We start from the raw sequence: 120,025 nt of genomic DNA, 5'->3' as shown, positions 1-120,025 counted from the left end.
TTATCTCTGAGAGGTAGGATATGGATAATTAATTTTTCCCCTCTCTGTATTTTCTAATTTTCAGTAACTATTAGGTATTTATTATATTATTAAACATAACTAAATCAAATGTTAAAGATATTGATGAAAATATTTTTTAAAATATTTTAAATACTTGCCTTCCTAATTAGGCAGAGTTCTTAGACTGTTTTCCCTTTCCTTGATTATGTTGATTATGCAGGTCATACCTGCAGGCCAAACTTCCTCCTAACTTCTACACAACTTTCAGAGTGATTTTTCTAATACACAAACATGATTGTGTTAATCCTCTGCTTAAAAGCTTTGACTTACTCGTTATCACCCCTTGAAGACATATCTGGATTCTTGCTCATGACACAGAAGGCTCTCATAGCCCAACCTAACCTACTTTTTTTAGAGTTAATTCTTAGTGTTAGACTCTGTGCTAGGGTTGCAAAGAAAAATGAGAAATTGATATTATACCCTTGGAGAGTTCAAAGATTGTGAACTGGTTCTGCTTCTTAGTAGCTGAAATTGTCTGGTTAGCACATAGAACAGGAATCATCATGGCATATCAGAATCCTGGGCTATTATGTCCAATGAACAGATAAAGGCTATTCACCTGTTATCTGCTTTGGTCCAAATAAAGGAGTCCAGAATCGGAAAGAGAAATGGCTATGAGAAAATAAGCCTTGAAAAATAGTGGGAAGACAATGAGGCTTTGCTAATAGTAATGCCACTTTTACACATGCATGTGGAGTGATGAGTAATTATAACCCATATTGTATGGACTTTTTGAGTCTACAGAGGCTTTAATGCCAAAATTTCCATCTCTTACCTATCTACTTTATTTAGCCCTCAAAAAAACTTCATGTGATCTTATTGGTATCCTCGAGTCACAAATAAGGAATCAAATTCAAAGAGATCAAGTTGCTGACTCAAGATTATACATCAAATTAAATCAGACTTCCTTCTGTCCTCAAATTCTGTTATCATCATGGAGAAAACATCAGGGTTTACTCTTTGATTTAAGAGCAAAGAATTGGAAAGAAGTTGGCTATTAGTTTCTGTAACTAAAGCCACCATGAAGAAATGTTTTAGAGCTATCTGTGCTCCTTATGGTGACAAAAACCACAGCAAGAGATCATTATTCTGCTTACCTTGTGCCCAGCACTCTGCTAAATGCTTTACATATACTATTGAATATATTTTTGAATTTAATTCTGAGAAACTCTGTGAGGTAGCTACTTTCTTTTTCTCCGTTGTCTAGATGAGGAAAGCAAGGCTTAGAGAAGTGGCTTAGCCCAAAGTCCACAATAAGTGGCAGACCTGGGACTTGCACCATAACAAAGCCCAAGTTCTTCCCTTGAGCTCCACAACCCACTGCATGCCTTCCTTTAAGAGAGTGGTCAGAAGTAATTTTTTTTTTCTTTTTAAAATCCAGAAAAGCTGTTTCTAGAATTTTGGGTGTCACACCTTAGCTTTTTACAGTTCTCTCTCTCTCTGGCTCAAAGCCACCCTGATTAAACAGATGGATGGTTATGATGACAACTTGTTCCTGCTATGATTTTCTTGTCGCCTCGACCTTATCTTCTTAATGCTCTAATATTACCAAGCCTTTGCAACTGTTTGTAACCAGCTTATCATTTGGCCTTATTACAAAATCTGAGAAAATGAGAAATTTATGGTAAAAGGAGTAGAAGGAATACCAAAATTATAAATTGAAAATATGATTTCCAATGTCATTTCTGACCCTTTTAACTTTTTTGAGGTGTCTATTTTCCTCACTTTAAATTGTCAATTTCCCCTGACACATGGAACACATAGAAGATCCTAAACCGATTAGTAATTTATTAAAAACAAAACAACCCAAAACACCTGTATCCTGAATTCTCTCACTTTTAAATCAACTTCTAAGAAAACTCTCAGAGTACTGTGCGAGAAGCTTTTTAAAATTTCATTGGTTTATCTCTGGAAAATGAGCCCAACTCATTTCTTTCTCTCTTTTTTTAATTTGCTGATTTTAATTTTCGAATAGAATATAATTTTTCTTTAAATAATGGCAAGCATAGCAATCTCTTTATGAAAAAAGTAGATATATAAGACATACTCAGAGGGAAATGACTCTTGAACACATTTTCCCTCTTTTTCAGTTCATGAATTATGACAGGTAAGTAGATGTATATTCTTTAATCATTACAAAAATCCTGATTGCCGATTTCCCATCCAGTGCATATTTCGAGAAGAAGCCATGAATATTTCCTTTTCTCAGTCCTTCCTGCAGGTTTTAATTTTGTGGTTCCAGATAGCATTCTTGTTTCTTGCAGCAGGAGTTTAAAGCTGGCTTCACTTTGACCTTGGTCAGAGCAAACAGAAGATTAATGAAATGAAGCTGAATGGCAGTGCCAGCCCAACATTCAGAACATTCATCTTTTCCCTTCAGTTATTTTGTCCCTGGGTCTCAATTCATTTCCTCTGACTCTTTGATTCTCTTCTACTTCTCATGACTGGGGGAATTCCTTTACATGTTGGACTGGAAATTTGGATTTGGTAGTCATCAGTGTGAATGTAGTAGCTATGAGTGATGATGATGTCATCCAGGTAAGTAAATAAATGTGAAAGAAAAGAATGCCATCAATAGGACAAAGGCCTGCCTGAAAGCCCTCATTTCTCATGTCAGCTTTAATGTATTGCCTCAATAATTTTTTTGTTGGTATTTGAAAAGTTTTCATTAGCTAAATATATAAATACATAAATAAAGCTGACATTTATGGTAAAACTAAAAGGTTTAAGATCCTTGAAAAGAATGAGTGGATATACATACCTAATCTCTGGATGAGAAACCTTTCTAAACATGTCACCCCAAGGCAGAAAATCTTAAGAAAAAAAGATTAATAGAAGGTATATCATCTATATATCTATAGCTATAAATAGAAGATATATATGTTCCATTAATCTATGTATCTTCTATTAATAGAGATATAGAGAGAATATGTAGAAGGTATATATTTTCTAATTAACAAAAGAACTTAGATTAATATAACTATATAGATTAATAGAAGATACATACCTAGAAAAATAATTACATCTGTCCATAGATGGATGGATAGATATTTCTAATCAAGTCTGAAAGACAGAAAAATAATGTGAAAAAGATCTAGTAACCCATATAACATATAATAGAAAATTCTAATATGTAAATAGCCCACATACCAATAAGCAAATGGTAAAGAATGCAATAAATAGTCAAGTATTATTGTTCAAAAAGGAAATGTTCTTTAGAGGAGGGAAATGTATTATCATCTAGTTATTATAATTAAAGTATGTTTAATTAGTAACTGAAATAGAAATATTGGAAGAAAACAGATAAAGATAAGGAGAGATTGCAGTGGTTAGTGCAGTTCACATTAATGAAGCTGATGGTACAATTAGATTAATCTATTTATATCCATTCTCAGTGACATCAATGATTTATCAAGTTAATGATATTAGAATAGAAAATACCTAAGCAAACAAGTGTAATTGGAGCCAGAGCCATGTGTCATATCTTTTTCTACCTTAAGGGAAGCGTGGGGAGGAGGTTGTAAGAGGCCTGGGACATAGATTACAATATGAAATCACAAGAGAATGCTCTTGGGTTGTTGTGAAACTTCAGGAGCTTCTTGGGAGCTGCAGTCCTCTTGATTCTCCTGCTGATAAAGATATGGTTAATACAAATAATAAATGTTTTTTGAATTCATATTGCTGTACTTGTTCTACTAGTGGTGAGTGTGCTTAGGAGGAAAGTTGTGGAATTGGAAATGTAGAGGGCATTTGCTCAAAATAATGGCTCTTATAAACTAGCTGGAGTTTTTAGTAATGATATCAGCCTGCTACTTGGATTATTTTTCTATTATTTTTCTTTGCTTTTTTACTGCCACCAAGAACAGTTGAGCTCTCCCAAAGGAATTAAAAAAGGACAGAAAGTGGCCAGGTATGGTGGCACACGCCTGTAATCCCAGCACTTTGGGAGGCCGAGGTGGGCGCATCGCTTGAGGTCAGGAATTTGAGAACAGCCTGGCCAACGTGGTGAAACCTCGTCTCTACTAAAAGTACAAAAATTAGCTGGACGTGGTTGTGCATGTCTGTAATCCCAGCCACATGGAAGGCTGAGGCAGGAGAATCGCTTGAATTCGGGAGGCGGAGGTTGCAGTGAGCCGAGATTGCACCACTGCACTCCAGCCTGGGCGACAGAGCAAGACTCCGTCTCAAAACAAAACAAAACAAAAGAGGATAGAAAGTTAGCAGAATGTATAAAAGAATGTTAATACCAACTATTAGTCAAAAAAGTGCAATTTTAAGGCCACGCATGGTGGCTCACGCCTGTAATCCCAGCACTTTGGGACTCTAAGGTGGGCGGATCACCTGAGGTCAGGAATTCGAGACCAGCCTGGCCAATATGGTGAAACCCTGTCTCTACTAAAAATAGAAAAACTAGTCAGGTGTGGTGGCGCATACCTATAATCTCAGCTAGTTGGGAGGCTGAGGCAGGAGGATGGCTTGAACCTAAGAGGTGGAAGTTGCAACAAGCGGAGATCACACCATGGCACTCCAGCCTGGACAACTCTGTGAAAAAAAAAAAAAAGTGTAATTTTAAGTAGTAGTTCTTCACCAAATTATCAAGGTTTTTTGCTTTTTCTTTTTCTTCTTCTTCTTTTTTTTTTTTTTTTTTTAATGTTAAGACTCAATTTTTTTGTCTACTGCAAATCCACCTCACCGTAACTTCTTCCTCACTGGTGGAATACCCATGCGACTCTGCTCTATGGTAAAATCCAGATTGGTTTAGGCCTAGATAGAATGAATTCCTGTTAGTCCCAGTCCCCTTGTCAGTGGTTGGTTTAGGAGAGGGAATGTCACCCATTTCCAGCCAATGAGACCTGAGGGAAGTCTGCTGTCCAGCTTCTGGAAAAGACTTCTTCATCCTAGGAAGGAAACACCAGAAAAGACGATCCATTTTTACGTCTGGTTATGGCCTTCCTGGGATGTACAGCCCAGAGCTGTTCAGCTATCCTGTAAATCTGAGGGGAGTCAGCTTCAGGGCAAAGTACAAAAAGAAAAATGACACCATCAAGCCATGGAATCCAGCAGTTCTGAAAACTGTTCCATTGGTCCTTTGTCAAATGCGATGTTTTTTTCCCTTATTAACTGGTTTCTATTAGAGTTTTCTGTTCCTTTTAGCTGAATGCAATCTGATGTTTCAGATATGAGAACTTTGTTCACTGCTGATGGAAAAGAAATTATTTTAATATTTCTGGAGGGAAATTTAATGAAATATATAAAAAAATTTTAATCTAACAAAGCCACTTTAGTAATTTTAATAATTATATATTAGCTTCAAATTTACATATGTAATATTGCTTATAATAGTGAAAATGGTGAAATATAAATTTCCAATAATAAGGGACAATGATTAAATAGATTTTTGGATATTCAAAGAATGACACACTCCCTTTTACCAACAAATAAAAAATTGCTTAAAATTAAGTACCCCCCTGGTTATACCCATAACGATTGTATGTGCATGTAAGAAAACCTATTACCAGAATGAAAATGTGGTATATACCTTCTGTTTACCTATTTATCAAACATTCTTTGAGCATCAGCAATGTGCCAGGCATTCTACTAGGTGTTGGAGATACAATGGGTCAGTGAAAAGTAAGTTGCTGGACTCACAGAGATTTCATTTTAGAGACGAAGACAGTAACCAAGCATGCAAATAAATAAAAAGGTAGTTTCAGTTTTCTAATAAAGGAAAAAAAAATAGCATTGTGTGATGGAAAGTAAATGGGTTGGTGGGTGGGGGCAGCTTTAAATTGGGTAGTCAGGGAGGTACTTTCTGGGATTGGACATGATAAATGAGAAGAGCTACCCACATAAAGAGTGAGGAGAAGACTGGTCAAGGAGGTGAAACAGCAGAAACAAAAGTTCTAATGTGAAAAAGAACTCAACATGCTATAGGAGCAGAAATGATGCCAGTATGGTTGGTGTAGAGTGATAGAGGGAAAGAGTACTGCTAAATGGTGTTGGAAAAGTGGGCAGGATCCCCTTCATGTGTAATGGCTTATAAGCCTCATAAGGAGTTGTGGTTTTATTGCAAGAGTTATAGGAAGCTGTTGGATTATTTTAAGTTGGGAGATGACAAGGTGACTATCACCTTTTGGCTGCTGTGAGGAGAATGATTGTAGAAGCAAGGAGAACAATTTAGAGTCAATAGCCAGATGGGAGATGAGAGTAATTTGGAGAAAAGTGGACCAAATTATTTTAGAGGTAGAATGAATAGGTTTCTCTAATGCACTCTATGTTGGTAATGTGGTGATGAGATAAATATCTAAACAAGTGAAAACCTGAAAATAGGTAGTTACATATGTAAGTCTGGGGTTCAGGGATAAAGTTTACACTGAATATAATATCCAGAAGATGGTGCAAACATCGACTGACTTCTCCAACCGAGTCACCTATTGCTCCACAGAGAGTCTTTCTCAGATGAATAACCAAGGGCCAATTTTTATTTTTCCTCATTGTCCCCATTCAGATCTTTTTTATTACTCTGCTTTTCCCTACAAAGCCCCTGATCTATCCTGGAGAAGTCACGTCCTCCGGATTCTGTGTATCACTAGTCCTTGGGAGCTTTTGATGAAATGTTTATAAGACAAACAAACCTTTCTTTTAGTACAACTTTGGCATATTATTGTGTTCATAGTTGGCAAGAAGTAGAAAGGGAAGAAAGGCCAAAGAAGGGGGAAAAAGACCTTCTTAAATATAATGTTCATAACAGCCAGACACGGGTGGCTCATGCTTGTAATTCCAGCACTTTGGGAGGCTGAGGTGGGAGGATCACTTGAGCCAGGAATTCGAGACCAGCCTAGGCAACATAGTGAGGCCCTGTGTTTAATTTAAAAAAAAAAAAAAATATATATATATATATATATATATATATATATATATATATATCTAACAACAAAGAGAATTTGGGAAAATTAGTATACTCAGGCACTACTGGAGGGAGTATAAATTCTTTCAGCCTTTCTGGAAGGCTATGTGGTATAGAGATCAAAAGTCATAAAGATGTGCGTAGTTTTTGATCCATAAATTCAGTTTCTACCTATTTTCATATAGAGATAATTATGCATGCATGAAAATATTTAGTTAGAAGGATGTTAATGGAGCATTTGTTATAATAATGAAGAATAGGAAATAATAGATATCTAACAATAGGGGATATTTTTGGACTACTCAAACAATGAAATGTTCTCCTGTCATGAAGTATTATATTTGGAATATTTAATGACATGGAAAATGTAAACATATTGTTGTGCAAAATATATTGTTGAGCAAAAAAGTTACAAAATGGTGTATATATTGTCATTACATAACAATAAAAAGATCATTAATACAAATATTAACAGTGATGTTAGTATTCTTTGTGACCTTCCTTCCTTCTTACCTTCTTTCCTTCCCTCCCTATTTCCTATTTTCTACATGATACAAAGATAAGATGAAAAAATCTTGAGAAGAAAAGGAAATTGTGTTATGGAATGATATATGCAAATTTATGGAATTGGAATTGGGAGCTCTATTATGGATGATGGGATGAATATTAGCAACTGTGATTAATATCAAATAGGAAATTGTCAATGCGGAGAGAGAGAGAAGTAGACATTCACAGTTAGCAAATAGTTGTTTTAGCTAATGTTCCCTCTGAAAATATTTGTTTATTTAGGTCTCATATTTTTGAAAATGAACATCTTGACTGTGTCAAAGTCCCACTTAAGAGTCAAATGTGACTGTGGTCCTTGTGCAGTGCAAATGAAGGAGAACAATATCCAGAAGGTGATGTCTTGGGGCTAAGCTAAGCCTATGATGTCGCTTGCCCTCCTTAGTGCAAGAGAACCTAGAAATAAGTGGTCTTAAGAAGGCTCTCCTTAGGGCACAGTTGATTGTTTCAGAGTCTTTTCTTCCATTAATTCCTCTGCCTGTAGAAGACGAAAGCTTGCGTTTGAAATTAGATGTGAGCCATATGGCATGTTTCAGAGGCCTGTGAGAGGCATCACCTTGCTCTGTGCCTTCCTGCCTCCTTGCCTTTTCTAATGCTGTTGTCTCTGCCTAGAATGCCCTTTCTCCCCTAAATGATACCTGGCCCCAGGTTAAGAAATACTACCATAAGCAGCCATCTACTTATAAATTCTACCCATGGACAGAAGACAAAAGTCTCTATATTCATCCCCAAAATATATAATCCCTACCTACCCGAACTGAAAAGTGAAAAGTGTATGACCATAGTATTGACCAATGTCAGTTGTAAACTCAAAATGGTGGAAACACTGGACACATACTCCTTGGGTAGATCAAACAGGTTTTATTTATCTAAAGGATATAAAAGGAAATCAACACAGTTGTGATGTACATTATAAAGATCAACAACATCATTCAGGACAGATGGAAGTTTATTCTTCTAAAATCCTCACTGCAGGGTGCATAGTTACGGGTGACAAATCTGAGTAAAAGCCATAATCAGTCATTCTGGGGACTAAACGATCTTTCTCTTTACATCTATACTTACACCTAACCCTGGATTAGTTCTCTAAGTAGGCTAGTCTGAGTATGTGCTAGGGACCACCTCATTGGAGCCAGGAGCACCCATTAAACTTAGCTTTATACCATGGAAGTAACTGAAGACCAACCAAATGAGAACAAGCAAAAGTTATTTAGAACAAGCTTGCTGTAGCAAAGGAGTCAGCCACCATCAGTTGCATTTTGGCAGAGAACTCAAAGGCAGGCATAGGACTGCAAAAAACAGAAGACTTCAAGCATGCTTGGATTGGAGGGTTTTGGCATGGGGAAGCTGTAGACACGCTGGGGACAAAAATTACGAAACTGTCAGCTAATTATCAAGTTGATGATGGCAAACCCCAAAATTGGGGCTCAGCCCAGGAGGGTTCTTGGTTTCACTCAGCAAGGATTTGAAAAGTAAGCTGACAGTGAAATAAAGCAAATGTATTAGAGCCACAGTGAACAGGAAAATGACTACTTCATAGACAGAGCAGGGCTACCCTATAGGCAGAGTGGCTCAGAGTAGCACTCATGGATTGGTGGCTAGTTATACCCACTCTTAATTATATGCTAAAAAGGGATGGGTTATTCACAAACTGTCTGGAAAAGAAGTGAGGAGTTCCCAGAACCATATAAGGTAACTTCTAGGTCATTGCCACAACCTCATTTATAAACTGTCATGGTGCTAGTGGGAGTGTCTTATGCAAACACATTATAATTCCGGGTATGGGACAGCTGTAGGCATGCTGGGGACAAAAATTAGGGAAACTCAGTTAATCAAGTTGATGCAGGTGAACCCCCAAATTGGGACTCAGCCCAGGAGGGTTCTCGGTTTCACTGAGGAAAGAATTCAAAAGTGAGCTGATAGTGAAAGAAGGCAAATTTATTAGAGCAACAGTGAGTGTACTCTAGCTGGTTTTGGCCAGTTTCTTTGCTGCATCCTGTTTTAATCAGCAGGGTGGTGACCGGTGCTCAGAAAACAAGTTGATCTGCTAATCTCCCACCTCATTTCCCCCTCAGAGATGATATACTCCTCCTTAATCTTTAGGGTTTGTTGAAGGGTGGAGTCTGTCTTCTAAGACTGCTTCCTGCTAATTTTACGAGTGTAGGCCCGGCCTAGCATTGGAAAAGTAAAAAAATCTCTAGAGGCTGAGTGCAGTGGCTCATGCCTGTAATCCCAGCACTTTGGGAGGCCAAGGCAGGCAGATCACTTAATGCCAGGAGTTTGAGACCAGCCTGGTCAACATGGCGAAACCCTGTCTCTACTACAAGTACAAAAATTAGCTGGGCATGGTGGCATGTGCCTGTAATCCCAGCTACTCAGGAGGCTGAGGCAGGACAATCTCTTGAACCTGGGAAGCAGAGGTTGCAGTGAGCCAACATTGCACCATTGCACTCCTGGTATTGCCTGGGCGATAGAGCGAGACTCCGTCTCAAAAAGAAGACACCCAAAAAATCTCTAGATGCCTGAATTAAGGGACCCAAAGGCAGGATTCCTTATTTTTTCAGTTAGAAGACGGGATGGGTTGGAAGTCTTCTGTCAACATCACACTCACATGGAATTGTTGTAATCTAGAAGACACAAACTTTACAAAGAGGTTAAATAAGCCAGGGCCAAAGATTAGTAATAAGATAGCTAGTAAAAGGCCTAGGAAATGTTAAAAAAAAAACCCACATCACACTTGGTAAGTATCCTTTGACAGAGTCCCAGATATTTTGAGTGGTGGGGTTATTAAAGTTATTAAAATTATGTAACTAGGTAGCCTGTTGGTATATCTTTTGAATTTGCAATTCAACTAACCCTGAATTGTTAACATAAGAACAGGTGTGGTTTATTACTGCACATACTCCTCCTTGCCATGCTATTTATCTATGTGTTTGTGAAACAACAGCTTTAAGTCTTCTAGGGGTTCATAAGTATAGGTCATGGTGTCCTCCTCTTGTGTCTCCAGAGATTCATAAGAAACAGGTTTAGTCCTGGACAGGTGTACCCAGCTAGTGACTACCTTAAGTTTCACAACAGTGGGGCCCTTCCATTTCAGTGGTAATTGATCCTCAGGGGATCCTTCTTTCCAAGTTTTTAGTAAGACTAAGTCCTCTGGTGGAAGAGGGATGCTATTCTTTTCCTTTGTGGAAAATAACAATAGTTTATTTCCGTAATCTTGAAGGGCCTTTTGAAACTGACCTAAGTTGATAATATGGGTGAGTATTCTATGTGTCTCCTCATCAAACAGCAGGTCTGAAGTTAAAAAGGGCCTCCCATGCATCGTTTCAAATGAGCTAAGCTTTAATGTTCCCTTCGGAACCATTCTTATGTGCAAGAGAACTACAGGTAGGGGAGAAACCCAGGCCTCCAAGGTCTCCTGATGGAGCTTTGTTAATGTCCTTTTTGAAACAGGGTTGGCTTTTTCTACTTTATCTGAGGATTGAGGCCTCCACGAGGAGTGAAGATGATAGGTAATGCCTAAGACTGAGGAAGCCTAAGGCTGGGTCACCCTTGCTGTGAATGAAGGTTTGTTATTACTTTGCAAACTTTTTGATAATCCAAACCTTGGAATGACTGAAGTAAGGAATTGCACACTTCCAGTGCTTTTTTTGTCCTTGTAGGGAACATTTCTATCTCCCTGATGAATGTGTCTACAAGTGCTAGCAAATGGCATCTGGGTGAAATCTATTTGCAAGTCTTCCCCAGGTTATATTTCTTGGTGCTAACATAGGTTTGAGCAGGGGTTGGGGCATGGGGTGGCTTTCTGGGCTGTTACGAGCACAGAGTTCACAGGCCCTGGTGATCCTTTTTGCAGCCTGGAATAGTCCCTTCCCCAGGAATATTTGGGAAACCAATTTAAATAGAGAATCCCATCCCAAATGTGAGGAGTTGTGGAAAAGCTTAATTATTTTCTGTTGCTCAGCCTCAGGGAGACTTTGTTGCCTTATAGCAACCACCCAGAGGAATGCTCTTATAAGCCTTGCTGTTCTGCCCATTTAATTCCCTCAGGTGTATAATATGATACCACTGACATGGGTGGAGTATCAGGTATTAGTACAGTGGCCAGTAGCACCAATCTTCCTTTAGCGGTGGCCTTGGCTGCTCTGTCTGCCAGGACATTTCCCTTAACAATAGAGGTGTCTCCCTTTGGTGTCTTCTGCAATGAATAACTGCCATTAGTTTTGGGATCTGGACAGCACCTAAAAGTTCCGAGATCTCAGAATGATGTTTAATGGGGGACTGCTTAGCTGTTGGTTATCTCTTTCTTTCCATATGACAGTGTGAGCATGAAATACCAGGAACCCATATTTAGAATCAGTAAATATACTGACTCTTAAGTCTTTTCTCAGCCAGAGACTCCTAAATTAGATTAATTCCACTTTTTGAGCAGAAGTCTACGGAGGTTAAGCTTTGGCCTCAGCAACTTCTTGTTGGCTGACTACAGCACATTCTGAGTTTCTCATTCCTTCGTGAATAAAGCTACTCTCATCTGTAAACCATGCAATGTGGGGGTTAGGCAGGGGTTCATCTGTGAGGTCAAGCCTGCTAGAGTAGGTCTATGCTACAGTTCCTACACAGGAGTGAATGAGTTGGGGATCTGTTTCTTGAGACGTGAAGTCTGGCAACAGGGTAGCAGGGTTTAAAACTTGACATACATTAAGGGTAACATCTGGGGTGTCAAGCAGAGGGCCTGATATTTAAGTAACTGGCCCCCTGTTAGCCATTGATGTCCTTTTGCCTCTAAGACCCCCTGCACTTGATGGGGTTCATGACATCTAATTGTCCCAATGTAAACTTACTGGCTTCTTCTACCAATACAGTGGTGGTGGCCACAGCTCACCAGCATCCTGGCCACCCAGCCACCACCTGGTCTAGCTGATTAGGGAAGTAAGCCACTAGTCCAGGATCACTCCTGAGCTTTTGAGTTTGAACACCAAAAGCTGTCCCTTGTTTTTCAGCCATATAGAAAGTGAAAGGTTTTTTTTCTAAGTTTGGGAGTCCCGAAGCAGGGGCTATTCTTAGTTTTTTTAAGTTTAGAAATGCCTGTTGGCAGGTTCCATCCCAATTTCAAAACTCATGGTCATTTCTTTCAGAGCGTCATAGAGCAGTTTTTTACTACGAGCTCAAAACCAGGAATATAAACCTGGCAGAATCCAGCCATTCCCAAGAAGGTTTTTAATTCTTTCTTAGACTGAGGGGGCTGGAGTGCCAGGATGTCTTTTTATTCCTGAGCTAGGGTCCTTGTCCTAGGAGGAAACCCATACCCTAAGTATCTGACCCTTTGGAAAGAAATTTGGGCTTTGTTTGGGGGCTACCTGATACTCTTATTTTCCCAAGAAATTAAGGACTTGAAGTGTATTTTAATCAGAGTTTTCTCTAGTAGTGCTGGAAATTAATAGGTCATCCACATATTGTAGGAGGGATCCGTTATAACTGTAGTTTCCTTAATTCTTTTGCCAATGCATTTCCAAAGAGAAGGGGACTGTCTCTAAAATCTTAGAGAAAGATAGTCCAGGTAAACCGAGATGTAGCATGAGCATCTGGATCAGTCCATTCAAAAGCAAAAATACACTAGGAGTCTGAGTGTAAAGGCATACAAAAGAAAGCATCCTTTAAGTCTAATACTGTGAATCAATCAGCACCTTCAGGGATTTGGGCCAATATTGTGTAAGTATTAGGAACTAGTGGATGGAGTGGGACTATAGCCTCATTAACTGCCCTCAGTTCCTAAACAAATCTGTATTCCCCATTTGGTTTATTTACAGGCAGAATGGGGTGTTACATGGGGAATTACAGGGTTGTAATTGTCCATACTTCAGAAACTTTGATATGAAGGACTGTATACCCTGTTGTGCTTCGGGTCTCAAAGGATATTGTTTTTTGTGGATAATCAACATTGGGTTTTAAAGTAGTCTTGACTGGGGGCATATTAATAGTTCTACCAGAGCTAATACCATATTAATAGCTCTATGTCCCAAACAGAGGGGTCTACTTGAGAAGTAATTTGCAAAGGAAGGGAGGTCTTTTCTTTATCTCTATTAAGTCAAGCACTTAGAGCTAGAACTAGTGCCCGTTTCCAGCCTGTTACATTTTTATGAGGCTTTCCAAACTGAACTTGGCCTATGATTGGGAAAGTGAATCTCTTCACAGTAAAGAAATAGGGCACTCAGCCATAAGTAAGAACTGAGGGGACTGGAGTGCCAGGATGTCTTTTTATTTCTGAACTAAGGCTCTTTTTCCTGTAGGGAAATGCAAGGTCCCCCATGGTGCAACCAAAGAGGTATGTGAATCTCTTAACTTTTGGCTGGCCATCAATTTTCACTATGGTACATGAGCAGTAAGACAGTGTCACTGAGAAATGGGTTAGAGCTGAGAAGGCTGCTTCTGTATCCAATAAGAACTCAGTATTCTTACCTGCCACATCAAGGGTTACCGGTTACCCAAGGCTCCTCTGTGGAGATGGTAAGGTATCCTGTGGGAGCTGAGGGGAACCTCAGGCCCTGTCAGCCTCTGTTATCTTGGCCATTATGGGTTTGGGTGGCCCAGGCTCCCTTTGGAGCCCGGGGTAGTCTCTTTTCCAGTGTTCCTCTTGATTACAGAAGGCACGCTGATTCTGGCCCAAGGGCCGGCAAGTTGAGGGCTCTCATCTGGGCATTCCAGATGCTGATCTCATTACACTTACTCAGGATGGGTAACCTTCAGGTGGCAAGGGGCTTGAGGCAGCCACAGACAATTGTGCTTTTTGGCTATTTCTTTTGGTTTTCTCTGCCTCTTTGGCCCTGTCTCTATTGTAAACTCCAAAGACCACCTTTAAGAGTTGGCTCATAGGGGTTTGAGGTCCCATTTTTGCCTTTTTCAGCTTCCTCCTAATGTCAGGAGCAAGTTGAATAATAAAATACATACCCAGGAGACTGTGCCCTTCTCGGGAGTCTGGGTCTGCATTTGTATACTTCCTGAGGGCCTCAATCAAACAGCACTAAAACAGAGTGGGATTTTTGTCCTTCCCCTGAGTTACTTATCTAACCTTGTCATGATTGATTGGCTTAACCACATACTTTTCTATACCTTCAATTAAACATGTTACCATGTGATTTATCATTTGAGGTCTTGGGAACCCCTCTGGTAATACCACTGAGGGTCCAGATCTGGAACTGGATCTCCCCTCACACAGTAAATGGCATGGCCTTAGTTATGAGCAGCCACTCCATCTACATATTCACAGATAGTACGCAGAACCCTTTGTTTCTCCTCTACAGTACTGCAGGTGGACAATAATATTTGCAACTCACATCAAGTTAAGTCAAAAGACATGGTCAACTTAATAAACTCTTCTACAAACTTCCCTGGATTCTCTGAAAACTCACCAAATTTCTCTTTGCATAAAGCCAAATCAGACTTAGAAAAAGGCACATATACTTGTTGTCCCCACATCTCCACCTCTCGAAATGGACACAGGCTTGGTTTTAGGGGCTGATATGGGGACCTACTCTTGGTGGTATTGCTTGGACTTACTTCCTTGGGCAACAGTGGTTACAGGCTGGGCTTAGTTGGATAAGGAAGAGAGGTATTTGGTAACCTTGGATGGGAGCCACCTCAGAATTGGGGAACTGAGGAGGCTCGGCATTGGGGAGGAGGCATGGGCCTTCCGAGAGGAGTCACTGGGAGGAGATTATCTGGGATATCCGGTGTGGCTTCTTTGTGACTGGAAGTGAGATGAGCCACACAAATCCTACAGTTGTCCCTTAAGTCAGGATCCTGGTAAGGGGCCATAAAAGCTGGTACATAAAGAACCTCTCCCTACTTTCCTTCCTTTTTACAGAATAAGTCCAGTTATAAAATAGTATCATTTTAGGTCAAATTTCTTGATCTCCCAATTTGTATTGAACCCAAATGGTGTTGCAATAGAAAGAGTTTCTTTCACTTTGTGCTGTCTAATGGGAATTTGTTCCAATTGCCTAAAAGGCATCCTAGCAGCGAGTCCCTTGGGATGCTTGGCGTCGTCCCCATGTTTAGCAAGGATCTGTACTAGATGCAGAAGTTTTTCTAAGTCTAGCGAGAGGTCACTTATTTTCCCTTTCAGGGAAAGGGAATGTAGTTAGCCAGCTCCCTTTTCCTCAAGAAAGGTCAGTAGGGGAATTGCCACCAATTCTTGCAAAGGGGGCATAAATACAGTTAGCAAGACATGACAAAAGTAAATTTAAGATACGACTGGGCAGTGGAGTGGTGACTGCTTCTACCAGTAAGTGGAATATAACAAAAGAGGTGTTTTAACAAGGAAGATATAGAAGGAGAGGGTAATGGAATTCTCATAGTCTGAATTCCACAAAAAGCAAAGAAAGTGTTGACTGAAATGGGCAGTATGACAAAGGAGAACAATGCTAAAAGTGTGCCTACTGCCAAAAAACCAGGAGCAATGGCCAACGAGGGTCCTTTCCCCAAATGCCAGAACCCTGGGGCATGCAAGGGTTGGCCAACAGTGAACCACAAAGGCCCAAAACCTAACATAACTGGGGTCACAGAACAGTGTGACTGTGGTGTTCCATAATCAGTACAACGGGAGAACCTCTCAAAACAAACAATTGCCCCCATAGCCACAGCAAAGACCACAAATACCACAATGAAATTGGTGTAAAAGTAAAATGGCTGGCTGTTAGAGATGCAAAAAAAAAAGATCTGAGAGAAAGAGCAAAAAAAAAAAAAAAAAAAAAAAAAAGCATGCCAGTCATGCTCCCTTCTGGGCCACCTAAATGACAGGGGACAACAAATTATCAAGGCAGAGGTCCTGTTTCCACTTCCTCATTCACCCAGAAAGGTCGATATCAACAGGGAACAAAAGAGAGACTCAGCCATCCGTGGAAGCCAGTTGGTGCCTATCAGTTTTAATTTGGGTTATGGGTGAAGATTTCCCTCAGATTCCCTCAGCCTGTTAGTCACCAGGAAAAATAATGGCTCTGAAAAGACCCTTTGGCTACTGCTGCACAGCTCTATAGCATTAAAGCCCTATAGACTTACAGCTCCCACCTGTACTGAGTCCCTTTGTCTCATTTGTCTTGTTTGTGTTTGTTCCTTCATCCCTTCATGGTCACTAGGCTGATGCCGGTGTAGCCCCAAATTGAGGCTTAGCCTGGGAAGGTTCTTGGCTTTTCTCAGGAAGGAATTCAAGAGTGAGCCAACAGGGAAAGAAAGCAAATTTATTAGAGAAACAGTGTACACCTCAATGGCTGCTCCATAGACAGAGAAGGGCTACCCTATAGGTACAGTGGACCAGACTAGCACTTGTGAATTCCTGGCTAACTACATTTATACCCACTCTTAATTGTATGTTATTTACAAACTTTCTGGAAAAGGGGCGACAAGTTCCAAGAACCATATAAGGCAACTTGTGGGTCATTACCATGGCATCATTTGTAAACTGTCAAGGCACTGGCGGGTCTTATGTAAATGTGTTATAGTTCCTAGTCCTGGTTGGTTTGGGTCAGTTTCTTTGCTACATCTTGTTTTATCAGCAGGGTCATGACTGTGCTTAGAGGACAAGTCCTGCTGATCTCCTACATCAAAGTCCTGGCCTTTTGGGGTTGACTGTTCTGGGAAGCATTGTCTGACTTTCAAGACTGTCAGTGGAGATAGTAGTCTGACTTTCTACAGGTCTGACTTACAGCAGGCTGGCTTCCTGGGCTGGTTGAGTTCCTGGGCAGGTTGTTACAGGTTGTGGGTCTGTTTTTATGTGTGGTCTGGTCATCTTTCATTTGTATATTCAATCTGTCAATACAACACAAAAAAATGATTATGAGAGACAATACAATACAGTACAGTAAACCTAGGCATGAACAGTCCTCATTTATCACCTTTGGTCTCTCCAGACTACTGGATTCTGGTCCAAGTACACATACTCTTAAATTTAACACTACAGAGCCAGAATAGGGTCAGTTTCCCTGTAGCCTCTGAGACTCATGGTAAGAAAGCCTTAGGTCAGCTATACAGCTTATCCTGCAGTTCAAAAAGGAACATGGGCAAGAAATGAAAGGCAAACAGAAGTGACAACTGTTTTTTCTCCCAAACCACCTTCATGGCCATCATGTTTAATCTAGAAACCTTAATGAAACTACTGTGTGAATCTTTGAAACTGTTTTTTATTACTCTCAGATTTAGGTGATTTAGGACTGTATTGCTCAAATAAAACTATTTGTGGAGCCATAGTGATGAGGTGCACAACTTGCTGAATGGCTTGATGAGATAATATATTCTGACAGTCAAATTGACCTTGGACAGGATGCCACATGTAGGTGCTTAGAAACTTTCTGGGAATTATGGAGGTACTGCTACATTCAATGTGTGCGAGTTTAGATTAGAAAAAAAGCAAAAGGCATTTGAAGGTAAATGAACTAATAGTTCTGCATTGGGTTTTGTTTGAACAGGAAGAGAGATTGATTGTCAACTACCAAACTTATTTTTGTACATACATTAAAAAATGTAGTACTTTGATGGCTCTCAACAAAGAATAGTAAGTAAAAATAATGAAACTTTGGCAGTGTTTTCTTACTATTAATTTAGAAGTATTTCTCTTTGCATTATCAGAGACTATATTGCTTATTTTTTTCTCTGAGCTGTCTGAGATGTTGTACAAATCCCATGTTTCAAATAATTTCCAATGAGATTGAGAAAAACTAATTTCAACTCAGTCTAATAGAATGAGCATTTGTTGATGTCATACCTTGTTCTCAGCACTGCCATCTTACATAATGTCAAAAGGTAACATTTCATTCCTGATCTTAATATAGAGAAGTACAGATCAAAGAAAGTGAAAAGCTTCATAGGAACTACTAGAAAAATAACAATAGAATGTGTGCTTTTAAGAGTAATGAAAATATAATAGCAATTAAAGGCTTGTCTATAAACTACAGAGAAATAAAAGTAAGAAAACATTGAAAAACAAGAAAAAGATGTCATTAGACAAAAAATAAATTATCACAACCAAAAGAAATGGTTTGAACATTTTTCTATAAGCAAAGATTAATTATACTCTCTCTATAAATGAAACCCATCCTAATAATCCTAGATGGCTTAGTATAAAAAGATAAGCCAAGATGCACTAGGAAAAATCACCAATAATCAAAATGTTGATGTTGCAACATTAATATCAAACAAGGATAATTCAAGGTCAAAATAATTAAAATAGCACGAAGGATATAATTTTATCTTGATGAAAATAATACAAATATTATCTTTTGGCAAAGAGTACAAGACATAGGCTCATTCGTGCTGTTAGAGTATATACACTAGTCAATTCTTTTTTTTTTTTTTTTTTGAGACGGAGTCTGGCTCTGTCTCCCAGGCTGGAGTGCAGTGCCATGATCTCGTCTCACTGCAAGCTCCGCCTCCCGGGTTTACGCCATTCTCCTGCCTCAGCCTCCGAAGTAGCTGGGACCACAGGCGCCCGCCACCACGCCAGGCTAATTTTTTTGTATTTTTAGTAGTGACGGGGTTTCACCATGTTAGCCAGGATGGTCTCGATCTCCTGACCTCGTGATCCGCCCGCCTTGGCCTCCCAAAGTGCTGGGATTACAGGCGTGAGCCACCGCACCCGGCCAGCACTAGTCAATTCTTGACAGCCCTCCTCTTCTGCTATGTCAATCACAAGGGGGCCATCTGATAATATTTACCTCTTTTCCTAATCCATTTTCTGCTCATTAGGGACAGTTTCTGTACCTCAAGATGTTACTCATCATCTTCAAAAACAATTTTTAAACCAACCCTACTTTCTGAAATATCATTTTGGTTTTCTATTGCTGCATTAAAAATAACCACAAATGAAATGGCTTAAAACAACACACATTTATTAGGTCACAATTCTATAGGACAGAAGTCTGGAAAGGCTTCATTGGGTTCTCTGCTTAGGGTCTCACAAGGCCGAAATGCAGCTTTTAGTTGGACTGGGCTTTTATCTGGAAGCTCTGGGGAGGAATCCACTTCTACGCTCATTTCAGTTGCTGACAGAATTTAGTTCCTTACAGCTGTGGACCTGAGGTCTTTGTTTTCCTGCCAGCCTTCAGCTGAAGTTTACTCTTTGGTTCTAGAGGCCTCTCTCCTGTCCTTCACATGACCCTCCCATCTTCAAAGCTAGAAATGGCACTTTGAACCCTTCTGTGTTTCAAACCTCTCTAACTTTCCCTTCTGCCACCAGACAGAGAAAACTCTGCTTTCAAAGAGCTCATATGATTAGATTAGAATCAGTAGGATAATTTCTCTTTTAGTTAGCTCAAAATCATCTCGGTAGTACTCTTAATTACATTTGCAAAACCCTCTTTGTCATGTACTGTGACATAATCACAGCGGTGATGTAGTATGCAACATATTCCTATCCCTTGGTTTAGGGCAGGAAATCTTAGGGGGAGTGGTGTGGCTTTTACATCATTCTTAGGCTTCTATTTACTGCCACATGACTCCCAAAGGAACACAATTACTCAGTAGCCTTTACAAATGTTTTTGAGTCTCTTTTAATTTTACCAAAATCTGAATTTTTGTTTTCTCAATTTTCTACGGCTTCAGAGGATTTCCATGATGAGAGAAAGAAACTACCAAAATATTGAAAATTCTGACCATTTTTGATAGTGTCTTATTGCTTGATAAAATTATTTTATTATTCCAAGATTTGTTTCTTTAGAGTTTCCATTCAGATTTATCTCACGTTCTGCATCTAATAATTCATACATCTGAACTGGGGGAAGGAGGGGAACGTACCTCTGTTGTTATTGTTTTGCTCATCCTAGTTTATTTCCCTCTAAGTTTAGCAACATTTTCTTGTGAGCTCACGTTTGTTGAATTTAATCTGGGGGACTCCTGAGGGTCTAGATTGGGGGTACATGGCTTCAGAGAGGATTTGTATCTTCATAGACCCCTTCAAAATAAACCAGGAAAATTTCGCTTGTCCCCCATGCAGGGCGCACGATGGGGGCGTGGCTCACCTCTTTGGTTCCCTGCTGCCCAGACCTCTAGGGGAGCATGCAGAGGGGCAGGCTGTGGGGCTTCGACCCCATGGCAGTGTCTAGGGGTGAATGTTTACAGCAGAAGCCCCAGTGGGCGTGTGTTACAGGGTGCTCTTTCAGTTTAGCCCTCCGTAGGTGGCTTCTGTTTATCAGCTCGATTAGACCCTCTGCCTTATTGCAAGGACAGAGGGCTTTCTGCATCCCAGGATTCTTGCCTTGGTGTACCGGAAGAATCAGATCACACATGGGTTTGGAGAATGAGTGCAAGGTTTTATTGAGTGGAAGTTTTCAGCAGATAGATGGGGAGCCAGAAGGCGAGTGGAGTGGGAAGATGGTTTTCCCCTAGAGTTGGGCTGCTCAGAAGTGGATGACCTGCCATCTGTCAGTGCCTGTTAGTGTGCTCCTCTGCTCCTCTGCTCCTCTGCTCCTCTTGACATCCAACCACTTCTGTGTTCTTCTGCTGGTGTGTTCCTCTCAATGTCCAGTCACTTGTGTCTCTGCCCGCTAGGGTCTTGTGGTTTTTATATGCACAGGATGTGGTATGGCGGACCAGGGCGGTCTTGGAAAATGCAGCATTTGGGCATGAAAACAGAAATGCGTGTCCTCACCTAGGCCCGTAGGCATAGGCCCAGGGGTGGAGCCCTCACCAAGGACGGTGCCCTTCTCCTCCCAGCCCTCCCTTGCCCCCGTCCCGTATCAAAATGTCCCTGGCTTCAAGCTGGAGGACTTCGTATAAGTTTTCCAAGCTTGCCAGAAGTCCAGAGCTTAGTCTCCGGGTGGTGGGTCTGATCCTAGTATTAGCCTTGGAGAATACATTTATTTTAAATAAGTCTTATTTATTTTGAATTTGTTCATTTTTCTGTGCTCTGATTTCAGTTTGTCTGTCTTCCCTTACCTTCCATTGCCCCATTCCTCTCTTTATTCCTTTCCTCCATCTTTTCTTCCTTCCTTCTTGCTTAGTCAATGCTAGTAAAAGTACAGAATCAAGTGCATGGAAGGCAGTAGCCCCATACTTTTCAGAAACACAAAAGTGTTTCTGATAAACACTTTTGAAGGGGATCTTAGCCAAAGTGATGCACATCCAGAGGTGCCTGTCATCATAAAGACGAAGAGCAGGTAGGTTTGCTTACTTGATCTGGAAAAAAAGAGAAAGCATGTGAACTCTTCTTCACATATCTAAAAGGACCTCACGAGAGAGAAATAAGACTTATCTTTAGCCTTCCAAAAGTAGAATAAACAGGTGGATCTACCAAGAAGGTTCATTTTAGCTCAATAAAAGATGGAACTTGTATAAATTGACATAGGCTGCCTTTGTGAGTGGAATGTGTCCTCCCTACACTCATATGGATGCGGAATACGTATCCTCAACCATTATACTTTGGCTAAGATGCTGTATCAAATAACCTTTAATCTCCCAGTGCTCAGATTCTAGGCTAGTTTCCCATGACTCTCTCTATATTTAGATGAAAAAAATAAGACATTGAAGCCATCTAGAAAAAGTATTTATCCCACATTCTGACTATAGTAAAATAAAACTTTGTGTCAATATTGAAGAAACCTTTCAAATTTGTGAATCAGAGTAATCGTTAATATATTTTACTTCCAAAATAGTCATCCTTGTAATATGTCAAGAAAAAAGGCAATTAATTTTATGCAAAATACTGTCTTCATGCATATCCACACTGGGAGAAAATATGATGCATTTTTAAATAATAATAAGGTTCAGTCAGGAGTAAGAATTTAGTTCATTTTAAACTAAATAGAACAGACACTGGTAAATGAGATGAGATGGCATGGCATGAGCTACATAATAAAACTTAAAATATATTTCAGGGTCATTTCCTTTAATATTAAAACAAATTCTTGATACAATTGGATAAGGCATTTGAATATTCTTGCAGAGGACATTGAGATCTCAGTAATATTTTTCCTTAGAATTTTGTATGAAAATGAAATCATACTTGTTTTAAAATCATAGCTTTGGAGAAAACAAAGCATACAATCTTCCACTGTGGTACAAAAATGTCGGATTGAAATGTTTTAGAAATTCAGCTACCCTTTACCATCTTTAAATTCTAGAGAGACAATAGAATCCTGAGAAAGAAAGAATTGAGTCCTCTAGTCCTGTGAGGGACAATGGACACACCACAGGGGGGTGAAATTATCCAGAGAAGAAAAATCAATCTAGACACAAACAGGATTAGAGCAAAGAATGGCAGATTGTAGGTCAGGTGTTCTTCAGGACAAAAAGGAAATCTGATACCAAGTAACAAGGCCAAAGGACAAGACTCAAGCTATTCGACCATATTTTTTGAAAGCCTTGGGAAAGTTGAATTCTATCATTTTAGAGGCAATTAACAAGGTAAGAACTTTAGAAACATTCTGCTAATTGACCAGCGACCAATGCCTTAGGTGGTAAGTAATCACATACGCACAAGAGAAAAAAGTCATAGAGGTAATGGCTATGAGGAAATAATCTTATGTACAGACTTCTACACAGATCATATATATTGTGTGTGTGTGTGTGTGTGTGTGTGTGTGTGTGTTTCTGTATTTAAGTGTGGTTTCTGTAGTAGAATGAGAAATTCCTTGAAGTCCAAAGATAAGAATGTGGGACTGGCTTACTAGATGCAGTTCAGTTTACTCACCTTAGAAATAGAAATGACAATGTACAGTGGAGCCTTGAACAATGTGGGGTTAGGGGTGCCAGCCCTCTGTGCAGTCAAAAATCCATGTATAGCTTTTGATTCCCCCAAAATTTAACTGCTAATAACCTACTGTTGACTGGAAGCCTCACCAATAACATAAACAGTCACTTAACCCATATATTGTATGTCATATGTATTAGTCTCACAACAAAGTAAGCTAGAGAAAAGAAAATGTTATCAAGAAAATCATAAGGAAGAGAAAATACATTTACTATTTATTGAGTGGAAATGCATTGTCATAAGTCTTCATCTTCCTTGTCTTCACTTGAGTAGGCTGAGGAAGAGGAGGAAGAGGAGGGGTTGATCTTGCTATCTCAGGGTCAGCAGAGGTAGAAGAAGTGGAGGAGGTGTAAGGGGAGAGTCTGGCACACTCAGTGTAACTTACTGAAAAGAAATCCACGTATAAGTGGATCTGTGCAATTCAAACCCATGTTGTTCAAGGGTCAACTGTGTATCTGTGATGGGTAATTTTATGTGTCATCCTGACTGGGCTAAGGGGTACTCAGATACTCGGTAAAACATTGTTTCTGAGTGTGTTTGTGAGGGTGTTTCTGGAAGAAATTATCATTTACTCAGTAGACTGAGTAAATATCTGCCCTTGCCATTGCAGACCAGCATCACCCAATCCAATGAACACCCAAATAGAACCAAGAGGCAGAGGAAAAGCAAATTCTCTCTCTTTGTCTTCCTGTGCCCTCAGATATCTGAGCTCCTGGTTTTCAGGCCTGTGAATTCCAAGACTTACACTGGCAACTCCCCGGATCCTCTGGCCTTTGGACTCATGCTGGGAGTTGCACCATTGGCTCCACTGGTTCTCAGGCCTTCAGACTTGAATTGAATTTTCCCACTGGCTTTCGGGAACTCCAGCTGCCAACAGCAGATGGTGGGACTTCTCGGCCTCCATAATTGTGTGAGTCAACTCCCATTTTAATCTCCCTTTATATATCTATATATGTCCTATTGGTTCTGGAGAACCTAATACAATGCATAGTTTTTGTGAGGGTCAAGTAAGAGAATATGGTAAGCCTTCACTCAACATTGTCACCAGGTTCTTGAATACTGTGACGTTAAGTGAAAAGGAGCTGTGATGAAACCAACTTTACCAAAAGTTAATCAATACAAATGAGTTACATTCTTATGGCATATTTCAGGTCACAAAAACATCACCAAACTTCTTAATAAAGACCATAACCACTGTAATATTAAACATTAATATAAAAATGAGCTAGATGTACATTTAAAAAAGATTAATACAAACAAGCAAGCAAGTATGATAATTATTTACCCGATTATTCCAGTTCATAGCTGTAGAAGGCCAGAGCGTATCTCAGCAGCTCAAGGCCAAGGCTGGAACCCATCTGAACTCACCTACAATGAGGCTGTGTTGATATGCCGATGAACCTAATCTGCACAGCTTTCAGATGTGGGAGGAAACCAGAGTACCCGGAGAAAACGCACGCTGACATGGCAAGAACATGCAGACTCCACACAGATATGGCCCCAGCTGGCAAGCAATTGTTTTTCTCATCAACATTATGATGAGATGGCATTGAATGAAATGAAAATGATGTTACTCAAGGACCTGCTGTGTATGTGAAAGTATTCTATCAGGTGATACGTGGATGGGATGTCTTATTGTTACTATCTGCAGCGGGTATCTATTATTTTTGCCTGTCAGGCACACTTTCCCTTACTTTGGAAGTAGCAACCTATTTTTCCCTGTAGTCCAATTCCATACTTTCAGTCCAGATTGTTAAGAAAGAGTGGGCATCATCCTTCAAAGAGAACCTCATGACACAGACCCAGCTGGGGAAAGTATCACATTACCTCTGGGCCTGACTCTAGTGACATTTTCAGAGTAGATCGCACCAGCCAAGTCAGGTCAACGAGTGACCAAGACTTCTGCTGGAGCTTGAAGGAAGAGGAGTGCTTTATGTTGTGGGGAGTTAGGGAATAATGTAAGTCAATGGCCATCTTGGAGAGGGCTTGGTTGAGAATAAGCTAACCCAAAAAGTAAAGCAGAACCAGGAAATAGAGAAACAGCATTCCAAAGACATTATTAAGCCCTGGGATTCAGATATGCTTAAACCAGACACACCCCTGGAATTCCCAGTTATGTAAGTCCAAAAATTCCTCTTTTTGACCTAATTAGTTTAACTTTCTCTCATTTGTCATCAAGAGTATACTAGCTCAATTCTGGGCATAGTGGTTTGAGCCTACAGTGCCGGCTACTGGAAAGGCTGAGGCAGGAGGATCACTTGAGCCCAGGAGTTCTGGTGCAGCCTCGGCAACATAACAAGACTCCATCTCTTAAAAAAACAAAGCTGAGTCACTACTATTATAGAAACTTTAACTGGAAATTATCTTTTTACTTGGAAACTCTCTGGACCTCATTTATATTAAAGCAATTAGATGACTACTTAAAATTCAACCCTAAAAGCAGGTAAAATTTCACTTCCTTTTGTTCTTTTTTCTTTTTCAGACAAGGTCAATAAATTTTCCAGCTTTTTCCCTGAACCTTCCATTACCCCCAGATTGGTGACTAGGTGTCCTCATCCTAGAACAGTCTCTGTTTCATGCAGCAAACCGGAACTGTCTGCTCACACCTGACCCTCTGGGGAAAGCCTCTCGGTCAGTTCCTTACCAGCTTGCTCACCACATGGCTAGTGGCAGGGCTTGTCAGGGATATGGGCAAATTTCCATCACTCTCAGAGTAGAAAAGATCCCCTGCCCCACCCCCTGATTTTCTCTGAGCTTTTTCCCTGAGAGATGAGGTTCCTTCAACCAAACTAAAGACCACAAAGAACAAAGAAAGCCACAACCATACTGAATTTAATTTCAAGTACCACTCCTTTCATAAGAACTCTTAACTGGTAGCTAAATTGTCTCATTCTTGCTGCTAATAAACAATGAAGGTTGGCCAATATGGTGAAACCTCATCTGTACTGAAAACACAAAAAAATTAGCCAGGCGTGGTGGCGCGCACCTGTAATCCCAGCTACTAGGGAGGCTGAGGCAGAAGAATCGCTGAAACCTGGGAGGTGGAGGTTGCAGTGAGTTGAGATCGCACCATTGCACTCCAGCCTGGGCAACAAGAGCCAAATTCCATCTCAACAACAACAGCAACAACAACAACAACAATAACAACAATGAAGGTTTCAAAAAGCAAAGCAGCACTGGGGAGAAACTGATGAGAATATTTTATGAAAATGGATATTCAGTCTTGGAATAATTAAGGATTTCCAACTTATAGGATATTTTCAAAGTCCCTCAGCTACCTTTATGCTAGAGTATGTCATTACTAATCTTGGGCATTAAAATTTATCATAATAATTGTGAATAACTCTGTCAAGGTATTTCACTTATTGGCTGGATTAGATATTAAAATGAAGGAAATGCTGAATTATAGTATACACTGAATATTTAATAAATTAATCCCCCATGCTGGCAGTAGGAGTTCCAGAAATAATGCCTGTTGCATGTCAGCACTTAATCAATGCTAGTTAGTGATAATGGCTTAAGGACAAGTAGATACCGAATTGATTCACAGTCCAAATTAGAAGCACAGAGGAATCATACTCAAGGTTAAAATCATTCTAAAAAAGACTTTTGGTAGTTACAGTTACAGGAAAGGAAAGAAGATTGAAGTTTTGCTCAAGTTGATTCCTTTGAGAGTTGTGAGACATAAACTTATTCATATAAATTTTGGCTTTGGTTTCTAGGTCTGATTATTTTACTTTCATTTGATTTGTACCTGGGTTCTCAGTGATAGATTCTGACTCCAAAATGCATACTACTTCTCAAAGTTGTAAGAAGAGAGGAAGGAAACAGAGAGACAGAGAGGAGGAGGAGAGAGAGAAATAAGGGAAGAAAGAAGAAAAGGAGTAAGACATGGAAAAGTAAGGGATAAAGGGGAAAGTGGGAAAAAGCAAAAGAAGAAGGGAGAGGAAGAGGGGAAAGAAAATAGGGATGTGGGGAGCTGGAGATGGGGAGGTCTGGTTCCTCACCATCCCCAGTTTCTCCCAATCCCCCTTTTCTGAGCAAGAACCTCTTATTCATTTTGACATAGCAGGTGGACTCCAACTTTTTGTAAAGAATACTCAAAAGGGAAACCATAGATGTATATGTAGGTGAGTAACAGGAATTCCCTATTCCTGGAGCAGTTAAAAAAAAAATACTATACAATCCTTGATTAGGACATCACTGCTGAGTTTTAAGTTTCTGAGTGCTATACAATTTAAACAGGAGTTTTTAACATATTTAAACTGGATTTGACATAGAGATAGTACAAATCAGTTTTCTTAAGCAATGTTAAATTCTTGTCTCTCAGCATAATTGAAAGACATTTGATAGAGAGAAGTAAATTTAATGGGGGCGGGAGGGAAACATGCTACTGGAGCTACTGGAGACTTTAGGAGATCCTGAGTAGGGGCTTTTCCAGGAATTGAGCACAGATCAAGACAGGAAGGGAAAGGAGATGGCAAAGAGGTTTGCCCCCATAGACGTTTACATCTGGTTGGTTTACATCTGTTTTAGGTTTGCAGTCCTGTTCAGTCCTTGGCAATCTCTTCAGGAATCTGATAAAGCTAATAAGGAAATTTATTAGTATAAGCTCACTTCGTGAGTTGACCTGCCTACACTTATCTTACAGAAAAGTCCCAGTTCCTCCCCCACCTGAGCTCTAATTTTCTCACCATAAGGATATTACAGCACAAAGGGATTAATACAAATAGAAGGCATTGCTTTAAGCTCTGTACTTCAGTGGTTTGCTAAAGTTTGAAGAAAACAGGGACAACTCAAGTATGTTGAGGATCAGTGATTTAACATTTATAAAGTATAAAACTTATTTATAGTCTTGAAGAGAAATAATATAGGAAATGCAAAGTTATCGTTATCAGTGGTACCATATCCAAATTTCTTGCCTACGTTTTTCTGATCCTGGCTATTAAATTTCATATTAAACTAGAATAAAAAAGATATTCATTAAAAAGAGCTAGTAAACAAAGGTTGAAAACAGTAAATATAGGAAACGCCGCACAAAAAGCCCCACCACATTTTAGGATATGCTTACAAATGATAAAGACAAAGTCAGGATGTAGTAATACTAGCAGCAGAAGTTTAAATTTAAGTGAGGACTGAGCATCTATTAGGCACTGTGCTACCTGCTTTTAATGTATTTATTATATTATATACTTCTATTAAGAAACCTCTGCGATAAGTGCTGTTCTATTCCTGTTTTATTGCTAAAGAATCAAGAAACCAAAATTCTACAGTATGTATTGGTGTATACAAAGAAAATGAAATGCCCGTAAACTCGAGGATATCACATAATTAATATCCTAAATCCTAGGACAAGGATGTTGAAAAGTATTCAGTAGACACAGAAGACAATGAAGTTTATAAATTTGATACAAACAGAAAAGTGAGTATAACAAAAAACATAGTCACACACTCAAATAGGTGGTCGGCTTGGGTTAAGGAACTCTGAAATAACAAGCTATGTTTGTTTTGCATGTTTTCTTAACTTATTGCTTCTTGGTGTGCTGAAAAGCTTTTAAATCTCTGCGGCACTCATGCACTGTGGAAAGAGCTTGGCCTTGGGCAGCTTCCATCTTTGAGTGAAATTGTCTGCAGAGATCTGACATATTGGTTGCACATATGTTATGTTACCGCCACTCTAAACGTAAGTAAAATGAACACATGAACAGATGACAGCAATGATGATAATATTTTTGGAGCAACATCAATATGCTGTGCTTTGATTGGACAGAATTGAGCTTGACGGGGATCATATTTCCCCTTTTAAAGTTAACTTATATTTTTCTTTTCATTCTGCCTAGAAGAAATGGGCTAAAATAGCAGTCAGCCCTCTCCTAGCACTTGGCTGGTGATGGTGGACTGTTTATTTGGTTTTAAGAAATATGTTTTAACTGTAGCTGTCAGTAAAATAGAGACCATAGCATACCACAGGCACCCACATTATGCACCACACACCACGGAAAACCACTTAGTAGCTATATGTAATCAAATTTGTGCCATCTGATACAGAAGAGTGCCTCATTATTTATGGAAGCACTATAACACATCTTTTATAAACCAAAGACTCTATTTGTAGTGTGAATGGTCTCTTACTCTGTTTTAAAGTTTGATTCTTTGTGTACATGTGGTCTTCTTCAAGTAAGACACTTTTGGAAAGTAAATCTAAGGTAATCAAACATAATGAACATTTATTCATTCATTCAACACTGAAGATATCTGTATTAAGGACTATGCTGGGTAAGTGATTGCAAGGATGAAGCCCTTTAATGCCCCTCAAGTACTCGACTAAGGCCAGGGAGGAGAGAAGAATTCTGATGTGTTACATATTCTTTTCTTGGAAAGTCAAAAATGAAATAAAATGTCTTTTCTTCTGTAACACAGCTATCCAATAATTTCGAAAGGCAATCTTTTTGAAATCTCCTTCCCACATATAACACACAGCACAAAAATGTGATGAATTTCTGTTGTCACAAAATATCAAAAATTTCAATGAGGAGAACTTGACAAGTCCTGGGGATCTGAATGCCCAGAGTCCTAAACTGTACCTAGAGTCTTGCAGCATCATAACCTGAAGGAACTTGCGATTCTTGTGCCCACTCCACTCTACGGTCCCATTCCCTTTTTCGTTTTTCAGAGGAAGAAACTAGTGTTCAGAAAGGTCGAGAGAGGATCTGAAACTGGAGCTAGACTTTTTGATCCTCAAACTTTTTAGGTGATTTGCTGCATGAGTCTGCTCCTCCTCTTTCGCAGGTGAGAAAGCTGTATAGAATGACATACTTTGGGTTTCAGGGGATGCTCTCTTGTTCTCTTTTAGTCAAACTTATTATAAATAACTTGTAAGCAGAAGATGTGGTGGCAATGGATGATGGACGGTAGAAAGAACTTCTGTAAAGCCTGGGCGCGGTGACTCAGCCTGTAATCCCAGCAGTTTGAAAGACCGAGGCGGGCGGATCACTTGAGGTCAGAACTCGAGACCAGCATGGCCAACATGGTGAAAACCTGTCTCTACTAAAAATACAAAAAATTAGCCGGCCTGGTGGCGGGCCCCTGTAATCCCAGCTACAGGAGGCTGAGGCAGGAGAATCGCTTGAACCTGGGAGGCGGAGGTTGCAGTGAGCCGAGATCGCGCCACTGCACTCCAGCCTACCTGGGTGACAGAGTGAGACTCTGTCTCAAAAAAAAAAAAAAAAAAAAAAAAAAGAACTTCTCTAAAAACAGCCCAAACAGACCCACTCGGGGCTCAGGGAATTTGCTCTTCCCTTGGTACTTAACTGACCCACCACTCCCCCATAACTGCGCCCAGCCACTCTTAAGATTTGGCGGGTGGACAGGCGAAACGGCAGATCCCAGGATGCAGTTCCGCCTTTTATCACCTATGTAGCCCGGTCGCTACCCTCGCTGCATTCTGGGAAACGTAGTTTCTTATCAGTAACGACAACGTCTAGGAAACGTTTGGCCGCCAGGTTGGATCCGCCCCTCCATTGGCCCCGCCCCAGGTTGCTTAGGAGATAAGAGACGCCAAATCTTGGTACTTCCGGTCTAGTAGGGCAGGACAGGTGCATAGAGAACTCCTCAGAGGTCTATACCTCGAGGGCTGCCATGGAAAGCCTTGACAGATTCTGTCAGGACTGGTGCGACAGCAAGCAACACTGGTTGGAGATCGGACCCCTGGACTTGGTGGAGCGCAAGGGCTCCCTGACCCTTCGCTCCCATCACAAGAAATATTCGAAGCCGGTGTTGGTGTATTCCTGGTGAGCGAGGTTCCCCTCCCAAGATCCCGGGTATTGGGGGAAGGAAAGAGAGGGGAAAGGCTAGAACAGGAAAGGAAAGGAGAGTCAGAGAGAGGGGACAGGAGTGGAGAAGAGAGAGGAAACAGAAAAAAGAATGAGAAAAATGGGGGAGAAAGGTAGAGAAAGAAGGAAATGAGAAGAAAGGCGAGGAAAAGGTGAGACGAGAGAGGAGTGGGAAGGCGGAAAAGAGAGAGAAAAAAAGTGAAAGAAGTATTTTCAAAGGAGAGATGGGGAGAGTGGGAGAGAGGGTTGGAGCAGGCAGGAGGAAATAGAAAAGCCTTCCAGGGGCAGCTCCCAGCCACACACACACTGGACCATGCAGCAGCCAAATCCCCGGCCACCTGAGGTTTTAGCTCATTCGCACAGAGCGGGTGTTTATAAATAGGGGGTGAAAAGCGGGTGCTATCAGAGGCCTGGAAAGCACATTTCTGAAACAGGCACTTACTCATAAAAGGAATTCGAGGCTAGGGGCACAGCAGGAGGGAGATGCCTGTTTAGAGGACCAGCCTCGAGGGCTGCCATTTTCTGGGGGTAGGGCATACATTGAGTGATTTGAACGAGGCCCTTCATATTTTCTAGGCTACATACAAGGACTTTTCTGGCCAGAGACTGCAAACTGGCATCTCACACTGGTTAAGACCAAAAGACATTGCTTCGCATAATCTCTGTTTACTTTTTTATTTTTTTCATTTTAATTAGTTGGCCACATTTAAAACTAGGAGATTCACAATAAATCCAGGGTTATATATTTGAAAATTTAAAAGTCCTGGCCAGGGAGGATTTTATTTCTCTGGGAAACTATGAATGCACCAGAGCAGAGCACTGGCTACGCCTTAAGATGGGTGTTGTTCTGTCTTTAGGAATTTCCCTCATGTAAGTTCTTGCTTGGCCCCAAGAAGCATTTGGTTTACTTCTTGTGCTTTAGACCTTGACCTGGAAATTCACTTTCTCTTAAAGAGAAACTGGAAGAATAGTGGAAACTTTTAGGACTTTTCAAATTCTTTCCCTCAAATTAACTCCCTGCTTTCCAACAAGTTTACTTTTCTGCTTTTACTTCTCAACCCTGAAACTGTCTCTCTTCCTCCTTTGAACTTACTGTGAGAGGTTATACAGATTTGGAATCCAAAGCTACACTGGGAAACAGAAAATCCTCTTTTAGCCTCATATGGGGCTTACCTCATAGTTCTCAAGCAAAACACTTAGCTCTTCTGTGATTCTGTTACCCCACAGAGATTTGAGTCATAATATAAATCACCACTAGAAGTTACTGTTAAAGAGAAAGACCTTTTGCAAAGGGACAGTGCTTCTGCTCTCTGCTGCACTACTATTACTTTGAAAATTCCATTTTGAAAGTTACAGATATCAATAGCAAAACCACAGAAGAACATAAATGAGAAGAAGGTGAGGAACCTGGTGAGGAGAAAAGGGTAGTGGAACACTGTAAGTCATTCCAGCCGCTGCTGAAAATATAGAGGGATATCATGCATTGGTTTTGGAAGGAAGGCTGGGGAACAGGAAGACTTAAATTCAACCCAACATAACATTTGTGTGTCATGCACTTTGCTGCATGTTGGGGACATAGAGATAGAGAAACGGATTCGATTAGATAATTGTTGTAAAGCATTTAGCATCATTCCTGGAAAATCATAAGTTGTCGATAATGTAGGGTAGCTGTATGAGTCCGTTTTCACACTGCTATAAAGAAAAACCTGAGACTGGGTGATTTATAAAGGAAAGAAGTTTAATTGACTTACAGTTCATCAGGTCTTGGGAAGCCTCAGGAAACTTACAGCCACAGTGGAAGGCAAAGGGAAAGCAAGCACCTTCTTCACAAGGCAGCAGGAGAGAGAAGGGTGAAGGAGGAACTTCCAAACACTGATAAAACCATCAAATCTTGTGAGAACTCACTCACTATCATGAGAACAGCATGGGGAAAATTTTCTCATGATCCAATCACCTCCCTCTCTTGACACATTGGGACTACAGGTCCCTCCCAATGTGGGGATTACAAATCAAGATGAGATTTGAGTGGGGACACAAGAGTCAAACCATATCAGTAGCTAACACTATTGATTTAGCATAGCATAATGGTTAAAACTTGGGCTCTAGGTTTGAAAACTAACTCTCTTGCTGTGTGTTGTGGCAAGTGACTTGACTGCTCTGGGCCTGTTTCTGCAACTGTAAAATGGGGATGACAGGGTTATTGTAACATTAAATGAGGTATGATATGTGAAACACGTTTTAACACATGGCCTGCCACATATTAAGCACAGTAGAAGTTAGTTATATGTATTACGACATGGCCATTGACCTCAAGGAGCTCCAGACAGCAGTAAAGGAGAATAATATCAATAAATTCATTATCATCTGATTTTTGCAAAAAAGATGATTATAAGAAACAAAGGTAATGGTGCAGTGGGGAGGGTGGTTCCTGAGCAAGGTTTTCAACTAAGGATAGGGGACAAAAAAGAATAGGCAAGTGCAGTGGAATAGTAAAGAACAGCCCCTCAGGAAACAGAATTCTTTTTCAATAGTGAACAAATACAGTTGATCCTTATTATTTCTGAATTCTGTGTTTGTAAATTCACCTACGTGCTACAGTTTATTTGTAAGTCAAAATTAATACTTGATGCACTTTTGTGGTCATTTGTAGACATTCTCAGAGCAGCAAAAAAGACCAAAAACAATTGAGTTGCCCAACGTGCATGTTCCTACCTGAGGTCAAAGCAATGCTCTGCCTTTTTGTTTCAGCTCTCATACTGTAAACAAGTATCCTTTCCATGTTCTATTTAATGCGACTTTTTTTTTTTTTTTTTTTTTTTGCATTTTGTGCTTTTTGTTAGCTATATGGTAAAACGGCCCCAAGCATCATGCTAAGCACAGGAAGACTGTAACACCCCTTACAGAGGAAATGCATGTATTAGAAAGCTTCATTCAGATTTAAATTATAGTGCAGTTCGTGTATACATATGTAACAAACCTGCATGTTGTGCACATGTACCCTAGAACTTAAAGTATAATAAAAAAAGAAACACAATAATTATACTTAATAGTAAAACATAAATGGCAAAATAATTATAATTTCTGAAGTTTCCTGTTGAGTATCTGTGATAGCTTTTATAATTATCCCTATTGAGATTTTAAGTTTTATAACTGTTACATTAGATTTTTAATGAAAACCTGTTTTATTTAACTCTGAGTTGTGACAATACATTTTATAGTCTATCTCCAAAAAAACATTATAGTGCAGTTGGCAGTGATTTCAATGTGAATGAATCAACAATACACGTTACGTAAGGTGTTTTTAAACTGAAACATGTATAATACAAGGTTATGTCTTGATTGACTGACAAAAATATTGTGACCAGAGGCTCACAGGAACCTAACCTTGTATTTCTGTATTTGCTAATTGAGTGTTCGAGGCAACTTTATAGAATATAAAGATAGCAAGAATTAACTGTGAAATGTGAGAAGCACTAGCATTTTCTGTGCTGACTGTATTGCTGGCATACTTGTTCTTCCACATCTAGCCAGTCACCAAGATCTGTCCTACAAAGCTGAAAAAAATTCAGGTTGTGTAAAATTCTAAATTGAATGATGTCATTGACTTATTTTTATGCATTTTGGTCATAATTGTTAGCTTTCTATTGATTTGTTTTATGATTAAATTTTTATTAAATTTTAATAGCTTTTATTAGTGATTTCTTATTTAACTGATGAACACTTAATATCTATAAACACACCATTTGCATGGCTTCTCAACAGAGTATTCAATCAGTTAAGTGACTGTACACATATGTACAAAACAAAATCTGTATCTGGGAGAAATTCTGACTTTCCTCTGATTAAACAGTTCAAACATTTAGATTTTTTCCCTGTGTTTCTCTTTATCTGGCATGTGATACAGAGCTATTTGACCTCATTACTCATATTAAAAACAGTTGTGTATAATAGACGTGATAAAGTACTATATCCAGAATCCTTGTTAGGGGATACCTTTCATCTGTTACTGGGATGAAACATTACCAAAGAGCCACCTCTGCCTTGCAACTGAAGTGCTTGATAGAGTCATATCACCCTCATCACACCTTGATGCTTCTGAGTGAGAGATGCCTTTTCTAGGAATTATTTTACCCCACTAATTCCTGTAGCATTTATGGAGCCATATCATCAGGTGATTCCATTAGAACTGAACTAAGGGGAAATATTTTCTGTTAGGGTATCTTCCCACTCATTGGAATGATGAAATACTAAGAATCACAACAATTTAGAATTACCCTTAACAAATTCTCTCATGTGAGGCTAATTCTTATATTCATTCATTCATATTTATCTTTTCCTTGGCCAAATTGACATCTGGGAACAAGTGATAATAATTTAAAGCAAAACAAATGCATTGGGATCTCCATGGAGACAGTTCTTGCTCTGGTCTCCATGGTGACATTTAGTTTTAAGGACTCAGGTTAATTTTATGTATTTGTGATTTTAATTACTTTTCTTCCCTGCCTAAGCCCCAAATTAAAGAGCCTGGGAGTTTCACTTCCTGTCCCCTATAGGAAGAAACCCGAAAGATAAACAGAAAAAAAGGGAAGAGAAATATGGTGATAATTGTGGGGTAGGGAATTTTGTAGTTTTAAATACTTTTACACAAAATCATTTGGGCTGGGGCAATAAATTAGAATTAAAGGGTGGAATCTTTCCATGAAGCTCTTCAGACTTTCCCCTACCCTACTGCACTGTTTGAACAGGAAGTTTATAGGTATTTAAGGTACTTCACGTTCACAGGGGCACCCAATTCCAAGACACCTGGATATCATGAGTGCACTTAAATAGAAAAGAGAGTGTCTGAATTTTCTAATTTGCTGTGTCATTCTTCTTGTATTTAATGAATGATTTTCTCAGGTACTAACCTGGAAGCATTTAGAGTTCCTCCTGTCACTGGAGACCAAGCTTGTGCTACACAGAGCTTTGCTAGCCAGCAATCCCATCTTTCTACATTTCCAAAACACATTCGAGAACTATGATAAAAAGCAAAGAAAAAAAATAATAAGGCCCCTTGGTAACCACATGCTGCAGCCTGTCCTTTTGCTGAAATCCACAAGGGCTTCTTTTCTATCAAGCCTTCATCTTTCTGCCTTTAACATAGACTCAGGCCCTCAATCAGAAGCTTATTAACTCTTAATTTGTACACATTTTTAAGTTTGGTTCTGTGGTTTCCATGCAAACAACACAAAATTTGACGGGGGAGAGAAGAGGCTTTAAAGGGGCTTTTTTGGATCTATAGTTAGAAGGCGGAAAGAAGGGCAAGCCTCAGGACAAGGGATAAGAATGCAGTAGGTGCTCAATTAATGTTTCTCAAATAAATGAGCAAATGAGCAGGCAGAAAGAATAAAGACAGAAACCCAAAATGTACCGCATGCTGAGGCCCTATATTTATATTTTAATGAGGCTTTGAGGTAAAAGACCACAGTATAGTACAAAATCCTCACTCAAACCAGGGCTGATTTTCACAGCCATGCTCTTGATGCAATAACATAACATGGAAGTATGTTTGGACACCTCTGTAGAAATGACCTTAGAAGGGTATAACATATACTTCTGTTAAAATAGTAAAGAATTTTTAAATGGGAGCTAAGTTTGGGCTGTTCCTCGTTGCAGTGTGTGTCATACCATCAAGAACTGATAGGTACTAATGAGGTTTTGAGTTAATGTGGGGACGAATGATATTTACACTTTAAAGAGATACTTTTATTTCTCAACTTATACTTTAAAAAATTCCAAATTATAATATCATGCAGGCATTTAAGATGATGTAACAGTAGGCTAAGAACATGGAAATATATTCACTCTAGCGGGTAGCAGAATTAGAAATATGCACACAACTCAGATGTATATATAAAATTTATTTTCTAAAACCAATCCTCAAACTTTTCAACTGTTGGTTACTAGAGAAAAATTCAAACATGCCAATTAAAGCTTATCTGTGTCTCTTTTAGTTTAACAGCTTGTTTTAGGTTAAAATAGTCTCGTTCAGAACAGTGCCCACTCCTTGAGTCCTTCCTCCTCCACCTTCTCCTTCCCCCAACACCATCTGTATGTGTACAAGGGGCTGAGGTTATGTGACGTTTGGGTGGGGGTGGAGGAGTGAGGCCTCCGGATCTATTGTAGGTCCTTGTCCTTGCTCGCCTCATCGTGGTCCAACTGCTGTGCATGCTGCTGCCGAATTTGTGGCTGATCCTGTTGGTTTGTTGAGAACTTGGTGTCTCTGCCTCCAGATTCAGTCCCACTTGATCTCTTGCAGGGGACTGCAGATACCTATCAGGCTCGTCCTCGCACAGCCCCTGACTTAGGCTGGTCACCCTGCAGCCACAGGTAGAGGTGGGGCATCTCTACCCTCAACATGGTGGCCTGCAGCTGGCCCAGTGACACTCAACTCAACTTCCCTCTCAATGCCCTGGAGAGAGGGCGAGAGGATGCCATGGTTTGCCCAGGATGGTTTAGTCCCATTGGCTTGAGACTTACCAAAGCTCCTCTTTTAGTTTCTAAAGTGTTCTTCAGAAGATTAATGACAAAGTCATCCTCCCTGTGGTATGTTTGAGAGCTTCTGGTTCTTGTTGTTAACAGAAGCTTAAGGAATTTAGAAGTCCTTTTGTTTCTCAATAATGCCTGACTTTCAAGAAAACATCTCACTCAGAACTCAAAAATTTCATTTTGTCAGTCAGAAGTTAATCAATAATACTCCATTTTTTCTTCAGATTTCTGGTGAAACAGTCCTAATTCTTCCCAAAGCAAAAGTGGGTATCTCTGATTTATTAGAGCAAAAGTTATTTTAAAGGGTGGCTCAGTAAAGAAAAGTACAAAGATTAATATTTGTAAAATTAATCCTTTAAGTATAAAAAAGCAATATGTACTGGAATTCTCTCTTTGGTTAAAAATATGTGTCTAGACCGGGCACAGTAGCTCACACTTGTAATCCCAACACTTCGGGAAGCCAAGGTGAGAGGATTGCTTGAGCCAGGAGCTCGAGACCAGCCTGGGCAACATGGCAAAACCCAATCTCTACCGAAAAAACACCAAGAATTAGCCGGGTGTGGTGATACACCCCTGTGGTCTAAGCTACTTGGGAGGCTGAGGTGGGAGGATCGCTGGAGCCTGGGAGGCAGAGGTTGCAGTGAGCTGAGATTGAGCTACTGCACTCCAGCCTGGGTGACAGAGCTGGGTGACAGACTCTGTTTCCAAAAAATAAAATAAAATAAAATAAAATAAAATAAAATAAAATAAAATAAATGAGTCTATATTCACTGAAAAGAGAGTGAAAAAATATTCACCATGTAACATGATATTTATTACTGGATGGTGGATTTATGGGTTATTTTTCCTTTTCTTTTTTCTCTTTGCTACTTCTACATTTTCCATAACAAACATGTATTTTCATAATAAGAATAAAGTAAAATTACTTAAAATTTGTGATATCACTTTCTACAGCTTTTACCTGGATGCAAACATTTTCTAAAGGATCAGAATTTAGACACAATACTTCATTTCTTTCAGCATCTGAGTCACCCTCCATGGTTTATTATGAGCCTTTTAAAAATATCTTTTTAATTGCTAGTTTATGTTGGGTAAAAAGCATGATGTTATTCACATTCATTTGGTTTAACCACCCTTTCATTCTCGTCTGTGTTCTACAACGGTGGATCCTACGCCATCGTTATTTTTAATCTAGTCCTACATTCTCATTCCTCAACATATGCACATTACCTACAAATGCTTTTGGATATAGTAGTTTTTGGGGAAAGCACTATATTTTTTTATTTTTCAAGACGAAATCCAGGAGACTCTGCCTCCTTTTGCCCTGACTACATTTTTCTTTCAGTGCTATTTTCTTTTTTAAGAAATTCCAGTCAAATTCTTTTTCTGAAAATGGATAGTTATAGAATGATTGTGCCATGACCTTTGTGTGAAAGTTTGCTCAACTTAACTGGCATTTACAAAAATAAAATTGTTTTACATGCAAGATGAGCCCTGGTAAGGCAAAGTATACAGAAGAGGCATTTCACCACACAGGCAAACTTGGATTAGGAAAGATCCTTGCTGTACAGAAGTACCTCTGCCTCAAGCCAAACCCCTACCCTTATACCCAACTCATAACTGGGCTGTGGGAGCCATTAGAGTCCTCTCCTTATTGTAATGCTGCTGTAGTCTTTCCTCTCACAGATAGTCCGAAGTACTTTTTCACCAAGCTTGCTTTCATTTACCTTACCGACTATCTCTTTCTAGGTAAGCGTGTTGTGGTTGGGGGAGGAAGTTAGAAGAATGTGCAGCTTAGTGACATTTTGATGAGGAGAGGTTCACACTGAGAAGCCCAAACTTGGGGCTCAGGAGGTTTTGTGGCACTATAACTAGTATTGTTAGATACACTTCTTTGAGTTTCCCTGGGAACTCATCCCTATTGGCACCATTTTTTGTGGGTACTGGTCAGAACTCTTTTCGTTGCAAGTGACAGATGGTCAGCTTGCTCTAGCCTAAGAAAACAGAATGAATTAACTCAGGATATTCCTGGATGATTGATTACCAGGTGAGACAGGCAGGGGTAAGCTGGGCCTTAGGAACAACTGGAACGAAGGATGAAAATGCACCAGGTCTGTGTTTCCCTTCTCTCTTTGTGAATTTGCTTCATCTTGTTGTGCAAGAGTATGGGAAACATGGCTGCTGCAGTTCTGGAATGTATAACTTACATCTTCATCCCACAAAGAAAGATTGGCTTTAAGGTATTTTCAGTTCTGGCTCAACAAATTTCAGGCCATATGTCTTTCCCTGGGCCAAGTACCTGTTTGAAGTCATCTGGCTGGGCAAGGGCAAATGGAAATATGGTAGCTCTCCAAGAGCCACGAACAAGGAGGACGCACCCAGGAGAAGGAAAGAGTGCTGGGCTGGCAGTCCTAGAGAAAGTTACTGTGGTGGAGAAGGAATAGCAAATTCCAAACCCTCAGTTTTACAGCAAACGTCTAGAACATAACCCATTAATATATTGGGAGACTTCCTACAATTGATGCTATTTTGACTTTAAACTCTCCCTCCCCAGCCAACTTGTACCTACTCAATGCAATTTTTTAAAATTTATCTTAGATGTAATGGGCTGAAAACAGAAATCCTGTGTAGAGATTAGATGAAACATATCTTTGGAGTGCTTTACAAAAGTTATGAATACATTTAAATATTCTTATTTTATTTTTTTAAAGGCAGGGTCTCACTTTGTCACCCAGGGTGGAGTGCAGTGGCTCAGTCATAGCTTGTGGTAACTTCAAACATCTGGGCTCAAGTGATTCTCCTGCCCCAGCCTTCCAAGCAGCTGGGACTATAGGCATGCACCACCATGCTTGACTAATTTTTAAAAACATTTTTTTTTCTTTGGTAGAGATGATAGTCTTCCTTTAATAGCCAGGCTGGTCTTGCACTCCTGGCCTCAAGCAATCCTCCCACCTTGGTCTCGCAAAGTGCTGGGATTACAGATGTGTGCCATTGCACCCAGCCTGCTTACTGGTTTTGATAGACATTAATCTTTATTACTGTTTCCTTTATTTCACTTGAAATACAATTATGTTTTAATTGTTATTAGTCACACTATGTATTTTCTTTTTATATTTAACTAAGTTGTGATGCATTAACAAAGATAATTAATTGGCAGAAATATTATAATATGTTTCTTTGGTAAGCTACTAAATATCCAATCAGATTGTTCCAGGTTCAATTAAATGGAAGAATTAACATAATACCGTTTATCTATTGCAAAGTAAATTTCATTGCAAATAATTTAGCCTCCTTTTATAGATAGTGATAGGAAAAACTATTTTGAAATTAAAATATAGGAATAAATAACTTGTCACAATTTTTTAAACATTTGGAAAAACTGAATTGCTCAGTAAGGATCCAGAAGCATTAAATAAGCTTTTTTTAAAAAAGCACTAAGCTTTTATTCACTATCTTCTTCCTAGATGAAGGACTCTTTTTTGAATGGCATTTATTAAAAGTGTATTTATGAATCCATTGCTCTGTTGCAGGCACTTTGCTGGGTTAAGAATTTGACCATGACTAAGACATCCCACCTGCCTTTAGGATGTTAGAGGTTACTGTGGGACAGGAGTGGGGAGGGCTACCCTAGCAATTACAATGTACTGTGATATGTGTTATGATTAGCAGTAAGCAGGTTGCTCAGGGAGCATCCAAGAGGAGCATTTAACGTAGGCCTGTTGGACAAGGGAAGCTTTCCAGAGGAGGTTCACCTAGTCCCTAGGATCCCCAAGGAGAACTAAGGTATAGTGCATTAGTTTCCAACCAAGGGCAGTACTACCCTTTCCCCAAGAGTCTTTGGAAATATGTGTGGGCATTTTTTGTTGTGTAATGACTGGTATCTTGTGATGCAGAATGTGTGATTGTAAGAATTGTGACTCTTAGTCCTGGAGGTGGCCATAGCATCTTAACAGCATTTATCCATCTATCTATATGAAGCCTAATTTACATATCCATAAACTATAATAACAGCCAGATGGGTGAGAACAGCAGAGCTAACATGTATCTACCATCAACACATTAAGGCTAGCTAGTTTGCATATGGCCATTTATAGCAAGGGTGTGAACAGCAACACTCATAATAGATCCAGTCACAGAAAGGGAATTCCCCACTCAGGATTGTATAAGAACCCCGAGCTTTCAGAGATCAGTGGCACCTGCTCTCCTTGTAGGGGATGCATGTCAATAGGCAACAATGGGCCACTGCAGGCAGTCTCTCAGAGGTTAAGATACTGTGACCTCCCACCCAGACCTCTAACAAATGATTAGTTGTTATGTCAATTATTAGAAAAATTTAGCCTGGAAAGACTGCATGGTTTTTTAATTTGAATTTTTCTTTTCGTGTAAAACAATTTTATAATAAACTTAAGTAATTTGGAACCACTACTGGTTGGTTTCCATGCATGTCAAAGTCAGTGTGGCAAATGTAATGTGTTAAGTCTTGCTCCTTGTCTCAGTCCTTGCCCATATAACTCTGACAAATGAGCAGGTCAAGGCATACCAAATGTCCTGCTGGACTTTCAGGCACAAATACCAATTTTTTTCCCTACTAGTACTGTTTTGGGGAATAACTCTCAGCTCTGTGATAATTGTCTCTATTTCTTCTTTGGAAATAGTCTATTTCGACTTCTTGCTTCTACTGAGAGCAGTGTTAGGAAATAGTTTTTCTTAGAAAGTCATGTAAGTCATCTAGCTTTCCATGTATATTTGCATAGAGTTATGGAAAGTAATCTTTAATGATTAAGGTGTTTTTCTTCTATTTTGATGGTTATATCCTATTTTTAACAATTTTATTAAGATGGAATTCACATGCCATACAAATCACCCTTTTAAAGTGTATTTAATTCATTGGCTTTTAGTATTCACCAAGTTGTGCATCCATCACCACAATCAATTTTAGAACATTTTGTTACCCCCCGCCAAAATAAATCCTACTCCCTTTATCCCTCACCCCAAACCTCTTCTAGCCCTCAGCCCTCGAGCCACAAGCAACCAATAATTGATTTTCTGCCTCTATGGATTTGCCTATTCTGGGCATTTCACATAAATGGAATTATACAACATATGGTCCTTGGTGACCTACATAATGTTTTCAAGGTTCATCTGTGTTGTAGTTTTTATCAATACTTCATTTCTTTTTATTTCTTAATAATGTGTCATTGTATGGATATTATATCCCTCTATTTTGTTTTCTTGGTTTGTTAGGAGCTTGTCTATTTTGTTTACTTACTGATTTTTTTCTTGGCCTCTCTTCTGTTTTCTAACTCACTTAATTGTGCTTTTATCTTGAATTATTCTGCTCTTCTTACTTCTTTTGTTTTGCTTGTTCTTTTATTATGCTTTTGCATTAGATGTTTCATTTATTTGCTTTCCTTCTTTCGTGTTTAGTGATCTAAATACTTAAAGCTTTGGATTTTTCCCTGGGTACTGCTTTAGCTATATCCTATGGATTCTTATAAGTGGTGTTTTAATTTGTCTGCACTTTTGAGAAATTAAGCAATTTAATTTGCATTGATCTTTTGACTCAAGAGTTGTTGGATTAAGTGTTTAAAAATTTCCAGATCAAAGAAGGATATTTTTTAAAATGTTGTTAATTTCTAGTTTTATTGCATGGTGGTCAGGAGCTATGATTTATATTTTTTGAATATATTGAAATATTTTATCTTTATTTTTTAAAAGTCCCATGTGCACTGGAAGTTGTATTCTGTAGGCAAGTCATAAGTATTGCTTTCACTCTTCTTTCCACACGCAGTCTATGTTCACCCCTTTACCCAAATGTTTACCCAAGAAAAATGACCCAAATTCCATCTAGTCGTAGGTCAAAATCCAGGATCTGCTCATGTTATACCATAGTTTCTCTACCAAGACTAACTGTGGTTCTTCTTGGTTCAAAAACCTGTGGGAAAAAAAATCCAGATTTTTGTCCTCCCCACTTGATATACCCAATATACAGTTAGCTCTTGAACAACACGGGGGTCGGAGTGCTGGCCAGATGTGCAGTTGAAAATCTGCATATAACTTTCGACTCCCACAAAACTTAACTACTAATAGCCTACTGTTGACCGGAATCCTTACTGGCAGCATAAACAGTCAATTAACACATATTTTGTATGTTATAGGTATTATATACTGTATTCTCACAATAAAATAAGCTAGAGAAAATAAAACATTACTAAAAAGTCATAAGGAAGAGAAAATATATTTATGCATTTAGTGGAAATGGATCATTATAAAGTCATCACATTGACTAGGTTGTGTAGGCTGAGGAGGAGGAGAAAGAGGAGGAGTTGGTCTCTTGTCTCAGGTGGCAGATGAGGCAGCAAGGAAGAGGTGGAGGAAGTGGAAGGAGAGGCAGGAGAAGCAGTCACACCCAGTGTAACTTTCATTGAAAAAACCTATGTGTAAGTGGACCTGCATAGTTCAAACTATGTTGTTCAAGGGTCAACTGTGCAGTGCTGGGACAGAGACAGGATGAGTATAATAGGGACACCTACTCAGAAAGAAGAAGGATGGCAGTGACAGAGTTGTCATTTGTCTGCGGCAAGCAGACTTGTTAGAAAGCTCTACCCTGGTGTCAGGAATACTCTTTGATGAGACCCTGATTCGGCTCTCAGGGAGCAGTTTCTCTTTCCCGTTGTTCTCTGTGGTCTTGGCTCTGCCCTGGTGTGATCTTTGCTTTTCCATTATTCTATGCCTGCAGTGGATATTGGACTACCTGCATCTCCTGTGTTCAACTCAATTGGTTCATTTTCTGTTTCCAGATGTTGGGGAACCAAAGGATATTTTAAATATTGAACAGTCAAAGGATTTACAAATGTAGACTCCTGGCTTATTTGGAAGTACAATTCTCAAAAACAGTACTTTTTTATTTATTTGAATTCAGTTTGTTCCAAATGCTAGTAATCTCACCCTCAACTCTTTCTATATAAACTAGATAGAGTTCTCAGACTTGCTGTATTTCTTTACCTTTTCTCTTTAGAACACCTTGAATTTCACTTTGAAACTGATGTAGTCACAGAAATCAGACACCTTGGAATTTTCTGTTTGGCCATTTCCTTAATTAGATATTTGCTCTGTTAAACAAAGTTTATAGGAGGCCATTGTTTTGAACCAGCTTCCTGCACTAGGCCCCAGTAGACCAGACCAAGCCGGAATGGAGTCACTTGTGCTAAGTGCCACATAATCAAAGTGAATTTTGAAACAGACCAGTTTTCGAAAAAACCAGGAGTCTGCAGTCTACCTTAGTCAGCCTAGTAAGGAAGTCCCCTTTGTTTTAACCTTATCAGGAAAGGAATTTTGAAGCAGCCAATCCATTTTTTGTTCTCTGTTTCTGCTTTCTTCAGCCCTTTTCTATCTATAAAGCCAACCTCCTCTGCTCAACTCATTCTGTTTTCCAGAATGAGGTGTTGCCAGATGCTAGAATCATGAATAAAAGCCAAGTCATTCTTTAAACTTGTTGTAATTTTATCTTTTGACAGCTCTAATGTATCTGAATTTACTGGGAGGGCCTAACAATAGGATGAACTTTGCTGCAAAGCAGAGCCTTAGTGGACCTTTGTCTCAAAAGAGTCTTTGTCAGTTTTCTTTCTTACTGTTTGGGATCTAAAAGTTGTTGGCTCTTTTAATATTTCAAGGCCCCAGATTTTTGGAATCTCTCATTTCTGTTTAATTTCTTCTTGAAGCCCAGTCAATTATTTCCTGAATTCATCTCATTCTCTTTTGTAAATACCTGGAAAACACAACCAATAGCAATTCACACACAAAACTAACAGTTTTCCAATTTTTTTTTCAATCTCAGGAGGTATATGATTTGACTTCTCACTTTCTCTAGCTATAAAGTTTGGCCTTTCCAGTTTCCTATTTTATTCTGCCTGGCTTTTAGCCAATGCCATATATATATTTTTATTTTTGTGATAGCAGCACCCATAGCCCACTTTTGATACTAATTTCTATGTGAGATTAGGCTAAGCTTAATCTATGATAACAAACAGCATCCCCCCACCCTCCAGCCCAGATTCCAGTGAGTATTACATGAAGGTTGATTTTCTGTTCATACAATGTCTGCTGTAGGTTTTTGGTGGAAGGTGGGCACTCTTCCACATAGACACTCCGAGAATCAGCTTGATTGAAGCTCTATCATCTGAAATGTCAGAAAGAAATGACATTTCAGAAAGTCATTTCAGGGAAAGAAAGAGTTGAATATTGTAGAAGAGCTTCCACTGTCGTAGCCCAGAAATGACACATATCATTTCTGTGTATATTCATTTTATTGGCCAGAACTAGTCAAATGGCCTTACTAACTGCAAATGCTGGGAATTTTCACCTCCTGCATTCCCAGGAAAGAAGGATAAAATATATTGGTGAGCACAATGTCTATCACATCTAGAAGACCTTCTTGTAAAACTCCCTTCCTAGGATGGGCTCTGGAGCTCCCTGTAGCCCTAACATTATTGAACCTCTGGACCTAAAGCCATTACCCTTATATAACATTGGTAAACACCCTAAGGGAGTGGGTTTGGTGTTTTGAAGTTCTAATTACTCCTCTGGTTCTAGCTTTCACCCAAAAAATTGGTCTGAAAATTCTCCATTAATGTCCAACACGTTAAAAGTATGTAATACTCTTATTTACATGCTGCTCTTTCTCTCTCTATACACACACACACACACATACACACACACACACACATATATATTTGTGAGACTGAGTCTCACTTCATTGCCCAGGCTGGAGTGCAGTGGTGCAATCTCAGTTCACTGCAACCTCTGCTTTCTGGATTCAAGCCTCCCTAGTAGCTGGGATTTACAGGCGTGCACCACTAGCCTGGCTAACTTTCTGTATTTTAGTAGAGACGGGTTTTTGCCATGTTGGCCAGGCTGGTCTCAAACTCCTGGCCTGAAGCAATCTACCTGCCTGTCTCCCAAAGTGCTGGGATTACAGGTGTGAGCTACTGCACCTGGTCAAAATATAATAATATTTAATCTAACATTTTCCATTGCTTCCGGAGGAAGAGTTTATCTGTGCAACCATGGGAAATGTAACTTGGTTTGCACTCCAAGAGGCCCACCTCTGTGCAATCTTGTTGATCTCTTCTCAGCACTTCTTCTACTTGGCCTCAGCTGGACTCTCTGGCTGCTTTTAATGGCCCTTGTACATATTATAATTTGGGGATGATAACTTGTGATTTTGCTAAACATTTATTTGCTTTTAATTGTTTCACTTCCTTTGCTGTTTTTGAATGAATTCTAGGAGGAAAGGGAAAAATCTGTATTTCTGTAGTTATGTTCATTATGGAAGTCTGTTTGAATTCTAGATTTTATTCCTGCAGAAAAACTTGTTTTCTAAAGTAAATGAAACAGATTGTCCTGAAACCAAAAGACTTTGTATTATCTACGCAATATGCACAGCTCATGGAATCACTAAGTGTGATTTAAAATAGATCTTAAGGTGACATAATGTAATCTTTTAATGTTATTCTGGAATAATTAATTCAAATTATTTAAGCCAGTAGATTAAGACTATTGGAATAGGAGCTTACACAGGTAATTGAGTGTTTCTTTGCTTTTTGTTTTGGAGGGAGGCAGGCTGATCTCCATGTCACTCCATGCCAGAAATCTGCAAGGTGTTTTCAGACTACAGTAATTACTAATGTACAGTGCCCCTTAAAAACTCCCCCTTTAGCCCTACTTTTCCACCACCCAGTGTCTTCAGCCAGTTATTCCAAGTTGTTTCTGGAGGAGAGGATCAAGGAAACTCAGAAGTGTCCTAGGATTTGAAGATAGTTGAGATCCAGTTGTCTAAACATAGGGTGACAGAACGTACTTGCCCTCGTTTCACCATGATAGTCCGTTTTTTCACCACTCCTGGTGTACTTAGCATCTTATTTCCCTCTAAAAGTATCCCAGGTGGGATTATCAATTGTAGTGTTGCCCTATTTTATACATGTCCCTTCAGCTGTTTTCAAAGTCATGTGTTTGGCAGTTAATCAGACTGACCACATTTATTTAACATTTAAACTGTTATGCCAGACAAAGCCTTCAACTGTTGTATTCCTTTTGTTTCCTTCCAATATTCTCCATAGGGCCTCCTGTTTTGAAGATTTTCTATGAAGAAAATTTATAATAATGATAGATCTTATTTACATGCCACTCAATATATGCTGAGTGAAGAAGATGACTTCACTTAACTGCCTCCGTCAGATGGTTTCCTTTTGAGTGCAGTTAAGTTTCAAATTCTGTGGTTTCATGGTTATAGATGCACAGATCACATACAGCACGAGACACAAAGAAAAACAAAGTCTTTCTTTATAAGTCTGAAATGTCACAATTTTTCCCAAGAACATAAGATTTTCTTTATGATTCTGCAAATACATCTGGAAGTCTTCATTTGTCAGTTTGAGGGCTATGCCACTGACTAACACTGCCTTGGCATGTAAATCATTTGCCCATGAAATCTTCAAAGAGGATTGTCAAATGTCTCATTGCAGTCTTTGATTCTATCAGTTTTATGTTTCTAATGTGTTAGGGAATATAGCTGACTCTCAATGGTAATTTTCTTTTAAAGTTCTAGATAGCAGATGATTATAAAAATCTAACAGAAAAGGTATCTTTCGCTTCTCATTTGGGCTAGATTTACATCAGAAAATACAATAGCTGACGGCATGGTTGTGAACTACATTAATAATTCTAAAATTTAAAATTAATATATTCTGCCATCTGGAGTCTTAACTAAACATTTTAAACATCTTTGAAATCTGCAAAGAAAAGTGCGTCTCTTGTCAAGTTACCAGAAGCTAGAATTCAGCTCAGATTTTCATTGTTCTCATGTCAGTTATTGCTCAGATTCAAACCCCTTTGCAATCAGTGTTATGCATATGTATGTTGAAAGTTTTCTCATTCAGCAAGTAGTTTTATAATTCCTCTGGAGACAAGTTAGCATTGCAAAGGACTAGCATCTCTATATGCATAATTACTCCCTCTTTACATGTGCTTTTGCAGACTGAGCCAGGATGCTCTTCATTTTTATGGACACGTTTGAAAGTCTTTGCTTTCCGCATTTATATTAAGGTGACAGTAACAAAATGTAAGAACATTCATTTAATCAATCAATCAGTCAATCATTTAAGATTTAATGAGCATTTACAATGTGTCACACCAAGATCACAAAGATGAATAAAAAATAATTCCTGTGTCTAAGAAGCTTTCTGTCAAATGAGAAGGCTGATACGTGAATGGATAATTATAAAACAATGTGAAAGGTGAGGCAGTGACAAAGATGCTGGTTTCTTTGCAACCTCCCACTTCCCTTGCCCCACATAAACATACAACCACAGAAACCTAAAGTGTAGCCTGTTTCCTTTCCTGTAAGAATAATCCTATGACCAAACCCCACCCTCTCCTCTGCTGATGGGGAGCTGGGCCCTCTGGCCTGGGGCAGCCTCTGGGAGCTGCGGGACCTTCCTGACCTGTAGCTCTGGACTCCAGTTTGTTCAGTCCTGCAACTCAATGTAGCAAGATTTTCAGATAGCTGAATCTATTCGGTTTGAAGGACTGTGAGGTTGTTTTTACTGATTGTTGATGTTACGGGCCTTCTTATGAAAGGTGATAGATGATTATTTTATTTTGAATGTTCTTATCAAAACAAAAAGTTGGCAGCCTTATGTTGGCCCCATCCTTTTTGGGGGAAAGTTTGGCTGCTCCATGAAGCACTTAGGTTTGGGAACCACTGAGAGTCTGGGGTGCAGCTGTTCTCTAGGGGGTTCTCAACCTTGGTACTATGGACATTTTGAGCAAGATACTTCTCTGTGGATGGGGGCTGTCCTGTGCATTGTGGCATGTTTAGCAGCATTGCTGTCCTTTACCTGCTAGACGCTGGTAGTGCTCTCCTCCTTAGAAGTAATACCCATCAATGTCTCCAGGCATTGCCAAATGTCTGCATTGTCTCTGGGGTGGGAGTGGAGGCCACAGATTGATCCCCTTCTCCAACCAGATTGAAAACCACTGGTCTAGAGCAATATTTTTCATGACCCGTTAATGCATTGTGAACTGAATTCAGTGGATTAATAATGACATTTAAAAAAATAAAATATAAGGAATAAAAAGTATCCAAATTCCTATGATGGTAAAGACTGTCAGATTTTGGCTTCAATTTTTTTTCTCCTTTTTTTTTTTTTTTTTAGACAGAGTCTCACTTTGTCACCCAGGCTACAGTGTAGTGGCGCGATCTTAGCTCACTGCAACCTCTGCTTCCTGGGTTCAAGTGATTCTCATGCCTTAGCCCTCCGAGTAGCTGGGATTACAGGCATGCACCATCGTGCCCAGCTAATTTTCTGTATTTTTGCTAGAGATGGGGTTTCACTGTGTTGGCCAGGCTGTTCTGAACTCCTGACCTCAAGTGATCCACCTGCCTTGGCCTCCCGAAGTGCTGGGATTACAGGCATGAGCCACCATGTCTGGACAAATTTTGATTTCAATTTTATGCATGGAAATGCATGTATGTATTCTGGATTAAGATATATCATTTTTTTGGCCATATGCAGTGGCTCATGCCTGTAATCCCAGCACTTTCGGAGGCCAAGGTGGGTGAATCACATGAGGCCTGGAGTTCTAGACCAGCCTGGCCAACATGGTGAAACCCTGTCTCTACTAAAAATACAGAAGATTAGCTGGGCATGGTGGTACTTGCCTGTAATCCCAGCTACTCAGAGGGCTGAGGCAGGAGAATCACTTGAACCCGGGAGGCAGAGGTTGTAGTGAGCTGACATCATACCATTGCACTCCAGCCTGGGCAATAAAAGCAAAACTTCATAAAAAAAAAAAAAAAAAAAAGATGCATCATTTTTCTTACTGGGGACTGTAGTTGAAGAGTTTGAAAGTTACTACTCTAGAGGCATTCTAAATTCTATTTTAGTACATTTATTTATTTTTCTCATGCAGAATTTTTCATTGCAACAAATAAAAAATCATGGCAAGTCATTTGATGACTAAACAAATGCAGGTAGCAAGAAGAATGAAGCTAGAAGAAATATATATTATTGCACCGTGATTATTTTTATGTATGTATATATTATATTTTAATCACAGAAAGGTTATAAGGCTTGGTTTTGACGAAGTGCTTAAAAATACCCAACTAAAGCCTATTGTAGATATCATCATTACACTTAATAATATTTTACACTTATATGTCACCTTTCATTTGAGACTCTCAATCTGTTGATTCATTTAGTTCCTCAGCTTATGATTCTCAGTTCATCTCAGGAAATCCAAGGCACAGGCCACTGTTCCCCTAACGTAATAAAGTCAGAGAATTAATTCAGTCTCCTGTTTCCTTTAGAAAGCCTTAATCATTTTATATATGGTAAATATGTATTATAGAGAGAGTATATAGTAAAGGCATATCTGATATTTTATTTGGGTCTATATATTTTACTACGTTTCATACAGTGTATTTTATACATTTTATAATTTTTAAACATGTATATTTCTCTCTGCTAGGCTGGCAGCCTCTTGGGAGTAGGGGCAGACTTTGGGCTGTGAATCTCTCAGAGCCCCACAGGCTGTGGGCATAGCATCCGTGGGCAGCCAGCAGGCACGAGGAAATGCCAGTTACATTAGCTCAGTCCCCCAAAGAAACACCCTTATTATAGATTCATGGTTTTAATGTTAGGCTTTTGGCTGCTATCTAAGGTTGCTATATGAAAAAAGAACATATCTGCATCTTTTGTAAGAATTTAGTTATCATGAAAGCTAAAGTATATGGTAGGATCATTAGGGCCACATACTGACTTTCACAGACCATAAATATCTTTGCTTTCTTAGGCCCATTCTTCCATTAAAAAAAAAGTTTAAAATGATAGTTTGACTGATGGTGTGAAGACAGGTATAATCCAAGCTGTGAAGACAGGTATATATATATTTCTGATTTAAAAGTAGTTATTTTGTAGGCCTCTACTAGTATGGGTTCTGTGCCTTCTTCCATGTCTAATAAAGAGGTGGGCCCTGGGGCAAATACGCTGAAATATTACTGGTATATTTCCCCTTCATTTGTGTGCTGCTGTAGGGACGTACTCCGGTTTTATTGCCTTAGGGAAGAATGGCCCAGCAGGTAACGAAAGAGCCAAATTATTGGATTTGGATTTCAAAAACTTGGGTCTCAGCATAAGCCCGATAGATTTGGGAGCATGAAGAGCCAAGCCACCCTGTTCCACAGCAAATGAAGAATTCATGGACACACAAAGGAGAAGGCCAGAGAAAAAGCTGAGAATGTTTGAATTTGTCTGGGATCCTGAATTTGAGTTAAGATTTTGGAAATCCTGGAGCCAGATGGGACCTGTAATAGTCTGTTCTCATGATGCTAATAAAGACATACACTAGACTGGGTAATTTAGAAAGGAAAGAGGTTTAATTGACTCATAGTTCAACATGACTGGGGAGGCCTCACAATCATGGTGGAAGGCAAATGATGAGCAAAGTCATGTCTTACATGGCAGCAGGCAAGAGAGAGCTTGTGTAGGGAAACTCTCCTTTATAAAACCATCAGATCTTGTCAGACTTGTTCACTATCATGAGAACAGCATGGGAAAGACCCGCCCTCGTGATTCAATTACCTCCCACAGGGTGTCTCCCATGACACGTGGAAATTATGGGTGCTACAATTCAAGATGAGATTTGTGTGGGGACACAGCCAAACCATATCAGGACCTGTCATTGCCTCTCCCCATCACCCCCTATTCCCAGGGTAATGTTTTCAGAACTGTTGAAGATTGGGGCTCCCATGTGTCCCCAAGCCCAGAGTGCTAGAGAGGTGAAACACTATCTGTTTGGTGGGTCAGGCACGTAACCCAGGGATGGTGCCTGGGTTTCCAGGAACCCAGGTGGAGAGAGACACTGGAAGATGTCTGGTGGGCTAGAGAGTGGCACCCTTACAGCAGAGCACCAGTCTACCTACAAGGCTGTGTGGCAAGGCCAGGAGGATGGAGACCTGCATGGATCTGTAAGAGAAGACCACAGGGGAAGGAGAGTATTTCTGCAGATGTAAGCAAGGAGAAAGGATGGCAACAAAGATGGATTCTTGGCATTGTGGCACCAGACAAACCCCTCAGAGCTGGAAGAAATCCAGGATTGACCAATATGCGGGTTTTTCCACTTGGTAAAATGAGAGCTTGGAAGAAAAATTAAGTTCAATTATGGTAAAACTAAGTTCCAGTGTATACCAGATTTTGGAGCCCAATTAGTATTCACTATACGTAGATGTTTGTGATGCTTTACAGCATATGAAGAGTTTTCTGCTTTTTAAAAAAATTTTAATTCATATTAAGATCTTAAAAGGTATTGTTATTATTTCTGTCCTCATGTTATATATGTGAAAATGGACGCACAGAAAGGTTAAGTGACTTGCCCAAGGCCAAACAGCTAGGACCTGGTTGAGCCTGTGTTGTCCAATATCCCCCCTGACGACTTAAGTGAAAGCTTCCTGTTAGGCTCTCATAAAATGCTGGTAGGTTACCAAAAAGCATTTAGTGTTTTGCACTTTGATGCTCAGATGTGAGGAGAGAAGAGCGTTCAGGTGTGGTGTTTTGCCTGCCACCCCACCCTGGGCTCCCTTGCTGCTGGGTTCTACTACAGAGCTCTGCTATCATGCTCAGAGGTGGGGAGGCAGGGGTGTTAATGGGAATGTAGTGCAGGGGCTGAGTCCCAGTCCAGTGGGAATGGGGAAGGGGGTCAGGTCCTAAAGGGCCTCATGACTTGGATGCCCTTTGGATTGGGTGCCCAATCTAGGTTAAGGGAAGTGATTCTGTTTCCCTAGGTTTTTACCCACACTTACCATGTTGTAGATTTTTCTTATTTTTGTGTCTCTCTATCTAGACTGCAAGCAACTGAAGGCAGGGGCTCCATCAGACTCACTCCCCACTGCATCCCCCACACCTACCAAAGTGCCTGGCATATAGTAGGAATTTTAAAACATTTGCGGAATAAACAAATAGCTGAATGATTGAATTATTGGGTACTTGAGTGTCCTCTAAAGAATTCTAGCCCTGTATCCCTTAAAGCAAGGTACTTTCTGAGGGGTGCTTAGTCTTAGCTTCCTGTATTTCACTCAAGAAAGTTCTATTAAAAATAGCTTATTCAGTTGCCAGCCACTTCCGCTTTTTCCTTCTCTAGCCCCAAATCCCCTTCTTCCTTCTTCCCCACTACTTCCCCTCCCCTCCCCCTTCCTCTCCCCTCCCCCTCCCCCTCCTTCTCCTTCTTCTCATACTCCTCCACCTTCTTCTTCCGTCTTCCTTCTTTCTTCTTCTTCTTTTTCTTTTTTGAGACAGGGTCTTATTCTTTGCCCAGGCTGGAGTGCAGTGGCACAATCATGGCTCAGTGCAGCCTTGACCTCCCTGAGGTGATCCTCCTAGCCCAGCCTCCCAAGTAGCTGGGACTACAGGCACATGCCACCAAGCCCAGCTGATTGTTGTATTTTTTTGTAGAGATGGGGTCTTGCCATGTTTCCCAGGCTGGTCTTGAACTTCTAGGCTCAAGAGATCTGCCTGCCTCCCAAAGTGCTGAGATTACAGGCATGTGTTACTGTGCCCTGTCTCTTATTATTTTTAATCACTCTTTTAATCAAGATGTTTGGTATATTTTTTCCTTCTTCCATCTACATTTTTAAGAACTGTTTTCTTCTACCTCATGTTTATCAGCTTCCTTTATTGCCTCTTTAGAAGCAGGAAGCACGGGTTATAAATCAATATGGGCAAATACTTTGCTGTCTTGTTTTGAAAAAAATTGTAATTAAAATTCATGGTAGAAAGAATTTCTAAAGTGGAAGGTTGCCTTTCCAAGATATTACCATGTCTTATTTTAGAATTTACTGTTGGTAAACTAATCTACATTATTAAATAAGATTCAGTTCATTGGAATCACTGAGTAATTACTATTACTATGTTCGAGAAGTATTGTTTGGGTGATATTATTAGTTTTATTACTTATGCTAGGTTGCTTTTAGGAATTAGCCTCAGCATTACTTGAAAAGAGATGGAAAATACTTTATATGTCACAAATCTAATAAATTTATAGTTAAAATAATGCTGCAAATATAGAAAATTTTCATTGGATAGTTTTAAAAAATCTGAATGCAATATAGAATAAATAAACTTCATCTCTTAATGTACTCCTAATTTTTTCTTAAGGCACCGTGACAGAGAAGCTTTTCCCAAAGATTATGATATAGAGGGTCCTGAGAAAGTTAAAAAGCTGTGTCATTCAACATATCGGCGACTTGGAACCGATGAATCCCCAGTAAGTAATTGCTATTACTTTGTTTTAAGTCGGAAATCTTTGTCATAGTGAAACATGAAAAAGTTAAAGGAGGAGTGTTTTGTGCAGCACCATCCCTCGTTAACAGTGCTAGTTACTTAGATGACTTAGTCACTGTGTGCTGAAGCTACATTACCTGTAAAATGTGCCTATCTTATAAAGTGATTGGGTGAATTAAATGAGATGGAGCAAGTTGAGTACGTGGCACGGTGCCTGGCACATAAAAGTGCCTAGGAAATTGTTCCTGTTGCTATAATGCTGTTGTCACTACAGTGACAATATCCTGTTAGATGTCTCCTTTCACCTCCATAATAACCCTGCGAAGTGGGTATTACCATCTCTAATTCACAGAGGAGAGGAAAGAGCCTGCTAAAGACTAAGCGACTTACTCAAAGTCACACAGCTAGGGAGTGGAAGAGGGAGAGTTTATACCTAGGTCTTTGGTTTCAAGTCTTTTGTATTTACCTTAAGCTGGTGGAGTTGTGAGTAACTAAAACGTGCTATTAACAGTCTCATAATGTTTGTGCAATCTAGTTACAAGCAGAATATTTATGGCATAAGTAATTCCTGTTTGAATTGAGGTGAGCAGGTTACTACTTGGCTACCTAGGTGTCTGTCCAGTCAGCATAAGGCAAGAGCTCAACTCCTAGGAGACCCGCAAATTGGGTCCTACAATGTCAGGAACTTTGGGGCTAGCTGAAGACAATTTAGCCTTAGAGGATGGCCTTGGGCATGAAGAGCTGGTGATTTGATGAGGGTGGTTGTACAAGTGATGAAAAGATTGGGTTTGTGTCACATTCTGCCCCCCAAAGCTGGACTAGTTTTAGACCAGCATTTAAAATGAGGCAAGTGTAAAAAGATGCATAATTCTGCATTGGAAATTGTTCTAGAAGATTCTCCATTCTACAAGGTAATGAGGACAAATTAGCTTAGCATGGCAGCGCCATTTCCTCCTTTCCTCTTATAGTTGCAGTGGACAGAGAGTAATAAGGATCACCTGGAGAATGGGGATTTATTGTAAAGTGACAGCTGCCTGGATATGGAATGAGCAAACTTGCAGGAACTAACACAGCTCTAAAGCAAGGCATCCCCATCGCCACCCCAACCTCTCTGTGTCACATGCACACACAGAGTCTCTTTGGCATCTCCATTTCTCTCTGCTCAGGTTTACCTCTTGCTCCATAGCCCAGATCTCAGGGGAATCTGATGATTTCCTCAGTTTCCACCCAACCCTCTTCCCTTTGCATCAGGCTGCCTCATGGGTCATCAGCCAGCATGTGGATGGAGCTCTGCAGTGTGATGCCCAACTCAGTCAGCATCCACCTTGCTCCATTCCCCCACAAACCCAGCTTCACCTTGCTTTCTTCAGCATGGGGCTGTGGTCAGGACAAGAGTAAGTTGGGCAAGACAGGCATTGCTTGGCATGCACTTAGAGACTTTGGTCCTTAAAAAACATTTATTTTTGATTCCTATATAAAAAATGTTTTTAAAGAACTTTTGGTCCTTAAAAACATTCATTTTTGATTCCTATGTAAAAATGCTCTTGGTCTCTGGGTATTCCTATACCTCATATCACAAAGGATGTGAGATGAAGTGGGGTATGAGGTATAGGAGCCACAAACGTTCCTTCCCCAATATTACATGCATTACAGTGGTCAAGCCTCAGGTTTAATGAGAATGTGTAAATAAATAGTAGTATTTACTGTCTGTATGTCTTTTTGTTGATGGCCATTGAAACCCTGTCCTTCACCTGCCAGATCTGGAATGTGTATTCAATAGAAAGAAAATAGACTGAGGAATCACTATTTCTGATGGAACTGCTATTCTCTATCTTAATAGCAATTTACATTTTTCCCTATCGACTTCCTGTGTATAAAGCATTGGCTCATCAATCTTGTTTTTCATTCTTCACAACAAAGCTATAAAGCTGTCAAGAAATATATTATTATTCTAGTTCTAAACCTAGACTTGCAGATCTTAAATGACTCACCCAAGGTCCCAAGAGTAAAGAGAAGGAGGGGATACTGGCACTGAGCCCCCACACCTTCACATGCCAGGTATGAGGCTGGATGTAGCAAGAGGATGGGCAAGTCCATCTTCCTGTTGTCACACAGTTTTGATAAGGGCCTAAAGACACTCTTGATAGTTGGCAGGAACCACATGCCTTAAAGCAAGAATCCAGGCCATCTAGGCAGGACCTACTAAGAGACTAAATTAGATTAAACCAATATGAGTAGTTATGTCCTTGAAGACAAGGGACTGAAGAATTAAAAAAGGATTCATGTAGTTGTGGGTCCTGTGCCCCTCTTTCTCCAGTTGAGAGGAGTTTCAAGGGAACCACTCAGAGAGATTAATATGTATGTCCTGGAATTTAGAGGACATGGGGTCCAGGCACATGCTTAAAAACTTAAATGTTAGAAGTCATGCCTGATATGGCACAGCAGAAAGAGGGAGTACACTGCCCTTGGGGCAGGGACAGCAGTGGCCAAGAAGAGACTTGCCTAAGACTTTTATTAAACAAAAGGAAATAACTTGCTGTGGGAGGGAAGGGGCAGTCTGATTAAAATGAAATTCCTTTATGATTGCATCCTATTGATGCAATAGGATCAATTCAACAAGATGGTTCCATTAAAAACGTTTCATTTCATCCTCTGGACAGCTCTTCAGGCAGGTCTCATACGTGATCCACATTGGACAGATGAGGGGACTGAGAACAAGTGACGCTTAATCACTGGTGAAAAGTCAAACAACTAGAAAGTGTATTACAAATTAAAATCCATTGTTCTTCTCTGGCTTTAAACGCTAAGATCTTAGAGACTTTTCCAAACTGCCTCTTGGAGTACCAAACTTTTCCACGTCTAGTGTGCTGGCCTTTTTACCCCACTATACTGCACCTTCCTTGTAGAAAATAGACCTGATTATTTCTGCTCTGGCTTGGATATTGTATATCTCACTGCATATGTGTTGGGGCTTTGATTTCTTACATCTTAGCCATAACTTCTGTCCTATTTCCTGAATTATGTCCACACACATGCTGGCTAGCCCTATTCCCATCTGTTTCCCCTTCTGAATGCCTTCTTAACATTTTTGGGGTTTTTTTGTAAGATTGCTGCTGAATGGCTGCTTTGTCCATCCACCGCATTTTCATTTAGCTGATTGAAGGTGTCCTTGTCCTTAAATGCTGCTGCAGGAGCTAATGTGAGCATCATTTATTTGTAGCAGAGTTTAAAATGGGACTTACTTTTGTCTACATTTTGGCTAAGGCTCTAAAAGTCTAAGAACAGAACAATAGCCTCATGTGCCAAAGTAAATAATTAGGTCACTTAAGCAAGATCCTCAAAGAAGATGGTGCTAATTGGCTCCCACTCACATGAGGGATACAAGATAATTGAAATGCAAGAAGCCTGAAGAGGAGTTTGTTAGTACAGAGAAAGTTTTGGAAAAAGTGTGCTCTAAGTCTCATCTCAAGGACCCTTGTGTGCCTCACGAAGTTAGACATAAGGCTCTGGTGACTGGTCAGAGGAAGCAGAGCAGAAAAGAGGGAGCCAGCTCCCCTAGAGGTGGAGCAAGGATGTGTGAATCCTCGGGCCCAGATGTGCCTCTTGTGGATCCAGTGTGGACCACGGGGAAGAAGAAAATGACATGGCGTCGTTTCAGAGCCTGTGAAAGAGCACCTCATAGTGGGTGCCCAATAAATATTTGTAGAAGGAAAAAAAGGAGAGATGGAGGGGCCTACCTGGGTTTCCAGGAGCCGAGGCAAGACATTTAAGTCTAGCCAGAGGCATCTTCTATCATGGGACATGCCATTCAGTGTTCCCAGAGGTGATCCCAAAGTCTACCAGAACATCCCAAGAAAGTCATCTTTGAACATTCACCAGTGCCAGAGAGGGTCAAAGATAAACATGCCCAGGGGAAACCAAAGCAAGATTACATTCTGCCATTCCTGCATTTACCTCTCTGTCTTCCTCATCTCCACACATCCTTGGCATCGGTCCCCAAGGAGATAGAGGGAGGTGGGGAATAGGGAAGAAGTCCAAGTGGGATAATTGAGAAGAAGCCAACTGTGCCCCCTGCTCCCAATATAGTGGGCCAGGCCGAAGCAGCCCCAAGGTGGAGGAATGAGAATCTTTCCATGACGTGTGAACTTTTGACTATTATATGGGACTGGCATTTTACTTACCTCAGTGAAAATCCTCTTGGGACAAAAGTAGCCAGAGAAGTTTTGTATTATCTGAGAGTAACCAGAAACACCCTGGGACCTGTCTTATATTTAATCAAGGAGCGTGAGAAAGAACTAGTCCCTCCAAATGACTGCGGATGGGCAGTGATGGAGGAAAAGTAGATTTGTTTTCTGATTGTACCTACTTATAAGTCCCACTTGTTCAGTGAGCCAGTTTTACCCTTTTGTATGTAAAAGAGCAGTCCATTCTTATCATATCTCCCTATCCCCTTTCCTTACTTTAGTTTTCTTCATGATACTTACATCGCTGGACATATTTCAGACTTATTTAGTTGTTAATCATTTGTCACCTCTTGTTAGAATACAAGCTCTATGAAAGTGAGGACTTTGATCTGTTTTGTTCCCTGTTTTATCTCCAGTTCCGAGAACAGTGCCTAGAACGTAGTGGATGCTCAATAAGTATTTATGGAAGAAAGGAAAGAAGCAAGAAAGGAAGTAAGGGAGAGAGGAAGGGATGAAGGAAGGAAAAAAAGAAAGAAGGTAGGAAGGAAGAGGAGGAGGGAGAAAGGGAAAAGGATAAAAGGAAGAAGTTCTACATTCAACAAACATTTTTTGAGGCCCCATTACTTTGCCACGCATAATGCTAAGTGCTAGGGTAGGAAACATAATTCAAAAATTGGTCCTTGTATATAAGGAACTCATAGGTTCCTAGGGGAAATGGGAACACATAACCATGGTGGCAAAGGGTATGATGGATGCTAAGAACATCAGGATGCTGTGAGGTGCACCTGAACTGAAATGGATTGGAGGAGGTTTGGGTATGGTTTCCTTTGAAGCTCTGGAGCTGAATCCTAAAGGAACCATCTCTTGGCAGAATCTGGAAATGTACCATTCAGGTTTCAATGGTGGGATAATTGATTTCCTACTTCAATGGTCCCTCAGGTTTCAGGAGGCCAACTAAGGCCATTGGGGAAATAGATTCACAAGAGAACAGTAATTCAAGCCACTGGGCTTGCCCTGATTGTCTTATTCTAAGCTTAGTGGGTAATAGCATTCTAAACTATGGTCTTTTACCTGGACTTTATTCAGGTGCTACATATCTCTACCAGGGTGAATTCCATGCAAACTAAAATCATCAAGAGTATGTCTACTATCGTTGCTTCAACTTGTAAAGCCTCTCACCCAAGGATCCTCACAACACTACCAAAGGCCCTATCACAATCACTTATGTTACCTTCCTAGCATGTGAGGCTGATACTAAAGTGAGAGCCACTGGGAGGACAAAGACCACTTCTGAGAAAGGGGTGCATGTTGAATCCCATAAATTTAGAATGATTAAGTACAGAGCACATATGATGCTGTGTCATAGAAGCTGAGAATTTGTCAGACATAAATGAACAAAGAAATACATAAACAATTCATTAAACAGATTTTTCTTATACAGCTAGTGGCTCAATGCCAAGGCATTTTTGGAACTAACAGGACAACACTGTTGAGCAAATTAGGCTAATATTAACAGCATCACAGACAGTGTGGATTTAAAAGTGGCAAATAAATGAATAGTACAAAAGTATATTAGCATTCGTTTTATGAATAGATTAAGACTAGCCAAATAAGCCTAAACATGAGCTGTTTTAGTGAATAAAAATTTCACATTTGAAAACTAATGTTCCTAAAAGGGATACAAAGGATATAATTATACCAGATATGGGAAATTCAATTATTTACTTAATTGGTTCAAGTATTTTTTTCTTTGACATTGTAGGATAGTATTTTGACCAGTATAATCTTATAATCTTATAGATGCTTCTTGCATTCATATCTAAGCACCTGAAAGGGGTATACGGATCAAATGTTTATAAATGGAATAATTTTAAATGCCACTGCAGAGGAAAGGAAGATGTTTGGGGATAGTAGGCTGTTGAGCTAGGGTCTCCTCTTGCTCCCCATCTCCATAATCTTGGAGCTTGCGGTTGATGTCACAGGTTTCAGCATTCTCTCCTGGAACAACTTTGGATCAGCTTTTCCAATCACCACAGTCACATCTGGCTTTCCTGTGTTAGGAATTCTGTATCAATTTTGGCCCACTGAGTGTACTTCCCCAGTTTTCTGCTGCATCTCTGAGTCTATTTATTCTAGCAAGTATCTTCTCTGTCATTTCCAGACATTTGGGATGGGAATGAAAGCGGGCCACCCAGCATTTTGATCCCATCACTTGCATTTGCTGCTCCTTTTCTACATCAGTAATCATACCCTAATTTAACTCTTACAGAAATTAGACTTTAATTTTTCATGTATATTAGTCTGCTTAAGCAGGTGTAACTGTTATGTTGAACAAATGAGACTTAAATTGGGCAATCATGTGCACGTACGTACACACAGACCCGTGCGCACAAACATGCAGAGACACACACATCCATATTTTTTGCCTCCACTGCCTATTTACCCTGCTTTATGGAGTCAGTTCTTCCTTCATGCCTGGACAAAATCCTATGCAGCTTCCTTAGGTTTTACGGTCAATCTCAGATAATAAAAAGCCTATTGGTCACATTTCAATAATTAAAATATCTCATCAAAATGATGGATTTCATTTAGAGTTAAAGCTTTTCTCTTCCTCCAGCTATAGCCTGCTCTAGGCTGGTAAGCAGGCAGAGGGAAGTGGGTGTGAGGGGTAGGCTGCGTTGGATAATTTATTATTTCTCCACCTGCTCTGCTTTTCCTTTTGCCCAATTAGAAGAGTCTTTTGTGCTTATTTTACTAATATTAAATATTTAATTAAGACTATTTTGTGACAAGAAGTGGTTTTGTTATTTCAGAGTGATCAGGAAAAAATGAGACTTGTTATAAATTTATTTCTGCTAGAGACAGGAAAATGAGCATCCCCTAAGCCAGGTGTGGTGGTGCACGCTTGTAATCCTAGCTACTTGGGAGGCTGAGGCAGGAGGATTGCTTGAGCCCATGAGTTTGAGGCTGCAGTAAGCTATGAATGTGCCACTACACTTCAGCATGGATAACAGTGAGACCCTATTTCTAAAAAATAAAAATTAAAAAAAAGAAGAAGAAGAAGGAATAAGTTCACAAAAGCTTTCTTGAAGAGGTAGTTGTAGAAAACAATACAATTATTTTTCTGATTGCACCTTATGAGTCTCAGTTGTTCAAAATAATAGTGGTTAAATTTTCAGAGGCCTCTCTTGGATCCTTTAGAATCTCTACATGGCACTGCTGAGTTAACCTAGATGTGAAACAGTGAGGATTTCCAAGGACAAAACTTCTGAGAAATAAGTATGGTCTTTGTGATTATTTTAAAAGATAATCAAACTTTTGTATTTTTTTTTTTTTTTTTTTTTTTTTTTTGGCAATGGTGCAGAAAAGCTACAGTTGGTAGGGGGAATGCTGCTTAACAGACTAAAATAAGACTGTTCCTTAGTTATGACTGAAGATCTAAGATAATAGATGCCAACTCCTCCTTTATTCTAAGTAAGTGAGATGCCAACCCACTCATGCCAAACATGCAAATTATTTGGGCGGTAACTGAGTTTTGAGCTTCTTGGTGTCTCATTCACCTTGATGATTTAAAAACAAACAAAAAAGTTTGAAATCGAAGAGATCTGGTCAAAAGAATTTAGAAGTTGGAGGAGTTGTCTGGAGAAAGAGTACATGCTGTGAATCCAACCCCTCTAATCTTCTAAGGGGTAGGGGTGGGAAGTGTATCCCCTTAATTTCTACCCTGAGAGTGGGGCCTCAATGAGACCACCCAGGGAACTTGATGCACTGGGGTCTCACTCATGCTTGACAAAAGGCTACAGACGGGAGGGTTCCAGAAGCAGCCTGTGGCATCAGAGGGAAAAGCTTGATGTGAGAAGTACCTGAGCTTCTCATATGGTTTGGCTCTGTGTCCCCACCCAAATCTCATCTTGTAGCTCCTATAATTCCCACGTGTTGTGGGAGGGACCCAGTGGGAGATAATTGAATCATGGTGGCAGGTCTTTCCTATGCTGTTCTCGTGATAGTGCATAAGTCTCATGAGATCTAATGGTTTTAAAAACTGGAGTTCCCCTGCACAAGTGCGTGCACTCTCTCTCTTTGCCTGCTGCCATCCGTGTAAGATGTGACTTGCTCTTCATTGCCTTCTGCCATGATTGTGAGGCCTCCCCAGCCTAGTGGAGCTATAAATCCATTAAACCTCTTTCTTTTGTAAATTGCCCAGTCTTGGCTATGTTTTTATCAGCAGCATGAAAACGGACCAACACAGCTTCCTTCACTGTGGGTCAGAGGAATATACTTTCTGGGTGCCTGTAAAGAACCCAGGAAAGAATTGTCAGTTGGGGATTATCTAAAATGAATCTTGCCAGAGGAACAGTCTGGTCAACCTGAAATATATAACCTGAGGAGAAGTCATAAGTGTTCTCCTCATTCCCTGTACCAGTCACCCAGGTTATGTATCTACTGAATTTTCTTCCCGTGAGTGCAGCACATATGGGAAGAGTTCATTCTAGAAGAATAGAAATTGGGATTTAAAAATAATTCATACTCAGGAAAACAGGGAATATGAATGACATTATGAAATGAGCTTCCTCTATACATTAGATATTTTCTATATTATCATTTGTCTCAAGCTAGATTTTATTATGTAAATTAAATGGAAATTTTAGTGATTATCCTACGAGTTTGTGCTGTGCTAATTTAGCTATCTCACATACCAAATTGCCAATCTCCAGTCTGTGATATACATATATACAAAGCCCAAAAGACTTTTAAACATATGGAAGTGCTTTTATGAAGTACCATCCTTATGTCAGGTTATGAACATTTCTGCACCAAAGTGATTTTTTCACATTGAGATGGTGTAGGATTAGGTTTGCCTACATGCAACAGACACTGCAAATCAACAGAGGCTGTTCATATAGGGTTGTATTATTTCATGTAAAGGGTCTGGAGGATAGCAGGACTGGTATGAAAGTTCTATGTATTGTCAGAGACCAATTCCTTCCAGTTTTCTGCTCTGTCATCCTTGGGTAGGACTCAAGATGGCTGCTGGAAACCAGTCATTATGTCCGCATTCCAGGCAGCAAGAAGGAAAAGAACAGAAAGACTTTTCCTGGAAGTTCTTTCCAGGAAACAACTATTTCCACTTATTCTCAATTGTCCAGAACTAGTCACCGATCGTATCTAAGAGTAAAATAATCTGAAAAATGTGGTCTGCAACACCAGGTACCCAGCTAAAGTTTGGGGATTCTATTGATGATGAAGAAGGAATGTCTAATATTGGGACATAACATTTGCCACTGATACAGGAGACGGAAGTTAAGAGTTGTCTTTGGAGTCGGATGGCTTCTCTTTAATTCTTGGTTCTACCACTTACAGGGTTGTAACTTAAGTCAAGAGTCTCAAACTTTTCATGTCTTTATTTCCTTATGTGTAAAGTGAGAATTGTAGAGTTCTCACAAGCATTTAATGTGAAGACATTTAGAATGGTTTCTGGCCATGTGCTGTTATTACCATTATCCCCATGATTTACTATAACCTACTATGCTATAGCTAGTATAGCCTCTGGTGTTTGTTTGCAAATCTAGTCGTAGAACCTAGTATGATGCCTGGCACTTAATAGATGTGGATAGATGGATGAATGAATGAGGCAGACTGCATGAGTCTTAAATTGTGGAGCTTCTACTTTTTGGCTGATTTGCCTGGGCATTACTTAATCCCTTCCAGCCTTAGTTTTCCCTTTTTTTAAACAGAAATAAATTATACCAAGTGTTCTTCATTTGCACCTCCAGGTCCGCTCTCCACTCTTCTCACCCTGCTTTGTGCCAAGGAGACTGACCTCTAGGGTTCGCTGCAATGAGCTCCTTGCCTTCTGGCTTTCCACTGGGATGGGCCCGTAGGAGGCACTGGCAGGTGACCAGAGGTGGGAGGAGAGGGAGCTTGGACACTTATTCCTGTGATTTCCTCCCTGTAGGACCATGGTTTGGTAGTGGCTGGGTTTCTGTTCTGAAAGATACAACTATCAGGTGACCCTCACTTTATAGCTGTAGGTTGTTCTGAGTTACAGTAACTGTTCCACCCCCAAGGTTCTCCACTATTGCTATCCTCAGGGTGCTTCAATAGTGTTGATTTGCTTAATGGTTCCCACACGTTTATAAAGAGATCCTTCATTAAGTTCTCCTCAGTTCCCAATTTGATTGTTTTTCCCTTCTGAGACCATGACTGATATTAATACATAAAACTCAGAGGGTTGCTTTGAGAACGTATTAAAATAATGCATTTAAAGTGCTTAGTACATTGTCTGGCAAAGAATAAGCACTCATTCTGCTCCACTAATGCTATGATTATCTGTTTCCTTTTACTCCTCTATTTTATGTTTGGCAATATCTTTGTTTCATATGATTTTCAAAGAGTTGGTTGATTTGCTGAAATATTTTACTGTTAAAAATCATCAGAGCATATCTAAGCTTAATTTTTAAACTTGATCTTAGCCAAAAGGCTGAGAAGCAATCTAAGCTTAATTTTTTGGTTTATCTTATCCCTTCAAACAAAGTGGTGGCTACTAATTTTTTCTCAAAAGATTTTTTTTTTGCTGTTAAAATAAATAAGACCCAATGTAGTGTCATCTACCATTGACTTTGGAGCCTGAACATCTAAGAAAAAGAGTAGTTGAGCTAAGGGTATATGGATCAAAGCTGGGAAATTTGGCTGGGAGGATAGTAATTCAGGAGGTTGAGGTCTTAGAGAGCAGTGCTCTGAGAAGCCAAGGATCTAGAGAGCCATGGAGTAGACCAGGGAACCAGCACCAGAGACTTAATCAAAATGATTTTGACTAGGCTGGACTCCCAGTTACAGCAAAGCCTTTTTACTAAAGCAAAATGGACCCAAAGCGTCAGACTATAGCCATGATACTCTTGCAGTTGAAGGCTCTGGTTTTCTAAAGAGTGGTCTCTCTTTAAAAACAAACAAACAAGCAAACAAACAAACAAACAAACAAGAAACAGAAAATCTAGTAGTAGTAATGTGTTCTGAGACTTCATGAATATCTTGGGGAATCTAGTCTTTCAGATAAAGTAATGGATTTTCTTGGTGATGAGTTCTGGTTCTTGGCTCTGAACCTCCAGCTTCATGATCTTCTAGAGTTTTGTATGGAGAAAACATTGAATCCCTGACATCCAATTTTGTTCCTAAGATCCCTGAGATGCTACCCTTGATGTTTCTGCAATTGGTTTGAGTACATCTTACAGTTGGCAGATTTTCCACATAGCAATAATTGCTTAGTAATTAATTGAATTATGCTCTATGATAGAGAATGAATAATAATGATGATGATGATGATGATATCTGAAGTCCTTGTAATTTACAAAGGGATTGCTACAAACATTTTCCTTCTTAGGGTTTTTAAAATATACCAACCCTGAGAAGGATAAAGAAGGAAATAGAAAGTAGGTAGAGTTAGTATATTTAATTGAATGCAGTTCTTTCTGTTTCGTAGAAATACCAATTTGCTTTTTATTTCCCAATAGCATACAGTAATTGCTATTTTTACATATTTATGATGAAACAGTTGACAGCTATGAGCTATCACTTATTTTTAATGTCAACTAGAGTCAACAATTAAAATCAGAATGTACTTCAATGAACACATGTTTTAGTAACTGACCATTTTTAGTGAGAATTCATTTTTCTTATATGTGGCTTCTATGTTTCCAGAGGTGGGTATCAGAAACACATGAAAAGTTGTCACAAGTGTGTTTAAACACAGAATGGGCTGAAATGAAGAGCAAGGCCTTATTGAATGAGGAAACAGTGAGCTCTGGGATTATCGAAAGGTATTCTTAATACTTTTCTTTACTTATAGAATATGGACATGCAGAAAGGACTTGTATAAGTAGCAAAAAAGTATAGTGACCCCAGTTCCACACTAAAGGAACACATCAAGCACATTTGTCTCAAGCTTCCATGCTTTCTGCTCATGCCGATCTCTCTCTGTCTGGGAGTTTCTTTTCCTCAATTTTTTACCAATCAGCTCTCTACTTATTCTGGGTCCAGCTAAAATGCTGTTTCCTCTTTATATGTGTGTTTTTTTTTTTTTTTTTCTGGACCAGGGTTCTGACTATCCAGGTTTGAACCCCAGCTCTACAATGTACTGTAAAAGTTTTTTGGTGTTTATAACCCAGCTTGTTCACCTGTAAAATGAGAATTACAAAAGCATCTACTTCGTAGGGTTGTTATGAAATTTAGATGAAATAAAGTATGAAGTGTGCATAGAAGTGTTGCCTGACATGCAGTAAGAATTAGGTAAGCTGTCATTAATCAGAATTAATTGCTTTTCTATTTTTGTCCTCTGAGTATTTTATGTCCTACATGACAGTTGGACTTGCATTCTAGTTATTTATATGGAGGCATTTCCTCAGGAATAGAGAGTTCTTTGAGGATAGAAGCTCTTTCTTCGTCATAGCTGTCATCCTGCATCCTGGCACAGTGCCTCCCCATGGAAGTGTATGACACATAGCCTTTGTCTTATACTGTAATTGTTGAAAAAGGCAGTCAAAATAATGACAAAAATGCTAAAATTTCCATTGACTTGTTGAGACATTTTGTTTTATAAAGTTCATGAAAGTTGCAAACATGAAAACTCTTTAAAAAGTAATCACCATAAAAATCCAACCCTAAATTAGTTTTTGTTTTTTTTTTTTTGACATGGACCCTTGCTCTGCCGCCCAGGCTGGAGTGCAGTGGCATGATCTCGGCTCACTGCAACCTCCTGCCTCCCGGGTTCGAGCAATTCTCCTGCCTCAGCCTCCTGAGTAGCTAGGACTACAGGCGCATGCCGCCACGTCCGGCTAATTTTTTTTTAAATTTTTAGTAGAGACGGGGCTTCACCATATTGCCCAGGCTGGTCTTGAACTCCTGAGCTCAGGAAATCTGCCTGTCTCAGCCTCCCAAAGTGCTGGGATTACAGGCATGAGCCACTGCGCCCAGCCCCTAAATTAGTTTTACATGGGTTTGAAAGTTTACACATTACACTCTAATAAGTTTTCTAAAAAATGTTATCTTGTTTTAGGGTCACCGGATTGCCTGCCACAGGTTTTGGAGCTGTCTTTCCTAGACATCCACCAGATCGGAACAAAATGTTAGTAGTCCCTAAACTGCTACAATTGTACACAATGTTTCCTGATTCAGAAGGTTTGTTTGCAGAGGTGAAGGTATGAGAGGGTGAGCCAAGGTCAACAAAATGCCCTTTACATGACATCTTCAATTTGCCTTTAACCAAATATTTTCTCCATTCACATGCATAGCATTAATAACAATAATAATACAACAGTAAATCCTCACTATTTGCAGATTCTGTATTTGTAAATCTTTTTTCTCTGTAAAATTTACCTATTTGCATCTCCCAAGTCAATACTCGTGGTTCTGTCATGGTCATTTGTGGACATATGCAGAGTGGTAAAAAAGGGAAGGCACCAGATATGTACCATCCCAGCTGAGGTCGAACAGGGTGATGCCCTGCCTTCTTGTTTCAGCTCTCATTCTATAAACGTGTTCTTTCCACAGTCTATTCAGTGTCACATTTTTCAAACTCTTGTGCTTTTTGTTGGTGATCTCGTTTAAGACATCCCTCAAGCGTGGTGCTGAAGTGCTGCCATGTTCCTTAGAGCAAGAAGGCTGTGATGTGCCTTTCAGAGAAAACACATGTGTTAGACAAGCTTGATTCAGGCATGAGTTGTTGGTCATAAGTTCAAAGGTGATAAATCAAAAAATAAGATGTCTTTAAGCAGAAACAGACATTAAACAAAGTTTTATATTGATCGAGTGGTGAAAATGTGACCAGAGGCTTGCAGGAACCTAACCCTACATTTCCCCTAAGATCAGTGGTTCAATATTTGCTAATTCAGTGTTTCAGCAACTTCGTAGAACATTACTATGAACAAAGAGAACTGACTTTACAGCAAGAGACTATTTTTACTGATATAAGAGATAAGTCTGTTTTGGCAGGGAAGCATGAATTCTTACTAAAAAAGAAAAAAATCTTATCCACTCATCTTTCTAAATATAAACTTTCATTATGTACAGTAAGTGATGTGGAAATACATTTATAAGTATGACAAAATTCTAAGGATTGCATTGTGCATTATGGGGTTGTTATGAAGATTAAGCAAGTTAATAGACATCAAACAATTAGAGCAGTAATTGATGCATGCATACTAAATTCTTTGCTGGACATGGTGAACCTTTCAGTTTATAAACTCATATCAGTTCAGAGAAATTTTCTTGATTTATTTTATTCTTGACCTACTGTGTTTTCTCTGTTCTCCCTTTTGGAAATCCTTTATTTGAATGTTGGATTTCTTTTCCCGATCCTAAAACTTTCCTGTCTTTTTTCAGCCTTTCTTTTTGGTCTTTACGATCTACTTTCCTCTGTTTCTTCAACTCTACCCTTGAAATATCTTTTTGTTTTCTGAATCCTTTTGTTTTTGTAGGATTTTTTTTTTTTTTTTTTTTTTTGGTTTCATGACTTCAGTATCTTCCCTTTTCTATCTGAAGATGTTAATGAAAGTTTTAATGATAGCTTAAAATTTTTTTTTTCTTCCCCATGCATACTCTCTGTTTTCTCCAAGATGTCTTTTTTTCTGTTTTTTATTTGTTGGTATGGTATCCATCTTCCACGCTAGAGGCATTTTCCTTAGGCACCTGCTAATCAGTCCTCTGCTCATGATTAAGAGATGGGGCTCTGAGCCTGTGAGTGAGGCTCACTGCCTTGGAGATTCCCTGGAGGAATCTAGGTGGGTCATTATTTCAAAGAAACCCTAGTACCAGTAAAGTCATGCATGTGTAATGTCAGGATATGTTCCAAGAAATGTGTTGTTAGGTGATTTCATCGTTGTGTGAACATCATAGAGTGTACTTACACAAACCAAATGGTCTAGCCTACTACACACTGAGGCTAGATGGTAAAATCCATTGCTCCTAGACCATCAACCTGTACAGCATGTTACTGTACTGAACAGTATAGGCAATTATAACACAGTGTTAAGTATTTATGTATCTAAACATATCTAAACATAAAAAAAGGTGCAGTAAAAATACAGAATGAAAGATAAAAAATGGTACACCTGTATAGGGCACATGCCATGCATGTACCCTGCAAGACTGGAAGTTGCTCTGGGTGAGTCCATGAGTGAGCAGTGAGTCTATGAATGTGAAGGACCAGGACATTACTAAATACTACTGTAGACTTTATAAACACTATACTTAGGCTACACTAAATGTATAAAACAATTTTGTTTGTCTATTTTGCATTGTTGTAATGGAATACCTGAGACTGGGTAGTTTATAAAGAAAAGAGGTTTATTTGGCTCACAGTTCCACAGGCTGTATAAGCATGGCACCATCATCTGCCTGGCTTCTGGTGAGGCCTCAGGAAGCTTTTACTCATGGCAGAAGGTGAAGGGGAGGCAGGAATGTCACATGGCAACAGAGGGAGCAAGAGAGAGGGGAGGAGATGTCAGGGTCTTTTTAACTACCAGATCTCATGTGAACTCTCCTTACTGCAAGGAGGGCACCAACCCACTCATGAGGTATCTACCCTCATGACCCAGACACCTCTCATCCGACCCCCACCTCCAACACTGGGGATCACATTTCAGTATGAGATTTGGATAGGTCAAACGTCAAAAATACATCAACAATATTTGCCTTTCTTCAAAAAGACATTTACTTTAGCTTATTGCACCTTTTTTACTTTATAGCTTTTTTTTTTTTTAACTTTTGGACTCTTTTAGCAACACTTAGCTTAAAACGCAAACACATTGTATAGCTGTATAAAATATTTTCTTTCTTTATATCCCTATTCTGTAAGCTTTTTATTATTAAACAAATTTTTTTTAACTTTTACAACTTTTTTCTTAAAAATGAAGACACAAACACACACCTTAGCCTAGGCTTACACAGGGTCCAGATCGTCAATATCACTGTGTCCACCTCCACATCTTGAGCTACTGATAAGCCTTCAGGGACAATACCATGCATAGAATTGTCATCTCTTGTGATAACAATGCCTTCTTCTGGAATACCTCCTGAAGGACCTGCCTGAGGCTGTTTTACAGTTCACATTTTTTTTAATAAATAGAAGAAATATACTCTAAAATAGTGATAAAAACCATAGTATAGTAAGTGCATAAACCAGTAATAGTTGTTTATTATTGTTATCAAGTATCATTATATACTGTACATAATTGTATGTGCTCCACTTTTATATAGCTAACAGCATGTACGCTTGTTTACACTAGCATCTCCACAAATATGAGAGTAATGCATTGTGCTAGGATATTACAAAGGCAACAATGTCAATAGAAATTTTTCAGTTCCATTATTATCTTATGGAGTCTTCATAGTACCTACTGTCCAGCCTGTTGTTGACTGAAATAGCATTATTTGGCATGACTCTATTTTAGTCTCTCCTTTTGGGCTGGTCATATTCCCAGATAAGCCTCTTCAGTCTCCCTTCTGAAGGGTGAAGAGTGGGCTGGTGCCTGTGTTCTTAGAGTGAGCAAGACAATTGGACAGGGACATCAATATGAATACTGCATAATGTATGGTCACTGAATTGAATTGTGTTTTTGATTAAGGACTTTCTTACCCTACAGATGAATAAATTTCTAGCTTTCTGCTAAGGAAGGGGAGGGGCAGTTACCTGGCAGTGGGGGAAGAGCTTGGGAGCATCACCTGCTTTTCAGATAGCTCTCCCCACAGGCCTTTGCTGACTTAGGATTCATTCAGCTTTCTTCTAAGTCAGGAACCACTTGTCCATCTTCTCTTGAGTTTCCAAAATTTGTTTCTCTTGTCCTTTCTCCTATTCTCCATATTATGGGTTTAAAAAAAAAACACTTTCTTAAGTCTCTTTACTGTGGTTTTAGTGGAGCTTTTTGAGGAAGCAAGATTCGATGCTCATCTTAACCCTGATGTTATCAAGTCTCACCTGATTTGCCACCTCCTCCAGAGGACCTTCCCATACCTAATGCCACCCCACCCCCAATAACTTGGTTAGGTCCCTCACTGTGGGTGCCCAGAGCACTGTATGCTTCTTTTATGCAAACACTGTTAATATTTGTTGCAATTGTTTGCATTCTTCTTGTTCTTGCTCAATTCAATGCTCTGAAGGGAAAGACTATCACAACTCTGTCCCCAGTGCCTAAAGAGAGCCTAACCTGCAGCAAATACACCACAATTATCTCCTGAGTTAATAGATTAATTATTTCCGACGGTGAACAGCAAATTATAATAGAAGGGGGTTTGGCTAATTCCTATTTTATTTGATTTAGGGGTTCAAGGCCTTTAGAGCCAAAAGTTGTTCTCAATTCTTTTTGGTAAATGCATTTGAAGACATAGTTTCTTTTAGAAAATCAGCCCTTATTAGTTTGAATTGCTAGAATTACTCATTTGTTTTATGTGATTCATGAGTATTAACAAGGAGATAAATACATGAACACCTTCAAACAGCCCCTACTAATTCCATATGTAATTCTTTCTTTCAGTTAATATACACTAATTATAGAATGTTTCATACAGTAGAATGCTGTGGTGTTTTAGAATCTGCTCTCTTGAATATTAAATAATCTTTTGCTTCTTGCCAACTCTACAGCTCTGCAAGTTAAATGTCAACTTTAAAAGGCAATGAATAAGAATGAGTTTGCTCAATGGACCAAAATACGCTTCAACTTATAAAAGAAAGACTGTAATCATAAGGTAAATTTAAGGTTTAGGTTACCTCTTAAGGGAGAAAAATTAGAATAAGGTATAGCTTTGTTATTAAGGAGACATTAGGTTGATGGACTTATCTTAATTTTTAGATAATGTCCATTATGCTGAAATGGCATTTGACTGACTCTCTTTCTCATAACTCAACCTATGTCCCACCTACTTTATTTTGGACCAGTGTGAAGAAGACGTAACACCTTTCCCCCATCAGTGGGTAGCAAACATCTCAATGACACTAATTGAAAATCAGAACAGCTAGAATGTTTGACACCACCAGAACTTGTCACTCCTGACCTTAACTAAAGAAAAGGGCTCGGTGAATAATTTCTTCCACGTGCATCACAGATGGAGGAGATGGATGAAAAATAAATTTCAATATAGGGAACAGTTAGGATGACACTAAAGTGATTATCAGAGACTTAAACTTTAAAAATGAAATTTATAGACTTTGAGTCTGGATAGAGCTTATCTAGAACTAAAGCTATTGGTTTCCTTGAGAGCTGGTCTCAGTCCCATCAGTGAGTCTCCAAGGAACTGACAGTGGCCTGTGATGGGCAGAGTGAGAGTCAAGGAGGTTCAAAGACCTCTCAGACATCAACAATGCCTGTTTGGTCTCAAACTATTAATAATACAAATGCATGTGTAGGGAGTCTCTAACATGGATAACTTACGCGACATGGATAGAGACAGCAGAGGAATAGAAACGTAACAAGAGGCACGTTTCCTTTATGGCATATAGGAAAAGTGGATGGGAACGTGAATATAGTAAGCAAGTCAATTTAAGAGTTTTTATTTGCCTTCCTACCTGATTCTTGGGCATTCTCAAGTAACTTTTACTTAATTTGAAAGTACACTTTACATCAGGTATAACTGATGAGTTGATGGATGCAGCACGCCAACATGGCACAAGTATACATATGTAACAAACCTGCACGTTATGCACATGTACCCTAGAACTTAAAGTATAATAATAAAAAAAAAAAAAAGAAAAGAAAAAAAAAAAAAAGAAAGTACACTTTACGAGGCATGGAAAACAAATTCACTAATTATCAAAAGGCCCCGTATATCTGATTATTTAATATAAAATCATTTTATGATTTGTTCACAGAACCAGATGATTGTAGCTAATTCATTCTAGGAAGTAAGGTTTTCCATGTACAAATATCTGGGCTGTGTCTACAACTATTAAACAAGCAATCAGACCCCAAACTAGCAAAACAAACAACAACCAGAACTGTATCAAGCAGATCCAATTTTGAAAGGGAGATGTAGTAATAGATATAATTTTGTGTTACGAACTTATTTCTCAGAAGTCCTCATTTAAATATACACATAGAGTTCCTTCTCTATTCCCACTGTTTCACTTCACTTCACTTTTTTTTTTCTCTTTAAAAAAAAGGAAAAAAAATATATACACATATAAACATGTGTGGTCCCAGGATAATGGTCCACAGAAGAAGTCAGTTTTTTTTTTTTTTTGATAGGGAAAAATCAGTTCAGGTAGCGTATTTGCTGTGTGAGAAGTAGGTCCGTGGGGTCCTGAGTTTGAGGGCTCCTCAGGAGTACTGAGTTCCTACTGGAGGCTGGAGAAGCACCCAAGGTAGAACTCATACAAAGTCAGCCCTAACTACTGTACCTTGTTGTTTTCACCAAATTTGATTGCCTCCTGGTGGTAGTAATTAGTGCATATTGTTGAAATTTCATAATAAATGATTCCACAATTCATCCAAACATTTATGTAATCCACATAATGGGAAAAGAAAGAAATTAATAGTGTTTGGGATCACTGAGTAGCTTTTGGAAATTGCGTGTGGTCGTGGCCGGGTGGGGAGGGTGTTTGCTTTTTACAGAAAGAACATGGTATAGAAAAATAGGATAGAAAACCTGGGTTCTACTTCTGGGCCTGCAATAAACCTGCTACATGGCCGTGTGCTGCCTAATAGCCCTCTCTGGACTCCAGTTGTTTCCATTTGCAAAATGAGGGGATTGAACCAAACGATCTGTAAAGTCCTTTCCCACTCTAAAATTTTATGGCTCTAGGAGAAAGGCATCTATAGTTTCTATAGTTGCATAAATGGGCAAGTTAAATGAGGCCTAAAAGTAGTTCAGGCAGTTAAGTGTTCATTGTTGGGATAGAGCACTTATCCATATGTGTGTGGAGTGGTCACTTCACAGTAGCAGTAGCAAGCCTGGGCCATCGTTTAAATTCTTCCCTTTTATTCCTCGCTCTGAGACATTAGCATCTATAAAATCTTTGGCACTCTTCAGAGGAAAGGGACTACATATAAATAGTAAGAAGGATTTTTTCTTTTCTCAAAGTATAGTACAGGAAATTTATTTTTTTTTCTACTTATGCATTTGTGCTGTGGCTTGTCTCCTGGTAAAATATTACCGAGTTGTTGAACATTTTGCCAGATGAAAAAAGTTTAAAAAGTTACCCTATGGTGATGATGATATGGTATGATTTGTGTCCCCACCCAAATCTCATCTTGAATTATAATCCCCATAATCCCCACATGTCAAGGCAGAGACTGGGTGGAGACAACTGGATCATGCGGGCAGTTTCCTCCATGCTGTTCTCTTGATAGTGAGTGAGTTCTCACCAGATCCGATGGTTTCATAAGGGCCTTTTCCCCCTTCGCTGACTCTTCTCTCTTCTGCTGCCCTGTAAAGAGGTGCCTTCCACCATCATTGTAAGTTTCCTGAGGCCTCCCCAGCCATGTTGAACTGTAGTCAATTAAACCTCTTTTCTTTATAAATTACCCAGTCTTGGACAGTTCTTTATAGCACTGAGAGAATGAACTAATACAGATGAGGAGGAGGGTAACAACAAAAATAAGCGAAGAGGAGAGTTGGGTGATGAAAGGCCACGAGGGTGAGATAGGCTTGAATTCAGTTATTGATTCTCCAACTTATTCATTGTAGGACCTTTCATTTTTGTCTGGCCAGCTTTCTTCTTTTGGACAACATCTTCTCACCTATTCAGTGTAATTTGACTAGGCCATATTATGGATGGCTGACTCTGTTCCCCACTTCTACCTCCCCACAAGCCTAAGTATTGGGCACAAGATCCAGACCAGGCTGTTCAGAGGATAGTTATTAGAGTTCTAGAGAAGATGCCCTCTTCTTCTTCAGTTGCAAGTTACAGAGGACATCCCGCTTCTGTGGAAGTATCTGTGTAAAAATAAAGTTAAACAGAGGTATGGGAAAAGACAGTTCTGATTATATTCTTCTTATATGAGCTGATATTTTCCTTTAATTTTAACCTATTAAGTTTGAGTTGGGTTTCTATAACTTATACTAATACTGATAAAAGCAAACAGTTACATGATGCTTATTATGTACCAGGCACTATTCTAAGTGGTTTATGTATGTTAACTCAGTGATCCCTACAAAAACTCCATGAATTGGTTTCATCATTATCTGCATTCTGTGATGGGAAATACAGAAGCACAGAGAAGTAAATAACATGTCCAAACTCTCACAGCTGGCCAGGGATAATGGCCAGTATTTGAGCTGAGATAGTTTAATGGCAAAGCTCACAGCCTCTTCTGTGCTGCTTCTCTGATTAACAGGCCAACTAAGAGACCTCTGGCACACACTTAAGTTTCCTGAACATCACTTACCTCTGTAAACGTGGAGAGAATAATTGCTATATTTAGGCAGGCCAGGCCTTGAGCACTGGATTAGTCAGTATGCTCCGAGAAACAAAGCCAATATGATATATATGAGGAGATTTATTATGTGCTTACATGGTTATGGAAGCCAAGAAGTCCTACCATCTGTCTTCTGTAAGCTGCAGGGCTGAGAAAGCCAGTGGCACAATTCACTTAGAGTCTGAAGGCTGGAGAGCCAGGGGAGATGATGGTGTAACTCCTGGTTCAACTCTGAAAGCCTGAGAACTAGTGGGACTGATGATGTAAATCCCAGAGTTCAAATGCCAGATAACTAGGAGCTCAGATGTCCAAGGTCAAGAGAAAATGGATATTCTAGCTCAAGAAGAGAGAAAATGAACCCTTCCTCTTTTTGTTCTGTTTAGGCTCTACATGAATTGGAATGACGTCTACCTACATTGGTGAGGGCAGATCTTCTTTACTCAGTCACTGATTCAAAAGCTACTCTATTTTCTATTAGCAAAATAGATGGACAGAAACAGACAGAAATAATGTCTTACCCACTATCTGGGCATTCTTTGGCCCAGTCATGTTGACACATAAAATTAGCCATGACAAGCACTAAGCTTATAAAGGAAATACTGGTGAAAAGTTATTTATCCATTTTGAAATTTCTCAAATCAAATGTTCCATTTCTTAAACTACCTGGGCTCCTGGTTCCTTAGACATGCCTAGGTCCTGGCTTGACATTTTTGCCCTGTGAGGCAGCAATGCTATCTGAGTGCATATCACCAACCTGAATTTCCTGGAATGGATGGCTTGGCTGGTACTGAGTGGTGATGGCTTACTAGTTGGCAAGTTTGCTGAATTAATTTCAGAGTCAACCTAAATGCAATTTTTCTTTGCGTCATCCTTGCATATAGGATATCTCTCCTTAGCTGATAAATGTTGAAGTCAAATGACCGAGGAGGTGGGATATTGGTGTTAGTATTTGGGGTTGTGACTCAGGTCCTGATGAGTTTGGTTTGGAATTTGGATTGTGTGCCTTGGCAAAGGATATTTTAACAGCAGGTAACAATAAACGATTCTATCACTATCCTTGCATTGTAATTTAAATAATTTGATAAGAAAATGTATGTGAAAGCACATGATATAGTACCCATTAGATCTGAAGTTTTGGCATCCCGATGGGCTGATGGCTGACTCAGACCATCCTTTGTTTCCTGTAGGTCTTTATTGAGTCTAACTTTATTACAGTAGCCATTCAAGTTATATCTGCCAAGTGGAAAGTCAGGTTTCTTTGTAGTTTTGAGTGTGCTCAGTGAGGCTCTAAAACTAGCATTATGAAGATAGGCTTATATGATTTATCTTGTGGTCACTAGTTTGCAGAGATGGCCACAGCACTTTGTTCCCTCTCTGAACATGCGTGCTGCTGCTCCCAGGAAGAGGCTGAGGTTATTTGCCTGCCCTCTGCACCCGGGCTGGCCTGGTGACTGGTTTTGATTAATAGAATGTGGCAGAAATGATATCCTGGATTTCTGAGTACGGACATTAAGAAAAATAGTAGTTTCTACTTTCTGATTCTCAGATCCTAGCTGAAATGCTGTGAGAAGCCCAAGACACATGGAGAAGCCACATGGAGGAGAATCAAGGCTTGTGTTTGACAGCTCCAGTGAAGCTCCCAGACAATAGACAAAACAAACTGGAGCCATGTGAAGGAACTGTCTTGGATCATCCAGCCCAATCAAACCTCTGGACAACTGTAGCTCTAACTAACATCACATGGAACAGATAAACCACCCGGCTGAGCTAATCATTCCACAGAATAATCAGAGATAATAAAATAGTTGTTATTTTAAGTTACTTTTAAGTCATAACAATAGGTAATTGAAACAACCTTCATATCTCTTAATACCATCTTATATGGTCATTTCTTCTGATATTAAGCCTATAGGTATAGTTTTTGCCATTTTTAATCTATCAGAGATGTAAGAAGTTCAAATTGTGGGGACTGATGAGCTAATAAAACAATGTGCACAATAATCAACTCAAAATGGACTAAAGATTTTAGTGTAAGACCTGAAACCATAAATCTCCTAGAATAAAACAGAGGGAGAAACCTTCTTGACATTGGTCTTGGAAATGAAATGATTTTTTGGACAGACATCAAAGGTACAGGCAGCAAAAGCAAAGCAAACAAACAAAAACAAAAATGAGACTACATCAAACAAACAAAAGAAAAGCTTCTTCACTGCAAAAGAAACAAAAATGAGGCTGGGCGTGGCGTCCTCAGCACTTTGGGAGGCCAAAGGCAGTGGATCACTTGAGGCCAAGAGTTTGAGATCAGCCTGGCCAACACGGTGAAACCCCATCTCCACTAAAAATACAAAAATTAGCTGGGCATGGTGGCATGTGCCTGTAATCCCAGCTACTCGGGAGGCTAAGGCAGGAGAATAACTTGAACCTGGGAGGCAGAGGTTGGAGTGAGCCGAGATCATGCCATTGCACTCCAGCCTTAGCGACAGAGTGAGTGAGACTCCGTCAAAAAAAAGAAAAAAAGAAAAAGAAACAAAAAATGAAAAGCCAACCTATGGATGAGGAGAAAATATTTGTAAGCATATATCTGAAAAGAGCTTCATATCCAAAATTTACAAGGAACTCATACAACTTATTAGTAAAAAAAAAAAAAAAAAAAAAAAAAAAAAAAAAGCCTGATAAAATGAGCAAAGGACTTAAATAGGCATTTTTTCCAAAGAAGACACACAAATGGCCAATAGGTATTTTACAAGGTGTTCAACATCACTAATTACCAGGCAAATATAAATCATAACCACAATGAGATATCACCTCATGCCTGTTGGGATGACTATTATCAAAAAGACAAAAGATAAGTGTGGGCAAGCATGAGGAGAAATTGGAAACCTTGAACACTGTTGGTGGGTGTGTAAAACGGTACAGCCATTATGGAAGAAAGTATAGAAGTTCCTTAAAAATAAAAAGTAGAACTACAATATGATTTATCAGTCATGCTTCCGGGTACACATCCAGAGGAAATGAAACCAGTATCTTGTAAAGATATCTGTACCCCCATCTTCATTACAGCATTATTCATAATTGCCAAGATACAGACTCAACCTAAGTATCTTGATGGATATTATTTCACCTTAAAAAAAGAAGGAAACCCTGCAATTTGTGACAACATGGATGAACCTAGAGGATATGATGCTAAGTGAATACAGACCCAGAAAGAAAAATACTGCATAATCTCACTTTTACATGGAATCTAAAATGTTGAATTTATAGAAGCTGAGAGTAGAATGGTGGTTGCCAGGACCTGAGGGGTGGGAGAAATAGAGAGATGTTGGTCCAAGGGTGCAAAGCTTCAGTCATGCAAGATGAATAAGTGCTAGAGATCTAATGTACAGCATGAGGATTATAGTTGACAATCATGTGTCATATACTTGAAATTTGCTAAGAAAGTAGATCTGAAGTGTTCTCATTGCAAAGAAAGGTAACTATGTGAGGAGATGGATATGTTAATTAACTTGACTGTAGTAAAAACAGTTTAATATGTAAATATGTATCAAAACATTATATCATGCACTTTATACATGTACAGTCTTGATTTAAAATAATTTAAAAAGCCCAAAGTGAGTGGCAAAAATTTTTTAAACATCAGGGCTGTGGAATTTATATTTAAACCTGACATTTCCTTTAATCCCATGTGTATTAATAAAGAGCCAGTATAACTAGTATTACTCTTCATAATATTTAAAGTTTATGTAGTTGTCATAGAAAATCATTAGTTATAATTACTTAAAATGAAGACTTCGGTGGATGTCTGTGAATAGTAGTGTACTATGCATCTTTGAGCTACAGAGGTGGTTTCACAGGAATGAGAGTTTTCCAGAATTTCAGAAATCTTTGCTGCTATCTGTATTTAATTTGATTCTGTATTTGACAGTTACAGAGTTAAATTATTACCCAAACATTTAAATCTTATATTGTTCTTTCAAATGGCATTTAAAAAGTATTAGGCCTGAGGAAATTACATTTGTCCCACATATCTGAGTTAATTCTTTCAATATAACCATTTAATGAGTGCATACTATTTACTAAGAAGAGTTAGGCGCTGGGAATATAGAAAAAGACATCAGCTCATTTGTCCAATGTATGAGACGGAAAAACAACCAATTAATACTTATGTATCAGCCAAGGAATATGCTTGGCTGAAAGTAACAGGAAACCTAACTAATAGCAGCTTGAATAATTAAGACATTTATTTGGTCACCTGGCATGAAATATAAAGGCAAGGAGTCCAAAACTGGTATGGCACTTAAACAATGTCATCAAGAATTTGGATCTTTTTGTCTTTCTTCTTTATAAGTCTTATTAAGTAGCTTTTGTCCTTGCAATCTCAAGATGGTTGCTATGCCTCCAATCCCCATTCTGTTCCAGAAAGAAAGAAGTGAAAAAATAAAGAGGTAAAGGGAAACCCTCCCCAGGATCTTCATCCTACATCTATTTCACGAACTGTGGCTTGGCCACCCATGTCTACATGATTGTTTTCAGCTTCTAAGTAGAGAAAGACAAGGGAGAAGGGAATTTGGAATAAGTGTTGATTGGGCCAGACTACTTGCCACAACACACTGGGGGTGAACATGATGCAAGGGAGCACTGCATCAGATTTGGGAGGTCAGGAAAGGCTTCTAGGTAGAAGCAACACCTGAGCTGAGTCACAAAGTCTGAGTTGGAGTCAGCCAGATCAACAGGAGAGAAGGGCACCCTAGGCAGAGGATGAAGGATGTACAAAAAAGGCAGGGAGGCTGGGTGTGGTGGCTCACACTTGTAATCCCAGCACTTTGGGAGGCTGAGGCAGCAGGATCACCTGAGGCCAGGAGTTCAAGACCAGCCTGGCCAACATGGTGAAACCCCGTCTCTACTAAAAATACAAAAGTTAGCCAGCAAGGTGGCATGCACCTGTAATCCCAGCTACTCAGGAGGCTGAGGCATGAGAATCGCTTGAACCAGGGAGGTAGAGGTTGCAGTGAGCTGAGATTGCCAACACTGCATTCCAGCCTGGGAGACAGAGTGAGACTCCGTCTCAAATAAAAATAAAATAATAATAATAATAAAAAGCAGGGAGGAGCAGGACCTACGGGAGGCATGCTTGGCTCATAGAGCAAGAATTTGCAGTGATGACAGGTAAAGTTGGAGAGAAATGCTGGGGCTAAGAAAGCAGGACCTGAAAGCCATGCTGAGCTCGGACTTTATCATGTAGGTGGTATTAAAGGTTTTTGAGCATAGAGTGGGAATAATCAGATTTGTATTTAGAAAACAGAGAACAGATTGGTAGGCAACTGAGATTGCAGTCTCGAACGTACCAAGGCAAGACGTAAAAAAAGCCTGACCTTAAGCAATGGTGGTGTGGAGGCGGAGAAGGGTGCAGATTTTAGATCTATCTAAAAAAAAAAAGAAAAAAGAAAAAAGAGGCATTGACATCTACTTGAGAATTGATTAATTATGGGGGTAAAGCAGACTTGAGATTGATTCCTAGGCTTCTGGCTTAGGCAACTGGAGGGTGGTGGGGCCATTCACTGAGGCAGTGAAGTCAGGAGGAAGAGCAAGTATCAGATAGCATGTGGATATTTGAGATTGGGGCACAAGAGAGATTACTGATCCAGTCCCAACTGCTAATATAGGTATCCTAGCTGATTCCTTTGCCTCATCTTTTCCTTTCAATCTGTTCTCCAACCTGCAGCTTGAATAATCCGTTTAAAACGTAACCCTCCCACTGTTTAATATCATTACAGTATAGTTTTCTCTTCTACCTTAATGAGCATTTACTATGTGTATGGCACTGAGATAAGGGCTTTACATGCCATATCTAGGGATCTTAGCAAATGCTGGGCTTGGATCAGGATTAAAATCAGATTCAAATTGTCCTCCATTTCATCTTTCCTCTCCACCTCTTACCCACTAGCTTCTTAGAGGTTGATCTCTAAAAAGTAGGCCTGGGGCTTGGGCACATGGCTCATACCTGTGGTCCCAGCATGTTGAGAGGTTGAGGTGGGAGGATCAGTTGAGCCTAGAAGTTCAAGTCTGCAGTGAGTTTGAATCACCTGTTCTGTGAAAGAACTGTATATACAAAGCGACCCCCAAATGCTGAAGGAATAAGAAAGAGGCAGACAAATCCAGGTCATAGGTTTCGGGTAGTTTAAGGGAACTTAAAAGCAGGGAGACTTACAGAAGAATGGTCTTGGGAGGCCACAATACAGGTAGATCTCCACATCGCAAATCCCCAGACCCAGGGCTTAAATCTTAGGGAAAGTATCATTGCTCTGGAAGGAATGTGTAGGTGGCTATGGATGCCAAAGCCTATGATTTCCAGAACAACAAGGGTCGTTTTGGAGGACACTTACAATGAGCAGGTCTTCCTACAGAAAGAGTAATACATCAGTCAGACATTTGGGAGGCATTCTTGAACTTGGGGTTAGTTAGAAGTTACATGGTGGATTGGCATTTAAAATAAAGTCACTCTTCTCTCCTTGTGGCCACTGCACTCCAGCTAGGGTGATGGAGTGAGACCTTGTCTCAAAAATAAAGAAATAAAATTTTAAAAATAGGCCTGGAATTCAGCAGCTGTGGATTTGTTCTGTGGCTAATTCAGCAGGTAGAAGTAGGAGGAAATGACAGGGATGTCTGTATCAGCTCAATATAAGTTTTTTTTTTTTTTTTTGAATGATGGTTGCTGTTAAGAATGAGACAGAGATTTCCAGAGTGGTTGTAAGTTGCAGTCTCATCTGCACAATGCACCCCTCACCTTAACACAGGGTCAGGTAGACTCCATGACCGGCTGTGGCTACGTTTGTCTTAAGTAATGAATACTGCTTCTACTGCTGCCAGTGATAAGATTAACTCCAAATTAATTCCCTGCTTCTTTAAGTCACATACTCACATTCAGACTCCTAGATGGGACCTGTCTGATTTGGTGAATACATGTCACATGCCCTTGTTCTGGCTGCCAGGAAGCTGGGTGATAAAATATCTGCCACCCATCTAGACAAAACAGTAAAGAAACAGAAACAGTTGATCTTTAAGGTTCCTTTGAGCTTAAGAAGCTGTGATTCTGTGGGCTTGGGTACATCATCTTGTCATCGAGTCGCACATGTTACCACTGGTGTTAGGGCAGCTGTCGATGTTTTAACTCATACCATGAATTTTATGATAACTCCAATATCAGACACCGTTTCCTTTCTTATCTTACAAAACATCTTCCGTTATACTCTACCTTACAAAGTATATCATGACTACAACCGTTAAAGACAAAAGAGGGCAAGCGTAGCAAATTGTGTGTGGTGCAGGGTGAAAGCCGGCCACCTAACTTCCTGGCATCCTTACAGTGTGGCATATCCTAGTGAATTTACTGGTTTCTGGTCTTCAGTTTTACATTTCCGGAAAGCCTGTTTTTATCAGTACTTCAGAATTTATCTGACACATGGAGATCAACTCATGCTCATTAAATTCACGAGAAACATCAGAATTCTAATTAGTTAATTTATGAGAAATAGAAATTTCAAGCACACCAGAAGGTCATGTCAGCCTAATAAAAGGCATTCTCTCTCTGTGAAAAACCATACGGGGAAGCCAAACAATAATCAGAATGTTGTTCACTCTTTAAAATCAGAGCAAGGGGAGTTGGTTACATGATTACAATGATTAATGGCCTTAGACTTCGGTGGCCTGATTGTAATAGGATTCTTTTGGTGGTAAGGAACAAAAACACAATTAAAATTTTCTTGGGCAAGAAGGACAGTTTATTAAAAGAATACTGGAGTGCCTCATGGAACTTTGGGAAAGTCCTTTGAAGAACCTGGCTTCAGAGATTACTGGAATCGGGACTAGAAAAAACTTGGGATTCTCTTCCTGTTGGCTTTATTCCCTCCCTCTGAGGATCAACTTCTTCCACTGGCTGGAGGATGTTACATCCCTCAGTTACTGTCATGGGAGAGTGAGTGGCCCTTTTCCATTGGTTACTATTAAGAAAAGGAAATCCCAAAGAGGGCCCTGACCTAACAGCCACGAGTAGGGACGGGAACGGTAAAGCAGAGCCACCTGGCACACACTTGTTTCTGCTGGTTCCAGATAATGACTTAAAGTCACTGTTGGCTGTCAGTAAGTCCGGTTTGGTGGATTGACATTGATGTAGTCCAGCTCTGCTTCCAGAACCAGGGGGATCTGTTTGTGAACCAGGATACCTCTTCCCCAAGACAATGCCTAGAAATAATGCCTCCCTTGTCTTTCTGACCTCTTGCTTCCTGGAGTTTCTCTGAAAGGCATTTCTCTTTTAATGGACCTGTTCTTTCTGCTACAGCTAATATCTAGAGGAAGATCCATGTTGATTTCCCATATTTTTATTCTCAAAAGACCTCCTTATTTCAAATTTGGGGAGCACGTAATGTACTCTCTATCACTTGAAGATTGATTGTTGTCCTGTTCTTCGGATTTTTTTTAAGGGGGCAAGGGAGGGAGGAGGCAATCACAAAGAGTTGGTGAGTAATTGGCTGAAAGTCATCATTCAATATTATAAAAGTTTCCATTTTGTTCCGCAATCCCTTTCTAGAAAGATAACTGACTGTTTTGATCTTTCACCTGTATTTACTATGCATACTCATTGTAGTTAATCTATATCTCTTTATATTCTAATTTTATTTTAATGATTTAGTTATTCAATGAATGTTTCTCATTGCCTACTTTGTATCAGACTCTGCGCTGGGAGGTGATAATAAGGAGAGGGAGAAGGGCTCAATTAGGAGGGACAGGTTTCTGTCTGCTTTACATGAGTAGAGAGATACCCAGATACTGACCTGCAGGATAGTTCAGCCCAAAGCAACTCTCCAGTGTTCTACTGGGGTTCCTGATAAGCATATCATTTGAGTCATAACTTTGAGTGAGAAGAGGGTAGGGAAGCAAGTTCACTGTTATCTATTAACACAAACATATTTTAAGATTATGGAATATTTTCATTTTCTAAAATACTCTTCAAACACCCATCTACTCATTACCCAGTTGTAATGTAAGTTTTTAAAGAAATGGGTTATCATGATTTATATAGCCATTCAATATATCCATTTTCTTGCAGGACATTAGCTTCCAAATTTTCACTATTACAAATAAGGCCACAGTAACTATCATTATACACGCCTCCTTGAATATATATGTAAGAGTTTCTTTATACCCCATAAATATTACAATTATAAATCATCAATTCACAGTAACATTTTTTTAAAAATAGTTTTCTTTATATTCAGAATTGCTGGGTAATAAGACATATGCACCTTCAATTTTGCAAGATATTGCCACTAGTTTTGTTTGTACATATTTATTGTTTCATATTCTCATAAATAGGGATTTTTAATTTTTATCAATCTAATAGATATTACATGGCATTTCATTGTTGTTTTACTTTGCATTTCACTAATTACTAAATTTGATTTGCAAGAGTTTTAAAGGCTGGGCACAGTGGCTTACGCCTGTAATCCCAGAACTTTGGGAGACCAAGGCAAGTGGATCTCTTGAGGCCAGGAGTTCAAGACCAGCCTGGCCAACATGACAAAACCCCATCTCTACTAAACATACAAAAATTACCCAGGCTTGGTGGTGCGTGCCTGTAGTTCCAGCTACTTGGGAGGTTAAGGCAGGAGAATTGCTTGAACCTGGGAGGAGGAGGTTGCAATGAGCCATGATTGTGCCACTGCACTCCAGTCTGGGGATGACACAGTGAGATTTTGTCTAAAAAGAAAAAAAAGGGTTTTAAAAAATTAATTGTGTTATTAATCCTCTTTTGATTAGATTTATGTTATTAATCCTCTTTTGGTTAGATTTATTTCATTTTATTTTACTGTTTTTTTGAGATGGAGTCTTGCACTGTCTCCCAGGCTGGAGTGTGATGGCACGGTCTCGGCTCACTGCAACCTCCACCTCCTGGGTTCAAGTGATTCCCCCGGCTCAGCCTCCTGAGTAGCTGAGACTACAGGCACCCGCCACCACGCCTGGCTAATTTTTGTATTTTTAGTAGAGACGGGGTTTCACCATGTTGGCCAGGCTGGTCTCAAACTCCTGACCTCAAGTGATCCACCTGCCTCGGCCTCCCAAAGTGTTGGGGTTACAGGCGTGAGCTACTGCACCCGGCCTTTTGGTTAGATTCATAATAAGTATGTTCTTCTAGTCTTTGACTTTTCTGAAAACTTTGTTTATAGTATCTTTTGATGAACAGAAGTTTTAAATTACAATTTAGTCAAGACCTATATATGAAATGTCAAACTCTAAAATTTTAGAAATTACATATATATTCACATACAGAAATGTATATGTAACATACATGTAATATAGATGCATATATGTAATATTTTTATAAGACTAAAGGTTATTATGTGACTCACTCTTTCCCTACTAATTTGTAAGGTCATTTCTGTCATACACCAAATTCCTACATTTAAGCAGATCTGCTTCCAGGCTTTCTTTACATTTTCTCAATTGGTCTATTTTTATATTGACTCTTTGGCACTTCATGGAGTCATATGACTATTAGGATTTGTTTGTCAAGTTCTACAAAACACCTTATTGGTGTTTAGATTGGAAGTGCTTTAAATTTTCTGGATGGAATAATTGCTATCATTATATCCACCATTCCACACATACATAAATTATTTTACGTTTTTCAACAACATTTTGTATTTTCCCCATAAATCATATATATCTTCTGTTATATGTATTCTTATAGGAAACTTAGATATTTTGTTGCCAAGTATAAATGGGATTTTCCTACTTTGATTATGCTTTCTAATTTCTTGTTGCAGGTATATGGCTATGCTATTTTTGTATATTGATCTTTTATCCGACAACCTTGCTGAAACTTGCCTATTGTTATAATTTGTAGATTCTCTAGCATTTTGTAAAATGTAAACAACTTTGTCATCCATGGAGGATGACGATTTTGTTTTTTTTATTCCGATTATGCTATTTGCTGATGTTGATTTTGCTGGTTTTTCTTGTTTTACTGGGTTTTCTAGGCTCTCTAGTACATTATTGAATAGAAGTGCTAATGGAGGACTTCTGTGACTAGGAATATTTCAGGGGAGAATTTTCATGAGCTTAGTTTTTATTCTTATTTTTTGTGTTCTTCTCTTAGTAATGTTGCCTTGTTCTGTTCATTTAAAGTATGATGGATTTTCCTGGACTAGCAGCAATCATAGATCATTCTATCCCAGAGGAATGAAAACTTTCGGCAGTTTGCTCAATATCTTAGTTCAAGAGTGCCCTCTTCAGTTCCAACAGTGAAGTGAGGCTTGTTTAATTAATGACACGTTTCCAGGGTGGTAAAATGTAGGAGGGAGTGATGTTTACTGATATCGTGATACTCTCTTATAGCCCTAGGATCCTTATTTTCTTGTGTTTTATTTCTTATTTTTCTTTACCTTCTAGTTGCCCCCTTCCTCTCCAGAAGCAGTGTCTTCCCAAGACTATAACTGTGGTCCTGGATACTTCCTTGAAAAGTCATGCTTCAGATCTTCTGGTCTCAGACCTGTTCTCATGATTTCCTCATCAGAAAAGGGCATTCTCTTTCTGTGGGTGCTGTCCTCTGTGTTCCACCTCTGCTAGAGACTTGCCACCTCTCCTGTCTTCCATGTAATCCCTGCCTAATTCTGTTTCAGCGTGGGCTCTGATTTGACTCTACTGATTCTGGACTGTTCTACCTACATGTAAATTGAAGTTTGTGGTATTCCCTATCCTTCACTATGCTCTACCTGTGGGCAATTGTGTAGTTTTATTTGCTTTACTGTTGACCCGTATAGTTTTGGAGGATGTATGTAGATATGTGGATTTAAGGAACCAAAGGGTTGAGAAATGTGTGTTGCAACCTTCCTGCATAACTGGATTTGCCATTTTATTTCTGTGATTCTGGTCTTTTTTTGCCTTACATATTTGTATTAGGCTGTTTTTGCATTGAAATAAAGAAATCCCTGAGACTGGGTAATTTATAAAGAAAAGAGGTTTAACTGGCTCACAGTTCTACAGGCTTTACAGGAAACATGGTGCTGGCATCTGCTTAGCTTCTAGGGAGTCCTCAGGGAGCTTTTACTCATGGCAGAAGGTGAAGGGGGAGCAGGCACGTCACATGGTGGAAGCAGGAGCAAGCAAGAGAGTTGGGGGGCAGGAGCTACACACTTTTATATGACCAGATAGTGTGAGAACTCACTCACTATTATGAAGATGGTACCAGGCCACAAAGGATCTTCCTCCATGACCCAACCACCTCCCACCAGGCCTCACCTCCAGTATTGGGAATTACAATTCAACATGAGATTTGGGCAGGGACTAATATCCAAACAGTGTCAATATTCTATATGTTGTTAGGTTTGTTGACATAAGATTGTTATATACTTTCTTGATGACTTGCTGTTTTAATCTGTAGATAATGATCTTTATAACTAGTAATTTTTGCTCAAAGTCTCTTACATAGGGTATTAATTTAAGAATTCAATTTCCTTTGGTTAATATTTGCTGTTGTTGACCAAAAGACCACCAGGATGGCTAAATAGTAGAAAGGAGAGCTTTATTGGAGATATGGAAAGAGAAAGTCTCCAGCATGGACAAGGGGAAGCACAGGTTGGGTTTTATGCCTCACAGGGCCTGAATCATGCATATTCAGGAGACGAGGGAAAAGCTATACATATTTATGAGGGAGCTGTGTGCGTATGTAATGGATAAATATGTATATGACATACATCCTATGTTCACTTTGGGACTGGGTTTTAACATTAAAATGAGGTGGAATTTGGCTCTTCCTATCAAAAGGTGAGCTTTAGGACACAAAGACAGTTTATGCACAGCCTCAATCAGTTGGCAGGAACTGGTTAAAGGTCTGCAATCACTTATCAGAGAAGAAAGTTTGTAAGGCCAGTCCTCTATCCAGTTAGAGTCACAGTGGTTTGGATTGTAAGTCAGAATTAGGACAATTGGCCTGACATCTCCTATTGTTAGGATATTTAGTGAGAATTTAGAAATTTGCAATGCCAAACTGTCCCTGAATCCCCAAACCATAGGTAACTTTTTGTTTTTTTTTAACCTTAGGTTCTGTCTTAGTTGATAAAGGGGTGTCTATTTTGGTCTCTCAGATCGCACTGTGTATACTTTTATATATTTTTGTTTTGGTTTTTTATTATTTTATGTTTAATCTTTGTGGGTACATAGTAGATGTATGTATTTATAGAATACATGAGATATTTTGGTATAGGCATGCAATGCATAATAGTCACATCGTGAAAAACTGGATATCCATCCTCTCAAGCATTTATCCTTTGTGTTACAAACAATCCAGTTATACTCTTTTAGTTATTTTAAAATGTACAATTAAATTATTATTGACTATAGTCCCCACATTGTGCTATTAAATACTAAGTCTTACTCATTCTATTATTTTTTGTACCCATTCACCATCCCCACCTCCCCAGTGTACCACCCCCTCCCTGCCCCGACTACCCTTCCCATCCTCTGGTAACCATCATTCTACTCCCTATGTCCATGAGTTCAGTTGTTTTGGTTTGTAGATCCCACAAATACGTGAGAATATGTGATATTTGTCTTTTTGTGCCTGGCTTATTTCACTTAATATAGTGATCTCCTGTTCTATCAATGTTGTTGCAAAAGACAAAATCTCATTCTTTTTAATGGCTGAATAGTACTTCATTGTCTAGAAGTACCACGTTTTCTCTATCCATTCACCTGTTGATGAATTCTTAGGTTGCTTCCAAATCTTGGTTATTGTGAACAGTGCTGCAACAAACTTGGGAGTGCAGATATTTCTTTGATACACTGATTTCCTTTCTTTTGCATATATACCCAGCAGTGGGATTGCTGAATCATATGATAGCTCAATTGTTAGCTTTTTGAGGCACCTCTAAACTGTTCTCCATAGTGGTTGTACTAATTTACATTCTTACAACAATATATAAGGATTCCCTTTTCTCCACATCCTTGCCAGCATTTGTTATTGCCTGTTTTGTGGATATAAGCCTTTTTAACTGGCATGAAATAATATCTCATTGTAGTTTTGATTTGCATTTCTCTAATGATCAATGATGTTGAGTACCTTTTCATATGCCTGTTTGCCACGTGTATGTCTTCTTTTGAGAAATGTCTATTTGAATCATTGGCCCATTTTTTGATGGGATTATTAGATTTTTTTCCTATAGAGTTGTTTGAGCTCTTTATATATTCTTGTTACTAATCCCTTGTCAGAATTTTCTCCAATTCTGTGGGTGATCCCTTCACTTTGTTGATTGTATCCTTTGCCATGTAGAAGCTTTTTAACTTGATATGATACCATTTGTCTGCTTTTGCTTTCATTACCTGTGCTTGTGGAGTATTGCTCAAGAAATCTTTGCCCAGATCAATGTCCTGGAGATCTTTCCCAATGTTTTCTTGTAGTAGTTTAATAGTTTGATGTAATCAATTTAAGTCTTTAATCCATTTTGATTTGATTTCTGTATATGATGAGAGATAGGGGTCTAGTTTCATTTTCTGCATATGGAAATCCAGTTTCCCCAGCACCATTTGTTAAAGAGACTGTCTTTTCTCCAGTGTATGTTATTGGCACCTTTCTTAAAAATGAATTCACTGTAGGTGTGTGGATTTGTTTCTGGGTTCTGTATTCTGTTCCATTGGTCTATGTGTCTGTTTTTATGCCAGTACCGTGCTGTTTTGGTTACTATAGCTCTGTAGCATAATTTGAAGTCAAATAATGTGACTCTTCCAGTTTTGTTTTTTTGGCTCAGGATAGCTTTGGCTATTCTGTGTCTTTTGTTATTCCATATAAATTTTAGAATTGTTTCTTCTATTTCTGTAAAAGATGTCATTGGTATTTTGATAGGGGTTGCATTTAATCTGTAGATTGCTCTGGGTAATATGGACATTTTAACAATATTGAGTTTTCCAAGCCATGAACATAAAATATTTTTCCATTTTGTGGTGTTCTCTTCAATTTCTCTCATCTATGTTTTATAGTTTTTGTTGTAGAGATCTTTCACTTCTTTTGTTAATTCCTAGGTATCTAATTTTATTTGTGACTATTGTAAATAGGATTAAGTTTTTTTGAAATTTTTTTTTTTAGATTGTTCACTGTTAACAAATAGAAATGTCACTGATTTTTTTTTTTTTCTTTTTTGAGACAGTCTTTCTTTGTCGCCCAGGCTGGAGTGCAACAGTGTGATCATGGCTCACTGCAACCTCTGCCTCCCAAGTTCAAGCAATTCTCCTGCCTCAACTACCTGAATAGCTGGGATTACAGGTGTGTGCCACCACACCTGGCTAATTTTTGTATTTTTGTAGAGGCTGGGTTTCACCATGTTGCCCAGGTTGGTCTTGAACTCCTGGTCTCGAGTGATCCACCCACCTGGCCTCCTAAAATGCTGGGGGTTTGAGCCACCACGCTCAATCTGCCACTGATTTTTGTATGTTAATTTTGTATCCTGCAACTTTACTGAATTTATCAGTTCTAAATTTACTGAATTTGTTTATCAGTATACTTTTTTGGTGGTCTTTAGGATTTTCTAAATATAAGATCATGTCATGTACAAACAAGGATAATTCGACTTCTCCCTTTGCAATTTGGATGCCCTTTATTTCTTTTTCTTGTCTAATTGCTCTAGCTAATATTTCCAGTACTATGTTGAATAACAGTGGTGAAAGTGGGCATCCTTGTTGTATTTCAGATTTTAGAGGAAAGGCTTTCGGTTTTTCCCCATTCAATATGACACTAGCTGTGGGTCTGTCATATATAGCTTTCATTAGTTGAAGTATATTCTTTCTTTAATCAATTTTTTGAGGATGTTTGTCATAAAGGGATGTTGAACTTTTATCAAATACTTTTTCCATATCAATTGAAATGACTGTATGATTTTTATCCTTCATTCTGTTGATATGATGTATCACACTGATAGATTTGCATATGTTGAACCATCCTTGTATCTCTGGGATAAATCCCACTTGATCATGATGAATGATTTTTTTAAACATGTTGTTGAATTTGGTTTGCTAGTATTTTATCAAGTATTTTTGCATCAATATTCATTAGAGATACTGGCCTATAGTTTTCTTTTTTTGATATGTCTTTGTCTGGTTTTGGAATCAGGGTAATACTGGCCTCTTAGAATGACTTTGGAAGTATTCCCTCTGCCTCTATTTTTCAGAATAGTTTGAGTAGGATTGGTATTAGTTCTTTAAATGTTTGGTAGAATTCAGCAGTGAAGCCCTCACGTCCTGGGCTTTTCCTTACTGGGAGAATTTTTTATCTTTGATCTCATTACTTGTTATTGGTGTAAGAGTTAAAGAGGAAAGAAACACAAAAAGTGGCTCAACAGTCAAAGACAGGTTTATTTTGGAGAATAAAGCTGAGAGGGGCTTCTGGACGATTTCAGTTAGGAGCATTCCTCTCTTACAGACTAAGAGTATTTAAAGGTTCAGAGCTAGAAAACTTATTGTAGGCTTGGAATATTTCTGTGTTGGGAAGAAGTTTATTGCAGGGTTGGAAAGTCTCTGGTCGGAGGGGAGGTTATCTTGGGGCTGACATCTCTCTAGTTGGGGAGGGGTTTATCTTAAGGTTGGAATGTTTCTGGTTGGAGATGTCATTTGTGGTTTATGATCATGCTGACCTTAGCCATTAGGCTGATGCCCTTTGGATTTAGGCAGTTTTTGATCAAAGTGAACTTTAAAACGGCGGTGTTTGTCTCAGATGGCGATGCTCTTGCTCTGTCAACTAGTCTGTTCAGGTTTTGGATTTCTTCATGGTTCAGTCTTGGTAGGTTGTGTCTAGGAATTTACCCATTTCTTCTAGGTTTTCTAATTTATTGGCATATAGTTTCCTGTAGTAGCCACTAATGATCCTTTGAATTTCTGCCCTATCAGTTGTAATGTCTCCTTTTTCATCTCTGATTTTATTTATTTGGGTCTTCTCTCTTTTTTTCTTAGTCTGGCTAAAGGTTTGTCAATTTTGTTTATCTTTTAAAAAACAATTTTAAAAAATCATTCTTATGTATTGTTTTCTTCATTTCAAATTCATTTATTTCTACTCTTATTATTTCATTTCTTCTATTAATTTTGGATTCAGTTTGCTCTTGCTTTTCTAGTTCTCTAAGATGCATCAATAGGTTATTTATTTGAGGTTTTTCTTCTTTTTTGATATAGGCACTTAGCTATAAATTTCTCTCTTAGTACTGCTTTCACTGTATCCCTTAAGTTTTGGTATGTTGTATTTTCATTGTCATTTGTTTTAAGAAATTTTTCAATTTCCTTCTTAATTTTTTCATTAAACCACTGGTCACTGAGAAGTATATTTTTTAATTTCCATGCATTGGTATATATTTTTATATACTTTTACTTTCAAGCTTCTTTGAAAGTAATTTTATTTTATGTATAAAAGCAGGTAGTTGGTAATTAAAAATTGTTTTTGTTTTAGAGACAGGGTCTCTCTCTGTCACCTGGGCTGGTACTGCTAGAGCTCACGGCAGCCTCAAACTCCTGGCCTTAAGGGATGCTCCTGCCTCAGCTTCCTGAGTAGCTGAGAGTACAGGTGCAAGCTACTAAGCCAGTCAGCATAGGAGTTTTGACCTGCTCCCTTTTTGACCTGGGCTGGTTCACCCCTCCTTAGGCAATCTGGTGGTCCTGCTCCTGGGAGGTCACCATACTGATGTTGAACTTAGTGTGGACACCCCATAGGCATACAGCACTATAGCTCAGAACCCCTGGGCTCAATTGACCCTCCTGCCTCAGCTTCCTGAGTAGCTGGGACCATAGACACATGCCACCGAACATGACAAGTAAGAGTTTTTTTTTAAAAAAAAAATACAGTTTGATGTTCAATTTAAGTCTGAGAAAATATTTTCACTGATAGGTTTAACCTCTTTATTTTTATTATAAGTGCTAAGATATTTAATTTTATTTTTATGATTTTAATTTGTTTTATGAGCAGAAATAATGTCTCCTGTTCCTTTTATTCTCCTTTCCTGACTCCTATTAGATTTGTCTTTAAAAAAAAAACCATTTGATGGTTTGAAAGTTACATTTCTAATTTGTGTTGTTTTAATTATTAGTACTCAAACTCTAGCGTACATCAGAATCACCTAAAGGGTTTGCTAAGATATGTATTGCTGGGTCCCACCCCTAGAGTTTCTAATTTAGTTGTTTTGTGGTGGGACCCAAGTATTCGCATTTCTATTCCCAGGTGCTGCTGCTACTACTCGGGAAATCACACCCTGAGAACCTGGCAAGAATTGGTGGTCACCACCCGGGTATCCAATAGCCCGTCTAAGTTGAACTTGTTATTTTGGGATTCTTGTTGGGTTCTGTGACTTTCTCACCAGCTCAGCCATGCATTAAAATGTCTTAAAATTTCCTTTTACCCTGGTTTTTCAGTATGCAATACTCAGAGGAGTTTTTTTGGCCATCCAGTCCCATAATATCGCCAGGAATGGCGGTGGGGTTTTAATTTCTCATAGGAGAATAATTTTTCTCCCACCGTGAACTCAAGCAGAGAGAAACTTTCTTGCAAGTTTCTCTGGACTGCTAGCTGAGGTTTCTCTGGTTTATTTTATATGGAGGTATAGCCTTTACAGATTCTTGGTTATCGTTGGAGTTTAGTTCTCTGCCTCCTGTGAATATAAGGCCAAGTCTCTTACTCTAGATGTGTAGTTCAAACGCCACATCAGTTTATGGTTTCCCATTGTAGTGACTATCCTCTTCAGCTCTAGCACCCTTTCCCTTTTGGGCTTGGCTATACTTGTAGACCTTGGGCAATAAGCATGGATGTATTTCATCCAGCATTTCTGTGTGTTTAATGGGGTGCAGGTTGGGGATGCTATGTAATCTCAGTCTATCTGGCTGTCCTCCATTATTCTTCAGCAGTCACCTGGCAAAGAATGTGGGTCAAAAAGCTCATAGAGGCAGGAAGTTGGTGATAAAGAGAATCCTTATAATGCAGAACTCCTGAGCTCAGGGACTTGAGCCTGGGTTGCCACAAATATCACTAGTACAGGAGAGTAGTAGGTGGTGCTAAATTGGAGGTATAGTAGTCTCCCCTTATTCATAGTTTTGTTTTCCACAGTTTCAGTTACATGAGGTCAACTGCAGTCTGAAAATATTAAACAGAAAATTTCAGAAATGAACAATTTGTAAGTTTTAAATTGCATGTGGCTCTGAGTAGTGCCACAAAATCTTGTGCCATCTGGCTTCATCCAGTTCAGGACATGAATCCTCCCTTTGTCCAGTGTCTCCACACTGTCTACTGTCCCTGGCTGTTAGTCACTTAGTAGCCTTCTTCATTATTAGATTGTCATGGTATTGCAGTGCTTGTGTTCAAGTAACCCTTATTTTACTTAATGATGGCTCTAGAGTGCAAGAGTGGTGGTGCAGGCATTCAGATATGCTAAAGAGAAGCTGTCAAGTGCTTCCTTTAAGCACTTTAGGTGCTTAAAGATGAAAGTTCTCAACTTAAGGAGAGCAAAAAAAAAATCGTATGCTGAGGTATCTAAGACCTACGGTAAGAACAAATCTTCTATCCTTGCAATTATAAAGAAGAAAAGAAAAATTCATGCTAGTTTTGCTATTGTACCTCAGACTGCAAAAGCGAAGGCCATAATGTTTGGTAAGTCCTTAGGTAAGATAAAAAAAGGCACTACATTTCTGGGTAGAAAACGTGAACGGAAATGTGTTCTAACTGACAGCAATTGGATTCAGTACTATCGGAGGCTTCAGACATGCACTTAGGGGTCTTGGAACATATTCCCTAAGAATAAGGGAGACTGCTGAAATTGAAGTTGGGGGTACCCTGCTGGTGGTGGGTAATACTATATACAGAGGCTGGGGCAGTTGAGGGATTTTAAATTTTGATTAGGGCCAATCCTTCCTGAAATGTTTTTATTTCATGTAAAGTGTATATCAATAACAATTTAAAATATTTTTCTTTTTGAAGTGATTCTTTCCTCAAACATTGACTTATCCCTCTTAGGTGTGCACTGACAACGTACTCAGAAGATTATGTTCCACCATATGATTATCAGCCACATGTGAGTACAAGAGCCATAGTCTTCTACCTATTTGTGTACTTGAAGTGATTCTTTGCACCTAGTATAGTCAAACTTGGGAAGGAAGGAGAATATTTTACATTTATTTTGAGATGTTAGCTGTTTATTGGAGTCATGAGAATGTTTTATGGTTATGATTTATTTTTGGATGTTTATAGATTTCAGGGAAAAATACTGCAGTATCTAAAATATATTAGACACTTTCTTCCTCATCTTGTTTACTTGTCCCCTCCCTGAATTCAATTTATCTGGAGTAAGAACCCACTTTCTATTCATTTGTATTGCATCAACACATAAAAGTAAGTGGCTTAATATAGCTCTGGGAAATATGTATGTTAATTTAAGAATGTCCAGTTTATAACTTGAATGTATTTGTACTTTACAAATTATGCAACAGAAACAAAACAAGGCTGCTTCCAATTAGCCTTGTTCTGGAAGTCTTAACCGGGGCAGTAGACATGAGATAGAAATAAGATATTTAACTATTGATGAAGAAGAGAAAAACATCTTATTTTCCAATAGTGTAATTATCTATTGAGGAGAATCAAGATATTAAACTGAGAAGTAATTAGAATAAATAAGACAATAGCTTTCCTTCACATCAGCACTAACCAGTTAATAAATTATAAAAGAAAAAAGCATACAAATTATTATTAGCGACACAAATTCAAAATTCTTTAATGAGGAAAGTTTCACCAAGATCAATAAAAGATAACGTGGCAGTTTATCTCCAAAGATGGCAGAGCTTCCTGTTGGCACAAGCCACTCCCCATTTAGGGTAAGGATTCCTCCATCTCGAGTTGAGGTGATCAGTAGAACATGGCAAAAGTGACTGTGCCAGTTATGAGCTTAGCTTTAAGATTGCCTCCACCTTTTAAGCCCTGAGCCACCAGAGAAGAAATCCAGGCTACTCTATTGGAGGGAGAGGCCGTGGGAGGAACACTGGCAAGCTTGACTTACGAGTGAGGAAGCCATTATGGATAATCAGTTTAGCAGAGCCTGGACTCCAGCTTTGGCTTCCATCTGACTGCAACCCATGAGGAATCACAAGAAGAAACTGAAGCCATTATCTGTTTGTTTTAAAATATGAACCAAAACATGACTGAGGCAGATATCTCAAATAAAAAGGAATAGCTACCATTTTAGGGAACTGGAAAACTAAACTAATTATAAACTAAATTTATAAGTTTAATATAATAAAATCCCAATGGATTTTGTTTTCTTTGTGAATTTTAAGATTCCAGGAATTATTTGAAAGAACAAACAGATGAGAATAATCAGAAATGTTTTGAAAAGATAGCAAAACCGATTTAGGGAAGTAAGGGATTTAGGACGCCACCTTCATTATATTGCTACATTCTGATTTTTTTTTCTTATTTAAAAAAATAATATTTAAGACATAGAAACAACAAATGTGGTAGGTTATGGTTTAATATGCTTTATATATATAACTCAAATATATTGGCAGGAGAAATGTAAATGACCCTAGAGAAATGAGCAAAGGAAATATATGGGCTGTTTACAAAGTAGGAAATATAATCAACTAACTAGTAAATATAGGGAACATGCTCCATTTACAAACAATAAACAATATGAATTAAGACAAAAAGATTTTTCTTTTTGAGAATAAAATTGGCAATATTTTTAAAACATACTGTTTGAGGCTGGGCGTGGTGGCTCAGGCCCATAATCCCAGCACTTTGGGAGGCCAAGGCAGGTGGATCGCTTGAGGTCAGGCATTTGCAACCAGCCTGGCCAATGTGATGAAACCTTGTCTCTACTAAAAAAATACAAACATTAGCCACATGTGGTGGTACGTTGTCTGTAATTCCAGCTACTTGGGAGGCTGAGGCAAGAGAATCTCTTGAACCCGGGAGGCAGAGGTTGCAGTGAGCAGAGATTGTGCCACTGCATTCCAGCCTGGGTGATGGAGTGAGACTTGGTCTCAAAAAGGAAAAAACAAACCAAAAAAACACTGTTTGACCTAATAATTCTTTTTCTAGGAAACTTCCCCAAAGAAAAGTAATTCGAACTAGCCATGAAATTCATATGCAAATATATTCATCACTGAATTATTTATGATGACAAAACTTGGAAAGTACCTAAATATTTAGTATTACTGAAACTACCTTTGCAAAAGTTACAGTAAGAAGGGAAATGTGACTTAATTGAGTCCATCTTGCTTCTACCAGGCTGAGCTGCTTTTGCTCCTTCTTATGTGGAGGCCATAATCGTTCTTTTTCTGAACTGATATCCTCGTTCGTAAATGGAAACCATATTTGTAAATACTAACAAAAGGTCACAAGGTTAGACTTACGGTGAGGGCTTGAACTTTGCTAAAGAATAGGCATGGTTAAATAATTACCTGGCATTGCTTAACTTGCTTCTTTATACATTGCTTACTGCTCCAGAGCCGTGTAACAGGGGTCACAAGATTTATAACTTCCCCAACTACTCACAGATAACTTCATTATTGTGAAACCTAAAGAACAGGTCTTTGAGATATTTTTCAGATTTAGCTTTTCAGCAGACAGAGAAATGTTGCCTGGTCCTGAGATCCTCTCCTGGTAACTGACTCAGCTATGCAAAGACAGTTTAGACACTCCTGTGATTTCATTCTCAGCCTATCTTTTCAGTTCCCCAGGTCCCAGCCCACCAAATTATTCTTAAAATATCTAGCCTCTGAATTATTGGGAAGGTAGATTTGAGAAATTTCCCCTGTCCTTCTGCTTGGCTGGTCCTTGATAATTAAACTCCTTTGCTGCAACACCTGCTGTTCTCAATGTATTGTTTTTTGAGGGCCGGCAGGCAAGAAGAATCCATTGAGCTGTAACATTAGGAGTAGTATTAATCAAGTATGTTATAAGCATATGATGAGTTATTGTGCAGCCTTTATAATCTCCATAGATAGTTCTTAGTGTCTTGATAAATCTTCACTTAAGGGTAAAAAAAATTAAGTTACAAAGTTGCATGTATATTTTATCCAAACTACATACAAATATGGAGAACATTTTAAAAACTGGGGAAACTGCCAAAATGCTAGCACAGTTGGCCAATGAATGTTGAGATTCTAGGTGACTTTCTTCATCTTTACACTTTTTAGAATTTTCCAATGTAACAAGTGTGATTGTTTATCATCAGAAAAACCACAAGGAAAGAAACATATTATTTTAAAATGCATTTCAGGTCCATTTTCTTATTTACATGGGATTTGGCTATATCTTTAAATAAAAGACATCTAATTAAAAACTCACAAATTTCAAAGGACTAAATATTATAAATATAAATAATGTGGGATGTATTCTCAGGGCACAAAAATCATTAACCATTGCATTATATATTTATGCTTTTAATTTTTTCAGCATTATTTTTAATATTTCTCATGTTATTTGTTTCCACATTAACAGCACAGCATACCATGACAGTTGTTTGCCTTTATTTGCAATTTTGTTCATTTACTTCTAATGTGTTTTCCAAAGTAATTGATTTTGAGGCATGTTTTTAGCACTGCTTCTGACACCCACATTTAATGAATGCTTGCATGACAATGTTGTTGGATACAAATAACTTTTAATTATAATAATAGTGGATGGTTAAATAACAGAGAATAGTTATTGAACTCTAACAGATGTTGTCATGCACATAAATAAGTGTATAATTCACACATACTGAAAAAGGAGGGAATATTTTCCTGCTAGAGACTTCACCATGTGGCCTTGCCATGAACACAGTCACCATTCATTCGGTCTACTACTTCCGCTTTATGAAAGTTTTGAAGAAATCTGAAAACATTTGGATTTATATTACCTCAAATGTTGTGCATAAATTGAGACTTGATTAATTTTTATATTATGGTCCCTTACATTTGCTTAATCCACATTTGTATAAAGTGGGACAGCACTATAGAAAGTTAAGGGAATGCAGGTTATCATTCCATAGCTCTAAGCATTGGTAAGGAAATACAGAGGATTAGGAAGCCATGAAGTCATTTCCAAGGAGGGAAATGGAAGAAAATTGCAAGCTGTTTCTTTTGAACTTCTCCTCTTAAACTAGATGTTTATTACAGCTCATCTCAATTTCAATTAAAGATACGTTCTCTTGAAAGCTCCTCCATCATCTCCCAAAGAACCAGAACAGAGGAAACGTTGGAAAGAAGGCACATTAGAGAACTGGTTCAAAGTTGGCTGTTAGAAACTGAGAAAGTTTTTAACAGGGAATTGTTTAACAATACGTGGACAAGGCATCCACGTATTGTTTCATGGTAAAGAAGAAACTATATCCCTTTAACAGCAGTTATTCCCCGATATGGCAGGATTGCCTGTCCTACTACTGGGACTCTACGCACTGGTATGGATGTGGCATTGCTAAAATATTGAGATTTCTGTGCTGCTTGGAAATGAACTGTGGCCTCGAGTCCCCCAGGACCCTGATGTCTTAGCCTCTGGACTTCTGGTTGCATTACGACTTTCCTGGGCCCCAAGCCCTTTTGCCTTCATGGGCTCCTTCTTCCATTAAAACAAACAAACAAACAAACAAACATAGTTTACAACTGAGTTGATATAAAGACAAAAATAATCCGAGTAAAACAATTCTCCTTTTTGGGGGGGATTTAAATCTTATTAAAGAAATATCTAAACTACCTATTGGATACTATGCTTATTACCTGGGTGACAAAATAATCTGTACACCAAACCTCCATGACATGAAATTTACCTAAATAAACAAACCTACACATATGCCTCTGAACCTAAAACAAAAGTTTTTAAAAAAGAAATATCTTTTTAGGCTATATTTCTCATTTTCATTTCATAAAAAATACCCATCTTTTCTCCCCTCTTTTACGCAGTTTGAATCCTTGCCTATTTTTGACTGTGTTACTGTATTTTATGGCCATGTGATGTGACCACGTTATTCTTAACCCTCCTGAAATTATTTCTAACATACCAATGACTATTGTTATCACACAGTGTTCTTTTTTTTCCTCCCCCACTGGGAATTACTCTTGGACTTCTATGCCCTATTTTAAGACACATTTTCTGTATAATAGCTGTCATCAGTTTCTTTGCTCTGAGGTGTTTATGGATATTATATTATCAGCATCATTTCCGGGCTTAGCTTTGAGTTTCTACAAAGTTTTTTTTTTCAAAATGGCATCTGCATTTTTTTATTGTGGTAAAATATGCACAACATAAAATATACGTGACATAAAATTTATTATTTTAATCTTTTTAGCATATAATTCAATGGCATTAAGTAATTCCTGTTGTTATATTCATTTTTAGAGATTCAGATTTTAAAATAAATTAAAATATGTTCATAGGCCCCTAAAAGCATTGTGAGCCCTAGGCACTGTGCTTTCTGCGTCTGGCGGCTAAGTTGTTTCAGCCTGGACTTCCTAGAAGCCAGATCAGTACCTGACTGACTGGGGGCCTCTAGAACTTACTCAGTTGGCTTGGCTGAGAAATACTTACCATCCCAGATAAAGATGCATCTTCACTAAAAATCAAGAGTTGGTCATGGAGGAATTACCATTAGGAGCCCTTTATTGTTTAATTAGGATTTTTTACCTCAAAGATACTCCCCAAAGAGGAATTGCCTTCAGTTTTCTATTTCCTAATGATGTGGACAGGAGGTAGGGAAATACTGGGTAGAAGAGGGAAGTCCCCAGTGAGGGTCACATCCTCAAGCCTGGACCTATGGCCCAAAGTGAGAATACGCATTTCTGTTTTCCTGCCTGATTGTTGCCTTTTCCAAAGCCACTCTGGCCTGCCCCATTCCCCATCCTGTACGTATAAAAATCCTAGGCCTCACCAGCAGAGCAGCAGAGGAGAGAAAAGAAGCAGTTGGACATTGGAGAGAAGCAGCTTGATTTCAGAGGGACAGTTTGTTGGGAGGACCTCAAAGAAGAGTTCAGCCAGGGACAGCCGAACTCTAGGGGAAGATTATCTTCCCAATCCATCCCCTTTCCAGCTCTCCATCCCACTGAGAGCCACTTCCACTGCTCAATAAAATGCTCCACATTCACCATCTTCAATTTGTTCGTGTGATCTGATTCTTCCTGGACACCATCTTCAATTTGTTTGTGTGATCTGATTCTTCCTGGACACTGAACAAGAGCTCAGGATACAGAGGGCTGTCACACAGAGCTGTTAAACACTTAGCCATCCGTGGATGGCAAAGCTAAGACAGTACACTTTAACGCACACCCTCAGGGGCACTGTGGGTCGTTGGCAACCCCTAGGTGCTTCCATGGGCTCGCACAGATTTCTGCTCCTGCTGGTTTCCCAGAAGCACTCATCCTAGCCTCTGCACTCACTTACCTGTGTGCTCCCCTACCTGCAAGGATTTGAGAGCTGTGGGCTGAGTAAGCAAGCCACCCCCTCATGAGTCCCACGAAAGGGTCAAGGGAGCTATCCCATTTTACTAGGAAGGGTTGCCCACCAGGTGCCTTATAAACAAGACAAGAGAAAGAATGGCTTGCTGAAAGACAGAAAGAGCTGGGACAGAAAGAAAATCCAGAACAGGGTGAGGATTCTATAGAAAGCCTCACTTGTCTGAATTACATTACCTTTCAAATCCCAGTTATTTTAAGGCCCTCTCTTTGTATCTTTACTTCGTTCCATGTCCCTATTGTCTTCCCCATTTTCATTTCAGCATAGACAGTCTCTTTCTTTTTCTTTCTCCTCCTCCTCTCCGTTCTCCTCTTTTTCTTCTGTTATTTTAAAAAATAGTATCATGGAAAATTGTTCAAGTTAATCTGGCTACATAGAAAAATCAAGTATAAAAGCCTTGTATTCTAAAGTGTGGTTTTTCCAAACTTGTACCTGGAAAATTAAGGCTGAAATTTAACTAAGTTCCAGGCTTAAAATATATCTTTAGTACTTTCATTTTAGTGCAATGTTATTTGTACTTCATCTGACTATATCCACGATTTAATTTTCTTTGTCTTGTTAATTTTCTGACTCAATATTGACTAACAAATGAATAATTGCCATTTGCTTATTTATCTTATCATGTACTATTGACTGAAATGAAATGAGAGTTTTAGAATCCTCCGCAAATGAGGTAGTGGTAGGGGGTAGAATTGGAGAAGAGGGAAGGGTCTTATAATCCATGCCAGAGTGTTCCATAATGCTGCTTCTAGTTAACCATGGAAACAGGCTTCTTTGACTTGGGTTCAGAAGGATATGGTTGCCTTTCTAACCTAAATATCTTGCCTGAAAGATCTCAACATATGTCATACATATGTGTGTTGACCTTATATTTATACTTGAAGGATTGGTTTTATATAGTTTTATAAACAAACAGTTCTGGTTCTGAGCCTTATGTCATTCTGCCAGGTCTAAGAACCACATTTCCTAGGCCCCAGCTTCAACCTTAGGATCTGCTGGTTGTTGCTCATATAACTCCATAGAACTTCCATAGATTCCCGAGTTGACTGGGATACAATAGAATTTGCCTTATTGAATAAAATATACAGTTGCTGGTAGATGAGTAGAAGAAAGGAAGGAATGAAGCAAGGAAGCCAGGAAACAAGGAAAGGAGGGAGGACAAAAGAAATAAAGGGAGGAAGAGAGGAATGAAGTAACACTTATTGTCTACCATGTTCCAGACACTGGCTTAGTATTAGCTAACTTACATGTATTAGCTCACTTAGTCCTCACAATTGCCCCAGAATATCAACCTATTAGAATTATATATTGAGGAATCTATGCCCCACAGAGGTTAAGTATGAGTAATAACACACCGTGTAAGTGTTCAAAGTGAACTCGGGTCTGATTCCAAGTGCCATATTTGTAGCTGCTTTGCAAAACACGACTCAAAATTTATATATGCCAACCTTTTTAGGCCTTGGTCTCCTTACTTTAAGACTAGGGTTAGATGATCAGGAATGGTGGATCACACCTGTATTCCCAGTACTTTGGGAGGCTGAGGTAGGTGGATCATTTGAGCTCAGGAGTTCCAGGCCAGCCTGGCCAATATGGTGAAACCCCATCTCTACTAAATATACAAAAGATTAGCCGGGTATGGTGGCAGTGAGCCTAGATTGCACCACTGCATTCCAACCTGGGTGACAGAGTGAAACTCTGCCTCAAAAAAAAAAAAAAAAAAAAAAGACTAGGGTTAGACAGTATGATGGTTAATTTTCTGTGTTAACTAGGTTATTTGCCCTGTTGTTTAGTCAAATACTTGTCTAGATGTTGTCCTGGAGGTCTTTTGTAAATGTGATTAACATTTACAATCAGTTAACTTTTAGTAAAGATTATTCCAAATAATGTAAGTGGGCCTCATGGAATCAGTTTATAGCCTTAAGTGCAAAACACTAAGGTTTTCTGAGAAAAAGGAATTCAGTCTCAAGATTGTAACATAGAAATCTTGCCAGAGTTACTTGCCTCCACAATCATGTGAGCCAATTCCTTAAAATCAATCTCTCTCTGTGTGTGTGTGTGTGTGTGTGTGTGTGTGTGTGTGTATTCTATTGATTCTGTTTTTCTGGAGATCCTTGACTGATACAGACACAGTGATCTTTCCAAACTCTCTGGCTCTCAAATTCTATTATTTGATTTGATTTGATTCTATCTCAATGATCTTATCCCATTGAAATAGTCTTTGATTTATGACCAAGTATCCTTTTGGTAGACATTTATTTCAAACTTGGTTGAAAATTAAGTGTTAATTATACTTAACTATAAATTAATTAAGTATTTTAACTTCCTGCTCATCTTGTGTATCACCAACAGTAGAGACATTGTGGGGTCTTAATTCTCAGTTCTTTTAGTAGAGAGATACCCTATTTCTCCAGAAACTTAACTTTTGCCTTATATTGCCTTCTGAAGTTATTTATTAATTTTTTTGAGACAGAGTCTTGCTCTGTCACCCAGGCTGGAGTGCAGTGGCATGATCTCAGCTCACTGCAACCTCTACCTCCCAGGCTCAAGTGATCCTCTTGCCTCAGCCTCTGAAAGTGCTGGGATTACAGGCATGAGCTGCTGCGCCTGGCCTGGTCTGACATTTATTTCTAAGTTAGGCCATAAAGCTAAGTTCTGCTTCAGAGAACCTGGAATTATGAGATATTTTATTTTCTTCTTTTTGATTATCTTCAATTTCTACAGTGAACATATATGACTTTTGTTCATATATGTATGGAGAAATAAAGTTTTAAAGATTGAGAAGCCTAGGCCTCAAATTGATATATAGCCCATTAATTTATTCCATTATAAAACAGTGGCAGAGGTAAATGTCCTCACATAATATAGACAGAAGAATAAGAAAAATCAAATTTGTGTTTTATATGATTGAAGTGATAGAACCAATCAATTTTGTGCATTAGAAAGAAACAAATATATCAATAACTAATGGTTAATTGTGTATCGCTTAGTTTTTGATGCTGGCCATAACTAAAATTTATGTGATATTAATCTTTAAAAGTCAATTTATTTGTGAAGTGTTCATTTACATAGATCTTCATTTTTTTTTTTTTTGTAGTGATACCTTACTATGTTGACTGGATTCATTAGTGGTAAAGAAATTTGTATTTCTATCCACAGCCTAAATTTCTTTGTACTTTCTATGACTATTTCCCTGTAGCTAAGAGTCTCATGCTCTATTAATACTTGTTTGTTACAAATGCTTCTCTCTCCTGAAACTGTATCAAATAAATGGTAGTAAATATTTCTTAAATACATAAGAATATATCCCACTAGTTACATATTTATTTAGCTACATTTACCAATTATTCTTATGTTCGTGATACAATCATTGGAGGAAAAAATATCCAATAGAAATAAAATTTGGTCAGGTGTGGTGACTCACACCTGTCATCCCAATGCTTTGGGAGGCTTGAGATGGGAAAATGGTTTGAGGCCAAGAGTTCAAACCTGCAATGAGCTATCATCGCATCACTGCACTCCAGGTTGGACAAAGGGAGACTCTGTCTCTGAAAAAAAATTTTGAAAAAATAAGAGAAATAAAATGTTTGAAATTTAGTGAAGGAAATGAATGAGGGAATCTGCCTGAGATACCCATCCCCCATTGGTCCCCAGGGTAGATGAGGTAGGTGTGACTGTAGGGTAATTCTTTTTTTCCTCCCACCATTCTGCACGTGTGCTTACAAGACAACCTATTAGAGAAAGGCAGGTCTTCAGTCAAGTGCGTGTAATTGGCAAAGACTTTTACACATGATGTATGCTGGAAATAATGAAACAAAATATCACAACAATTTACTTTTATATCTATTTTCATTCCATCCAATGTGACATTCACATAAATAAGCTTACTAACTCAAATATCATTTTAAGGGTAAATGGAATACTCAAAATGAGCATCCTTATAGGCATACTAGAGAAGAATGGTGTTTGCTGTACCAGTGCCAGGTGGCTAATAGCTATCTTTAATGGCGGACGCAAGGTTAGTTTGCACTGACTAATTTGGCCAGGAAACATAACTCATTATGCATTTTTATGAAGGATCTGGATGAAGGAATTGAGACTATGCTTCCAAATTATCTTGTAATATTATATTAGGCAGAGTTACTATGTTCCAGAAGGCAGTCCTAAAACTGAAAATGACCTTGAAAAATAAACTATCAGAAACGAAAGGTCCTAAAGAAAAAGGATGAAATCCTATATGAATGAGTAGAACCAAGGAATAACCTACCAGAAGATTGGAAAAAATTGGCTAAGGACTGGCTGTACAGTTGACTAAGAAGTAGCAGTATCATTTTATTCCGAAAAAAGGTGCAAGAGATAATGGTGTTTAGAGTAAGGATAGAGCACACAAGGGGCAATGGGGGTGGAGGTGGAGTGGATACCGGGACAGCCCATCGTTTAAGATAAATTAGGCCGGGCGTGGTGGCTCACGCCTGTAATCCCAACACTTCGGGAGGCTGAGGCGGGTGGACCACCTGAAGTCAGGAGTTCAAGACCAGCCTCAACAGGGAGAAACCCCCATCTCTACTAAAAATACAAAATTAGCCAGGCGTGGTGGTGCATGCCTGTAATCCCAGCTACTCGGGAGACTGAGGCAGGAGAATTGCTTGAACCTGGGAGGCGGACGTTGCGGTGAGCCAAGATCGTGCCATTGCACTCCAGCCTGGGCAACAAGAACTCTGTCTCAAAAACAAAGAAAAAAAAATGATCCATTAATGCATTTTACTGATGTAAGTGGTAAAACCATGAGGGAAGGTGGGTTGGGGGAACCACTCACTAAGAGGACCCTCCTTTAACATCCTAACTTGCCTTGCCATGATCTGTGAAAGAAAAAAGAGAAGGAAGAGAACAAGAAGAAAAGAAAGAAGACTGCTTTCTTAACCAATTTTCTGAAGGCCAGTTTTCCCCTATGGTGATTCTTTTGCTGCAACTCCGGTGCTTCCTGTTTTAGCAGGACCTGTTTTGCCTACAGCATTCCTTTCGCTGATGCTCTTTCTTTTCCTCCTTCTACCAGCATGTTTTATGGGACTCCCTCAACCCTTCACTGAAAATGCACCTTCGAGGGTGGCTAGAGGTTAATTGATATTGTTGTGTTTTGTCAGGTGCTACTCTGGGTTAGGCTTCTTTGGAGCTTAGCAATTGCTGGTTACCACCACATTCTTCAGCCTCCCTCCCTCTTCAGAGCCTATGACATTGCAACACTCTCTCCTTATCTCTCCTTTCTGTCCTTCATGGCTTCTTTACGGACCCAATCATGGGCATCCAATCATTTGGGCCCCAGATCCCTGCACCTCTCATTTTACGCAATCTCAGCGAATTCATCCATTGCCATGTCTCTGTACCAGTCATCATTGGGTGGGGGTTGGGGGGTAACTTTTAATTGTTGTATAATTTTCAAACTTACAGGAAAGTTTCAAAAATTGCACAAGGAGCTTCCATATATTCTTTGCAGAGTTGATAGCTGTTTACCATATGAAGGTAGGCTGGAGACATCGTGCCCTTTTGCTCCTAAACAGTTCAATGTGCATCTCCTAAAAATAAGGACGAGTAGCTGTGGTACAGTTTTCAATTTCAGGAAAATTGATACAGTGCCATTATATAACCCACAGTCCATGTTAAATATCATCCATGGTCCCGATAATGTTCTTTATAGCTATTTTTTCCCTGCCAGTGATCACTGCTGTGCATAGGGCACTGACTTCTCTCCAGGCCATCTGTCCCACAGCACTACCTTCCAAAGAAACATTTTTTACTGATGTCATCTTAAATTAAAAATGTCTAAAATATGACTCATCATTTCCCCCTAAAACAAATCATCCCCACCCCCATGTCTTTCTAATTCTTTTCAGTGTTATTACAACTCTCCCAGCCTTCCAGGCTTGAAGCTATGAATCATTTTTGGTTCTTTATTCCCAGTTAGTTGTGTAAATCCTTTACGTTCTTCCTGTGAAATGACTCTTTCATTCTCATTCTGCATCAGCCTTTGTGCACTAATGCCCACCCATTCCACACATTAGACAAATTCTTCTAGTTACCCTCATCTACCTGAAGAACTCAGAAAAAGCTTGCAATGCTTGTCCTTCCTAAGTAAACTCTGTCACAACTCTGTGTGTGTAGCACCGAATAGTGACCTAGCCAACAGCAACATATAGTAATTCACAAATCTATTTCAATACACACTTTCTTCCCATTCCCACTAAATAAATGTTGAAGAGAGATTTACTAATTATGTTAGGGTGTGGAAAACATAACTGTCTGTAACTCACATATGCAGAGGAAATTTATCTAACTGATAATTGACCTTCTTCTGGAGCCCACCACCAGTGGGAAAACATAAACTCTTCAATCCATTTAATGCTTAGTCTAATTCCATAATTTAAATAGTTCTGCTTTCTATAGAAAGTGTTTAATCCCTCCTGAAGAAAATGCTCACCTTCTCAGAGATCCTCTCTCTCCCATCCTGTGTGTGCAGAGAAGAGCTAACACAGCAGAACTGAGACTACTATCCTTTCAAAGCCTGCTTAGAATGTTGGCCCTTGATTGGCATCTAGAAACTTGGCTTTCAGGGTAAGAATGACCCATTGTGGCTAAAATGTCTGTGCAAAAATATGGTTTATGCTGAACACCTGTTTCCTTCTGGGAATCTGAAATTTTGGGACATGCTAGGCAGAGGCTGCCTACATGACCCAGCTCCCAGTAAAAACTTTGGGCACTGAGTCTGCAATTAGCTTTCCCAGCAGACAGCATGGCACAACTCACTGTTGGGGGATTTACACTCATCCTGTGTGACTCCACTGGGAGAGGACTCTTGGAAATTTGCACCTGGCTTCCTGTGGATGTCAGCCCATAGCCTTTGCTGATTTTGCTTTGTGTCATTTTAATGTAATAAATCATAACCATGAGTGCAACTATACAGGTGGTCCCTGACTTACAATCGTTCAACTTACACTTTTTTGACTTTATGATGCGTTTATTGGTATTAAATGCATTTCACCTTATGATTTTTTTTACTTAGATGGGTTTATTAAGATATAACTGCATTGCAAGTTTAGGAGTGTCTGTATATAGGTGTGTGTGCATATACACACACAACTGTGAGTACTCCTAGATCATCATACCTGAGGTGGTCTTGGGGACCCCAATACACCATACTCTTTTCTCCCTGAAAAGAGGAGAAAAATATATTTTCCAAAATTGGTCACAACATGTGCTCCTCTCCCACATGCTCTTACAATGTGATTTTGACACTCCTCCAACTGAGAAGCAGAGTCTAAATTACCCCCTCAGAGAGAATTGTGGTGAACTGTGACTATGGTGGCATGGATGCTATGTGACTTTCAAGGCTAGGTGATAAAGAGCAATACACCTTCCTCTTGTTTCACTTTGTGGGATGCTCATTCTCAGGAGCCAGTCACTGTGCTGTGAGGAAGCCAGGCAGAGGACCCATGCAGCTATTCCAACCAATAGCCCCAGCCAAGGTCCCAGCAGCTAGCCAGCATCGGTGACCAAAAGGAATGAGATGTGTACAACCTCTACCCTCAACTCACTTCCAACTTTCATGTCTTCTATGAATCAGTCTTCTTTCTATGAATCAGCTGAGACCCTGAACATTGCAGAGCAGAGGGCTGCCTTTGCCATATCCTGTCCAAATTCCTGACCCAAAGAATCTGGAGGCATAGTGAAATGGCTATTGTTTTACACTAGTATGAACAGAGTGGGTTGTTTGCAGCAACAAGAATGCAGCTTTCCCTACAATGGCATCCAGATACATGGAGAGAAGGATGTGACTTAGCGTCCTGATGCCAGAAGGGAGGAGTAGGGTTTTACATGTGGTATTTTCTGCCTGTTCTGTTCTCTGAGGTGATATCCCTAGTCTACCTGGTTGCTCTTTTCTTTGCTGGCATTAGTGGCCAAACTTTATGGACATTGTAACTGGCAGTCTTTTTCTCTCTATCCCTGGGCTTGGTTGGGATGACTCAGCCTCATTTCCATTCCCATAGACACTGTACACCCCACAGACACCTTCTGTGACTCTTACACAGCCCCAGCTCCAGTGGTCGGCTCTGTAGCCCCTGTTAGTATCCTCCTCTGCAGACTTGCAGCTACCTTAGGATCTCATCCATGCCACAGGAAAACAAAAGTGGCTCAGGATTGATGAATCTTAGTGGTTCCCTCTACCTGACCATGCTAGTGAAAGGAAAGGGCCATCTGAGAGTTGATCTATTTCAAGAGTTTCCAACAGAAATGGGGACAAGGAAGCTCCTGTGTGTTTTTTGCCATCATTCTCATTCGTCTAGTGTACCATTCACTATTCAGGTCAAAGGGACTTTGCCTGATTAAAGCCCAGGGATGGGAAAATTGGGACATAATGTGGGCTCGTTCTGCTCTCCTTTCCCCTTTGTTTTTTAATTCTCACAATTCCCTAGATAGGTTCTTCCTTATCTTCCTTCTCTTCATTTCAGCTCTTCTCTAAGCTTTCATAGCAAAGGATATTTTCTCTACCCATTTGGAGAACTCTATAATCTCCCAGGTTTGATCATTGACATTCTAAAGTCCTCAAAACTGTGAGTTGGATTACAAGGATATTGTCTTGCTGAAAAATCCTACTAGGTATGTTAGAAGCTGGTAAGATTTTGCTCTTTGGTTGGTGTTTTTCTGAAACAAAGTACGAATGAGTGGTTATATACATGGAAAGAGGAAAACACATGAATAATTTTCCACTTATTACCCCCTTTATTGGCTTGAGTGGTATACCAAACAACTTTATTGTCCAGGGTTCCCATGATATCAGTTTTGCCTTGGTTGTGAGCTGCAATCAATATTAAGGTTTTTTGAGGTTGTTCTTGGTGTACCTTTTTTTTTCTATTCTGTTCCATGCTTTTCGTATTAAACTTTGAAAAACATACTTGCTCTGCTTTCTTAGAATAATTATACCCTCTAGGTTTCTAGCAAGTTGTTCTAATTTTTGAATGCCTGCCTTGTTTTCCTATTTCATGTTTGCATGTTTCTGATTCCTAGTTGTATGTTTTGTCACAAATTTCCTGTTTTCCTTCACTCCTACTTTTCATATATGCCCTGCTCCCTTGGTTTTGACCCATTTATTTGCTCTGATTCCAAATACCTCGGTGTTCCAATATTGTAGATTATTCAGGTGTATGTTAGGATGCTTTTAATAAGATGTACAAAATCCAGCTCAAACTGGGTCAGACTATAAAAGCAACTTACTGGCTTCCATGTTCTAAAAAGTCAGACTTCAGGAAAGGATTGATATAGTAATGCTATTGTGTTTCTTACTGACTATCAGATGTGAGTTTTATGGTGTTGGTTTCATGCTAGATTGGTTGTAGGAGAGCTGCAAACAGCACCCTGGGATAGATGCTTCTTCATTTATGTCCAATTGTGGAAGAGAACTTCTTTCACATAAACCATTGAACAGAAGTCTTGGGCTTTAATCTATTTGGACCAATTTAAGTCACATGCCTAAAACTGAACCTATCACTGTCATTGAGAATGAGATGCCACTGTTCTGATTGTCTTTAGCCAATTAGATTCTGCTGCTAGACCCGGGACTGGGATCAATCCTACTCAAAGCGCATCCCTGCTACACCCTGGGAAATGGGAGAAGTGGACTCAGGGGCGAGTTGGAGCCAGCTCTTAACGGTTGGCATGAGCTAACTATGCTCACCTCTTCTTCGGTGTTCACTGACCTCACTCTGGTAACTTGAAGTTAGCCTTAGTGGGAGTATTTATGCCACAGAAATTGGCAAATATTACAATTTTAATTTTTTAGAGCTGGTTTACCAACACAGCACTGAGAATAAGAGGAACCCAATGTAACTAACATGGATTAACGCAACAGTCTCTTAACTAGTTTTTCTAATGTCAGAATTCCTACTTCCAATGCATTCTTTTTTTTTTTTTTCTTTTGAGACAGGGTCTTGCTCTGTTGCCCAGGCTGGAGAGGAGTGGCACGATCATGGCTCACTGCAGTCTCAGCTTCCTAGGCCTAAGTGATCCTCACACCTCAGCATTCCGAGTAGTTGGGACTACAAGAACATGTCATTATGCCCAGCTAATTTTATATTTTATAGAGACATGGTCTCACTGTGTTGCCCAGGCTGGTCTCAAACCCCTGGCCTCAAGTGATCCTCACACCTTGGCCTTCCAAAGTGTTGGGATTATAGGAGTGAGCCACTGTGCCTGGTCCATTCTTTTTTTAATAACAGCTTCACTGAAATATAATTTCACGTGCTATAACACTCACCCTTTTAAAGTGTATAATTCAGTGATTTTTTAGTATATTTATGGCATTGTACAATCATCACCACAATCAATTTCACATTTTTGTACCGCAGGAAACTCAATACCTATTAACAGTCACTCCCCATTCCTTCCCATCATGCCATTCCCTGGCAATCACCAGTCTACTTTTCTGTCTCTGTGAATTTGCTTGCTCTACACCCTTAATACAAGAGATTGTACAATATGTGGTTTTGCTTCTTAGCATAATGTTTTCTTTCAATTCTGTAGCAGGTATCAGTATTTTATTCCTTTTGTTGACAAATAATATTTCATTGTATGTCTAGACTACGTTTGTTTATTCATGTAATTGATGACATTTGAATGATTGAGATCCAATTCTAATCACAGTTCCAGAATCCAGTTTTTTCCTCCTCTAGTCTTTAGTTCTTCTGCTACCAGAATCACTTTCCTAGAACAGCACGTTTCATCTTGTCACTCACCTCATAAAAATCCTTCTCTCTGCCTATGAAATACTAAAGGAGCACATAGATACTGTATTTGAAGTTCTCTTCAGTTTGACTGCAGCAGGGATGGGAATGAGAAGATCTCACCTGCCTTCGAGGGGACATTTTGGGCCAGTGATGCTCAAATCTCATTTAAAAGACCTCTATTTGACCTACCCACCAAGCAACCAACCATAACACCTGAAGAAATAGCCCGAATGACAAAAGCAAAAGCCCAAACTACATAGAACAGTGACACAGATATTATATAGCTCTACAATTTTATAGTTTATATTTATTTTCATCTCTTAATTGATAAAGGTTTTGTTAGGGTTCTGGAGGGATAATGAGTTTTATAGTCAGATAGATCTAATTTGTAGTCCTGGCTCAGTCATTTATTCTGACTTTCTTTAAATTCTCTCCTGAAATTTTAAGCAAATCATCATTTCTGTGTGTAAAGTGGGTGTAATAATTCATACCTTAGAGCCCAGTTACGGATTAAAAAATACAAACACTCAAATACTTGTGCCTAACCCATAAAAGGCACTCAATAAATACATGGACACTATTAAGGTTGAACATATGATTACATTTTTCAATTATTTTTGACAAAACCAATCTAAGATTATAACTATTTTGGTGTTCTTTCATTGTTTTATAGCTTTGGTGATTTAATTTCAATAATGTCCTAGTGCTTTAAAATTAGAGCCAATTTAAAGCAGAAATTAGATAATCAGTTAAAAGGCTTTATGTTCCATGCCTGCCATCACCCTTGGTTTAATCAGAAAGAATCAATATTTCCTTTGGGAAATACTCAATGATAATATCTTGTTTTATTACAATGAAGCTTTTCTGAAGTGGCCTAAGTATAAACATCTTAAACACTACACTGGGATATGTTGAGGTAAATTCTTACCGGAATGTATCAGAGCTTGGCATTTATCATTGCCATGGGAAGTAAGACTTGGTAACAATTATTAAAGATATAACCCAAGATATTATTCTTGGCAATGGTTATAACATATTTTTTGAAAGGTGTTGAATTGTATTAAATTATAATTGTTTTGGTCTTATATATATGATCATAAAACTTAAATTGTTCTTTATACTGTGTATTTGTGGTGTAGAAAAATTTTACATGTGTAGTGACTTTTTAGTTTTATAAACAACCATGAACTATGTTCTTTTTTGGGATTTGAAGTAATTATGAATGCAATAGCCATTTTTAAAATTGAAACATTTGCTATTTGAGAGAACAAATTAATCAATTGTTAAAAATTAACCTTTGATCATAAGAATAATATATAAAAGATAAACTTTTGAAGATTACTTCTTTTTACATATTTCGGTTATTAAATACTATTTCTCTTTTTTTCCCCCCATAGGCTTATCCCTGTCGAGATGATTATTCCATAGTCCACAGAAAATGCCGTTCTCAGTTCACGGATCTAAATGGTTCTAAAAGATTTGGCATCAACACTTGGCATGATGAGAGTGGGATTTATGCTAATTCAGATGTAAAATGGAAACTCTATCCCTTGACTGGTGGTCCTATCACGCCCATTTAAAAATAACGTATAGAATCAGCATCTCTGACTAATGAAAAATGGATGTAGCTGTTGCTGATTTTCTATCTTAATAAATGCAATGGAAGTATTAGTATAGTAGATTCCTTTAAGCACAAAGTCTTATTTTCTGGACCAGTGTTTATATCCTTATTTTCATAAGCTACTCTGGTATTTTCCAAATTTCAGTGTGTTTCTTGCTGAGAGTACACTACACATTTCTAGATGGTGTTTAGTGAAACATTATTTTATGGATTATGTATTTCTTTTAATAATTATTAGAAAAAACACATAATGGCCGGGCGCGGTGGCTCAAGCCTGTAATCCCAGCACTTTGGGAGGCCGAGACGGGCAGATCACAAGGTTAGGAGATCGAGACCATCCTGGCTAACCCGGTGAAACCCTGTTTCTACTAAAAAATACAGAAAACTAGCCTGGCGAGGTGGCGGGCACCTATAGTCCCAGCTACTCGGGAGGCTGAGGCAGGAGAATGGCGTAAACCCGGGAGGCGGAGCTTGCAGTGAGCTGAGATCCGGCCACTGCACTCCAGTTTGGGCGACAGAGCGAGACTCCATCTCAAAAATAAATAAATAAATAAAAAATAAAAAACACATAAAACTAGCACAATCAAGCTTATGATTGCTTAGGGTATGGCTAATTATAAAAAAAGTAGGCCAACTTAAATTCCACTGAAGACAAAATTTTAAGTGAATAAATATATAGGTTGACATAAAACTTAAATGGTCAAAGTTTAGGCAACACTGGCCCTATAATAATGTTGAGTATGTATGTGATGTTTTTTGAGGGGGAAATCAGTACCTATAAATTTTTATTTATCTGTGGTAGCTAGTAGTTTCATTGTGGATTATTTATTTTGCATGACATTTTTCCATATTCAAGTTAAAACCTTTAGAATATATGGATAGCAGAGGTGCAGATAGAATCTTTGTGAAACTCTAGGGGTTTGATGGGAAATCTAGTCATCTAGTGTTAGATTTGGAAGAAATCTTAGCCATTGTTTTGACTTACCCTCACATTGGTCCATGGATGTTTAAGTAACAGAGCAAACAGAGGTCCATGGATGTTTAAGTAGGCTGCTGTATTAGTCAACTGGGTCTACCGTAACAAAATATCATAGACTGGGTGGCTTAAACGACAAAGAAGATAGTAGTCTGCAAGCCAGGAAGAGAGCCCTCACCAGAAACAAAACCCTGCCAGAACCTTGATCTTGGACTTTTCACCCTCCAAAAGCATGCAAAAATAAATTTCTGTAAACTAGGAAGGTGAGTCAAAACAATTGCTAAGACTGTTACCTTCTTGCCCTGTTCTTGCATGGTGGGAGGGGGATGGGGGTGGCAGACCTCTTTCACTTCCTCTTCTTGTAAGGCTACGGTTTTATTTGATTAGACCCCAACTCTTATATCCTCATTTAACCTGAATTACCTCCTAAAGACCCTATCTTCAGATAGCCACATTGGGAGTAAGGGCTTTGACATATAAATTTGGGGAGAACAGAATTCAGTTCACTGCTGTTGCCCAGGGTTATAGGAGTAGCAGATTCTGATGCATCTTTGAGATGCATTTGAAAACTTTTATTTCTTGTGAGACTGTATTTAATTATTTGGTCAACTTGGGCTTCATTTACTTATTTTTCTTTAAAAAATAAATTCATGAACTAGCATTTCTTGATAAATGCTAATTGAACACTGCCTCTAATGCTGGATTCATAAGATATGAAAAAGACTATCAGCTTTTTTATGAGAGAAATGATAATTAATATAGAAAATGTGATATACCAGGTAAGCATGTGCCAGAAGAATTTTACTATAATTTCCCACTGCTTTACAATATGTGTCCATATGCACACAAATATGTATATTATATATGCATAATTATGTATATTACATATACATTAAGTGTAATATAGTCTATATAAATGTTAATTCATATGTGGTACTTATTCTAGTAGATATCTACCTAGGATTACCTTTCCTTCCACATACTATACATCCAAGTTTAATCATTCCTAACACTAACATATCTGGGGTAAAGAGCTATTTGAAGTATGCAAATCTGGATGTCAAGCCATTCATCATTTAATAATTTCTTTTTGTGGAGAAGAAGTTTTAATGGCCACATCATTACCTTTGAACACTGCCTAGTGCCTAGAACATAAAATAAGATTCACTTACTTTAGCAGAAATGTTATACTGTCACGATGACTAACATGACATTTTGTATAAACGACTGGGTCTGCTATCAGGGATCACCTTAGAAATCAGTTTGGGTTTGGGTTAGAAGGAGAATGAAATAAGAGATATTGTATTTAAACTAGCCAAGAAAAATGATGCACTGAAATAAAGGTTACTGCAGGAGTTTTCCCCATGAACATAGAGATGGGGACTGGGTCAAGGACTTTGCTTTATAAATATAGAATAGAGAAACCTCAGCTCAACTGGTTTATGTTAGGAATGCATTTGAGATGAGGTAAGAAGTGAGGGTACCAGGCCCAACCCCTAGGATATGACACTGGCAGATCAAGACAAGAGGCAGGGCCAAGCCAGCTCAGTGGTTTGTTTATAAAGGAAAGTCACTCCATGGACACCAGTGCTCCAGAGGTACAGAAAAATTCTGGATTTGTGAAAACGCTAAGAAAAAATGGTGAAGTCTTTTTGTGGGACATAGAATGTAGGTGGCAGGCTGGGAGAGGCCATGGAAGTGCCTGGCACAGCCACTGCCAAGAACAGAACAGCGGGAAAATTCTTTCTTAAAGATGTACGGATCAGAAGCTAACTTTATTTCAGAGAGAGCAGCAGGGAAGTTTGCAGATAGCTGAAAGCTCACTCCAAATAGCAGAGAACAAGCACGAGGCAGCCATTGTAAACCAAAGCGGAAAATCCAAACAAAACCTAACACAGTAAATTGTTGTTCCAAATATTAAGACCATAACTTTAAAAAAAAGTTTAACAGCTTCATTGGGATATGATTCACGTACTATACAATTCACTCCGTTAAAGCATATAATTCAATGGTTCTTAGTATATTCACAGAATTCTGCTATTACCACCACAATCAATTTTAGAACATTTTTATCACTCCTGAAAGAAACCCATATCCATTGGCGGTCATTCCGCATTCCCTCCCAACTCCCACAGTCCTAAGCAACCAAGAAACTACTTTCTGCCTCTGCAGATTTACCTAGTTTAGATTTTTTCTGTAAGTAGAATCTTATAATATGTGGTCTTTTGTGACTGGTTTCTTTCACTTTCTATAGGGTTTTCAAGGTTCATCCATATTGTAACATGTATCAGCACTTCATTCCTTTTTGGATGAATAATATTCCATTGTCTAGATATACCAAAATTTATCCATTCATTAGTTGATGGACATTTGGGCTTTTTCCACCTATGAACATTCATGTATGAGTTTTTGCATGCATCTCTCTTGGACGTTGTGATGGTTAATACTGAGTGTCAACTTGATTGGATTGAAGGATGCAAAGTATTGTTCCTGGGTGTGTCTGTGAGGGTGTTGCCAAAGGAGATTAACATTCGAGTCAGTGGTCTGGGAGAGCCATACTCACCCTCAATCTGGGTGGGCACCATCTCATCAGCTATCATCACAGCCAGGATAAAAGGCAGAGGAATGTGGAAAGACTAGGCTGGCTTAGTCTTCTGATCTACATCTTTCTCCCATACTGGATGTTTCCTGTCCTCAAATATCAGATTCCAAGTCCTTCAGCTTTGGGATTCTTGGACCTTTGATCACAGACTGAAGGCTGCACTGTTGGCTTCCCTATTTTTGAGGGTTTGGGATTCAGACTGACTTCCTTGCTCCTCAGCTTGCAGACCGCCTATTATGGGACTTCACCTTGTCACCTTGTGATTGTGTGAGTCAATTCTCCTAATAAACTCCCTTTTATATATACATCTATCGTACATCTATCCTATTAGTTCTATCAGTCCAGGGAACCCTGACTAATACAGACGTAGAAGTAGAATTGCTGTGTCATATGGTAACTCTATGTTTAACCTTTTCAGGAACTACCAAACTATTTTCTAAAGTAGCTGCACCATTTTACATTTCTACCAGCAATGTATGAAGGTTACAATTTTTCCATATCCTTGCCAATATTTATTATTTTTCATTGTTTTGATTGAAACCAGTTTGTCAAATGGCAGTTTCACAAAACATGAGTTCTTGAAGAGTAGAGACTGTATCTGCTCATCTGGGGGTTACCAATGTCTAATACACAGTGAGCACTCAGAAATGCTGAAGGGTTGGTATCAATATGTTTGTCATAATCATATATTAATATGAGTGAATGCTTGGGTAATTGATAAAAATTCAATCTGTATGATCGGGATGACCTTGTTTAAAAATATTCTGATATTTAGCACATTTGTCCTACTAAGGGCTTCAATGGTAATCTTGTGAAATTGGAGGAGTTGGCAAAATTGGCCTAAGAAAGTGTTATGTTCTGTATGGAAAACCTGAGTTTGCCAGCGTATCCATAGAACTGACTAAAATCCTCCTTAAAGTAATGATTGCTGGCCAACCAGAGCACCTATCAGAACAAACCCTGCATATTCGAATACTAAAGACCCTGAGAAATTCTGTAGAACAGAAAGCAGTTAAACTCTAT

The 120,025-nt window shown here is 39.0% G+C and overlaps 1 protein-coding gene across 7 annotated transcripts; it reads left to right on the top strand.

The window, feature by feature from the left end:
• The first annotated feature begins 28,639 nt into the window (after positions 1 to 28,639).
• CFAP95 (cilia and flagella associated protein 95) lies at positions 28,640 to 115,471 on the top strand. 7 transcript variants are annotated; one of them, XR_011612471.1, is made up of 7 exons: positions 30,766 to 31,054; positions 54,835 to 54,943; positions 66,840 to 66,958; positions 68,194 to 68,335; positions 72,775 to 72,878; positions 96,567 to 96,624; positions 115,201 to 115,279. XR_011612471.1 is itself a non-coding variant. In XM_071077686.1 (6 exons), exons 1-6 carry the CDS (start codon positions 28,655 to 28,657, stop codon positions 115,381 to 115,383), a joined length of 570 nt encoding a protein of 189 aa, XP_070933787.1. In that variant the 5' UTR covers positions 28,640 to 28,654; the 3' UTR covers positions 115,384 to 115,471. The 7 variants fall into 7 exon arrangements, 5 of the variants coding, with proteins under 5 accessions (XP_070933787.1, XP_070933788.1, XP_011769180.1 ...); XM_071077686.1 differs by lacking the exons at positions 30,766 to 31,054; positions 72,775 to 72,878 and adding an exon at positions 28,640 to 28,686 and having other exon boundaries at positions 68,194 to 68,262; positions 115,201 to 115,471; XM_071077687.1 differs by lacking the exons at positions 30,766 to 31,054; positions 72,775 to 72,878 and adding an exon at positions 29,519 to 30,053 and having other exon boundaries at positions 68,194 to 68,262; positions 115,201 to 115,471.
• Positions 115,472 to 120,025: the final 4,554 nt, after the last annotated feature.

Source organism: Macaca nemestrina, chromosome 14, assembly GCF_043159975.1.
Source record: "Macaca nemestrina isolate mMacNem1 chromosome 14, mMacNem.hap1, whole genome shotgun sequence".
In the NCBI taxonomy this organism is placed as follows: Eukaryota; Metazoa; Chordata; class Mammalia; order Primates; family Cercopithecidae; genus Macaca; species Macaca nemestrina.
The sequence above is the reverse complement of the archived record's forward strand: the minus strand, read 5'-3'. Positions and strand labels throughout refer to the sequence as shown.

Bases quoted from the DNA above. Each gene is read 5' to 3' on its own strand.
- CFAP95 (XM_011770878.3), top strand. From the start codon at position 30,903: ATGGAAAGCCTTGACAGATTCTGTCAGGACTGGTGCGACAGCAAGCAA. The intron at 31,055-54,834 runs GTGAGCGAGGTT...TTTTTTCTTAAG, and splicing joins CCGGTGTTGGTGTATTCCTG to GCACCGTGACAGAGAAGCTT. The intron at 66,959-68,193 runs GTATTCTTAATA...ATCTTGTTTTAG, and splicing joins AGCTCTGGGATTATCGAAAG to GGTCACCGGATTGCCTGCCA.